General features: G+C 41.6%; 1 protein-coding gene, 1 long non-coding RNA gene and 1 pseudogene across 2 annotated transcripts; 1 reads left to right on the forward strand and 2 right to left on the reverse strand.

Moving 5' to 3' along the window:
- Nucleotides 1–14,137: 14,137 nt before the first annotated feature.
- klf7b (Kruppel like factor 7b) lies at nt 14,138–84,825 on the reverse strand. The gene is made up of 4 exons (XM_085248805.1): nt 84,321–84,825; nt 43,581–44,232; nt 28,879–29,002; nt 14,138–22,235 (listed from the first exon to the last, which is right to left on the reverse strand). The coding sequence occupies exons 1-4, from the start codon at nt 84,420–84,422 to the stop codon at nt 22,184–22,186; spliced, it is 930 nt and encodes a 309-aa protein (XP_085104931.1). The 5' UTR covers nt 84,423–84,825; the 3' UTR covers nt 14,138–22,183.
- A 298-nt stretch (nt 84,826–85,123) lies between these two features.
- On the forward strand, nt 85,124–85,511 carry LOC146556174 (uncharacterized). The gene is made up of 2 exons (XR_014888901.1): nt 85,124–85,193; nt 85,303–85,511. It is a non-coding gene; the product is annotated as an uncharacterized LOC146556174 (long non-coding RNA).
- Nucleotides 85,512–89,561: 4,050 nt separating this feature from the next.
- LOC146556175 (uncharacterized) lies at nt 89,562–92,835 on the reverse strand (annotated as a pseudogene).
- Between the last annotated feature and the right edge of the window lie 51,344 nt (nt 92,836–144,179).

A 144,179-nucleotide genomic window follows, 5' to 3' on the forward strand; every position in this document is an offset into this window, starting at 1 on the left:
GTCAGATTGTTTATAACATGATGGTGATTAGAGCACATCAGGGAGTGCCCCCTGGAGATTTTGTACGGTACTGACACTGTATATGTGCTACTGGGTTAGGGTTACGGTATAAACCTTCATTTAAACGCTACTCATTATAAATATTTTCCAGCCAGACTTCACTAACAAAACTTCAAATGAGTCATTTTATAATCTTTCTGCTAAAAAAAAATCTAATCTAATAAAATATGAATGACATATTGAAATACACTCACCAGACAATTTATTTAAATTGGATTGAGATGTGGTGACCTTGGAGGACATTTGAGCAAACTCATTGTCATGTCCTAGAACCCAGTTTGACATGATCTGAGAGCAGTGACATGCTGTGTTATCCTGCTGGAAGCACATGGGTACACTGTGGTTGTAAAGGAACGGCCATAGCCTACCAACAATACTCAGGTAGGCTGTGAAAATTAAACAATACTCAGTTTGTACAGAGGGGCCCAAAGCTTGCCCCCACACAATCACCCTACCAGCATCAGCCTGAGCCACTGATACAAGGCATTATGGATTCATGCTTTCATGCTGTTTACACCCAATTCTGACCCTGCAATCCAAATGTTTGAGCCGAAATTGAGGCTTATCAGACCAGGCCACATTTTTCCAAACTTCTGTGGTCCAGTGTGAGTCAGTGCAAACTATAGCATCAGTTTCCTGACAGTAGCGGTGCTGTACTCCTTCTGCTTCAGGGGTTGACTTGTTGTGCATTCAGAGATGCTCTTCAGCATATCTGGATTGTAATAAGTGGTTAAATTTGTTACTATTTCTTTTCTATTAGCTTAAAACGATCTGATCATCCTTTTCTGATTTCTCTTTTTTGTCCACTTCTATGTAAATCCTGGAGATGGGCAGGAAAATCTGAGTAGAACAGCAATTTCTGACATTCTCAGATCTTTCTTCCTCATTCTGATGCTCGGTTTGAACACCAGCAGGTTGTCTACACGCCTTATTGCACTGACGAGCAGTTGAATATTCCTACCAGACAAAATGACTGGTGAGTTTCTATTAAGGAGACAACTTTGGAGTTTCTGAAAGGTTTATACGAGCTACACTAGCATCTTCATATTGTGTCCCTGTGTGTGTTCTCTTTTTGAACTGTCTGACATCCACAGGAGTCACCTTTGAGCAAGTAGTGTCCTCCATTAAAATCGTAAAGCAATAAGCCACAAACACGATGGCTATCATATTTTCTAGTCTCATGATGCTGTTGTTTCTGACAGTAAGAGGAACCAGTTTCACAGAAACTGTGGAAAGGGAAGCAGACAAAAATCGAATTTTGACAAGTGAGGAGGAAATACCCACTGCAAGAGGAAATCATGCCCTTGCATGCCGCCTGTAAAGAGCTTATTTTGACTACAAGTGTTGATCTTTATTGTTAGTGAAAATAAGGGAAAAATTAGTGTATGTGTTTTTTTCTGGGAGCTGTAGGGGCAGTGTGACTCATATGGATCGTCTAGTGAGACAATGAGGCCCGCTGGAAGCTCCATTTGTGTGTGTGTGTGTATGTACTTGTGTGTTGCAGTGCTGATTGAGGGAATGTCACAGAGCACTGAGAAGGAACCAGGCCAACTGCCACCAGAGTGCTGGCGGTCAGCTTTGGACGGACTGTCACAGAGGCCCGCTTCTCTTCCACATTGCCTCCTTCTCCCTGTTGCTCTCCAAGCGCTAACAGCAAACTGTCTGGATGATCGTGTGTAAGCGTGTGCACGTGTGTGTGTGTATGTGTGTTCACTGGCCTATATTTGACATCGGTATAGCCTTATAGCCAGATGGTAATGATGCCCCACTGGCCTCCATGTGGAAAAGAAACGCTGACACGTTGTGAGTGCTGTGGATGTGAAGCAACTATGAGCAGTGACAGGTCCAAAGCTTCTGCTGTCACCGCTGGACACAGCAAGGACAGACGGACACATGCACCAACAGCACACACACTGACCGAACAATTAAACCGATATGTGTTTATTACAGTTGAAACTCCATTAAACTCATTTTGTTAAAAAAACAAACAAAACAAAAACACAATATGTAAATCAAGTAAATGTCTAGAAACTAAAAGCCTTGCTGCAAAGCTGTGTCTCTGGTTCACAGGCCAGACATGAATCAAGATGATTCGCTTTCAGTTCCTGAAATGCTGGCCTTAAAAAGGAAATGATGTTTAAACGTTTTCCCTTTAAAGTTGTGTCGCTCTGTTCTTGTAGTTTCTCGTGAATTCTCTGCTCTGAGGTCGCGCGAGGTCAGAAGCCTGACAGTCTTTGCTTTTAAATTCTGAGTCAACTTTAGAGAGTTAAAGGGCCACACTGACATTTGCTATGTTTTGGAAATATAAATGGAGGAAGTTCCATTACCTTACATCTGAATATGCATTTTGTATGTATTGCCCAGTGTATGGTTAGTAGTTCATAAATCATTTGCACTGAAGCAAAATTAATATTTGTGCACATTTTTGTATTTGGGGTTCTTTATTGTGTTGCTGTAAGTGATTGAAGCAGGAATTCAGAACTGTATACATGTTACTGGCATTATAAACTCTGATAATACTCCTCTTCTTTCTTGAAGTCTTGAAAATTACTTGTGTGCTCAACTTATATGTCATATCAGTAGGACTAATCTCTTCCTGTTGGTCTCTTGAGCAGACCGTGGGACTAGTGCACAGTATTTTGCTGAAATAACAGTCTAGCAAAATAAAAAAGAACTCATTTGTTGAGTTAGTCCAGCTAAAGAGGATTCTTTAAGATTTCACTTTTTTGAGTACCTTGCATCAACCTTGATTATTGTGATGGAAAACAGTTGTGTAGGGGAGATTTGTGTTGTTGTGCGCTTTGTTGCAGTTCTATCAGAGCAGATCCTCCATCGCTGACCTGAGACTCAGAAGCAGAGGATCATGTATGCATGTGAACTGAATTGCTCTGTGCGTTTGTGTGGTGGAGCATGCTTCCTCTTCCTTTTCCTCTTCAGTGAGGGCCGACACACAGGAAGCACCAGGTGCAGAAAACAGACAAATGGACTCGCTGTTGTGCTCTCTCTCTCTCTCGCTCTCTCTTTCTCTCACACACACACACACACACACACACACACACACACACACACACACACACACACACACACACACAAAAGAAATCTGAACAAATATCAAACGGTTCGTCTTCCTTGCGTTTCCCTGTTAGACCAAAGAGCGGCTCCTTCTCCAGATTAACAGACCTGTCCCCCCGCCGAGCTGGTCCTCCCTCTGTTGAGTCCTTTATCTGAGATCTCGCCACATCCACTCACCTGCCTGCTCACCCTCCTACGACTCTGTTCACCAGACTCAATCAGAGCAGCGGTCCCCTTCTAAGAGTCCTCCTCCGATCGATCAATTAAGCAATCGCACATGCCTCAGACACGACACACAAAATCTGGAACATTCTTGTGGACCGCTTGTCTGTAGACTCACTTAGATTACCTTAACTTCTCTCTGTCAGTGACACCAGTCCCTGTAAACCAAACTGTCCTCTGGAATCCTGTTGTCCTGTTGCTGTTGTTAATAAATCATCTGAACCTTGACTTGGTCTGCTTTGCATTTTGCTTTTGAGTCCACTTTGCTAACTACCCTTTGACACATGACATCCTCTGCAGCTAGAAAATGTTGGCATGATGAGCTTCTAAAGCTCAAGCTTGTGAAGCCAACTTTGTCTAAAAAGAAATACCTGTTTCCCTTCAACCATTTTCCTGTGAGGAGAAATGGGTTCTTCAGTAGCTCTTTGGTTTCCTCTTTTTTTTTTACACTGTTTCAAGTTTGATGATTACAGACTGACAGAAGAGACACAAAGAGCTCGAGGCTTTTAACTGCACAGACAGGAGGAATTCACAGTGCTCTTTCAGGTCTTTTATCAAAGGCTAGAGTCTGATGAGAATCATTACCTTTTTGATTAAAGGAAAATTCCCGTGTTTCTTTAGAACCTACAGGCTCTAACCTCTGCAACAGCGCTAGCACCGAGTCCATTAGGGAAAGTAAAGCAAGCTGAGAATCGACAAGTCTTAAAGAAATCCTGGCCTTGGTGAAGAAGACTCTTCCCTTCAAAGACCCACCATCATTAAAGTGATGTCCAGTGTTGTCCACTGTGGCTACAGAGTGAGAGAGTTTCATTTCCATGATGGACCACAAGCTTCTGCTCAAATACAGTATCGATTCAGCCGAAAGTACCACAGGGCACAGAACACTTTACAATATAGTTCGTAAGTTTCTCAAATACAGTTTGGTGCTTATAGCACAACAGGCAGTACCTTGTAAGTTTAGCTTGTTTTTGCTTTTTCAAGCAAAAAATAGGCTTGTCTGTAGACAAATTTCACATTTCCACATGTTTTAGCTGATCTGCTGTGCAATGACTTCTATGTTTACACCAAATGTTAGCTGAACACAGTGCTTGCTCCACATGAACGTACATGTTAAGTAAATTAGTGGCTATGAATTAGCAGCAGGAGTGAATGTAAGCCCGTTTGTCCACGTCAGCCCTGTGATGAAATCAGTGGTTGGACAGATTATAATAAAACTTGCTAAAGAACACTATATATTAGCAATTATAACTAATAATAATAATAAATGTTACAGTTTTTACTTATTTATATCCAGTTAATTGTTAGATGGTTTACAACTCAGTTATAAACTAGCTACTACACATTATTAGTTATGATTTAATTGTTTTTTGACAATAAGCTGGGAATTAAGTAATAAGGCTCTCTTCCTCAGCATATCTCCAAAAGTTGAATCTGTTCATCTAGACGTAGCGGGGTTTTTTTGTTTTTTTTTTGTGGGACAAAAAAACGCTACATCCAGATGAACAGATTCAACTTTCGGAGATTTACTTTCCTGGATGATTGAGAATGCATCAAGACGCTCCTCAGCATATCTTCGTATTGTCATCCTCTCCTCACTCCAACTGCTCCCAACAGATGGCTGCCCCTCCTTGAGTCTGGTTCTTGACATTTCTTCTTCTTAAAAGGGAGTCTTTCCTTCTCATTGTCACCAAAGTGCTTGCTTTAAGGGGGTCATATGACTGTTGTGGTTTTCTGTGTTTTCTTTGTATTATTGTAGGGTCTTACCTTACAATGTAAAGTGCCTCGAGGCAATTTTATAAATAAAACTGAATTGAATTGAATGTTTAATGTGCTTTTAATTTCCGATGGTTGTTATTTGTTACTGCAGTTTATATCTCTGCAGTGGTCTAAATGTCGATGGTCTGAAACACTTGGAAAATATGAATCAGAACACTTTATTAATCCCTGAAGAAAATAAGTTTTCTTGTCCATTGGTAGGTTTGCAATGACGCTTTGACCTCCAGATCTCAATGCCAGTCCATGAGAAAGCATTATGAATTGCATTACAGTCATTAAAGTTCTGATAAGCGTGTACGGACTAGATAATCCACAGCTGTTGAGTAAAGTTACCACTTCTGCTGGCTACGGATTCATCTCCACAGAAAGACAAGGAATAAGAAACCACCCAGAAGACAGGAGAGAAGAGGAAGGAGGACAGGGTTTATTCTGGTAAACACTGTCTGAACTGATGTGCAGCGAGACGGAAGAGGAGAAAATAGAGGCTGTTGTTGAAGACAGCACCTCGCCCTCTTCCCTCTCTCTCTCTCTCTCTGGATCTTGGCATGCACTGAATAATTTAAAGCTTTACAGTACAGCCGGTGATAAAGTCAATCAAACAGCAGCAGCTCTGACTGAGACAGAGAAATGGAGGTAGAAACATCACTGCTCGATATTTGACTCTCTGTGATAAGCAGAACACGTCGCGCTCATCGTCTGCACAAAGAGGACAATTTCCAAGATTACTGTTCTCGATAAACCTGTAATGGCACCATATCAAATCTCAATTTTACCTTGTCATTTTTGGGAGCCTTATTTGAGCTGTGTGTCTGCTTCTGGGTGTTCGTCCTGTGCAAGGTGGAAGGAGAAGAGTATAACAATACTGTGCAAATACAAAAATGAAAAATGAAATCTTTATATTTGATATTGATATTATATTTAAATGTGGAAAGAATTTTTTTGCTGTCACTGATGATGACTATAATTTTTAACTAATGTGGTTAATATGTTTCCTGCACAGAAGACTGAGACCCTTTAAGACTGATGCTCTGGTGAGAGCAGACACTCTGCAGTGAAAGAGTCCACAGGTTATCCTTTTTTTTCTTATTAAAAATATTTTACTGTGGAAACCTTTAAGTTTCAGATAAAACTGAGGTCCCTTTGCCGTGCACATGAAAAATCCTCAGGTTGAAAGCTGCTTGCATTAACAGAAAACCTGTGAATTTAACTGAAAGAAATCAGAAATTATTATTATTATTTTTTTAAAAGACTGTTTTGCAGGAAACCAAAGACAAACTGGCTTTTCGTGTGCGTGTGTTTAGGTGTGTGTCTCTGCAAGAGAGTGTGAGAGAGCTATTGAAGTGGAGTGAGGAGGAAGAAGAGACTGACAGGGAGACAGAGATTAGCAGTGATAGCAGGCTAATGTGTGTTTGACTTCCTGAGTGGCTGTAAGCAGCAGATAAGGTAAAGACTTGATTGCCTGTAGACCTCTGCAGACACTCACTGTAATTAGTTCATCTATCTGAACATGTAAAGACAGAATTTACACAGACCACTTCTCTCTGCTCCAGTGGCCCATGGGAGTACACACTCCTGACCTTTGGCCTCTGCATAGTTAGCCGCTAAAGTCTCAGAGAAGTTGTTTGACCCTTCTTTCCTCCCACTGTTAGCATCCTTATTATGCAGGCACGCTTCCATATGTATAAAAAGAATATATGGTGTTGGAAAAATCTAGAGAACACTTTTGCTTCAGAGTATAATGACTGGGCAAAACTCAAACCAAGAGACGAGCAGTTAGATGCTGTCAACCTTGACTTCTTCTCCAAGCTTGTGTTTAAAACTTAGGAAGACAGAGTCACAGCTAATCAGAGTTCCCACCTTCAGAAGCTGGCAGGCGCTGTATTGAGTCTGGCAGCAAGAGATGAACCAGAGCACCAGGAGCCCAATAGCAGAGAAACACACCTGTCCAAGGGCAACACAGTGGGAGCTCTGGGTTCATTTATTGACTGCAAACACTTTACAAGGGCAAGATACTCGTCCGCAGGCCAAAGGAGTATTTTATTAAACAAACTGTTAGTATAGCTTAGAAAAAATTGGGTGGACTCGACCGCTAAAGTTTAAAGGTCAAACTGACCTTCAAGCTACAGAGCATCTGGTCAAAAGATTTTTACTAATGTTTCACATTATTTTTAACTATTAACTATTAACTTTTAAAACTGTAAATGGACCGATATCACTCACTGCCCATTACTGCCCACAACCCAGCTGTTTGTTTTTGAAGTTGATTCCATCTGCTCGCCAGTTGTTAATCTGTGAAGAGTTAGTATCATCACATATTTCCAACGGTTTTGAAGAAAAAGCTAGAGCCCACAGAAACTTAAGCTCTATTTAAAAAGTTGTGGTCAGTTCATCCTTTGCTTTTCGTGCCCCATAAAGACAACATTTGATGACCTCGCCTGTACTCGTACCTATACCAGTACATATCAACAAAGATGTGGTTTAATAACCATTTGAATAGTTTCTGGTTTTTGCAGATGTAGCTGCTAGCAGAGTCCACCATCACTAACTCCTGATGCACACTCAGTTATTTTGTTCTATACGCAGGCTCGAAATGTGACAGAAAGCACTCAAGGGCTTCAAGGGTTTCTCCTTAAGGTAAGTTAAGCTGTCTTTGGATTGGTTGCCCCTCCCAAAAAGAAGGTTTGAAGAGCAGGTGGGCGGGTCTGCTGTTTTCACAAGCAGAGCTGTGTTCCAGTGATTAGGGATGTCCACTTCCTTTGACGTCATTCCGATGCTTTTAAGATTTTTAAGATGTCGATGACTTTCAAATTATAAACGAGAGTACCTGATAAATGGTACTCTGGTTTGCAGGGTTACACAGCTGACCCAACATGTTTGTGCTTTAGTTCTGGTGAATATAATTCTAGTATTTTATCTGTATTTTGTATTGCTACCACCTGTTTCTGTGTGATGCACCTCAGTGTATGGATGAAAGTTACTAATCAACCTTTACCTGCTACAAGTGAGAGACATGAATAATTATGCTTAACTGACTGGTTTCTGATTTCTGCGGCTTAGCAAAGAAAGGTGATAACCACAGTTCTGAGACCAAATATCTTGAAGAGGGTTTTTAGGTTTTATCAAGCTTAATGCAGGGAAACTCTGGCTATGTCAAACTTGCTTTGTAGTACAGTCTCTTACTTGTGGGTATTTGTGGTTCCCGGGATATTTAAAAGTATTTTACATTTTTCTTCTTCACTCAGTTGTTTTTGCTGTCTATATGTTTAATGCATCGAATCATTAGTTATTATTAATCTCTGGCTCTCTTCCACAGTGTGTCTTTTGTCCCGTCCATATTGTACAATATCTGTACAACACATGTATGATCCTCTTGCATCAGTCCTACTAATAGGGTTGTTGGTATTTGTTTACTGAATGCAGCTGGACACAGTGGCAGAATGCACTGATTCCTGATCCTAAACAACATCCAGATGTTATAAAGATCAGATTTACCCACTGTGACATCACCCACTGGTTTCATACACAGCCAGAAGTGATCACATTTCCACGAGAAGGTGGGCGATAAGTTACCAACCAACAAGTTATACAAGTACAATACAAAAACACAAAGCTATTTTCAGCTGCTCCCTTATTTACAAGGAGTTGCTAACACGTGCAGCCCAAGACATTTGTGTCTCCTCCTCACACCAGAGATCTTTTGAACTGCAGCAGAAACTTCTTGGGCTGATGGTACCTTGAAATAAGCCCCAGTATTTGTCAGATAAGCCTATTAAAATGCTCCAAAGGCACCGACAGCACAAACAGCTTCAGAGACTCCAATTAGTGGAAGTGGGGCCTAGTAGATGCCAACAGGCTACAGCTGAATGTGCTGGGACACCTTCCAATCAAGTCAACCCCCCCAGGTTGTAAACATGCTTTATAATATGAAGTTCGATATGGACTGACTTGCAGACTTATGTCATTTGCGCTACAGTTTTTGGCATAGGCAGTTACTCTGACATGCCATGTGAAAAAAAGATGATCGGTTGAGGGTACATTCATTACAGCAGTCCCTTTGTGTGCTTTCTTTTTATGCTACAAGCTAGGCTAACAAGTCTCGGACCTGTGAGCTGAGCACACAGAAATGACATTTGTGCTGATATATTTTCATCAAACTCGTAGGAAAAGCTTACTTCAAAAATTTACAGCATGTTTCCTTTTTGTTGAGCAATCAGAATTCACTTTCTCGTGTCACCAAGGCCGGTTTCTGTATAAACAAATTATAACGAATGTCGTGCTTCTTACTGCAGCGCCCATAATATGCACTAACACACTTACTCTGTCAAATTTCACAGCAGGCTGACTCCTTTCTATTAGACTCCAGCTCTGAGACAAAGAGCTGAGAAACGCTGCAAAGCTTCAGTGCTAACATATTATTTAAGAAGACAAGCATGCAGCGTGGTAGAGAACTGTAACTACTGTCTGTCACTAAAAGTCCATAATTAACTCAATTTGCAAACATTAACTGTATGAACATCTTTGAAATCACAGCCACAGTCTTCGAGACACAGTTTTGACCTTTGAACCAGTTAGATGCCCATCATGGCTACAAATTAAATTGAACTTTATTATATTAATATTATTGAAATAAATATTATAAATTTCCTGCATCTCAGTCATTGCTTAGTTGGAATGGAGCAGATATGAGGTGCAAGAAGACGGCACATTTTGAGGTTGACTAAAGGATTCGTGCAAGTTCAGTAGACTCGTATCTTTCCATTACCTAACTTCACTAATCCGAACAACTGCAATCACTCTAAGTGGTGTCATGGCGGTCTTTATCAAGTCATTAAGAAAATGAAGGGTTTCTAAGTCATGTAAAAAAAAGCCATTGGGTCTATATGACCAATCATAAAGGCTGACAAGCGTACATGCTTCATCTCTCTTCATTCTTTACTATCATTGCACAGTCACACTGTACATCAGAAGCTGGGGTATTGTCCCACATCAGTGCGAGCAAATGACAATAATTAAATACCATATATACAGAGTGGTTCATAGTCATGTCAATATCTCTGCCCTAACATTATCATCATAATTACCAGTCTGTTTGACAGTGAGACAGTTCATACTTTCACTTGCAAGCCAGGCAACATTCATCGGTCTAAGAGTTATAAACAGTAAATCAAGTAAAAGAAAGTAAAAGTAAATAAAAAATAGTGATTCACATTCGTAAGTAAGGAAAAAAACGTATGTTCAAAGTTCAAAACATGCTTTGAAATGTTGCTAGATCTCCTACTGCCTACAGTTAGTTGTGAAGTAAAGCCAAAGGTGTGTGTATAGCTTTGTACACCACAATTACACCACAATCCTTGGATCTTTGTGAATTATGGTGCCTTTTTCCAAAAAAATCAAACAACCAAACAAACAGCAAAACCCTGGCAGGTCAGTAGGCAGTGCTTTCATACAACCTGGCGTAATGTTGCAGATTTAACATGTTTTGGAACAGGGTGGGACCTGGTCTAATTACACTGGCTCTTTATATAAAGAACAAAAAAACACATATACATCAGATATTTCTGCCTGTTATGATTTAAGTTCTGTGTCATTACAGGAAGTGATGACACACTGATTTTACTTGAAGTGGGAGCTAAAAAGAAGGGTGTGGCTATCTAAGGCTGCAGATGGTGTAGTGTTTCTTCCACATTCTCTAAAGTGTTTCAGTTGCCTCGTCCTCACAGTATAACAGTAATAACAGCTACTCCTTGTTGCTGAACCTCTCATTTTCAATCTAAATACTTACATAGCAGTGTTGCTTGCCAGATCTTCTTTCTGTTGCACTAAAGTGGCCAGAAGTTGGACAGCAATAGCTGGTCTGTCAGTACTAGACAGTGTATAAAGTTAGCATTTGAGCAGTGGTGAAACACAACATTGAAAGTAAACTGAAGGTCTTGGATAATTGTGCAATACTGAGTGACGTTCCTTAGCATGTTGAGTTACTTAAACTCACCATGCTTTTTTTTTTAAAATAAAAAATGCACTAGCATTCATACTATTTCAGCTTGTTTTCCCACCATCATGAATAATTTTAAATCTGCTGCTGTTGTTCTGTGCAGAGCTGTTGTGATGATTTCCTCTTTTAGTACAGAGCAGCATTATACTGGGTGGCTGCTGGTGGGCAGTTGGGTCTAAGAGTCACTTAAATGAGCTGACACGGTCCTTCTGGGAGATAAGTATAGAGCGTGCTATGGGGCAATTCACCACATTTCTGTTTATTTCTGCTGTTAAGAAAGGCTGATGGTTGCTGTTTCTGTAAACACTACACCAACACTACACGGGCTAATGCTGCTGAATAAGATTATAAACAGCTCGCTCGCCTCCCTTCCCCACCTCTGACAAGAAGTGAATAAGCTTGCAAAATTTCAAAATGCCCACACTAATCAGCATTGTGAATTCCCATTTTCTAGCCAACACAGCCCACTGCTGAGAAATGATAATAATCCTCCGTGTTGGCTCCGCTGAGATGTCTTCATCGTCAGTGCTCTGTAAGCAAAGAAAACATGGGCAAATGTAGAAGTGCCAAGTCTGTATTTACAGTAAAAGACCTGTTAAGATGATTTAAATCCAAGGAATGAGCGTCAAGTCTGTCTTGCCAGGAAAATACAATCACACTTTGGTCCCTTTTAATTAGTTAACTGGCATTTTCTATGTAAGAGGACAAACTAACAGAGCAGATATGCTTTCTATGAGCACCGTATCTTCTGCTTAATTGATCCCCAGTTAGCCATTAATTATTTGATTACCTCATTTAGTCCGCATGACATGGGTTTGTGTCAGCTCAGTCACTGACAACTTAGCTCTAATTAAAAACCATGAAGCCATTTACCAGGAGGGGCGCAATAGATATTCATGAGATTGTCTTAATTTGTAATAAAGAGCGAAATTATCACCAGTGTTGAGACTATGAGCTGTTCTGTCGCAGCTACGTGCCATTGTCCCTCCATACGTCTGTGCTCTCGCCTGCGGCCTGACAGGATGTGTCCATCTGCCTTAAATGGCCATTACGCAGGAGTAATGTGCTACCATGTTACTCATAATTACATCTGGCTGGCCACACCGGGGTGATTTCAGTAATTCTGTAGAAGATTTTTTCTTTTTTGCCTGTCTTGTCAAAGTGCTCTGGAACCGAACCCTTTAACAGAAGAAGATTTCGCTGGTTTTTACAGCTGCATTGAGCTTTATGGGGTACATAATATGGAAATCTCAAGAGTTATATTGGAGAGGTGATGTTTATGTAGAAATTCAAAGCAAAAGGAAATCGTCCCACACCTGCACTGTAAATGTGAAAGCCAGATTCAGACTCTGAAAAAAGGTGACTGAAATCAAACAGACCCAGAGCGGCCCAAGGGCATCCTGTACCAGGGGGATTTTATATTTCCTGCAAGCTAAAATTAAATAAGAAACATCTCTTTGATTCTCTTAAGGATGGATGGATGGCTGTTGTTTCCTCGGTCGGTTCGTTGTAATCTGCTGCTGAAAAGTCACAGACTGAAAGTGTTTCCGGAGAGAAAAATTATTATTCACAAACGTTTCTGACATGATCAAGGAACAGCTTTTCTGCACTCTGGTACATTGTGTTGGATTTTCCTTCAACTGATCGGGAAAAACGAAGTTTAAACTGTGATGAAATATTTTTTTGTTTTCTCCCATTTCATGGATCCTAAAATGAAATCGGAAGATAAATCTGTAATGTAAACAAACAATAGTTTTTTTCTTGTATCTCAACAGGAAAAATAAGTCCTGCTGTTTGTTGTTGAGACAAATCTTTTATTCGCTTTTTCTTCTTCTCTCAGCTACACTAGCCTAACATAAATCCCTTTTTGTGTGTGTGAATCACAAAGTGCACAGTAAAAATGTCATTTTGACACCCACAGCAAGCAAAATGTGTGCGTTATATGCAGAGACAGGGGCACAGTCCAGAATTCGGGGCCCCATACATAAGCAGTCTCTGCGGGCCCCCTTACTTTCTCGATCTCTCACACATCGTTAGACTGCTTTTGAACAAATAATTGAACCAACAACTCAATTATACCTTGTAATATAAAGCGTCTTAAGGTGACTGCTGTTGTGATTTGGTGCTATACAAATAAAACTGAACTGAACTGAGCCTGCTGGCACATCACCTGCTGCTGCTAGCTCTCTCTGGCTGTTACTGAAATTAAGGCATTTCATGGTGCTAAGTTGTGTTGTTAACATTTGGCTTCCCTCAGTTTACTTCCCCTTGTTGCCCTTTCTTTCCTTTCATTTTTGACTGTATTTCATTAGCCCTCAGGCTGTTTTCACAGAGTGTGGGTTAACCTAAACCATTTAGCCTCTGTAAGGAGTAAAAAGGCCATCAGTAAAAAGGCCAATCACTACTTTTTTGTTTGGTCACCCAACCAATTTATTCAAGAAATTTAATCGTGGCATTAATTGCTTAGAAATAAAAAGTTGTAAAACAAACTTTTCATTCCAGGAGTTAGGACTGAATTATCAGCTCATAACACCATCTGTCCTTCAGCACATAAATGCATTCCTGTTTTCAGTACCATATCAGTATCAGATTGTGCAAAATAAAAAACTAAATAAAAAACTGGAATTTTATGTTGATGTCATTGGTGATTCAGTTTGGGTCACAATGTTCAGCTTTTAATAGGAACAACCAAAAGAATATTAAAGAAAAGATTGTTCAGTACATTTGTCATTACAACAATAATAACCACTGTAATTAAACAGCAACATTAATGTGTATTCATGCTGAATCACTGTGTATCACTGTGTTTGTCTTCTAACCTAGTGTGTTGGGAGATGACCAAACATTTCCAGGCAGCGGTAACAGCATGCAAATAACGTGATAAATTTTAGTTACCGTATTTTTCATTTTAATTTGAACTTCACCAGATGGGATCACTTTGTGCTTTGAATCGTCTTCATTAATGTTAAACGCTTATGTGAGGTTTGACTGAACAAAACCGAAAAGAGCCAAAAGCAGATTCTACCATTTATTACACATATTACATTCTTAAATAAAAATGCTCCACTTAACAGTTCTTGCATAGATATCTTACAATACCAATTTAGAAAAGAATTATGAAACAGACCAGTAACAAAAATAAATTTTCTTCTTCCTTAATAAAGAACATTACCATACTAACATCATATAATACAAATAATATTTTAAACACTTTGTACAGCAAAAAATCGTAAGTAAAACAAGAGAACGGAAAAGAAACTCAACTCAACAGAGGTGACAGTGAGAGAAGAGAGGAGGGCGGGGTGGAGTGAAGGGTCATGGATCCAAGGTTGATATGAACGGAGTTACAGAGCCCTTGCAGGGCAGGTGAGAAGGATGTCGTGATGGTGAAAACACATCTGCTTGTCTTAATTCACTTTTCTACATGTCCATTCATCCCAGAAAATATATAAGTGGGATCCCTCAACAGCTGTGGTTTGAGTACACACAGTGGGCCATACAAAGGTGCTGAAATACCACTCACAGTTAATACAAATATTGGATTGGCCACACGATATGTGGCATAAGGATTGGAACCAAATAAACTTTCTGTTAGCGTGGACGGTAATACTTGAAAAGTGCATGTCATTTCTACCATGTTACTTACAACAAAAGGCATATAAATACACAGTCACTTTGAACAAGTAAGATCTTTTCTGAAAGCTAAGGTTAAACCTAAATTACATAAGTGTTCTGTCTGAAAGATTTGAGGTTGCCTGGCAGCATGATTGCATCATTTTAACAGTTACGTTATATTTCCTTCAAAATCATTTTGCTGTACTATTTCAGAAATGTAATCTCTAAGGAATACGGTTGATAGCCTGCTAAAGCTATAGACTTTTGTAGACTGAAATGTTGATGGGAAGTCTTCAAAAGTGACTGTAACTAAAATAAAAATTGTATAGATTGCATATGATTGCATAAAATTGTCATAAAATCACACGTAAAAAAATGTTTAAACAGACAATAGCCATTCTGGACTGAACATTTTGATACCCTAAAAAAATAATGTGCCAAAAATCAAATATTTCAACGCAAACTTGTTAGTCAGTGAAACAAATATTACCTTGGCTGTGACAGGGCACTATTTCCCATAACAATATAGCACAGAGAAACCTAATTCTTTGGTACCAATCCTTTTGCCACATACATACTGACAGAACAGGATAGACTCCAAGAAGGAGTCTGTTAACTAAAAGCATCAGGCATCAGGCCAACTGAGCAGATTAACTGACAGAGTGTGTAAAGCACCTACAAGGATGAGTCATTTGAAAAAAAAAAAAAAAACTGTACCCAGTGAGGACATTAAGCTGGTAAAGTTGAAAAGTTATTGCAGTCTCACCAAAGAACTGCTTGGGGATCCCAAGCTGCATAGCTCTTGAGAATACTTCTCAGAACAGCTGGATATCTATGAGCGTGTTGGGTCCCAGAGGGCTCTGATGGTCGTGGTTTTGGTAGAGAGGGTTTGGTGTAGGTGAAGTGAAACATACAGACACAAGGAGAAGGGTAATTAAGATCTGTGAATCTCTTATATACTGACACATCAAGCATGGACAAACACAGTAGTTACAGACAGCGTCACTCTGGGATGCCACTGATACCAAGAAAGTTCAACCAAGTCACAGCATGACTGAGTGTTTTCAGAGTACGACATATTCCTCCAGAGAAAGAGTGATGAAAAAGGCATTTAACTGGAGTTTTAAGCAGATATGTCAGTCTGATCTGCTGCAAGGTGACCTGTGGAAAATAGTTCTTGGTGGCCATGTGCATCCTGGTCATGTAACAAATGTTAAGTGGATATTTGACAGAGTGCTCCAAGAGACTATGCTAGCAGTGCGCGCACATGAAGAGTGGAATAGCTAAGTATGATCATGTAGTGCAATGTTTGCAAGAACTAAAGCAGATCTATAGAAACGCTGAAATGTCTGAGCGATGCTGTTCGCCACATATGGTTAATTACAGACAGAGCGGTCTGCATGAAAGATCTCACGCTATTTACAAAAGCTGCCAGAAGTGACAATCCTTCATCAGGACGATATGGTGGAAAACTGTGAAAACTGAAGCCTTATCCATCAAAGGACTGTGTCTAAACAACTAACTGTGGCCACAGAGAATGTCTGAAGGTCGTTTTCACACTGGGTTTGATGCCTTTTTCTCTGGTCTGCTTTTATGCTTTTACACTTGTACATAATCAGTGCTCGCAAGCTAGTTCTCTAGCTACATATGTTTTTATATAGCTAGTGCTTTTTGGTGTAAAAGCACTACTATTATACATAGCTAGTGCTAGCTAGCTATTTAGCCAGCGAATACTAGCTATATACATAGCTATTGCTCTCTTACTGAAAAAGCTTACACTTGATTTAAACAGCATTAACAGGCTAATCATCTAAAACTGAATTTCAGGTCACTAAATTTAGAATTAGTAAGTTTTCTTTGTCAGAGAAAAGGTTTATTCCCATTAACATAACCAAGGCTTTTAGAGAGCTAACAAGATTCAGACTCTTCCTTCAGTGTGAAACCACCTTCAGCAAATTCTCCAGATTCTCCCTAAACTCTATCCATTTAATGAAAGGGAATGGAAAACCTGTCTGAAGTTGCTTATATAATGGTTAAACATTCCCAAAGACTCAAGCCCACCTTGACTTTGAAATGAGACTTGACAGTGCTATCTGCAGTGTGCTAAGAAGCTAACTTAAACTAAAGCTACTTCACTCCTGCTTAAGCTGCTAGCGCCACTATACCAGGCACCCTATAAGACCATGAAAACGTTATTTTACATTTGTGAACAATGAGTTCGGCTCCAGCTGACAGTAGACGAGAGGACCGAGAATGTTATGAAGCATGAAGCGTTGGAGCATACCAGTAATTACGCTTTAACAGGAACGGTTATGTAAGATCAACAGTCCCTCTCCTCCCACCGTCCATCCACCACTCCTTTTCTGCACCTCTGCATCTCAGCTCTTTCCACTACATCTACTACATTCACAGCAGTTAACTTGCAGATATGCAAATCTTTGGGCAAAACGTGTAAAGTGTGCATTCAGCATTCCCGCAGCTGATAGTGCATGGACAACTGCTGTGGACAGAAAGGGAGAGATGGGGTGAGGATGGAGGGAGAGAGGAAAATTAGAATGGCACTAACTGTGAACCACGGGGGAGGATCGGGGGACGTGGAGTGGATTAAATATCTGTTGGGACTTTGCAGATAAATGGTAATTTATTTTATCTGTAATCCATGAGATAAAATGCAATGGCTGATTTAATGATCTGGATATTCATGTAGGTAAATGATTTTTTTTTATTTGTTTTTTTTCCATGAAAGTTCAGCCTCTTCAGTGAGTATCTCACCGTCTCCTGATATTTCTCTGCGCTAACAGGACTTTCTGTTTGTTCTACATCAAATGTGTCCACTGGGTGTAAGTCGGGCTCAAGGTCCCTGTTGTTGTTTTTTTTTTTTTTCTCTTTCTCCAGACCACTAAATTTCCCTGTGACCCAGAGCTATCTCATTAGCTGAACTGCAACTTGAGAAGAGGACCGAGAGTTAATGCTAATCAGAGCTGTGGGACGGCAGCTAGCCGGGCCTGGAGGAGCCTGAGAGACGACAGGAGACCCGGGCAACACTGTGACAGAAAACCTGCTTTGACAGGCTCAGACGTGAAGGGAATGAAATGTGAATTTGTATCTGAAGTGACTTTGCGATCTGTCGAATGTCAAGAGGGGTTATCATTTACGAGGAGATGAACTGTGAGTTGCAATCGCTTCATGCTGGCAAGCACTACAATCTTTAATTTTGTTTTTGTAACAAACAATTTAGCTTTTTTGCCTGTGTGGCGAGTGGCACAACTGCTCAAAACCAACACAGAAATGTGCTCAAAGCGACAAATCTTCTTAGAGAATCCTTTAAGCACAATGTTTTTGCTTTTTAGCATTCTTTAATTCAAAGTTTGTGAAAGATTAATTTAAGTCAAGTTTAAATTAGCATGAATGCAAAATGCTGCTTCCTATTTTTTATAAATAGGCACAAAAACCACTAATTGATTTTTTTTTTTTTTTACGTTTTTTTATAGTTACATATAAACATATAAACGACAGCCGTCTTCCAAATAATTTGAACCGAATGCCAACTAATCTGTCAGGCAGTCTGATTTTACATGGTTTAAGATAAACCTGTGTAGTGCAAGGCATGAATTAGCATCTCTTTAATGCGATGCAAGTCATCAAGCTCAATGACTTGTATGCATGGATGAATGAATAATTGGAGGGTCAAAAGGAAAGAAAAAGAAAAAAAACCCTAATAAACACATTGTCAGCCATTGCTTTGACCAAAGAAAAAAATCCAACAGCAAATGCATTGACCAGTTCTTCCCTCACACAGCCGCACACTTGTTTACCAGTTTAAAAAGTCAGTTATAAACCTCTTTGCTGAATGACTGCTTCCCATCACAGTATGCCTAACAGGGACACATACATGCACACATAAACACATTCATGCCATCAAAAGCCTCACAAAAGTGCTACAATCCTGATCCCTCTATGATTGTACGTTGTATGGGAGGGCCTCTTTGCATGCCTCGACGCCGACGGCATGACTTTGCATTATCCAATAACGACGAACACGACCATCGACACAGCTTCTGTAACGGAAACCAGCAAACGGGGCAAATGAAATCAAAAGTGAAACACTGGATTCGCCTCCCACACGGGCTGCTTTGTCATATTTAGAAAGAGAGAGAGTTAATAGTGAAAGCTGCCACTAGATACACTGAATTCATACGGAGGCGGTCTCCCACTGATCTCTCCTGAGTGGTGAGACTCTGCCCGTGGCTGAAGGGCAGTTCCACGCTGGAGGTTTTTGGTATCGATTGTTCGAAGCTGCACCATAACCCCCCCCAACATTCCCCATCGGAGGGGAATGTTTTCGCTGTTTCACCTAATGAAGGCTGGCGAAGCCAACTGGCACGATGACTGGGTACACTGGGATGTGAAAACCTCCTGCGAGCTTCAGGAACCTGCACCCTCACCCCAACTGCACCCAGTCAGTAGCAGTGAATAATGGACTGTTTGCACGTGCTGCGGGGCATATACAGTGGGTGGTGGTGGGCGGATGCAGCGGTAGCGTCTGTTGGTGCCGAGTGCCCCGAATGCAAGGCGAGTGCATTTTTTTTTTAATTTAATTTTTTTTCCCCATCAACTATTGAGCAAAGAAAGCAGGCAGTGTGGACACACGTTTACCTCAGTTTTCTCAGATCCATCTTTTTTTCTTTTCTGTTTTTTTACATTAAAATTGTTGCTGATTACTTTCAGGGCACAGATAAAAGTCAGTGTTTTCATTGCACATTATGAACCTCAGGTGATTCAACCTTACGTGTGTTAAATCAGTCATGAAAAGGACGCATCTATATGGTTGTGGGTGCTGAGTATTTTGTCAAAAATAACATAGTTTTTACACAGCACCATCAAGTTGGAAAATACATTTGATTTGCCAGATCAAAACCAGAGCTGGAATTTCTACACAGCAAGCTTTGACATCCCCCATCAGTCTAGCTAACAGCTTCAATTTTCAGGCTACATCAGGGGTTATCCTGAACGTTTCAGGCAATTTTGTCATCTTGAAGCACTTTTTCCCACGAGCATAAACCATCTTTAATAATAATACTACACGCCTGCTGCTGGTTTAATGTTTCAGATCTGCCGCAGCTGCTTTCTTATGATTATTTCCGATGAAAACATTGACCACTGACTCAACTGTAACCAACAACGTAACCAAAGTCTCTGAAGTAAAAAAACAACAACCAAAAACCAGAAAAAACGCTGATTAAATGAGAGGCACAAGCTGTAGTGAGGGATATGTGGGTGATTGTTGGAACTGAGAACAAGCTGATTTCTCACTTCAAAGGATTTGGAATCATTTGTTACCTCCAGCCGAGAGCTAAGATACTCTTCTGCTAAACAACAGTTGCTAAATTCCTACTGTGAAAAAAGATTTGGGAGCAGAACATATAATTCCAGGAAGAGTGTGCGTGCGTGCATGTGTGTTCATGAGCAAGTGTGTGCGTTTGCAACAAAGCCTGCCATGCAGTGTGTGTTGTTTCCCCCAACTCTGTTCATTAGTTTAATAATTATTTTCCTAAATCTTATTAGTCTTATCTCAAGAGGAGCCGTGAGCGTAAGAACTGCAGTGTAAGTGTGTGTGTGTGTGTGTTGACGGAGCATGTGTGCTTGTTCTGTATGCAGCGTGTAGAGTGAGACAGAATTGTTTTTGTGTTGTTTTTTTTCCAAGTCTTTTATGATTTTTTTTTCCTTTGTGTTCCTTTTATCCTTATTTTTTCGCCGTAGAAAAAGGAAAAAGCACAGATAACATTGGAAAGAATTAAAAAGAAAAGTCAGTGCAGTCAGTGGATATGAAACAAGCAAAATTGACAGGTCGATGTGACCGTGTCTATTCAGAGCCACCACACAAAGGTCGGCTGGCATCTTTAGTTCCACGTGAATAACCAAAAAGCAGCTCTTGAGCTTCCATTCTCGCCCCGCAGTGCTGCCAGGGAGATGAGATCTCAGAGTCTGTGAAAGCGCTCGAGGATGACTTTCAGAATCAGAATGAAAAAGAAAATAAAAAACAAAACAAAAGAAAAACAAATAACCAAGAAACATATTCCCAGTTTTTAAGCAATCCTCTGCCCGGCTGCTGTAGAGTACGAGACCACAGAGGTCATAACAAGGTTTTGTTTTTCAGCTGCAGGGAGTCACAGGGCAGAAAGAGCAGCACACAAATGAAGACCTCTCTACTTTCTGTTTTTTATTTTAGTCCAAAAAAAAAAGCACAGACACAAACCCCTTTTCTGAGAGTCTGTGTGATTCTGTTGTTTGTTCATCCACTGATTTCTTGCAGTCTGCAGATGCAGTCGGTGCACATGGAGATTATAAAGACCAACAACGCTCTCCTTCTCATCCCACACATTCTGTTAAAGTCTTCTTAGATTTTTTTTTTAGTTTTTTTTTTGTAGTTTTTTTCTTCTCAAACACATTGCTGTGAGTTTTAAGACATCTTTTCCTCACAGAGAGAAAAAATGTGTCATTCTTTTTTTTTTTTTTTTAAATAACAATAAGAAGAAGAATTATCGTCCTCTAAGTAGAAAAAAGGGAAGAAAGTGTCGCTGCGCATTTCTGTCAGATGGCCTGCGGAGGCGGCAGGCATCTCGGTGAAGGTGAGAGATGCAAAACACCCACTGGAGGAGAGCCTGAGAGCTGCAGCGGCACCCGCTGACCGAGGCCCCGTGGGCACACCAGCGGTGTCCCGGGCCGTGGGTTCGATTGTCACCCGTGCTGGGAGTCAATCCGTACAGTCTCTCTCCTGCAGATTTGGCATTGTTGTTTTCTTCACAATGAGTACTGGAGCTGACTGCGGCAGGTGACGGTTTGTGTGTTCCGTGTATGAGAAACGTCGATAAGAAAAGAGCAAGAAAGCTGAAAAAGAAAAAACAGTCGAATATCTGATTTCAAAAGCCGGTAAAGCACTAACAGCTGACTACATGGATATTTAAAAGTTTCTGCTCATCCAAAGTGACTCGATAAGTTTAACACACTGACTACGGAGAAAGTTTCAAAAAAAAGAAAAAAAGAAAGAAGGCGAGAAAATGTTTTGTCAAGCAAGTTGAGTACATGTTGATCTGGCAGTGTCCAAGCCCCCAGAGCTGCATGAGAGTGTCCGGGGTTCACCGGGGTGATGCATTCAAAGACAGGTGTGTGTGAAGTGTTTACTATTGCAAACGTGATGTGTAATTTTAAAGAAAAACAACAATCTAGCTACTCCTCGATTTTTCCTCCTGCCCAACTTTCCCCCCGATGGCTGTTTGAGCCTACTGGTGTTTGGATTGGGGGAGGGGCGGCGGGGGGGATATGACGCAGGCAGTCGATAGCATGGCTGCCCATCCTTCTGTCCTCCTATCTCTCCTCCTATTTCTCCTTCTGCTCCTCCTCTTCCTCCTCGTGCTCCTCCTGCTCCTTTTCTTTTCTTCTTGTCCTTCAGATGTGCCTCTTCATGTGCAAGGCCAGGTGGTCCGACCTGGAGAAACACCTGTGGAGAAACATAGAAATGTTCCTTTTAATATCCAAAGAAAAGCATGAAATATGCATGTGAAATGAGAGCTTGGGCAAAGCAGGAGATGAATTTTTAAAAATGAATTAAAAAAAAGAGTTATATAAATGACAAATGTGCAGCTCTGCAAAGGCTCAATTAGCCCTCTTTCGTTGTATATTCGCACTAAAATAAGCACAATGCATCAGGTTGGCAAGTGTTGCTAATTGATGCCACCGGCTCTGTTTATTATCTGAGAATAAGCCACAGTCCCAGGGCCCTGAAATACCCACTGGCTCTGTGTAATTTTTGGAAAATCCCTATAATCACAGGCTCCTTGAACTTCCCACCGGCAATGTGTACTTGCTGGAAACTCTCCACACTTTTCGCACCCTGATGATAACCCCCACTATGCTAATGTCTCTGCTAGCTTCTCCTCCTTAGGTTACAGCTTCTCCCAAAAAGGATAAGGAGGGGCGAGAGAGAGGGGGGAGGAAGGACACACTTATTTCTGTTCTCTAAGATGCCTCTGTGCTGCTTGTCTCCATGACATGCATTTAAGAGTTTGGAAGTTTCTTCAATGATGGCAGAGGGGATGTGAGGACATCAAATGAAAAGCATCAAGTCTACAGACCTCAAAATCCACTAAAATACTTTTCTGTGTATTTACAAGGAATACTTGAAACCCAAACTGGCAGAACTGCCCAGCCTCTACTGTGTTATCCTGTGTTTTTCTACTGTGCAGTATTAGAACTTCAGTCCTACGTGACCAATGATGCAAAGTACCAAGTTACCTTTATTACTATGACTAGCCAGGCCTGCGGCACTTTTTCAGATGTATGAATATACAATAGCAATGGAATTAGTTATCAGTGTTCCACCACTGAGGGAAATAATTTTATCAGTAGAACAACTATGATGATCACACATAATTTTTATTTCAAAATACGTGAATTTTCCTTTATTCTAAGTTGTAAAATTCTCGACCTTTTCTTTTTTTTTCCAACAACAAATCAGCATCAGCTTTCTCCGACATTGAAGTAATCATTTCTTCTTTTCTTTTCTTTACCAACTGTTGTGCAAATGTTAGCATTTAACACTTACAATACTCTTGACCAGTGTTATTGCAGTTTATCCAAGTCTGTTTAAGGTGATGGAGAAACATGTACCCAAGAAGGAATTACCTCTGGAACAGGCCCCAGTCCCAATGACCCTGAACTGGATAAGAGGAATGAATGAATATTGGTTTCATGTACAGTTCTAAACACTGAATTTCAAACTATTCATTTTGCAGTCTATAGGATAAATTCAAGTAAATACTTTCTTAAAACATGGTTTTGACACCTCCAAAAGCTCTTTGTAGAGAGTCACATCTGAGTTAGAGGTAAGAGTAAGATTCCAACATGCAACCAGAGAGAGACAGACTAAGAGAAGAAGAAAGAGAGCTAGATTATCTACAAGTAGAGAAGCACAGTAGTTCATTTCAACACCACGGTGAATTTAAGTGCTCTCGCTTCACCGGGTCACACCAGTGAAACCGTGATGTAAAGATGAATAGATTTCCTAAATGCGACTCAAACACCGCCATAAATCACAGCCAGACCCCCAAGTCAGTCCTCCAGCTCAGAGTAAAACAGTACTGTAGAAACTAATTAGATATGCACCGTGAACATGGACACTAATGCAGACAGGCTGGCAGTGCTTTCTGATGCCGGACCATTTAACTCAGTACTGGCTGCACCTGATGCAAGAGAGGGACACAAAACCAGGTGCTGGCGATACATAATATTAAACTGACAGCGTCACAAGTATTTTCATTTTATTGCCAGTACTTTATTAATTGCGAGGACATTAAAGTTGAACATCCAGTATAAAACAAATCACAAACGATATGACTAAAGGAAAGGCAAAACAAAATGTGGGTGAGACTTAAATGAGAAAATTAAAAATTCAATTTGCCAGAGGCTTTATTCATTATTAATTAGTCAAGCCTATTCTTTGTGCGAGCGTGTGCACGCGTGTGTTGTGTGTAAAGGTAGGTTGTTGTTCGTTCCAGATAGAGACAACCAGACACAGCCAAACACCCAAATCGTTAAACTGCAGCACGACCTGCTTCTGCTGAGATTTATTCTCTGAATTTCAGCCTTTCGATTCTACAGAAAACCTCATTTGAAGGACGCTAAGTTGTGTGCTGCCTTGAGCTGGGCAAGCTGCTAGAAAGCCAGATGAAAATAGCAAAAAAAAAAAAGAAGATCCCAATATGAAGTGAAAGCCAATCAGCTCAAAGCAAAATAAGTGATCAGACACTTTCACTAAGGGGCGAGTGATGGGCTCTGATACATATATTACTGTTTGCTCATACAAACCTCTGCTCCCCAGCGCTAATAAAATAATAATCTCTACTTCAAGGTTTGACAGTAAAAACAACAAAAAAATAAGAAAATAAGAGAAACACTGTTCCATGAAGCAACAGTGTTTGATGCAGAGAGACGCCAACAACAGGTTGACTAGGATAAGATGCCAGCCGCATTCGCTAGAATCGTAAACGTGCCGCTTCCTACTGGGTGTCATTAAATCCCTCTGACGATTGTTTTGAGTCACACCATCTGTCAGCCACTTTTGCTTTTTCATCTCTGCTCCTGTGTGAGATCCTTCTAAGCTGATTTTAATAAAAGTCATTTTCTCTCTCTCTCTAGTTTTGGCCCTTCAGTCCACAGGATTCAATTTTGCTTGCAGACTTTACCAACGCACCAGTGCGCATTTAGTCAAGGTTGCTGGGATGCTGTTGAAACAAAACATGTACGTCTAAAAAAAGAAAAGAAAAGTCAGCTTTTAAACTCATGCCAGAAGAAGACGACTTCTTGTATTTTTTTCTTTTCTTTGGTTTTTTGTCTTTGCTGTAGGTTTTCTGTATACGTGGACCAGCTGTTAATTCACCTAAAATCTAGCGTGGAGTGAGGGTGCAGCTGAACTTTGCTCCTTGTTGCTTTGTGGTCTAGTGTTTCCCCTCAGCTCTAAGCTCGCCGTGTGGTACCTACTGTACACCTGCACCAGTCTGTGTGTGTGTGGCTGGACAGATGGCCATGTAAGTTACTTTGTCAATGTTGGGGGGGCGGAGTCTCAGGACCAGCTGGTAACCCCCCACTCCCTTGTTTCCTCCTCAAAACTCTGCTTTCTCCCTTTCTCTCCCCCCGCACCTCCTCTGTCCAGCTCCAAGGAACCATCGGGGGGTCCCCGCTTGATTAGGCGAGATTAATAACAGACCGCCGTGTGTCTGTGTGTCTGTTTCCCCAGGAGAAATTGTGTCAGATTGAACATTCTAGCTAATGTTAACCTCTCCATGCCTGCCACTTCTTGCCATTCTCATGGTAATATTTGCCTGACTCCACCCACCACAGATGTGTGTGTCTGTGTGTGCATTTGTCCACTACTGTACAAATCAGCGTGCGCCCTCGCTATGTTAACCTTGTAATTTGAACACTAAAAAGCCAAAAAGGGAGACGTGAAAACACGATTAAGACGAGTTGTTCTGAAAGGCAGTGACGTTGTTTAAGATTAACAAAAAGAAAAGAGGAAAGTGTTGGACAAATTCAAACTTTTACCTAAAGATGGAAAAAATGCGCCTGCTGCACAAAGAGTCTGAATCCATGTCTGTAGTTATATTTAAAGGCAAGGACTTTTAATCAAAGCAGCTGCTATTTTTTCGATGTCGCCGTTCATGCTTTGCATTGATGACTCACTTTGGAGAGCCTCAGCAAACATCTGCGTCTGTGCGGATGAACGGCGCCCTTACCTCACGCACTGAAAGCCCTGCTTCAGGTAGAGCCTCAGCTGTGCTTACGACTGAATCGGCTTACGTCTGCGCCATTGTGTGTCAAAAGTGTTGCGTTTATACGCCCGGACATTTAATTATTCATGCAAGTCGATATGACTTTGCATCTAAACATCTTTGCGCTCAATATGCATGCGAGTGTGAGGTGTCTGCATACTGTGTTTGTGCATTTATGCATGTGCCAGGAAAGAGCTAATACAGTCCCAGCTCTCAGTCTGGATTATGAAGCTTTCCAGCAGGTTTCTGGGGGGTTTATGTCTAAAATCCTAACTAGAGAGAACCCACAACAGCCAATTACACTGTCTCTAGGGCAAAAGTTTGCGTGTGTGCGTGTGTTTCTTTCATTCGAAAGGTATTACAGGCGCATACACATTCAGAGAGAGTGAATGTTAAAGTGGAGCTGGCATCTGGTGCCACTCAATTAGCTGTAGCCTGCTTGCCAATAGCCAGAATCCATTTAACTGCCAGCACAGAAGCATGAGTAAGCACACACACTTTCAAACACACACTCTCTCTCCTCTAAGAAGCAAACACAAAACAGTGACAAGATGACTCTCAACAGACTCACAAACACATCCCTGGTTGTTTTCTAGCAGGAGACTTAGACTTTAGTTTAAAGCGTACGCCCCTTCATCTGCTTCTCTTTTGTTTTCCTCTGTCCACATCAGACATGAGTTGGTAAAGCAGGAGCAACACACACACAAAAAATACAATTTAATACATAACATGATCTACACGTTAGTATTAACATGTATTCCTCTGGGAACTGATTTAATTTAGCATTATAGCATATTTCACCATTAAATTGACGATACTCTAAAATAAAGTCGTGAATCTTCATCCTGACACTTTATCCTGAACTCCTCTTGCACACAGCTGCTCACGTTCCTTTAAAATCTCTTCTCGCATTTAATATTTGTGCTTATTTACCCCCTTGTTTGTAATAAAAGAAGGTAAAATTTGTTAAAGTTTAGATCTACAGTAAATGTAGGAAAAACATGTAATTTATTTATTAACTTTTTAAAAAATGACCTGACTTCCTGCTATTTTGGATGTAACAGTCAGCAATGTTCAGAGGTCATTTTACTAAAGCACTGTGATACTGTAGCCAACTTTTCCTGCATTTGACAGCGAGCATGAAAAGTAGAAAACTCATTAGCAGCTCTTGTCTTACCAGATGCAACTTTGATCATTTTCAGTGATTCTGATAAGATATCTCTGTGATATATTTAGCCTACATTCAATGTGCCAAATGGTCTCAGTTATACTTTTCGAATACGTGAATCCACCGAGGTCCACTCATGTCCAAATGATGTAAATTTCATCATCAGACGTGAGGGTCTGTTTTCTATATATACAATGCACCAAGTACTCATCCGCCCTCTGTGGAGGATTTTAAGCGAACTTCACAGAAGCATAACAGGAATAATCGCTCAGCTGTCATATCTCCAGCTATCTGTGTCTGTGCCCAAAATGGACTTTACATACTGGAAACATCTTTTTTGGAAACTATAGCAATTAAAAAAACAAACAAACAACAACAACAACAAAAGCTGACAGGAAGAACTAATATAAATGGTTCCATCACAGGCTAATGCTCAGACCTTAAACATGCCCTTAGGTACCAGCAAATATGGTTGGCTAGCAAACTGTTGAGGCTGGGAAAAATGGATCTCAAGAGTCAAGGTCCAAGCCTAGCTTAGTAGAGTATTAGTACTAAACCTTTAACCTACTAGTGAAAGACTAATACATTATCTTAGTTTTCATACACTTACATCAGTGATCTCACCTCTTCTGCGAGAAGGTTTATAGTGCCATTTTCCCAATGTTGATGGATGTGTACTAGATGGCTCTGACTCAAACTGATAAAGCTGTGCTTCAACTTGAAGAGCTATTCATTTGCAACTCTGCAAATGAATAGCTCTTCATCTAAGTTTTGGACTGCTTGAATATGCAACGAGGCCTATGGCGAACTGAGAACTTCCTACCGGGATAACGAACAAAGAGGTCTTTCAAAGAGCAGGCACCCGCCCTTTAGCCGATGTTGTCGCAGAAACGCGCTTCCACTTTGCGTGCCATATTCTACATCTACCCCCTTATCGCCCGGCCAAGATTGCCATTACATGGTTCCCAACACTGGCAAGCGAAAGCGAGGCTGACCAAAGATCACATGGCTTCGAACGTTTATGGATGATCTGAAAACTGTCGACATCGCCTGGGATGAAGCCGAAGCAGTCGCCGCTGACTGACGATGGAGATTGTTAGCTGCCCAATGCACCGCTCAGCATAGGTGGAAGTTCTAAGTAAGTGAAAGTACGACTAACAATCAATGGATTTAGAGGTTTTTGGTGGAACCTAATGAGGGAAATAGTCTTTTTTTTTCACTAGGCATCTTGACTTGTCCCGGCAGAAGAAGCCTTCAAGAATGGCAGGAATTACACTGAAACAGTGAAGCAGCTCGATGGAATCACCATCTCTGATTTGGCTTTATGGAGGCAGAAGAGACCATATTTGGATAAGACAGTAGTGTGCAGTCAACTAAGGAAGCTAATTTGTTTTGCAGGGTGCATCAATTGACTGTATGGGTGGTTCGCACAGGAAGAGATACCTGCTAATTATACATAGAAATGTGTCACAGTGACCAAAAACAAACTGGAAATAATTAGCTGCAAACAAAACCTTACAGATACAGAACTCTTTGGCTTGTATATTAAAAACTATTTTTTATCCTGGCCAGATAAAGGACGTCAAAGTCCTCCAAATGTAAACTGCACTGCGTGTTTGCTGTGTTTGTGCCGCCTATCCGTTTACCTGTCGCAGTGGTTGCACTTGAATGGCTTCGCTCCGGTGTGTTTGCGGTAGTGTCGTGTCAACTCGTCACTGCGGGCAAAGCGCCATTCGCAGCCCTCCCATGAGCACTTGTAGGGCTTTTCACCTGCAAAGGAGAGACAGGGAGGAAGAGAGAGGGGGAAGGTGTCACATTTTATAATCATTTTTACATCTAATTTCACACGTCTAAACTACAGCTGTTCGCTAATGTACAGGTTACCACCCCTGGCTTTTTCCAAACACACACACACACACACACACACACACACACACGCACCCAGACAGCCCAGAGACCAGCCAGGCAGACAAGTTTTAACACAACAGCCATTTCAATGAGCCAACACACTCAATTAGCTGTAAATGAAGTCTTTCAGCACAGCGGCATGTTAATTCATAATCCCAAATTCACCCTGAAATGAATCTCGTTTTGTTCCCTCTATTACCCCACAAACTCACCACCTCCATCCCACCATACACACACACACACACACACACACACACACACACACACATGAACACATATGCACACCCTGAGGTGGGTTGGGGTGGGTCTGAAATGTAAATGAAGTTTCATCCCCCGGTTCACCAGATGGGAGAAGAGATGGTCTATTGTTCTCAGCCTGTAGTTATCTCTCCATGATAGAAAGCCTTCCAGCTGTGCATGTGTGTATTACGCTGAGAGGTGTGTGTGTGGTGTGCAGGAGCAGACTGTCTTCAGATGGGACCTGAAGATGTCCGACTGTGTACATGCTTGTATGAGATTTCTCTCTCTCTGTGCGTCTGTGCGGGATGAGCAGATAAAGCAGCGAATCTGGGCCTTCTGACAAAACCCCCCTGCACACTTCCACAAAAATAAATAAATAAATACCACAACTAATAATAAAATGAGTATTTAGCTATGTTACAACAGAGTTTCAGAAGTGTACATGAATATCTCCTTTATTTATCTCCTTTGGACATGAATTCATACTTAGGCTCCTAATAGCATCAGTGCTAACGACCGGTTCTGGATTGCAGTAAATGTTGTTTTAGTATCTTTGTGTCTCTGTTCTGTATCTTATGCAGGCTGAACTCAGAAGTTTTCTTCTGGCATTACCCAAACCGTGAGTTCAGTTTGCACGGATTGCTCTTTCATTTCATCAGTGCCTTGGACCTGTAGCGGTGCTGGTTTAAAAACTAAAGTAGTTTGATAGCTGCTTACTAGTTATCTAATGTCCATATGCTGTGTTTTGTTGGAGGATTTTGGCTTGTGATAAAAGCTCAGCGAGGCTCATTATTTTTGCAGATGACCTTGAACTTTTCTTTTGTTTCAGCGCTCCTCTTGCTTCAGTCCAGTATTTAAAGAAATGCGGGACAATGCTTTTAAATATAAACAAAACCTGGGTTTTCTCTACTGCACCCTGTGCAGAAGAGGAAAAAAAGACTGTCTGAATGTAATTGCAGACCCCCGGTGTGTGTGCGTGTGAACTGTGGGGTGGTAACTATAATTGGGGTCTTAATGACTCTTAATGGGAAGTAATACAGCAGCTTACAGTCAGTTAGCCAAATGTCCCTGCAGCCCCTCTACTCTCATCACAGCACACACCAATCTTCTTAAGGAGACAAACACAAACACGCACCAATTCAGAGCTAAGTGGAACTAACGTGGAGCCCGAGCGGTACACAACATGGACCTGAAAGTCAGCCGTCACTGCCATCAAAATTTAGAATTTTCAACCTGGAAAATCAGACTAGAAATACACAAAGCCAAGATGGACAAACTAGTCTCAGGCATATATTTAAAAGAAAAAGAAAAAAACCTGGTGCCAGACCCACCCACAACTTGGCTTTGTCAGTGATTCAAACAAGTCTGGTGTTACAAAAAAAAATAAAAAAATAAAACCAATCAGAATTTTGTTGGCGGGATTCACTTTAATCATCATCATCCTCTTGTGTCAGAGCCAGAAAAATGATGAAAAGCTTGAGCAAGGTTGAGACAAAGTAACTGCTGGAGGAACAACAGATTCTGCCTTAACTGAAATGATGTTGGTGAGACGCTAAGTTGCTCGCTTCTGACGGGCCGAGGGATGAAGAATGCGTGCAGCATGAAAGACGACTAAATGGTTGGTTCACCAGGCTGCCCACTAAGGTACCATTTTAGGTGCCTAGCACAGAACTGCGTGAGTTGAAATGGCAATCTGGTTTGAAAATTAAGTCTGAGTAGTTGAAAGAAACATGAACATTTCAGACATTTTTACATATGCAGCTTCCTTCCTTTCTCTCAGGTTATTTATCTTTTTTTGCTTTTTATGTCCGCAGTATTACTGCAGGCCATAACGTCTCTGTCTTATAATTTTTTTATGAAGTTTAATTGTCTCAATTCATCACCTTGAATCATTGCAGCAGTATAGTACAGCTACAAGAAAGTACACCTTCATGCGGACCATGATGTGAGGTGGCGAGCCGCTCTGACAGCAAGGTGATGCAACGAGAAGTAAAAGATGATGTGCTACAGGAACATCCGACTGTGAATGATGCCCTTCTTCCCCTTTATTTCCCCACAGTTAGTGCGTCTCTTTGATCGGCTGCGTGTTTTCTCCGTAGACACAACATCACTGCAGTTTCAGTTGGACTAAATTAATTCCAGATCACGAGCTCTGCTCTCCAGGATTTGCATATTCAAATTTTCCAGTCAAATCTCATGCAGCCTGACGCAGATTCCCACAACAGGGATCTGGGTTTCGTTCCCGTCTCTCTGCTGTAAATTTTTAGCGACAGCTCTTCTTAACCACCGTAGTTTCTGATGTGTTGTGGATCACTGTGGACAGAGTGTCTCGGGGGGCTCAGAGCAGGGTAATCTCATCTCTCCAAACTTCTGCAGCTGCCATCTGTATTTCATTGTGTTTTATCATTAAGAGTCAACTATAATGCTGAGGTTTGTTTCCATAAGTGACACCACATGTCTTGAGACAGTACAGCTTGTTGGCTGGACCTAGTAGGCTTCACATAGCACATCTACCAATGGTACTGCTATAACTGGTCTATATGAAGATTTAAAGTTTTTTATGAATGAATCAGTGAAGTTTCTGATTTAGAAACTATGCTGATGGCTTTGGTGTAAAATTCATTTGATCATTTAGTCTGAGAAGTGGCGATGACTGAAGGTAGCATAAATGGTAGAAGGAGGTTTGACTAAAAAACGTAAGAGCAGCTCATTTAAAATACAAGCTACTGCATTTCACTCCTTGTAAATTAAACTCTCACCAGGGCACTTGAATAAACGCACAAGCACATATATCACAGGAAAGCAGCCTATGAGCTGTGATGAAACAAAAACACGCTGAACATTTCCAGACCAGTTATGTCAGATGCCAAAAGTAAAACCAGGACTGGATCATAGCTTTGAATAGATTTAGCGCGTTTGACTATCTGATTCAAAATGCCACCTAAACTGGACAGGTACTTTAAAATATGTGAGTAACACATAAAAAAGACTTTGTACCAACAAGGTAAAAATCAAAGGGCTATTAGCTGAAAACATGGCATATCTTTCCATGGTGTGCAGTGTGTCCTTAAAAGATTTGAGGGAGCTGGACAAGTGTAGGACAAAAGAAGCAGTGGAGGAACTAAAAAAAAAGAAAGAAGAAAGAAATCTATGGCAGATGTGTCATGTTCTGAGTGAGTGTCTGCTGTTTTTAGATGTTTTTTCGTGCTGGCTTGTTTCCAGACCTGCATCACCCATCTGTGATTCCATCAGAGGCAATCAGCAGGCCACTGCAGCCTTCTACTCATCGCCAGTCCGTCAGCTACTCCTATCGTGGTAACTCAGCTCTTCTCTTGTTATTTGCATCTTCGTATTTTAACTGCAGTTTCCTTGTGTCTCTACTTTGCTTTTGCTGTTCCTGGAACAATACTCAACTCCCCTGCAGTTCGCTTCGGTGGTCATCTGCCACTACTCACCTGCTCAGGCTGCATAACCTTCGCTGGCTGTCCGTCACAACTCATCCATTCAGGCTACATGCTTCAGCCGCGTTCACCTCACCTCCCTGCCCTTCTGCCCGCCGCATCTCTCTGGATCTCTGGAAATAAATGAATGGATAAACCAACTCTCTCATTCTGCTCCTCAACCCAACACTGACTCTGTGCTTCAAGTCATTCCTCCATTTACAGGCCAACTCTTTAGTTTGGTGTCGATGAAAACATGATCATTGGCCCCGGTCTTGTCCCCCTGTCGTGGTTTGGGAACGAGGGTGCACTGGGCGCGATTCAGCTCTGGCGGAGTTCCACTTGTTCCCCAAATATCTTCATTGGGACTTTAGAGAAAAAAGTTGAGGGTCAGGGTCCCTCGATGAACTCTGACAGGCCAATAATCCTGATGTTGTTCCAGTGAGTACGTCCATCTAAGTCAATATTCTTGTTCTTGAGTTTAGCACAAGCTTGAATGATGCTTCGAGGCCTGGATGCGTTCTTCTGTCGAGCTGGCTTTGGTCTTCAGGTCAGTCAGTGTAGCTTGTCCGTGTCCAGTTTAGCTTTAAGAGAGGCAAGCACTGCTTTAATGTCGGAGGACACGGTCCTTGATATGGACTGTTGGTGCTCCTCCAGTAAGCTGGCCAAGGCGGGCATGCTCATCTGGCTAGCTGAGGAAGGCGAGTCATTTCTTTTGTTGTCTTTTTATTTCGTCAGTCTGGTTCCAGAGGCCATGTAGCTTTTCAAAGAAATACTATTCATTTAAATAAGAAGCCGATCAAGTTTGGGACGAAAAAACCCCCCGATGGGTTTCAGGTCAGGGCGGAAAAGCACAATATACGCGCCTACTCCATTCTTCACTCTACCAGAAGTCGATTGATCTCAACAAGGAGTATGGGATAATCTTGACTGAGAACAGAACAAAAAAACCCAACATATTCCTGAAGACTACTTACAGAAATTACAAGAAAGCTGCCTAATGCTTTGTTGAAGAGTAACGGTGGTCTTAAACAATCATATTTAATGTTTGAAATCTACAAACTCTGTTTTTGTGTTATATGCTTTATTTCTACAATATATGTGTAACAGGTTTAAATACATTTCAATAGTGTTTCCTAGCAAATAATAAAGAAATAATGGGTTTCTCAATGTTTTTGCATAGCACTGTGTCTATAATATATATATATATATATATATATATATATATAAGCTGTCCATACCTGAGGCCTTGGAAACTGCCAAGCAAAGACTCACAGCCTTGGCCAGCCGCTTGCGGAGGTACACCAGAGAGATAGAAGGCAGGAGAATAAACCAGCTGTTCTCCACAGAACCAGCAAAGGTGTACTCTCAGTGGCAAGGGAACAATAAGAGAACAGCACCACCAAGGCTGGAGACGGAGCAATACTGGAAGAGCATATGGGAGAAGGACGCAACCCATAACGGCAATGCTCAGTGGCTAGTGGATCTGAGGACAGACCATAGCAACCTAGAACAGGGTCCAGTAACCAGACATCCAAGCAAGGGTCTCTAGTATGAAGAGTTGGACAGCACCAGGGCCCGACATGGTTCACGCCTACTGGCTGAAGAAGCTGACTGCACTCCACGAGCGTCTGGCAGCACAAATGAACCAGCTGCTAGTTAACAAGAGACACCCGGAATGGCTAACCAAAGGTCGAACGGTCCTGATCCCCAAGGACCTCAAGAAGGGACTGGTCCCATCCAACTACCGACCAATAACCTGCCTCAGTACTACATGGAAGCTCCTGTCAGGCATCATATCGGCTAAGATGAACAGGCACATGGGTCAATACATGAGTGGGGCACAGAAAGGGATTGGCAAGAATACCAGAGGTGTAAAACACCAGCTACTGGTAGACAGAACAGTCAGCTGAGACTGCAAGACCAGACTGACCAACCTGTGCACTGCCTGGATTGATTACAAGAAGGCCTATGACTCAATGCCCCACAGCTGGATACTGGAATGCCTAGAATTCTACAAGATCAACAGGAACCTAAGAGCCTTCATCAGGAACTCAATGGGGATGTGGCGTACAACACTAGAGGCCAACTCCAAGCCCATAGCACAAGTCACCATCAAGCTACCAAGGAGATGCTCTGTCCCCACTGCTGTTCTGCATAGGCCTGAACCCCCTCAGTGAGATCATTAACAAGACTGGCTACGGATACCGACTACGGAACGGAGCAGTTGTCAGCCACCTCCTGTACATGGATGACATCAAGCTGTATGCCAAGAGTGAACGAGACATCGATTCACTGATCCACACTACCAGGCTATACAGCAATGACATTGGAATGTCGTTCGGACTGGAGAAGTGTAGTCGAATGGTAACAAAGAGAGGGAAGGTAGTCAGAACTGAGGGGATTGAACTACCAGAAGGCAACATTGCAGACATAGAGGACAGTTACAAGTACCTGGGGATCCCGCAGGCAAATGGGAACTATGAAGAGGCCGCTAGAAAGGCTGCAACCACCAAGTACCTGCAGAGGGTCAGGCAAGTCCTGAGGAGTCAGCTGAATGGTAAGAACAAGATCCGGGCCATCAACACCTACGCCCTGCCCGTTATCAGGTACCCTGCTGGGGTAATAGGCTGGCCAAAGGAGGAGATAGAAGCCACTGACATAAAGACAAGAAAGCTCCTTACCATGCATGGAGGGTTTCACCCCAAGTCCAGCACCCTGAGGCTGTACGCTAAGTGGAAGGAAGGGGGCCGGGGACTGGTGAGTGTCAGCACCACAGTCCAGGATGAGACAACGAACATCCAAGAATACATTGGGAAGATGGCCCCAACTGACTGAGTGCTCAGTGAATACCTCAGGCAGCAGAAACCCAAGAAAGAGGAGGGAGACGAGGAACCATCATGGAAGGACAGGCCCCTGCACGGTATGTACCACCGGCAGATAGAGGAGGTGGCTGGTACCCAGAAATCCTACCAGTGGCTGGACAAAGCTGGACTGAAAGACAGCACAGAGGCACTAATCATGGCAGCACAAGAACAAGCTCTGAGTACAAGATCCATAGAGGCTGGGGTCTATCACACCAGGCAAGACCCCAGGTGCAGGCTGTGTAAAGATGCCCCAGAGACTATCCACCACATAACAGCAGGGTGCAATATGCTAGCAAGCAAGGCATACATGGAACGCCATAACCAAGTGGTCGGCATTGTCACGGATTGCCGGGGCAAGCCGTGTGGAATGTAGAAAAGGACCCAAAAGGTGGCAGCTCTGGTGCAGGTGAGTGTTTATTGACAGGGGTGTAAGTACAAACAGCGGTGGCGACAAAACATGAAACCGGAAACCTAAACTGGGTAAACTAATAAGACAAACCAGAATGAGGATGCAGGGAGGTCCGGAGAAATACATACGGGGAGACGCAGGGAGACCGAGAGGAAACAACACACACGAACCAGCGATTACTAAGACAGAAAATACAACTTAAATACACTCAGAACACAGGGAGATTACACACAGGTGGGAGACACAGCTGGGAGTGATTAACATGACGAGACCAGGGAGGCAAACTGAAAACACTCACATAAGACGCAGACCTTCACAATAAAACAGGAACACACGGGGGGGAACAGGGTAAACACCAATTAGAGGTGAACAGAACCAAAATCTCGAAGAGAAAACACAAAACGCTGGGTCAAAAGGACCCAGGATCATGACAGGCATAGTGTACAGGAACATCTGTGCCGAGTATAACCTGGAAGTCCCGAGGTCAAAATGGGAGACACCCCCAAGGGTGGTGGAGAATGACTGAGCTAAGATCCTGTGGGACTTCCAGATACAGACGGACAAAATGGTGGTCGCTAACCATAGTGGTGGTAGACAAACAGAATAAGACGGCCGTAGTGATCGATGTAGCGGTTCCTCAGAGAAGAGCTCGAGAGGATGTGGAGGGTGAAGGTGACAGTGGTCCCCGTGGTAATCGGAGCACTAGGTGCGGTGAGTCCCAAGTAGGGCTGCTCGATTATGGCAAAAATGATAATCACGATTATTTTCACTGAAATTGAGATCTCGATTATTTGACGATATTTATTTAACCCTTACGACCTACTATAGAACCAAGTCCGCCAGAGCTTATATTATTTTTTTTACATGCTGTAGTGCCATTTGTGGGAGCATTTCAAGTTGCTATACAACTATTATAGCCCATATTTTAATAATATGTATGCATTAAGTCCATAGTAACTACATTAATTGCAAAAAAGTGCAATAAACTACAAAAAAATTGAAAATCATTTTTGTTTTTTTTACATATATTTCTACTTGGAGAAATTTAAGAGGTTTATCCCTCAAAACTTTAAATACAAAAAAGTTGCAAAAAATAGTTTACAACAACAGGAAATTTATTTTGAGTGTCTTCATAGTTTTATTTTGGAGATACACCAATTTTTATATACTGCAGGAAAAACGAAAAAACAATCCTATGATGCAAATTTGCAAAGAAAACAGCATGTGCATCAAAATAAACTATTTCCAGCAGTGCAATTTGAGTTCTAAGCATCCCAGAAACTATTCAGAAAAGTCAAACATGACCAGTATAGGCTTTTAAGGCCTACAAGTAAAAAAAAAACTACATTTCCGCGAAAATGACGTCATTTCCGGTTTCGGGCAGGAAATGGCGGACATGCGATAATTCACGCTGACGTCTGTTTCACTGTGGGAAGTGTTATGAACAGCTGATCGGATCGGCAAAGCGTGTTTCTGGAATATTATGTTTTTGTTGCTGCAAGCGCTTTTTATGCAATTTTTGCAAAGCTTTATGTGGAAGGAAACCGTGACCGAGGACAAGCTGATGGCATAAGTTGTAAGTACAACTCCTCTGGTTTCATATGCAAAAAAAAACTATTGCGCTAGCTTACACGGCTCAGGGTTCTTCAGGGATTTAAAAATAGTTACACAAAACGGAGCGTGCTGCTCTGACCGGCTTTAAAGGGTTAACAATAACAATGTATTGAATAATGACTTTAAAAAATAATATAAAATAGTGTGCAACACCACTGAAGTTTTTTTTAACCTCTCTTTTCAACCAACGGCAGTCACTCTCCTCTCCAAATAACTTCTGCTTACCTTTCCGAGCTTCCCTCGGGTCCTCTTAATCAGCGGTCTCCAACCTTTTTTGCGCCACGGACCAGTTTATGCCCGACAATATTTTCACGGACCGGCCTTTAAGGTGTCGCGGATAAATGAGGGAGGGGCTAATAATCGGCTCAGTCATTTTTAATGATCGTTGAAAGCCCAGATCGTAATCGTGATTAAAATTCGATTAATTGAGCAGCCCTACTCCCAAGCTAGGCGAGTGGCTCCAGCAGATCCCGGGAACAACATCGGAGATCTCTGTACAGAAGAGCGCAGTCCTGGGAACAGCTAAGATACTGCGCAGGACCCTCAAGCTCACAGGCCTCTGGTAGAGGACCCGAGCTTGAAGGATAAACCGCCCGCAGGGGCGTGCTGGGTGTGTGTGTATATATATATATATATATATATATATATATATATATATATATATATATATATACCTTTTACCAGTAAATATTTCTATTTCCCTCAGGGGTTCATAAGTCTTTGTTACAGCTCTGGTACAGCTGTAAAATATGTGAGTACATGTGATTCTACAGCAGATCACTTCAAGCTCTGCAAAGAACCAAAATACCACCCATGTTCAGCAGCAGTATCTGAATGTGTGAATCCTTCTACTTCACTCCTCAGAGTCCTCTGTGGTCTGACTATGGGACCAATATTTTCTACATAGAATAGAAAAGCACTTGGCAGCTTATCCTGTAGGCCTGTTGAAGAAATGTTACAATCTCAACCTACATGTATGTGCTTGAGTGTGTGTGTGTGATACGGGGTATGAGTGCGGGCCGCAGGTGCCAGACAGGCTGTCGTTTCACACTCGTTTTCTGTAATTGGCCCAAGCCCCTCGTCTTCCTTCAATAGGACCCCCCTCAAATACACACACACACACACACACACACACACACACCATATCACGCACACAGTGTTAGAGGAATGAAGCAAGGCCAGCTTGGGCCTGACGCCACAGCAGCCATGACGCCAGCCAATTATAGCACGGCAAGGCAAGGATGCATGATAAAGTCACCTAGCAACTGAGAGAAAGAGAGAAGAGAGGAGGGGGGTAGTGGTGTGTCTGTGTGTGTGCGTGTCTGTGTGTGTGTGTGTGTGTGTGTGTGTGTGTGTGAAAGAAAGAGAGAGAGAAAAAGAGAGAGTGAGAGAGCGACTCGGAGAGAGATTAACAGGCATGGACAATCCACCAGCCACCAACCAATTATGGAAGAGTGTGATGCAGTTGCTTGGCAACCCAAACTGAATAAGCAAAAGGGAGAGAGTGAGAGAGAGAGACAGGTTGGAGTTTTGATTCTATGGGGATGTCGAGGGGTTACAGCAGGGCTTCTCCTGACTCCACATGAGGTTGTGGTGTCACCTCATGGGGGTGGAGGTGGGGGTGGGGGGAAGTGGAGGTCTCGACTTAAACCGGAGTGACCAGTGTTTTAACCTGCATGACAGAACACAGACAGAATACACCTCACATCACGTAATATTGAGTCACACAATACAAGCATCATCATTATGAGGTTATGCAGATTTCATTGAACATGCACCTCATGTCCATGGAAAGCTTCACAAATGTTAATGCGGTCCCACTGCTCTCGAATGCAGTGACTCAAGCAAGCTACAACAGTATGCTAAAGAAGTTTCCGAACCACACAGACCCGAGTGGAAAATAACGCCTCTCCTTCACTACATGAAACTGTAACCTACTGATTTGTTGTTGAGGAACTGCTGCATGTGACATAGGACTGTTGAGGAGTGTCTGACTCTGCATTTACACACTGTCACCTACACCCGCCTGTGATGAACTTGAAAATGTTGACAAGTTCAGGACCCAGTCTGGGTGAAACGTGGCCAGCCGAAGTGTCACCCTGGTTAATTTTGTTTTGTAAAAATAAAAAAACTGATGGAGGTGAATTTTTATTTTATTTAAACTTTTATTCTATTGCTTAATGTTTCCAAGAAATAACTAATTCTACAAACAACAAATAATCACAGGTAACTACATGCTTACCGAATCTTACGACATGAACTATACTATTGTACTATTTCAAAATAAAAAATGTTATCTTGGTAAAAATGCATAAAATTCTAATACTGTAAACAGTTCAGGATCACCACTATTGACACAGCTCACTTATAAAGGTATTTGTTGCATATTGTGGCTGGTGGTTGGTTGGCAGTGACATTCTGTGCTCTGGTTACACAGGTATAATAGAAAAGGTAAAATGCAATTTATATAATTCCTAATTTATTTACCATTCTATAATAATTGGTTATATACTCCCCCCCTTTTAAGGTTACATACCGACTTTACGTTTTTTTGTCGTTCTCCTCTCCTCCTCAGTAAAAATACTTCCAGGAGCTACTTTATTGCACACTGAGTTTATCTGTACACTTTATGGCTGTAACAAGGCTGCTATTCATTTGCTTCATTAACTATTTCTGTTGCTGCAGCTGCATCGCTCGGATACCGTGAAAGGTTCAGTTAGCGCAACATACCTGCTAACTTGCACTAAATCACTCACACTGAGTGAGGTGCTGCAGACTGCTGAGAAATTCATTTTCACTTTAACTACCATTTTCTTTTCTCTTCCTCTCTTGCTGAACTTATGTGGCCTGTGGCTGACAAACGGGCGTTTCTGCAGTTTGACTACATCACTGCTGTTTGCATCTCTATTTTATACAACAACAAAAAAAGACACCAGTGATATATGCTTACACTGGTTCAGCCAATGTATCTTTTATTACTTTGTTTAATCAAACAATGCATTAATAATTGTAACTAAATTAAGTTAGGAAGGATTTTGACTGATTGCCTGCAGAAGCTAGGCATAAGATGATAATGACAATCAGCATTCCAGCGAGCTGCAAAGTGATGCATGCAAATCCTCATATTTTATTGCTCTTATGTATTTATTCATTTACTTTTTTGGCTGTAGAACAAAACTCCTCCACACTGAGCTCGTGCTCATTCAAAAATGTGCAGCAAAGACTTTTGAAAGGCAAAGCCTCTTTCCAAAACTGGCCAACTATCCCGCTAACTTGGCTGCCAAATATGTAGTTAAGTATATTGTGTTGAAGCGCAAAGTGATACAATTAGCTGTGTACTGCTTTTAAAGATCCAACCACATCCAAGAAACTGAAAAGTAAAACAGTGGAGAACTAGACAAACCCTGGCTGCGACTCAGAACAGCGCCGGCTGGGCACTTTAGAGATTAAGTGAATTCATTTGCGTCTATCCGTTGCATCTATTAATGTTTCTGTTCACCCCTAATTGAACATTTCCGTATAAGAAAGGAAAAAAAGGAGAAATTGTTTTCAGTATGAACGCTTTAATACGTTTTCTACAAAAAAAGGAAATGAAGCACACGTGCAGCATAGCCGCTGACAGACCTCAATATAATGATGTTTCTAATGGCCTCTGGTGTGCACTATGTGACAGTAAGTGTATTGACACTGTGCAGGCTTTCTACTGCTGCTCCTCCCTGTAGTTTCTGCTATGCTAATCCCTCCCTACATGTATGTTCAATGATTTATGGTTATAATAACCCAAAAAGAGGATTAAGCTAATTAAACCACAGCACTGCGCTTGTAATGAACACATCGGGAGGGAATACACCACCCCCACATTTATGCCACACACACGCGCGCGCACACACACATACAGAGTGTGGAAGCTACTGTGTCTTCAGGGTGTCCTCTTCGTCTTTTTTCCCCACAGTGAAGGATTCTGCCTTTAAAAGCTCATCGTTGGTTAGCATGACTCGTCTGTGGAATAATCAGAAGATTAAAGATACCCGAGCTCGCGTCAGGGCACCAGAAAACTAGCAGCTCCACTCTGGATTAGCTACAATAAAGCTACAGTGGTGGGTTCCCCCAGCTATGCCAGGTGCTGCCCTGGAATGTAATGCTATACTTAAAGCCATGCAATGGTTGCTGGGGATCATATAAGCCTGTAACATGCTGGATTTATGATGCCAAAGTTGCCGGTATTAATACAGATGAGGTCTTCAGGCTACGTACTGTGATCCTGGTGAAACTGCTAACACTGTATGATGACAACTGGAGGACATAAACCGCTACAGTAAATGATGGTGTGGTTAAAGCTAAAGTTGAATAATGCTACCTTCAGGTGGTACAAATCTGCACATCCCCTATGCTGCAGATAAATGATGGGTTCAGCCCGAGTCACTCAGGCAGAAGTTTTTAAATCCAGGAGGCTTTTTTTTGTTACCTCGAAACTGATGAGTGGATTTGTCAGAATGTGAAAATCAACTGTGCACTAGTTCCTGTCACTAAAACTAGAGATACACTATGCTGCCAAAAGTATTCACTCACCCATCCAAATCATTGAATTCATGTGTTCCAATTACTTCCCTGACCGGAGGTGTATAAAATCAAGCAACTGGGCATGCAGACCGCTTTTCCAAACATTTCTGAAAGAATGGGGGGCTCTCAGGAGCGCCAGCAACTCCGCCATGAAGTGTTCGGCCATGTAAAATCACAGAGTGGGGTTAGTGGATGCTGAGGTGCGGAGAGTTTTGTTGAATGGGTTTCTACCCTGGAGTTTAATGATCCAGTTATGAGTCAGGTATTTATAAGCCATAAATACCATATTTCGGTTATTTATCTGTCATTTGTTATGACTAATGATAAATGTCTTGGTAAAATCTTTTAAATCTGAATAACCTTCAGAAACATGGATCTGCTTCTCTGTCATAATTTACTTTGTGACCTATACAGATGGATTATTACAGAGTAAAATACAAGGAATATAAAGTTTATTCATCTTAGGCTACATCAGTCAAATCCATCTTTGATTATGAGTCTACTTCAACAAGCCAAAGCCTGTCTCCTCATGCTTTCACTACAGAAAACTCGCAGCTCCCTGCCCCTTCCTGGTCGCATTAGCCGGCATGTGTTCTGTTTGAGGGTCACAGATGGGGCAGCTGCAGTAAGCAGCTAAAGCTGCACGTCAGACCCAGTTGGACACGGCTGAATTCGCAAAGTAATTTACTACCAGTCTATCAATCATCAGGCAATTACTGAGGCAGGGCCTTTCTGGCACTGAGGTGATATCAAGAAGCAAATGAATAATTCTGGAGGATCATCTGAGAAGCACAAGAAGAAGAAAAGAGCTTTTAATCTCTTTTAAAAATCCATCAGATGTTTTCTTTGCAGATTTCTGCGGAAACTCAACCAAATCATAGTGTGAAACATCATAAAACAGCACGCTAAGCTGTACTCAAAGCTTCCAGCTCCAGGCTAGAGTCTTTAATTCAAAATCAGAAGCTTCTAACCCGCAGACATCATCAGACAACACCTCTTCCCTCCTTGCCAGTCAGAGTTGTACTTTTCTTCCGCTTCACTAACTGAGGGCAGTTAAACAGTCAGGCACGTTTGTCCGAAACTTCTTAGTTGCCACGTCTGTGTGCTGCACTAAAATCATGGGGAGCATTTCACAGTGACAACTTTGAGCCCACTCTGTGCACTGATCAAAATGTTTTCAGTGTTGTGTTTTACAAGTTCTTGCATGCTTTCAAACTGCAGGAAAAAACGCCACGTGGAAAACTTTAAGTTCATCAGAAACACTAGTGGCATCGTGAATTTAATTCCTGGGAATGCAATTAAGGTTTTACCTGTGTGGGTCCTCTGATGTGCCTTCAGGTGGGAGCTCTTGGTGTAAACCTTCCTGCAACCATTAAACTGGCACCGGTGGACTCTCTTCTTGTTCTCTGGTATGTCTCCTGCCAGACTTCCCACCCCTCCCTGCTCGCTGTCACTGAGGGCTCCTCCTCGGCCTGGTGGGGATGGTAACGCTCGCGCTGCTACCAGCTTAGCCGCCCCTAATCCCACCTTCTTTGCCACCAGTTTGAGCGTTAATGTGCCGTCTGCTGTTGCAGTGAGCGTCTGTGTGGGCTTAATAAGGTGTCGGCCAAGCTCCGGTGATGATGGCGGTGTTAGGGAAGTGACAGCGGCACTAAGCTGAGCTGCACTGACTCCTCCGAGGACTTGCTCCTTGCCTGTGAGGGTTTCAGGCCCAGCTGATGTCTGGTTCTTGTTGGGATTGGGAACGTGTAGAATTTTGGCCTGCACCTTGGGGAGGGTCACAAGTAGCGAAGGTGGACTGGGCTGGTCAGGGAGGCTGGGAAGGAGGGGGTCCATCAGGTCTTCATCACTGTCACCCCCCTGCATAAACGCTGGCGTTAAGAGGCAGTCCAGCTCATCGTCAAAGAGCTCTGAGAGTCGCTTGGGCTCGGTCTGTAGATACCGCTCCAACTCTAGACACGTCTGCAAGAGAAGCACAAACCGAGGGTCAATATTTGTGTACCTTTAAAAAGAACAGTTGGCTATCACAGTTTATCCAGGATTATAACACAAGCTTCCTATTTTACAAACGCTCTTTAAACGACTGTAACTGTTACCGTTAGTGCTAAAACTCAAAGGGTTTTGGAAAGAAGAGAGGAGCTTTACGGAGGTTCACGGTGTACCAAAGCAACACAGGGACAAGCAGACAGAAAAATCAGCCCCTCCGAGGTGCGCTTCACATGACTGTGACTCCTCAATCACTCTGGGCAAGAAATTCAAATGCTTTCCTAAAGATGAAAAATCATAAATAAGTCCTGCTGACCTCTATGACACTTGTGTGATTAAGAGTTTAAAAAAGTAAATTTTCTCGTGTCCACAACTGACCACCTTGAGATTTTTGCCTATCCTGGTACTTTTACTGCTGACATAAAGTAAGGACAGTTATTGTTTTCATGCATGAAAAAGTTTGGCATCAAATATTTGAACAAACAGCCAACGCACTGCCTGGTGTGATTTTTTTTGTTTGTTTTTTTGTACATTGCTATACTCAGTACGTTTCTCCAAACTGCAGACATTTCAGAGACCTTGTTTACCAGTCTGTTTAAGTTCAGGTACCTGCTGTAGGCTTAATATTTCTCTGCAGCTGTTGACCATGTTACCTGGCACACGGCCGTCCTGAGAGAGGAGGGATTTAGCCTGTGATTGATTGCTGCTGCCCGGCCAAGCTCTCTGGAGCCCTGAACTGTGGAAGCCTTTCCTGTTCCCACCCCCGCTCACCCAAATCAACCAACCATGGACGTTATATCGCAAGACAGGGAAAAGAAGGGAAGTCAGATGACAAGAGGACAAGTCCAAGAATGACACAGAGGAAGTAATGGAGACAAGGAGGGGAAAAAATAAGGAAAAATAAGCGAGTGATCCTAAAATTCTTTATTTATCAAGCAACAACAGAGACATCTGCACTTTTTTTAAAACCACTGTTCACTTGCTGTTGGCAGCATCACCACAGTTGTTGGTCTGCCAGCCTTCAGTGCCTCGGTCAAGGGCACCTGCCACATTATCTCAAGGGATCTGAGCCAAAAACCTTCCAGTCACTAACCTACTTTTACTACTGCGAGGCTGCACTTCTCCTTTGAAAACTTTTATGCTTTCTGTGATTCTTGTTTTGTCTCTGCTAAAAATCTACCTACTGCACTTTTCAGGTCTCAGAGAAGCTGTTCGATTGATCTTGTTGTTGCTTTGAACGTTCCGACCCACAACACAGCTTACTGCCGAAATCCCGCCTGCATGTTCAGGCATGAAAAAAAAGACATGTGTACCACCTATAGAGGTGCATGATCTAAAGAGATACAAGTAAAGCTCACACACCTGCTAATATGGGGGTTAGCTAAAAAAAACAGCCTTCATTAAAGAGTAAAAAGAGGGTAAAAGGAGAAACACTGAGAAGTACATGTTACTGAATACAGAAACGGATACAAACCAGATGTTAGACCACAGGAGTTCAAAGCAGCAGCTACATTTTTATGATGTCTTATCATATTCTTTCATGTTTACAATAATAAGGCACTTTTGGTTTGGAAATGTGATCCTGAAAATACTTAAGGATGGATTTCGTGACTGCTCAAAGTCAAATCTGATCCTGTTTTCATGAGCAAATGTTTTTGCTCTCTGTATTTTACTTTTTCATATTGGTGACACATCTTTCAATGCGCAACTTTAAACAACAGAAGCTAATTTGGACTAAATTGTAGCTTCCCTTCAGCTCAGACTCAATCATACTGCGGTAACAAGCAGTAAATTAACTAAATTAAATTAATGTGCATAATTTTGGAGGCACTGAGGACTTTTATTCTCTATAAAGACCTTTGACATGAGGGGTTTGCATTTGCATGTCATGAGTTTGCTTTTCTTTTAGTCTTTCCATCTTTGTCTCTATTCTTTAACTTCTATTGGAATGATTTTCCTCATAACGGTGAAAAGTTTACGAACACCATCCACAAAATGGGACGCTTATCTCGGAAACAGTAAACACTGGATGCCCGGACGCTGGTATATGTAGAAGACCAGACTGTGATATGATAAATGCAGCTACTTTTGTATCTCATCACAATGTGTTTCATAGAAAATACAGTTGGAAAACCTGGCTTCAAACCATGTAGTAGACAGAAATATGTTTTCAATGTCTGTGTTGCTGTTCGGTCTCACAGGAACTAAACAAAATGTTTTGATCTTTTTTCTTTATGTCAAAAGTCCCCCACTCTGTCCACTCAGCACTTTCTGAAAGCTACCTGGCTGTGGCACTGTCTGTCCTGCTGCATGATGCATTTAATGTCTCCTCTTGGAAAATGAATTTCCTGCGTTTGGCCAACGGCCTTTGGCAGCCTCAAAGTTCTCATCCTGATCCTCTGGCTCCTTCCACCTCTGTCATTGAAGCAAATTACAGCTACTAGATAAATGTGTGTGTGTGTGTGTGTGTGTTTTAGCTGCAGCTGGTTGACTCCGTCCATTCAGACGGGCCGGCTCTGGAGCTTTACTTCGCTCAGCCTGAGTGATGAGACAAACCAACACATTTAGTCACAACATCTGTTGAGTGGTGATAAGCTGAACTTCCTCTCCGTCTTTCCTTTCCCTTTTTTTCCTTCTGTTTAAAAGAATGCCCTTTCCCCCCTTAAGGATGCACATTTGCATCTGAATAAAAATCAAAGATATTTCTTAGGGGGTGGGGTTGGGGGGGGGGGGGGGGGCTTCCATAAAGAAACTTGAAAATGATAAGCATGTTTGTACCGACATCCTGCAACAATGACTTTTGTAAAGCTACCAGTGCTGCAAGGAAAAAACCTTCTTGTTAGCCTTTTGTCCAGACAGTTGCTTTGTTTTGTTAGCGTTTGTGTTCAACTCATTCATTGCTGTGTGCAACACAACAGAGCAGGGCACGCTAAAGGGTCTGTTATATCTCCGTTTAAAGATTAGGTACCGCTAATGGATCAGGAAGCAAATCGAAACTCAGGCTGCCAACTGTTTTATGGTGAGATAAAAGAGCCTCATGCTTGGATATTGGAATAATGATTACAACGATAGGAAGCGCTACAAGAAAAAAATAATGAAATGACACATTAGTCACCTTCAATGATTTGAAACTTAATGGAAGAGGTTATTTGAGATGGCTTTGGATCTTTGAGAAAGGATTTAATTTTTCAATTTCTAAATAAAGACCAAACCAATAAATGTGGTAATTTAAACTTAATTTACCATTCTTGTTTTTTGTTGTTCTGATTGGATTCTGATTGAATTTAGTTGCTGAGATTTTAAGTTTTACAACAGAATCTGGCAGGTGCTGGAGAACTTGGTGCAATCCTGGTTTAATCCTAATCCTGGCATGAGCAACTGGAAGAAACAATGACTTACTTTCAACAGTATGAAATGAGTTTAGAAATGCTTAAAAAAACCTTTTCCCTCCATCTCCACATGGATTTGACAAATGTGACAACGCAGCATGTGATAAAAACTGAATGGAGAGAGAATATTTTCATATTTTCATGACAGGTCCTACTTTTTAACCTTTTTTTCTGTGCTTTTGCTTCTTTATTAAAAACAAGTCTGTCTGAGTTGATTTTAATAACATTTTATAACTCAACGGGCTTAAGACGATATCGAGTTGTAAAGGTCATCTAAATGAGGAGCTCTGAATTTATGGGCTTCTTTGTTTGTGTGTTTGTTAATATTATTGGAGATTATGCCTTCATCCTGAGGGATTAGGCTCTTAAAGCTTGCAGAGTACATGCAAAGTATTACTAGAGATAAAAAGAAAAGTTTTGCAAGATTTTCACTAAAACACTGTTATCCTCTCCGGGTCTCAGCAGAATAAAGTTTGGCTGCTGTACTGTATGTGTTACATACATAATTCATCATCCTGGAACACAGCCGCCGAGCCATTAATATTAGCTTGCTTTGATACTGTAAATACAGCCTCTGTCAGTGATTTCTGAGAGCATGCTGTACTATTGTTTTATCTTGGACTAGAAATCAAAAATAGAAAGGTCTGCTTGTCTCCTGGTGGGGGCTGGACCGATGCTGACGATAGTGGGAGGTGGGTGGGGAGGACAGAGGGTAGAGGGAGCCCGAGGCTGTGCAAGAAGAGCGAGCGGCAATCAAACCCACGGCCAGCATTGAACGCGCCGCCTCTGACATCACACACATGACCTTCTCCTTCATCTGTCTCTCCTACACACCATGAATATCAGGTAACAATGACATGTTGGGCCTGCAGCATATTAGTGTGTGTGTGTGTGTGTGTGTGTGTGTGTGTGTGTGTGTGTGTATGACTGTGGATGCTGGCTAACAGCTCAGACTGATAGCATGTGCAGGGCTCACCTCCTGTTTCCCTGCTTAGTCCCACACCATATGGAGAAAGGTCACATCGAATAACACATACAAACACACACACACACATAGACACACACAGACACACACAAGCACAGCGTGGATTTTACAACGAAACTCTCCTTGTTGAATCATCAGTGCAAACAATGCAACACGGAGCAGAAGAAAATCTCGTTTACTGAGAAAAAAGGTTAAAAACAAGCAAACCTTTGCAGGACAAAACCAAAAAAACTCACTGTAGGATGGAGTTTCGGATCAGCAGCTAACATCCAGAAAAAATGAGCAGATGAATGAGAAACAAAGGTATTTTGACTTGCGAGCAGTTATTCCATTAAGATGCACGATACACGTCAAATTGCTTTACTTAAGTACAGCTGCAAGCAGCAAGGGCTTTGCAAACAAGTACGACAGGTAATAAACGTCACTGTAAATGTGCTAATGTGACAGCAGAGCTACAGGTTGGCTTCTTATCATTAGCAAAGGAGCCTCAATAATTTACAAACATTGTTGAATGATTCAGGATCGTCAGGTATTTCTGTGAATTTGGAAGAAATACTTCCAGAAGCAGCAGCTCTGCTGTTCATTTTGCTTTTTTTAGTGTTCCTTCATTGAAGTAAATGAAGAAAGATTCAAAGTAGTCAAGTCAAACGAGGTTAGGGGCAAATATGGGGGGCGCCGCTGCCGTGAGCACGGACCAATTTATTTGAAAGCCATTCCGAGATTCTACAATTTATTTATCTGTAAAATCAACTGCAGTGCATTGGAGTGAGATCAGCAAGTGGATGTGCTCCATGTGATCGAATGAAACAAAAACAATCAGGAAAAAAATAAAAATTCAATCTTTGTCCCCCTTGAATCCTCTATTTTCCCTTTGTATCTGAGTGCCTGATTGAACATCTCTTCTAAAAAAGCTAGCACTAATATGCAGGTCCTGCCTCTGTGTGTGTCCTCAGCCTGCTGAGGTCCATTAATAATGAATGCAGAAAGCAGAGGGCTTTGGATGGAAGCGCTAAGAGCTTTTGACAGACAAAGGATCATCGAGGACGCAGCTCAACAAACAGACTAAAGTGGATTCAGCAGGAGATGCTCCGTCTGTGTTTACATGCGCACGGTTATCTGACTATTACCAACATTTCCATTAGGACAATGGCGAGATGCAGCCATTTATGTTATTCTGTAAAGTGATACTTCCAACAACGATCTGCCTCGCATGTGGTCAATGGCTGACTGAACGCCACGACAAATACGAAAGGCTCTTTGCCCTGCGAGGCTTTAGATTTCATAAAGCACTGAAACTGATTAAGATACACAACATGTACCAACCAGTCATTAACTAGTTGGTGGGTGACACGACCACACAATCTTTTACACACTCTATCATCTATTAGTCGAGTCAAGTGAAGCATCGTTTTGCAAATTCTCAAATCTGCCCGGTTTATTTTCCAAACAAATTTTTTGATGGAGCAGTAGAGAGCAAAGAGGGCATGATGTGACCATTATTATCACGGATGTCAGCAGGCGACACACACACACACACACGCTATACAAGGAATCTCAGTTAAAAGCTCTTAAGGCAAAGCAGGGGCACTAAAAACACAAAGGGTTTGACAGCAGTCTCCTTAAAGCTCAGACTTACAGCAATAACAACCGAACTCTTAAAAAACCCTTGTATTTTTTTATTTCTTTTTTGGTCCCATTGTGAGGGTAAAGACATCTGTCTAATGACAGACAGAATGCAGAGCAGCAGCTCAGTCAGCAGGGGATCAACATGCTGCGAATCACATGACGCGAATGTGGAGGTTAGGTAAAAAAATTTAAAAAACAACAACAAAAAACAGCCTTTTTGTCAAAGAGAGGCATTACTGCTTGTGATAAGCTGAGTAGCCATATTAGTTGTCCACATTCCAGCTCCTGCACCGTGTCCATACCTGATGGATTCACCAGTGAAACGTGGATCTTGTATTTGCTTGTAGCTCTTACATCCTTACACACAAATTCCCAGTTAAACACAATGATATAAAACATGTTGAGTATAGCCAATATATCCACTCCAAATGTCTGCTTCAGGTACGTGAATGCAAAGCAACCACCTGGGTGATGTGATCATTTTAAAGTTTGCTGTGTTTTCTTTTTTTAATGCTTCTGGTTCAAAAGAACCCAGGGTTTGCATGATTGTTCTCGCCTCAGTCTCAGTATAGCCCAGTGTTTTCTGTGCTTCCTCACATTAGTCACCATAAATATAGTGGTGCGACAGCTACCCTTGTGCAAACCTCCCCACAGACTGTTACTGCCGCTCCGGATTGTGGAATCAGTTTCCTCTCATGTTGCTGTAAAACACTTTCTCCGGTCTGATCCTTTCAGTTGGTTCCTGTCTCTCTTTATCTGCGCGTGTATTCCAATATGTTTATTCCCCTCCACATTATACAGCTTTTGGCTTCAATTTATGTTTTTCTCTTTACTTTCTCATACAAAGAGGTCCTAATTAAAGTGCTTTGGCTCCCATAAACTGCTCTTTGAAGCGTTACCTCTTGATGGATCTCGGTCTCTCCACGCAGCGGGCTCTGATGGCTAATTAGCCACTCAAAAGAAAAGGCAAAAAGAGGCTCTTTATTCAGTTAATTTGCTGATGTGACTGTGTACACAGAGGATGTGCATGTTTGTGAGAGTGAGAGGAGCATAATGACTTTTAACTGATGTGTGTGAATATGAGACGCCTCGTGCTTGAGAGTGCTTGTGCGCAATATCAAAGCTTCAGTGTCGGCAGAGTAGATGCGTGCTTGATGTTTCGTTGAAGACTGAAGCCGAGCTTGTGCGATGTGACGCTCGTTCAGCTGTGTCTGCACGGAGTTACGGTTTATAACTAGGCGATGGTGGTGATGTGGCCAAAAAAGATCATCCAACAACCTTCCAGAATCATTTCTTTTAATTTAGTGTGGCAATTTAGTAAATCTTTAATCTTAAAAATGTGAAACTTCGACAAGGAGTCTAAGATTGTTGAACGAGGAGCATTACTACCCAGGTGAGGGGGAGAACGGCGAGGGATGGAACAGCTTGACTTTTCAAGCTATTTTCCTCACGCTACAGTTACGATGTGCATCTGAACACCTAAAACAGCTATTTTATTTTATTTATGTAGCGCCAAATCACAACAACAGTCAGCTCAAGGTCCTTTAGGTTGTAAAGAGCCTACGGCGAAACTCCCAACAAGCATGGCAAGCAAGCTCTTGGTGACAATGGGAATGAAAAACTCCCCTTTAACAGGATGAAACCTCAGGCAGAATCAGGCCCAGAGGTCAGCCATCTGCCGTGACTGGTTTTGGTTATTTCTATGCTAATCATGCAGCTAATAAAAGTCTCCAAATAAATAAATAAATCAAATACGTGGACACCTGAACATCCCACATAAGTGGCCATAGATGTAATTACAATGCCATGCATATTCACGTGCTACTGTAACAGCCAAAACTCTTCTAGGTTCACTCCTGCCACATGATTTCTGAGCCTGGCTCTGCAAATTTGATCCCATTCAGTTACAAGAGCATTAGCGAGGTCCAACACTGATGCTGGGAGATAAGGCCTGGCTCACAGTCAGTGTCACAGATGTAGCTGAGGTCAGGATAGCACAACATCTGCTGGCATGCCACTTTGTACTGTTTGATTTTATAATTTTATAATTTCCTAAAAAAAAAAAAACCCAGACTAAATCTATATGAGCAGAGGTGGTCAAAACCATTGCAAACCACTGCGCTACGAAGTGTAACACAGCAGCATAAATAATGCAGTCTGCACCTCAGCACGCACACAGACAGCTGCCATTTTGGAGACACCAGTTTCCTCATGCCTGCACTGCACTGGCCAGCTGCAGTAATGAGCCAAAACTGCTGGATGGTGACCATTCCCACACGCCTCTGCTTCCAATAACAACACTGCAACTGTTTCCAATAGCAGTGAAGCCTCATTGACCAGGTCGCCGTTCTGACATATCTCATGTGCGCCGCAGAGGTAAAATATTAGAACACAAAAGCCATCTGACTTTTAAGAAGTCTTACAAAAACCTGAAGTCATTTCTTTATTTTAATACCAGTGGGTGGGATTTCATACACTTTTACTTAACTAAAGCAGCAGAAAGCCTTTACCTTTACTGGTAAAGGGAAAGCTGAAGGATAGACTTTCATTCTGGTAGCACAACTTGAATCTTTTTGTATATAACTTATTTATTTATTGCATATATTTATTAGAATCATAACACATAGATCAATTAATAACCAATCTCACAATTTGTAATACTAATGCAGCATAGTTGCCTAGGAACTGTGAATAAAAAGGATCGAGGCTCCTCCCACACAGCTCTCACATCTTAAGACACCATTAAATCCACAAACACCACTGATTACTGGCAGTAAGTCCAAAAGAGGGTTCAGGTTCATCCTACCAAGCACGCGCACACACACACACACACACACACACACGCGCACACACACACACACACACACACACACACACACACACACACACACACACACACACACACACACACACACTGATGAGCAAAGAAAAAAAAAGACACCACTGAATACTGCTACAGTGACAGAGCCGACTGTGTTTGTGCGAACACCTGTGTGTGGTGTTAGTGAATTCAGCTATCCTCTCACTCCGCCTTGATTGAAAACGCAGCACGATAAACAGAGAGTCCTGTGGGGTCTGATTTGAAAAGCAGGAGGAGGCTTCAACAAAAGAGGTTAATAGAGACGAGACCCGACGGAAGAACAAGGCGACATGAGTGAAAATCGCTCGGATCAAAGTCTGGGCGAAGGTTAAGGTAGAAAAACACGGCTCAGTCAGTCAGGGATTGCTATGAATGTATATTGTCTTTTTTGGTTTTAATCTTTTAGTTGTAAATTTGCAACAGCCCCACTAGAGCAGAATTTCAAATATGCTTTAAAAAAATCATTTCTATATTGCCAGAGTTTAAATTATAGCTTTCAAACTGTTGTTGTTTGTGCAGATATATTGTCACTAGTGGCAAAAACAAGTAATGCAAACGGCCATGTTTAATCTAACATAAGACAGATCGAAAGAGATGACTCGAACAGCTGAGAGGAAATTAAAAAGCAGTGAGCTCCAAAGAACGAGACAAAGAAATGTAATTAGCCAATGAGAGCGAGAGAGAGCGCTGGAGTGAGCGAGTGCATGAAGGCGGGAGGCTCGAAGCTTTTAGCGCTCACACACAGATGCACACACGCACACACACACCGCATCACCTCTGACCTCCAGCCTCAGCCAATGAAATTTTAATCAACGGTCTCTGATGGAGGAGAGCACTCAGACTCTCCTGCTGTGTAACTGCTCTCTCTCCCTCTAATTCCATCTTCCCTCTATTCTCTCCATCTTTTCATGCCTTTGAGCAGCCCGTCCCTCCCCCCTCTCCTCCCTCTCCTCCTTCTCACCTCTATAAACTCCATCTTTCTCTCTCCCTCGCTCTCTCTTCATCGTGCACATTTCACTCCTTCCTTTCTCATTCACAAAGCAAAGGTCACCTGCTCCACTTGTCTTCCACTTCTCTTTAGTCGTCTCAGCCTCTCCGGTTTCTCGTTCTCGCCCCCGCTTTATGTCTCCCTCTGCCTATTTCTTAGCATTTGAAGAATCTCATTATTCTTCTTCTACTTCTTTTTTTTTTTTAACTTACAAGCATTAAAGCAAATCCTGCCTTCAACTTTAACTGATAATTATTAAGTATGATTGCTTTTTTTTTTAGTTTTTCCATATGCACTCTGGCTGCAGAGTCACAAATAAATAAAAAACAAAACAGCCAAAAGCCTCTTATGGATTTTTGTATAGAACTTAAATAAAAATTATAGAGATTTATGGGCTTTACTGCAGTGAAGGTGTCAAAAAAAACCAACAACCCCAAAACAGATCGTATATCCAATCAACTCCAATTTAAAGACTGTAACTTTAGGCTGTGGTCTGCTCGCTGTTATCTCTGAGTTATTAAGTCTAGATCTGCACACTGCTCGACATTAAGACACTAAGAGTAACAAATATACCCCAACATCGATATCACTGCTACACAATTGCTCCACTTATTTACAAGAGAGGAAAAAAAACACATTATCCTTCAGTTTAGCTCACAACAGTAACCAGCATCACCTGAGTTGTGACGTAACTTAAAATGATGCCGTGGACACACAAGTTAAACAGTTAAAAAAAAGCCCTCAGAATATAGTGTGTGTGTGTGTGTGTATGTGTATGTATGCATGTGTGGGATTTTTGCACTCCAAACTGTCATAACAGACGCTCACCAGAACACACTCATCAGCTCGTTGTCTTTCAAATAAATACACACACACTCACACACGCGCCATTTTCACTGCCCGTGGTAATTAAATACAAGGACATAAAATTAATTAACAGCTTAATCTCACACACACACACACAGAAAGAGAGAGGAAAAAGGGAGAGAGGGAGCTCTAAAAGGACAGGGCAGGTACAGCCTTTTAATTTGAGGAATAATTTAATAATGCTTAACCAGGCTTATGGCCTTTGTCTCCCTTTGTCTCCCTCAGTCTGTATATGACAGTGTGTGTGTGTGTGTGCGTGTGTGTGTTCTAGCTATTTCAGTAATTGGCTAAGATGGAGGGATTGAAATCTGTGGCAGAATCATCTGTTCCTCTGTCTGTTGTGCTTTCTGTTAATGAAGCTGCTCTCTCTCTCTCTCTCTCTGTGTCTGCAGGTCATTACTCATGTCGGGCGGCCTGTCCTCCACCATGAGGCATTTGTCCAGGCTGGAAAAATTATGGGGTAGCTGTCCACACGTTACATTCGCACACATGCATGCATAGACACACAGACAAACGCACACTGAGACAGCCGTGTAGCCTTTAAGTGGCGTGGGTTCAGCTGAAAGAACCCACGCGTTTCTTTCAGTGTTTTTGCATCTGAAGTTTAAAAACAAAAAACTCAAACAACCCCTAAACAAGTATTTTCTCTTTTCTGTTATGCACGTGTACTGAAAGATATTTATGCCTGAATCCCCCATTAACGACATTCTTATTTATATTCTATTGTCTTTGCTGCATCTCATTCCAGTATTCTGCTACAGTGACTCGATTTCCCCCACAGGGATCATTAAAGCCCGCTCCTATTTAATTTGAGAATAAAGCACTGAATAAAGCTTACCCATGTTTTTTCTCATGTAAATACCCTTTTTATTAGCCAAACAGTAACTGAGATACTTGAAGCACTGAGTGGTTTTTCTCTCCGAGGGCCGTCGTTCTCTTTGATTAACACTACAGTTTGAGAGCCACACCCTGAAAGTGATTGTGCAACACTTGACTTTAGGAAAGCCATTGACTCCAGAACTTTAAAAAGAGTAAATGTGATAGCTAAAGAGTCACTTATGCAAAGTGCTTTGATAGAAGCTTCACGCAGCTCCTAGTGGAGAACAAAAAATTATGTGAATATAAAGAACATAATGTTTAAGGTTAGATTAAATACTATATGGTTTGGACATCACAAATGTATTCATTTACATTTAAGCTGCTGACTTTTACCCCACTTCTTACACCAATTTACATCAATGTAAATTGGTGTAAATTTACATTGCAAATTAACAGCAATTGAGAAAATTAGCTTTGTCAGTGAAAGAGTTAGCTACTTTTCTCATCATGGCATTAAAATGTTTTCTGAACTCAACAAGTTATTCTTGAAAAATTAGCTTGCAGCTGCTGAGATTGCGGCAACATCATGGGCCCAAACCTATGAGCCCACACAAGGAAATCTCTGAAGTTAACTGAAAGGTAATCACGCAGCAGCTTACTGTACATGCTAACTGTATGCTAACTGCCTAGCATGAAATGACGGATGATCCTGGATAGCTAATCGAAGGAAGGTCCGGCAACTGGTAATTAAGAAAATGAAGATATACAGACCTTAAGGGCAATGAATATTGGACAATAATTAATCATATGGATATAAACATGACCCTAAATCAATGGTAATGTGTTCAATGCTGGCTGTGCAGTAAAGCTTCATCATTAGCATGTTTGCTGTTAGCCTGAAAAAGTATTTCATCAGTCTTTCTGAAAAGCTAACAACAGCGCCATGTTTTTCTGTCCATATTCTACAATTAATTGGTGTTTGCTACAAGACAGGACATCTTGTTAACATCCAGAGTTGCATGTGACTGCAACTTGCAATATAATATTATTTACGTTAATAATACGGACAGTTTTTTCTCTTGTATTTGATGAACTTTTAAATTGAAATGGGCACATGAACAGCGATAACCCCCTGCCGAGGTCTATGTTGTGATTCACCCTGCAGGGTTCATTGAGTCATTAGGGCTTCCCATTAAGCTGCTGTTAAAACCAATGAACCGTTTCATTCAAACGTTTTTTCTGTGAATGTATTGTGAGAAGGCGAGAGAGGGTGGCGGGGGGAAACTGTACAACTTGATTCTTTTTCAGCAAACTAAAAATATCCTCCGCTGACTGCCTGCTGCAACAACTCTCTGAGGTAAAACTGCAGTAACACAACAGAGAGACGATGCATAGTTTGAGAGTTTCTTTGTGTGCGCGTGAAACAGAGAGCAGCATGTGCACGACTCAGAATACCGAAAGGTGTGTGCCCATGTACTCAGGTTTAATGAATTGGCCATTCCCATAATTTGTCAGGGCTGATGTTGATGATACATTTACATTTAGGGACGGAAGCTGTCACTACTACTAACAAAAAATATATACAATCATCAATTTTAAGATCTTGTAATTTTGGTTTTGCATATGCTAAATCTGTGATTCCAACTGTGTACACAGAAACTAAACTTAACACAAGAAGTAAGGAAATATATGTTTGGTCATTTACTTGTCAATAAATCTTATTCTGTTGCAAAGCCCTTAAATGGTGCCACATCTGTAAGGAAAATGCATTTGTGAGTTGAGCAGCAGAGTTGAGTATGTGGGTTGCGCTCACGAAAACTTGACAAAGATCTTACTCTTTTGTTGACGCTTGTTTTGAGCTTTGGTACCCCAGGTATTGACAATCAGGTATGTACGGTCCATTCAGGCTTGAATCATTTGATCTAATAAACAACACCAAACGACAGTGCTTTCTAACTAAGAGTCACACTCTGACAAATGTGTCAGGACCAACCTTTGGCTTCAGCAACTTGCCCAATATCATCTTGGCATGTAGACTGGAGCAGCCATGATTGAACCACCAACCTTCCAATTAGTACCAGCTTCACCTCAAACGCCACAGCCACCTTGGTGTTGCCTGCAGAATTCTGTAGAGCATTAACATGAGCTACTATTGCTTCCTAGTCTAATGGAAGCAATCGCAGTATTAAACCACACCCATTCTTAGTCTAGAACTGCCCTATGCTGTAATGTGTTCTTTCAAAATCTGTTCAACTGTAGAGCTCCTGTGCTACAGGCAGATTTGTTTTGACACGAGCTGTGACAAACTGTTGAGCTGTCTCACTATCACCAGTTTTAGGTAACCCCCGCAATGCCCTGCTCCAAAAAGCGTACTTCCAGTGAGTCAACCACATTAACCTAATGTCCCGTAAGCACCTGAGGGCACACACAGTCAGCATGTCACTGAGCTACCACCACCGTCTATTTGAGTACTTTCTTTTTTCAAGCTTCCTCTACTCTCTGTTTCTTTTTATACAAAAATTTAGGAGAATAGTAGTAAATGACTGAAGTCACTTGAGAACGTTATCTCAGTTCACCGTGCCTTGGGCAATCTAAGAGGAATAAGGTCCTACAGTACAACATATTTGTCTAAATTTATACTTTGTTGCTTCTAGGCAATCGTGGCTCAAGAGTTGGGAGTTCGCGTTGTAATCGGAAGGTTGCTGGTTCGAGTCCCGGCTTGGACAGTCTCGGTTGTTGTGTCAAGACACTTCACTCGTCACCCGTTGCCTATTGGTGGTGGTGTGAGTGCCCGGTGGCGCCAGTGTCCGGCAGCCTCGCCTCTGTCAGTGCGCCCCAGGGTGGCTGTGGCTACAATGTAGCTGCCATCACCTGTGTGTGGATGATTTGTTGTGTAAAGTGCTTTGGGGTCCTTAGGGACTAGTAAAGCGCTATACAAATACAGGCCATTTACCATTTCTAGTCCATGATTACCAAACTTCTCTGGCTAGCTGGTGGCAACTAATTTTGCTGCTCCGCATAACGTTAGCACCTGCCAACAGCAGCTGTTTAGGTTTAGTTGAGTCAGATTTAGGTCAGGTTTTCACCACAAATGAAGTGTCCCAAATTTTAGTTTTCTTTTTTTTTTTCATTATGCTGAGGCAGCTTCCTCTGAAAGACCTCACTGCTGTTTTCTTTTGCAAGCAACGGCCCTAAGAAAATTTATAAACCAGTTGTCATGGTTTCTGTTAAGTGCATTTTATAGGATCTGTTACTTATTTTCCTTGCACTGGATTACTTTTGAGCAAAGAACACATTTTCTTTTAGATCCATAATCACATTTTTGTTTTTACTGGCGTTGAGATTTAATCGGCCAACTCATCTCTCCAGGTCAGATCTTTAAAATTTTATATACGACCCCCGAGGGCCGAATCATCCGGACATATTTGAAGATTAAAGGACATTTGGTCACACCTGCAGCCAGCTGTGCAAGAAGTAATAAAGAAGGTGATAAGATGGTTCCACGGGGAGATCAGATTTCATAAAAATAATGTCAGGCTTTATTATCCAGTCCGACATACCGGGGTCTGCAGTATTCCCCGGTGACTATTTTTACTGATATTAATCCTTAAAACTGCCCCGTCACATGACTACCTTTTATATGACAGGGATTATGACCTTTGATTGTCAGAAAATTTATTGTGCGGGTGTTCAGTCTATCTGCTGATCACATTTGTGAACAGCATGACCGCACTGGCACAAGTAGTGCAGCTCAGGAAAATATTGACAAAAACAGGCGTAACCCTGTCTAAAGCTAATAAGCTCATATCGCACACAAGAACACATGCACACACGCTCACACACTAACCTCCCCTATCAGGCCTTTCTCCTCTCTCTCCAATCCTAATTGACCATGAAAGTACCCCATAAATCGAGTTACTGCATTGTGCCTGTCTACTCATATAAAAGTGCTTTAATGGTTTTGCTAGAAGCTCTGTTGGGAACATTAGGCAGAACTCTCCACATTCATTAGCCCATTAGCCTGTTTCAATATTGACACTGTCTCATTTGTCCCCTCCCCTGTCTGTCAAGGCCGAGACACTCTGGGACCGGGTCGGAAATCTGCCCCCTGGCTCTTCCCTGGTCCAAATCAATTGGTGCTATGCCGCTGTTTGTGAAAGGATTTAACGGTATCGAGTTGGGAGATGTTACACAGATGAATACTGGTGAGAGAAATATTAAAAGAGACATTTTTTGTGTGACATTGCCTGTTTTTTTTAAGCTGAATTGATGATAATTAAAGAAAGAAAAGGATTTATGCCATTTTTAATGACTGATGTCATCTGGTTTCAAATGAATATTACATCTATGAAACTGTGTAAAACAACATACTGGACTAATTTTCACACGAGTGCATTTTGTGCGTGCATAATGTCGGTGATGATGACTGAATAAGCCTATTCAGGAAGAACATTTTTCCTTTTGTTTTTATCAACCAAAAGGAAAAATGACCTGCAGTCAGACTTGATGTGTTCTAGTTCTTTTTTTCTTAAATTCACAGCGCTTTAGAAGAAATTATGAACAATTATGTGGGCAACTGTACTGAATTATGTACAATTATGCTTTAATGTGTGATGTGTGCAGTACAGCCTTAAAATTTGAGCATGGCAACAGGTGGCCCATATCAACCGATGACTCATCTGAGAGCCTTCAATGCAGCTAATTGGCAAATCTTATATAAGCGCCACTGTTTAAGTCACTTTAGCCTGCCCGCAGTCACTGCGCATCTGCAAACATGCACCCTGCTTTGCATCCTGCCTCCACCCCAGCTCCAACTCAATCAGTGTCATAATTATTGTGATTGTGGCCTCCTCTGCTCTGTACCAGAGTCTCGATGCCACTTAACCACCACTGACTTTCCATAAATGCACATAGAAGAACGGGAATGTGTAATTTCCACGCCTCATGGTTTCCATGGACGTGTTAAAACCTGAGAAAAGACATATATGAATTACTGCACAACCTTCCTTTGACTGTAGCGCCACTGACTGAACTTTTATTCAAAGGTCACACTGCATGTAATACAGTGCATACAGTTGGTGCACTGTAAATATAAATCACGTACACGTACACAATGCCTGCATCAAAGTGTATAAAATGTGGCTTAATAAATGGCGTCTAAGAGGTTCAAAATTCCATAAAAGCTTCAGTACAGAATGATATATGAACGCTCTTTATCAGAGACAATCTCTCCTTTGCATATATATGCATATGATTATATATCTTTTCAAAAGAACTCCTCATTATTACAGCATATACTATAGATCCATCAAATAAAAGAAAATCTGAATCACAATCAATGAAAAAATGAGGCTGCGGCCCACAAAGATCGTTTGTGTATCCACCAGCTTTTCTGAACTACGCTGCAACGAACCCAATGAACCCTCCGGAGTGGAGCGGTAATGCTGACGGATGAGCCTGAATTCCTGCCAACTAGCTCGGGACGAGACTGCATGCATGTGACTCTAAAAAAGGAAAAAAAAAACAACCCACACACACTCGCACATTATATCTTCTCCACCCATCTACATCAGGTTTATTAAGGCGTGTGAAAACCACACTGCAATATGTGAATGGCAGCTGGCCCAATCATGATAAGTATGCAAATTATATGTGAAACTTTTATACTTGTGCTTTGTAGATTGCGGTGAGTTTGAGTCCATTATCAGCTGCTGTCAGCAGGTAGCACTGCTTTGAGCCCTGCTTTGGAAAATGCTGATATTACTGCCACATTTTCTACGGTGTGTGACAATATGACAACCCATCTATAACTGAGTATGTGTGTGTGTGTGTGTGAAATACACGCCTGTTTAAGGTCAGTCAAGCTGTGCTGAGCGTGCCCTTTACTTTCCCGTCCCACTGAGGAGGGTCCTGGAGGGCGATCTGCATTGCGTGACCGAGTTCACGGACATTTTTTATGCCGTGTCGGTGTCACGAAAAAGGAGCGAAAGCGTCGGGCTGAGCCACCTGAGTCCTGCAGATGCTGTCAAAGGGCAGGGCCAGTGTTACATGTAACAAAGCCTAAGACTGCAAACCTATCCGTGACCATACCACAGTGTTCCCTAAGCTGGGGGATTTGGAGAGGTGAGAGGTTGTAGCACTTGTTTTCCCAAGGACAAGTGACTTTACACAAGCAGCAGGAACAGCTTCAAAAAGAAGGAAATGAGCCACAACTGAGTATCTTCAAGTGCTGTTACCATAGAGTGACGACTTTAATCTGTGTATCTTTAATGAAGACACTGATGAACCATGAAATAACTGCCAGAAAAATTAAAACTGGTGTGTTTATTGAACCTTCTGACACTTTAAAAAGACACAAAATTAAGTGAAAGTGATTGCAAAGACAGGCAGCTAATATTATAAAAAAGACCCCTCACCTATATTTGGATAAGCAATCAAAAGCACTCACAGAAAGATTCATCCACTCCAAGACAGTAAGTTTCAGTTCCTGATTATTATTTTTCTCCTGCTAATTCTTCAGTTTATTAACATGAACTTGCAGACGTGGCCCTGCGCTCACACAAACCAGCGACGCGACTGTATCCCCACCCTGGAGTGAGTGAGCTATAAACTAATGCATAAATAAAACAGAAAATTATAAATCCATTCTTTTCCAGCTGCAGCTCCAACTTTCTTTTTAAAAACGCCACACTGGCAGAGAGCTCATTAGCTCACCCTGCAGTTATTTGGTGAGCTGTCGCTCATCACCCATTTCTCACTCAGTTAAATGAGGTTATTGTTGCTGATGCTCATTTAGTTCAAATGGCTGCTACTCTGAACAACAAGCCTGATTTTATCACCCACACATCACTCTCAGACACCACAAGCTGTTAAATGATGTTCTTCATGATGATGGTGTTTATATATGATGTCAGCATTGTGGTGCTGTGGGTGTGTGTGGGCGCGCACGTGTATTTGCGTGTCCTTACATACACATATATACTAAGGCACACATGCTGACTTTTACCCCTGATGTATTCCTGGTATATTGCTGACAGCCTGCAGTCTGAGGAATACATTCCTTTAATGATTGCTGGGTGTATACTGTATGTGTATGTGTGTATCAGCAGGGCCAACAACAGCCTCCTAACTGCTGACAGAACAGCATGCGTGAAGGTCAGCGCACAGAAATCCGACTGAAAAAGATGGAGGAAACTGAACTGAATGAACTAACAGCAAGAACTCTGTAATTAACATTTTGCTTCTGGAGCCCTTTAAACAATTATATTTTCAAGTAATGGAAGTGAGACTGTGTGTCTGTTTGTCAGCCTTTATATTACATCACATGACATAAATTAGGAATTATTCATAAAAGCACTTCTAAACATCACAAAGTTATCTATTTCCAGGACCCTGTGCTTGCCAACAGACATGTAATTCTAGCAAACCTTGTTAGTCCAGCCAGTGTGCCAACGCAATGAGAGGCTGCATTTGATCATCTTTCTTGGGGGGTCTTTTGTTGACCTGATTTCAGCCTAAATACACAGAGATGTTGGAAGTCTTCTAATGCATAAACACTGTTCTGTTTATACAAGAGTTTGCATACACTCACGAGTTCACACAGTTGATGACACAAGGTACCACAGTTGTGTATCTGGAGCATTGATTTGGGCACTCATGGCCCCTTGTGTAAAAGTGGAAACTATAATTTTGGCGTCATCCCGAGTTTGGAGAGATCGTGCAAACTGTGTCACAGTTTGCAGATGGTAATAATTCTAAAAATAAAGCTGAATCAATCAAATGCATAAAAGTCATCGATGCCCTCCGCATGACTGCTGACAGCAAAGACTTTACACGCTTCTTGTCATTTCTGTACTGTTGGTTATAAAAGTGCTATAAAAAGACATCAGTGCCGTTTGAAACTCTATGAACACCGTCACAACGACAAGCAGCCTGGAAGAAGAAAGAAACATCCCAAACTCTTAATAACCCGAAACACAGACAGAGACGAGCAAGGGGAAGAGTAAATAAAGTACAGAAGTGCGGGATGAAAAGGAGGTATCTCGTTGCAAACGTGCATGTGTGTGTGTGTACGTAATCTATTCAGGATATGGAGATTACCATTAAATCGTCCGGCAGGGATTACACTCCCTTTCACTGAGCTGATTTGCAGGCCACACTTATAAATGGGGGTTAACAACTTGTTATAAGACCCTCGATCGTGTGTGTGTGTGTGTGTGTGTGTGTGTGTGTGTGTCCGTGTCCCATGTGTCAAGCTAATCTTCATTGCTCAGAGCGATGTGAAGGCCAAAGAATAGCAGCCGGCAGGGTGAACATCAGTGAAACAAAGACGTGACGAGAGATGGGAGGAGAGGGAGCAGAACAAAAGAAAACACACACACAGAAAATTAGTTGGATGCACTCAGCCAGGTCACATCAACAGCTCTGCAATGTCTGAATTAGAACATATAACTTTGTTACTTTATGCCTGCACTACTGAACATGTCTGCATCTTATAAAAGAACAGTTTTAAACTCACTCCTCACAGAAAGTCTTTGATCCTAACAGGACTGCTTATTCCTCAGACACACACACACACACACACACACACACACACACACACACACACACACACACACACACACAAATAAACCATCTTACAAACAGATCAGCAGTATTCATATCAATTTCATGTAGCTGGACACCAAGAGCCAATCATCTCAAAGGACTGACTGACTATTGTTTGCCCTTTTATAACCTTTATAATTAATCTTCTGGGAAAAGGGAGGAGGGTTCTGTTTAGAAGTACTGCTACAAGTAGAGAAGACAGACCCGCTCCCCTGTTTACTTAGACACACATTTCCTTGCACTTATAAAAGCAAGGCTGGGTAAAACTTGTGCTTGTTCCGCAGTTGCTGACGTGTGCGTTAGTGCTGTGCTCTCACCTCAGTGGGAGCTGCAGTCCAACAGTAGTTTGCATTGTAAACAAATCTACAGGAATCACAGCTGAAAGTCAGCTGCCGGGAAGCATCTATTTGCAGGAAAGCTGGATAAGAGAAAATTGTTCTGTGTGGCCACAAATCGACTGGCCGAGCTGGACACCAAGAGCCAATCATCTCAAAGGACTGACTGACTATTGTTTTCCCTTTTATAACCTTTATAATTAATCTTCTGGGAAAAGGGAGGAGGGTTCTGTTTAGAAGTACTGCTACAAGTAGAGAAGACAGACCCGCTCCCCTGTTTACTTAGACACACATTTCCTTGCACTTATAAAAGCAAGGCTAACAGGGGGAGTGCGCAGAGGAATTGCTGATGTCTATCAGCGCCAGCGAGTCAACAACACCACTGACCTGCCGATGATGCTGTTTGAACTGTTTACAGATGAAAGAGGAGGAGAGCGAGAAGCTTTAAGTCAACACTCGAACCGACTGGAAAATCCGAGCGCGCGTATTTGTAACGCAGCGCTCCATCTCGACATAAGTCGCTACCCTGATTTCAGCACACTCTGATCGAAAAACCAGAGCCAAACTCTGAGAATCGAAGTTATGGAAGCCTAAGCACGCTTCCAAACGCTCCTCTAGTTTGCAAAAATGTTAAGTCTTTCATCCAAAACTGTCTTTCTGTCCTTTTCATAAAGCAAAGCACATCTGGGTTCACATCTGTGCTCTGACTCAGACATCACCTGGCAAACACATGCTGCCGCTTCACGCTCGATAACAGAGGAAAACAGAGTTCCCACTTAGCTTTCACATGCTGAACTGTTGATGGAAAAAGCAAACTTTAATAGTGGCACTGCTGCCAACAACTTAAAAAAGAGCATAAAGTCAATCAAATATGATGATACAGACAAGGCTCGCTGCAACGTGGAAAAACAAAATGAAAGGATTATATAAACATGTATGGTCCATTCAAAGTGAACACATCCTTCAGGATGTAAAATAATTGAGAAACTAGTTCCACCATCTAGATTGTTCCAATTAGATTTGCATCACTCACAACATGAAAATATCAAAATCCCCAAATTATCAGATTCATCTCAGCTTGAAATGAGTTTATAGAAATGTAAACGGTGAACAGCTGATCAAAATCAATAAACACACACAACACTGGACACACAACACTGCAGTTTTGGGCTTTCTCACGTCTTTATTCACGCACAGAAGCTCAAGCAAAACTGAAAAAAGCTCAAGTTTTTCTTTCAGGCACGTAGATGTTATATTCACAATAAGCATCATAAGCGACGTGTGATCGTGACTTCCTTTGTTTAACAGCAAACAACAGAAATAGGTGATGCATCATATTATTTGACGAGGAATCATGCAGTATCTTCCTTGTGTTTTGAAGTTTTGTGAGAAGTGTCCTAAGCAACCGTATCTGATTTGAGCAGAGTAAAATAAAAATGTGATAAAGTTGTGACCTCAGCGTCCAAAATCGCTGCGATAAGACTAGAAAATTCTCTTTGTTCTTTTTTTTCTTAGCCTTCAAAGTGGTAAACACACACACACCCTCACGCACACACACACACCTAACACTGATCATAAATAAATGCATAACGAATGAAGTCATCATTTATACACACACACACACTTTCAGACGCCTTTATTTCACACACACAAAGAGTCACGCATGCTCACACTACACTATGACCTCATCCCCCACATCATCCCTCCTCCATCCCATCAAACCACACACACACCCTCATACACACACACACACACACCCTCATACACAGAAAGGGTCAATCCATTAAGACGCAACAGCAGCTGATCCCTTCCTTTATTTTCCGCTTGTTTCATTTCATTGTCTGCGCTAAATGTAAATATATCAAAGAGAGTGCTTTAGGATATCAGGATTAGTAGCTGAGTTGGTCTGAACCTGAATATGTAATCACCAACATGATGTCAAACAATTTCATAAAGCGTGATGTTGTTTTTGCTTTATTACAGCACAAACTGTGAGCGGGGGGGGGGGTAACAGACTGGATAGATTAAAGGCACCACGAGCTTCAAAAACAATACATCTTATCACACTGAATCATTTATAAAACTGTTACGACTTCAAGAAGCTCCAAACAGATTTTTATCAGAATCTCATCCCAGAGCGCATAAATTAACCAAAATCACCAAAGTGCTGCAACAGCGGCGCAACCACCACCTACCACGCCGAGACATCCAGCGTGTTTCCATTCTGCTTTTACTGCACTGACAGGCGGAGGAAACTTTTCATTTTCCTGTTTTTACTTTCGTTTTTTAAATGCACCAGTTGTAGCGAATGACTGTTTTCAGCTCTTTTCGGGTTGTTTTCAGTATCAGCCTTCTGCTCGTTGGCTGTAACTTGAATATTTCTGCTTTGGGATGGTTTTCGAATAAAACAAAGCACAGATGTTAAGTGTCATAAACACCAACTCCATATTAAGCGTTTTAATGATGGGTGTGGAGGGCACAGGTGGTGAGTTCCTTTGAGATCGTGACTCACATTATTTTCCCAAACGATTCAGGGAGCCCTGGTGCCCACAGGGGTTTGTTAGGGTTCTTCGCTCAGCTTTTAGTTTCCCCCGTTACTCCTCTGTGTTCAGGTACTGTGAACGAGAAGCCTTCTTTTCTGCACTGATACTGAAAAGATATTTTAAACCTCATCCTGGGAGAATGAAGAGCCTTCTTAATGCTGCAGTACTTGCATCCCTGCTACAGATGTGTCCATGTAAATACATCCTTTCTTATTGCCAAAGTATATTAAATACATTTTATATGTAACTGGGAGTGCTGGAGCTCTGATAGATTGTTTTTTTTTTTTGTTCATTCAGCACCTGTTAAGATTTTTTTTTAATTTTGCATTTACATATGGGTGTTTGCCTTTTAACACAGATGAGATTAAGGCATTAAAAATATGCATTAATACTGTTTTGCTGAGCCTTTAATGGTAATAAAAACACCTGAACCTAGTTTATCCATACTGCACTGATTTCATGTTTCTCCCTTTTACATGGCAGCTACTTTAACAATAAACGTTATTGCTACAGGTTTAATAGTAGAGGAAAGTTTTTCACTAGAAAGCCATCAGGGAGGATACATGTATGAGATTGGGAGTGTGTGTGTGCATTTATGACTCCAGGGAAGCTGCTACTGTCATCACACTTTTTCTTTTCTTCACTGGGGTCTCTGTTTTTTACCTCCAGAGGTTTTTGTATTTTGAGGTAGTCACTGATCTCATTGGCCTTGCTGGAAAAGCCAGACGGGTGTACGCATGACTCATACATGCCTGTGTGTGTATGTGTGTGTGTGTGGTTTACAGACCAGGCCGATAAAATCCTCTCTATATTACAAAGTCTTGGGGGTAAAAGAGAAACACTCCGTTTCTCCACTTTCCTGTGTCCTGCAGTTCATCCCTGAATAATTCAGATGTCTTCCCTCTTTCCCCCACTTCCACTCACACACATCATGTCTTCAGTTGGCATCAAAGTTAATTTTCCTTTGATCTGGATGGAAACAGAGGTCATGTATGAATCGGAAATCCATCTTGGGTCATAATTTTGGCTCCAAGCTGTTTTCTCTCTAACTCCTTGTAGTACTGCCACACTGGTCTGCACTGGTGAGACTCAGTTTTTTAAAATAAGATTGATTGATTAATGAATATATTCACTGATTAACTGATCTATACAAAAAAGCAAAGAAAAAGTATGCTTTTATTTTTTAACTTTCAGTGTTTGATGATTAATCAGACCAACAGCCCCAAACTGAAAAGCTTATATTAACATAAAACAGTGAAAATAAGCTCATTTTCCAAAACCTTACCACTGGTACTCTCCCAGTATGTACGCACATCATCAAAACATCTGTAAACTTATTTGACACATTTTAAAAATGAAGAAATGAAGAGACTTTCCTCTAATTCCACACCTTTTCTCAGACATAAACTGCCTGTCTCTCCTCTGTCCTTGGCCCCCTACATGCACATGTATACCGTATATGGATTGGGTACACATGTACTCACACACACACACTGCAGCACTTGTCTATTCCCCCAGGTATTCCTGGCAACATTGTGGATTAAAATAGCAGGCGACCCACATATCCCCTTATAGCAAGCATTGCAGTGTTTCACCAGACAACAGACAACAAAGTATTTGTCCACTTAAAGCAGCACAGCTGGTCCGATTCAACGCCTGCTATTTTTAACAAACACTGAAAATGGTGTTGTTTGAACACTATTATGAATAGATTTACTTTTGATATTTGCTGAATTGACATTGGTTGGTATGTGGAGATTTAGGCCTTAAAGACACAGACGTGGAGACTGGTCTGTAACACCTTGGTAACTTCAGTGTGGAGTGTGCTAGCAGTTACTAGCATGAAACTGGTTGGAGGTTTAGAGTGGTGCATGAAAAAGCAACCCTCCTTTTGATTGCTTTGGTTGCTAGCAAGCTGCTAATTTGAGTTATATGTGCAAATATTAAATTTTTTGCTCTTCTAGCATTATTTATACGTTAGCACAAATTAGCAGATCAGACAATGCATCCATTCAGTCTATGGATGTGCCTTGTTACTCAAGCATGCTTGCATTTGTTGATAATACACAAAGTTCACAAACAAATGGGCTGACATCACCGAGTCTTTGCCCATCATTTATATGCAATCTATGATAGTCTATGATTAAGCTTTGCTAAATGAACCAGTCAGTTATATTTTAGTCCCAAACTGAAACATTATCATTCAAAACATGATTACATGGTAACAATAAAACGTAGATCAACTTAATGACTCACACATTTTACATGGATTAGTCTGGATTTTTGTTCATGTTCAGTAGTTTTTGAGAAGATGCAAATGTGAAATAAAAAAAGCCAAAACGGCTGTTTTAAAATTAAATCGAAATCATGTACTCACAGTTTTCTTTATTTTGTTTTATTTAGCTGTAATTTAAAGTCAAAGCAGGTAGAGGGAGAACGAGACCGGGTTTAGATTTACTTCAGCACAACAAGACTGCTGGCAACATGAGAAACCCCATCTTCAGTTTGTGAAACGATGGTCTGTGTCTCTTCTTCACTGTACTCAAAGTTAAAGGAAATCTCAATGCTACAACACACAGCTCTACGCAGTCGACATGTTTCCAGCTTTGTGGAAACAGTTCAGTCAGCTTTGCGTGACTCTGGTGCATCTATTGTTTCTGAGTTGTCTCACCTCCCACCACACCCCCAACCCTAACCCAAGACAAAGAGTACAGTCGTGAAGAAAAACAAGACAAATTCCCAAGGTCATCCCCCTCACTGCATCTGACCCATTTACTGTCCCGCTCTGCGCACTCACTCACACACCAATCATGCATGCATAAAGGCGCACTGAGACCCCAGCACGATCCGTCCCCACTTCAACTCTGTCTCAGCCTCAACACAGACATCTCAGTCATACCTACACACACACACACACACACACACAGACAGAGTTGTGCTGGTATGCTTTATTATGGCCTGAAATCCTTAATAAAAACCTCATACATACACATTGTAACAGTGGGTTTAAGTGGGGTTCGCTAATTATTCAATATTTAGTTTAAAAAAAATCACAGTTCTATTCAGATTATGTTCAAATATATGTTGTTAATCTGGACTAAAGGTTGCCCTGCTATAAATGTGCTATTCATTAGAGCTGGGCGATAGAACGATAACGATATGTATCGCGATATAACTTTTACTCGATAGAGAAATTAAGCTATCGCGATAGACCTCGCCGCTCTTGTCCTCTTAAAATAAAATTTAAAATTAAAAAAAAAAAAAAGGTCAGCCAATCCAAACTAAGTAGTGCAGAGCCGAACCAATCACAGCCGCAGCGTCACGTCGCGTGACTTGTTACGTACAGCACAAGTGCCAAGCCGCAGTGTGTTTGTTTGGGAAGCAGCCAGCGGGTAATGGAGGAAATGAGTGTGCCGACTAGAAAAATCAACCGAGCGTGACCGAAGAGAAAACAGATGATGGTTCCAATGCCGGAGAGATTGTCGAACGGAAGAGCCATAGAAGTTCCGTAGTGTGAAGGTATTTCGGCTATTTCAAGTCTGACAAAAAACAGAGTAGCGTGCACTGTAAATTGTGCCGAAAGCAAGTCTGGAAATACAATAAACTGGTGCATGCGTCACACTGTGCGCCACGTTATTGTTTCGGTGAAATGAATTTCTACAATACTGTTACTGTTAATTCTACTCTCTGCAGTGTTTAAATGCTTACATATACACACAGTTACTGTCCGTCCACACATACGACTCGGTTCTGCTTCTATGCCCCAGCTTTGTTTACTTTTTCCCACCAAGGCTTCTAGACTTCTGATTGGCCAACATTTCTGCACGGTTAGGAATCTAGCGCCACCTGCTGCTTTGGCATGTTCATAGCAGCGTTTTCCTTCATTTCTGCCTTTATGTGTGGACGGGATTATTTTTTAAAACGAAAACGGAAAATCTCCATTTTCAAAAATACCCGTGTACGTGTGGACGTAGCCTCAGTCTCTGACTGGAAGCGCTAATTCGTCATTCGGCTTTTGTCAGACTAAAGTAACTGTTAAAACTGTTTGAAAAGCTCAGCTATACAACAAGGAGAGATTGAGAATTTCCTTTTAGTTCTCAGTTTATTTGATATTGACAAAAGTTAGTCAGTTTTGTCTGTTCTTCTGTAAAACAAACTAAGATTTATTTTTAGAATTAATATTTTGTTTCTAAGTGGAATTGACAATTTAGTCTGTTTCGTTTGTTCTATTTTGAAACTTAAACGCTTTAGCGGCTGCCTTTTGTGTAGTTTGCAATATTTGCCTTTATTTATCTGAAAAAGTCTCATGTTCCTTAAGTACATCTACCCTGTTGAACTTATTATGGGAAATAAATATTTAAATAAAAACAAGCTGCTGATTATTTCACATTTTACTTGTGAGCAACGGCACATTTAAATCTTACAAATATAGTTATTTGGCTTATATCGTGATAGATATCGTTATCGCCTGAAATGAAAAAAACATATCGTGATATGAAAAAATCTCATATCGCCCAGCTCTACTATTCATATATACTATTTTAGTGATTTTTGCCAGCCACCCTCATATGGAGCAAACAAATGTTGGATGGTTGTTTATCACAATCACTCAAGAGATATGTGATGAACTCTAATGTGTTCTGGTGAAACCCAAACAAGAAGATGTCGGGAATAATCTGTCTTTAACGAAGGTGGTTGTTGCAAAGGACTTTCCTTCAAATGTCAACAGCTGGATGAACCTGCACATGTACATTATTCTCAAACTTTTAGTTTTTTGCTAGTCTGTCTCAGAGCTTGACTGATGACACATATGACACATACAGTAACTGAGGATGGTGCCCTTTGACCTTGAACATAAGTGGTCAGCTGGGTACCTTAAAGACACGTGACTGACAAATGTGTAAATGGCCATGGATCGCAGCCGTCCACTTGTGAAAAGAAGCAAACAAGTGTTGATATGGTCCATAAGTAGACACTGATGTGTAGTCAGACCAATGCACCGGTGTAGGTGGGATTTGGGGTGTGCAGAGAAGTGAAGTAAAATCAATAGGAATAACAGCAATTCGTGGTCTCTGTGTAAAATAAAAAGACTGCACACTCTTCTTTCTTCTTCTTCTGCTGTTATTGCTCCTCCATTGTTCCAGCTGTTTCATGCCTCAGTGTCAGATAAAACAATTCAACTTGCTGGAGTACACATACTCAAAGCTGGAGCCAAATGGCCATCTTTGATGATCTTTTGAGTAACTGAGAGTGCGTAAAAACGTCTTGTCAATGCCAGAGTTCTTCGAGCTGCTTGGAAGGCAACAGCGACTCAAATAGCAACTTGTTACAAGCAACACTTAACATGTCAAACTTTGAAGAAGATGGACTATAGCAGCAAAAGACCACACCAGGTGCCACTCCTGTTAGCTAAGAACAAGAAACTGAGGTTACGATTCTTAAAAACTTAAAAACAAAAACTGGACAAAACCTGACGAGCCTTGAAATAATGGATCCATCCTGTCGTGTATCAATGGTTCAGACAAGTGTTGCTGGTCTCATCTAGAGCAGGGCGATGTGACCAAAAATATTTATCACGATATACATTTGAAAATTTGCGATAACGATATAACTGACGATATAGTTGACACTAGACAAAATACTTTACAACTCCACAACTTTATTAGTGAAATAAAAAAAAACCATCAATGTATTTTCACTTAAACAAGCAGCTGTTTTTTATGTGCATTAAAGTTATATAAAAATTAACAGTGCAAATGCAAATTCCTTGCTGACAGTTTAACCAAAAGGCATTTCCAGTGGAAACTGGCCGACATATCCTCAGCATAACCATGTATAATATCCACAAAACTTAAAAAGAGGTTATACACACACAATACGGTAATATTATGTTGAAGCACAGTACGTATCACTCCGCGAGGCTCCTGCCTACGATAGCCGTAATGCTCCGACAATCCATCAAGCGGTGCGGTTTCATAGCTTAGCAAAGTCGTACTAAAACATTTGACAGATTGCTGAGCGCCGTGTACATAAACTCGTTTCGAGGTCAGTAAACACAACCAGAATTCATACATAAGGCACACGGGATTATAAGGGGCTCTGTCGACTTTCAGAAAAATCAAAGGATTGATTTTAAGTGTGCCGTATTTTCCAAACAACACGGTAATAACGACGGCCCGCTAGCACGCTCTACCAAAAATGTGCTTTGTTGTGTATTTGACAGACGAAAGCTAAACCAGTTCCACACCACTGAAGTTGCAGCATTTTTACAAACCAGTTCTGGTTCATCTGTTTCATTCAACGATCCGCTTTTGCCCTTCTTATTCTCCATCGTCGTCATGCTTTTTCCGCCATGTGCGTATAAAAACAAAGGCACTGCGCATGCGCGTTTTACCCATATTCTATCGCGATATTTCATTTTCTTATCGTTGCCCAACATTTGGAACATTTTGGGCCCAAAGTGAGAATTCTTTTCTTGCATAACTTCATGAATTGTTAGGTTTTTTTTAACTAACAGACTGAGTTACAATTTAATAAAAAATCTACTGGCACATTTAAAAGCCATAGTTTGGTCTTCACTCTATTATATGAAATCTTTGTGAAATCAATGGCGATGCATGCATGTGTAAGTCCTTCCTGGATGGTGTACTGCCAGCTGTTGGCCTTGGCAAGCTAGCACACACATACACTCATTTCCTCAGCCACTGTCAACATCCTCTGCACACTACGAATGATGTCATTGCCCAAACACAAACGCACACTCACTGCATGTGAGCACCCAGGTGGCTGATGGTTAAGTACAAACTAAAGGCTAGAAACTAAAAAGAAATGAAAAGCTTGCAAAGCTTAACAAATCTGGAAAATAGTGCCATCCAGTTAAAAGTAAAATTTTACATTTTGTGCATTTATTGGCTAAAATAAAAGGGAGACTCCCAGAAAATCACATTATAAAAGAGCTGCAGCAGCACTTCTGGAACATCATGACATTTCAGTGCTGCTGCTTTCAGTGCACGAAAGATGTTTCTGGCCAAACACGGCATGTTTTTGTTAGCTGCCCTTTTTGGGATTTCTACCAATGTTCCACTTTTGTAGTAATAAATGAGAAAAAAAACCCAGAAGAACAAAGGGGGAAGAGGAAGCCGGCCCTACAGTGTCATTGTTTATTTGGAAAAATAGGTTTCTGTCTGCCTTTATATAACAACTTGATCAACTTTTCCACCTCGGTCCAGCGAGGCAAGTGAGGCATTTCCTCGAATTCCTAGCATCGCACTTCCATTTTAAATGTGCAAATTCAAAATGTGCATAAACAAAGAGGCGTCTGGAAGACAACGGGGGGAGCAGTAAAGGAGGGAGGTGGGCAGAGAGAGAGAAAGAGAGATGGCTGAGTAGAGAATAAGAGGCCTGGATGGATGCCAGGTCACAAGTCTTTATCCCTGAGCCAATTGGTCTGCAAACACTAGCTCAGCAGGATGTGGAGACACAAACACATACACAATACAACACACCTGTGTGTGTGTGTGTGTGTGTGTGTCTGTGTGTGTGTGCGTATGACAGTGCGTCTCACCCGAGCTCAGCCTGTGATCACCACGAGGACTTCTCTTAAGAAAAGCGGATAAAATCAGACACGCCTGGGTTTTTTTATTTTCCAATAACGTCCCGAATACAAGTGCATTTATCTACAAACTCCATTCTAAAAGGAGAGAAGCTAAAAAAAAACAGACCTGCTTACTGTAATTATTGCGATACACTGTATCCTGTAATCCATTTAAACATCTGACAGAAAGAGCTGCTTTGCAATTAAACTGACATATTTTTCTAATGTAAAAATCTGCTTATTGAAAGATAACAGCGCTGTCAGTTACTGAGGATGGAGTCATAAACTTTTCAGGTGTCAAATCAAGCTATAATTAAAAGAAGGCAATGGGAACCAGACACAACATCATCAGTTATTTCGATGGGGTCTATTTAAATAAACAGCTTCTGGTTTTTTTTTTTGTTTCTTTTTAGTTCTGATGTCCTACAGAACACAATTATATAGAATTTAAATGGTTATAAATCACAGGCTGTTCCCAGGCTTAGCACCTTCAGTGCTGCAGAGCGTTTTGTAGCATCTTAGCACCCATTCTCCCACTGCTTCCAGTGCTCTCTCCACCAGAGCCACACGAAACCGATAGCTCTTCAGATCTGAAGGCAGGTAGTGCGGCAGACAAGAACCGATCCTAAAATACCACAAAAAAGCAAGTGGGAAATCGATATATATGCAACACATGACATATAATAGGATGATTCACTACACAATAGCACATTCCCACTGTGTGCTTGAAGCATGAAGATATGAATGGGTAAATCTCCTTGTAAACTGTAGTAATCGCGCTCCATGGTGAATACTGCTGGAGAGTTGCCCTCCATAGAAAACCACTCATCTTGAAAGATCAGGGCTATGGCTTTCACAGTATAAGCTCTCTCCATCACGAGTGCAGTTCATTTGTTCTGCTTTCCTGCCGCGGCAGTCTGACTGCTCACTTTCTTATCTAATCTCTGCCACCGTAGACTGAATGCCTTATTCACTTACTGAATTATGGGTTCCCGGGCAAGTGCCTATGTGTGTGTGTGTGTGTGCGTTTGACTCGAGTGATTTCAAATTATGAGGAAAAGACAATAACTGTGTGTGTTTGGAGCACGATAAAAAAGAAAGTGAATGAATGCAGTGATTAGAGCGGCTCATATTGAAGGCAGAATTGGCACCAGCTTCCACACTGTAAGAAGTGGAGCAGCGTGCTTGTGTCTCAATGCCTCTGTTTACTGTTACAGCCTTAAATGCTTCTCTGATTTGTGCCGGTCACTGGATTGTAATATCTGCAACTACTTCCTAATTGTGAATATGTCAGAATTTCATAGTGGGGTTCATTTTAATCATTGAAAAGTGTCACTTTTTCACCCAATCAGCACTTCACCCAAACGCACAGCATCATCTATGCCGAGCTACGCACTGTAGGTTTTTTGGAGGACTGCAAGCAACTCTTCTGCATAGGCAAATACCTACGCAAACAGACACAGCCGCTGTACCATAAAGTTCCCGGGTAGTCCAACCCAGCATGCAGAGGGCTAATAGTAGGTCAGCCTAGACTATCGCCAGGATGAAAAACGAAGACAAACAGGGCTTCTGCCAATCAGTCTAAGCATGGCAAGTTTCAGTTAGGAATGGAAACACTCGCATTAACACGATGAAGTCTGGTGCTTCTAAAAGTTGTAGCTGCAGATGTGAAATATTTCTGACAGCTACAATATCAGCAAAGGTGTCAAAAAAAGAAGTGTAAGAGATGTATGAAAATTGACAGAAGCACTAACACAATTCAGCTGGAGCGATCGCGTTTTATATATCGTGGAAAACACAGCTGCTTTTGGTTTAATTTCCAGTAACACAATCTTCCATCACAGAAGAATTCTGGTCGGGTCTACTGGAACTGGAAGAGTGTACACCTGGACCTACTGGTGACACAAGGCTCACTGGTGCACGTGAGGAGTGAAGGCTGTACCGACCGATTCAATAGATGAGCTACTGTAGCTCAAGCTGTCGAAAAAGGTGATGCTGGTTCTGACAGAAAGGCATCAGAATACACAGTGGATCACAGTTTGTTGCTTATGGGGTTGAATAGTCACAGACCAGTCATGATGCCCAAGCTGGCCACTGAAAACACCAACATTGGGCACTTGAGCATCAACACTGGACCACGGAGCAATGAAAGAAGGCGGCGTGATCTGATGAATCATGTTTTCTTTTGCATCATATGGAAAGCCGAGAGCAAGTGTGTTTCTTTCCTGGGACCAGGACACAGTATAGAAAGAAGGCAAGCAGGCAGAGGCAGTGTGATACTTTGGGCAATATTCTGCTGGGAACCCTTGGGTCCTGCCATCCATGTGGGTGTTACTTTGATATGTACCACCTACCTAAGCATTTCTGCAGACCATGTACCTAGGGCTGTTCGATATAACAATATATATCGGATGACGATATAAAAACGTCTATCATTTCATTTTATGCTATCATTTGTTTCGTGGTGTCGCAAAATAAACTGTTTACGGCAATATTTTTTCATGGTTTTGATGGTCACTGTAGTGGCTATATTCATTTCTTAAAGTTCTCTCTTTCTCTTATATTTTATATAACCACACTACTAACAGACAAGCGCCTGTTTTTATGCGTTGTGGTTAGCAACAACGACGGTAAAACCATCGCGTGTCCGCTTGTTTATGTTCCACATAAACCTTTCACAATAAAGCTCAAGATCCTGTTGAGACTTTTCAAAATAAACTGAATCACGTGAAAGACCAGATTTTTTACGGATGAGAAGTAAAAAAGAGCCGCCAGGTGCTAAAAAATAGACCTTAGACTCAAACGTTAGAACAGGCTTTTCCCCGCAGCACGCCGTGTAATAAATACTCACAAAGAAAACGGCGGCCGTTACAACTTATGTCTAAAAATGTATCGTTTCATGCATCGGTTAAAACACTCGACTCCAGCTACACGACGCCCAGCTGGAAACACTTCCGAGCTGCCCAAGATTCACAGAATTTACAGAAAATGTTACATTTTTGTGATTTATATCGTTATCGGGACGATAGAATTCTTATATTGGGATATGAGATTTTGGTCATATCGCACAGCCCTACATGTACCCCTTTCATTCCATGAAGACTACTGTTGAAAGCTAATTATAATGTACCTGGATAATGCACCTTGCCACAAAGCAGAAATGTTTTAGGAATGACTTTGAGGTGTTGACTTGGCATTCAATTGGCAATTTCAAGATTTCAGTCCAATCGAGCATCTGTGGGATGTGCTGGACAAACTAGTCCGATTCACGAAGCCTCCACCTCACAAATTACAGGACTTAAAGAATCTGTTGCTAACATTTTGGTGTACCACAGCACACCTTCACTGGTCTAGTGGAGTCCATGCCTTACAGAGTCTGAGGTGTTTTGGCAGCAAAAAGGGGGACTAACACAATGTTAGGCACGTGATCATAATGTCTGATCTGTTTCCCTCTAGACTAAAGGATGGATGCTGTATGAACAGCAAAACACTGTCCGGTTAAGATGTGTTAATAAGTAAGCATAGCCTAAAAAGAGAAAAAGAACTGAAAGGGATGAACTGTAAGGATAAAAGAACATTAACTAATATTATGCATTAAAAGCTGAAACCAAGACATCACAATTTTTATTCTTCATCTCTGGCACTCTTCCAGTGTGTCTCCCTCCTCTAACTCCCCCAGCCGGTTATTAGAGATGACTGTCTCTTCCTGAACCTGTGCTAGAGGCTTCTTCCTGTTAAACGGGAGTTCTTCCTTCCCACTGTCACCAAGTGCTTACTCATAGGGGCTCATCAATGTATCTGTATTATTCTAAAGTCTTTATCTTACAATATAAAGCATCTTGCGGTGACTGTTCTTGTCATTTGTCGCTTTATAAATAAAACTGAATTGAATAGAACTTATCAATTCAGTTTTAAGTGGCTTTGTTTAAAAAGTTGATTTTCCGACATTTGAATCAGGCATTACACAAGCCACGGCTACATTTCTCTGTTCTGCTGTCTCTTTCTTTTTCTCTTCATTCCTTTGTTTTTTTTCCTCACCCATCTTCTTTTTGCGACCATGAGGAAGCAGCTGTGTTCCACATACAATTACATAACTGTGTGTGTGTGTGTGTGTGTGTGTGTGTGTGTGTGTGTGTGTGTGTGTGTGTGTGTGTGTGTGTGAGTGTGTCTGCATTAACACATGCCAGGAAATGACACGGGCAAAAAGAAGATGAGAGCAGAAAGGCGATGGACAAACATCTTCTCTTCTCTCTGACTAACTTTCATCTGCCTTTATTCACTTTATCTGTCTTCTGGTGTCTCTCTCATCCTTTCCTCTCACTCCGTGTCTCGCTGCCCCTCCGTCCCCTCCATTCTTTCCTCCACCGCCACATACAGAGTTACTGGGCTGTGAAATGTGAAAAACTGCAGCATGCATGGCAATTCATTATCTTGTCAAACTTCCCCGGGCCTGCCCCAAGCCACGGGCAGACACAGAGAGACAAAAATGGGAGTGAGAAAGAGACATAGACAGAAAAAGGGGTTCATGTAATGGTCCATGCAGTAGATTAACAGGTTACCAAGAAGATGAGGAGAAAGACAAGTTTTTGAGCCGAGTCGGTCAATTATTACTGGCGTGAGTTTTGATGTTCACGAGTAGTGCTAATACATTTTATGATTTGAATCTCTGCTTCTGAATTTTATTATTTCATATTAAGGCAAGCAATATGAAAGATTAGATTTCTGAGGATTCATTCTGAAAAGGCACCGACTGATTGGCCAGAGCTGTTTCATGGTTAAATCTACACACACATAGGCACAACACTGGCAGACAGCATTCCTGAAAAGGATACAGGGTTGTAGGCTGGCCTAATGGAGACACTGTATCTCAGTGACACTGAGCTTGCTGGGCCAGCATAGTGCTGTAATGGTACCACAGCAAATAAATCAATCAGCCTGAAAGGAATTATGGCCACACAGAGCATGTAAACTAAGGGATGAGATGAGAAAGAGACCGTGCGAGTCGGCCAGTTAAAAGCACCGTTGGGCGTTGGAATAGGCTCAACACCTGCAAAGATTGTCGACATAGCGTATTAGACTGTAAACGCAGATTTACAGCAACCACATGAAACCTAAACGTCTGCTCCAGGGTTCAGTTTCGTCGTCCCTCTTTTCTCACTGTGTCCATTTTCCCCCTCATTCATCAGATTTTGGAGTAGCCTTGCTTTGAAATAAATGGATTACATCTAATTGGGGAGCCTGCATTTGCTATTTGATCCTTGAGCCACTCGGCACACACTCACAAATCCCCAAAGCCCATCACATCATCCCAAACCTGCAAAGATGCAGCAATTACACACAGACCATGGGCTCAATACTGTCAGAGGCACTAAGGCGGATAGGCAGGAGAGAGAGAGCGAGAGTGTGTTTTCCACATGTTTAGCCATGATGCAAAGAGCCTGATAAAAGAGGCCTGTATGAGGAAACAAAGACCAGGAACAGGGACAGTCAGGAAAGATAAATGACATCCACAAATCTGCTTCCTTGTGTGTGTTGTTTGCCTGAGTGTGTGTCTGTGCGTGTGTGTTGTTCCGTCCATCTGACAGCAAACGGCCAATTACTGTCGAAAGTGGCGGGATGAGTCCTGCCAGACCACAGCTTTCCATTAGTGCATGCCAGCCAAGCGTGTGTGTGTGTGAGTGTGTGTGTGTGTGTGTGTGTGTGATGGAGTGAATAAGGGGATAGAAGAAGACAGAAGGAACAAGAGTAGGAAAAAAAAACGTGGGTGTGCCTGGTTTATGTGTGTGTATGTTTGTCTTTCTCCCCTCTGCGTCGCCACTTGTGCAGATAAATTCGACAAAAACACATTTACATTTTTTTTCCTCCCTCTTTCAAAGCTTTGGCCTTCCATCCATAATCACCCAGCACTTTCCACAATGAAAACTGAGTTTTCAATCAAAAACGCTCCCTCTGATGTAAATGAACTCTCACATTCAGCTGTTTAAGATAAGATAAGCGATAAGATAGAACTTTATTAATCCCTCGGGTGGGTTCCTCTGGGAAATTCGACTTCCAAAAAGCACAGCAACGACCGAAGTTACAGTTACAGAATTGTTATATATATATATATATATATATATATATATATATATATATATATATATATATATATATATACACACACACACACACATATATAAATACAGAGACAAATATAAATAAAATATACAAAGGGGATAAATAGAATAAATAGGAATAAAAAATAAAAATACAAGTGAATTGCACATTTCAAGTATTGAGTCTATTGCACTGTTGACTATTTACAAAAAGTATTGCACAAGGTGTTGTACAGTGAGGTGAAGAGGCACTACAGCTTAGTTGTTCCCCCCTCCTTTGTCCTCCTGTTTCCCCTCCCTCTCCCCTCCAGAGAGGAGTTAAACAGTTTGATGGCGTGTGGGACAAAGGAGTTTTTAAGTCTGTTAGTTCTTGTCTTGGGGAGTTTGTACGGCTAAACAGTCGCAGGGTAAGTAAATAAATTCTTAATATTTTGGATGCTGTTTGAATGTCTTACCTGGAGGCATAAAATAGTATTTGCAATTGTTTCTGTGTGTTCTGTGTAGAGAGAGGTCAGGGAGGTTGCTAGCATAGCTTAGCACCAACACTGTGAGCAGGTGAAAACTGCTAGCTTCCACCCAAAGAAAAGCTTGAAGTTAGCCTTCTTTTCATTTAAAATGTCCCTACTAAGAAAACTACAGCAACTGCTTTGTACGTCAAAAAGTAGCCCTATGCTATGTAGCTTGCTATTTGCTCATTAACTACAAGAGACTTCAGTATTTAAAAGTACATGTTATAACTTTGATAACTTGGAAGGCAACTTTGCCTTAAGTATTGGTGATAGGCTAGGCTAAGCATGTTTGGAACAATCACTGCAAAAAAAAGAAAGAAAACCTACTGATTAATTTACATGTTATTACTAACCAGTCCTGCTGATTGGCAGGAAGTTGCTCAAAGCTAACTAGCCATAACAGGAGCGAGTTAATTAGAAGAGCCTGCTTTAGACTGGCTCAGTAATACTGTAGATATGAAGTGGCTGACCTACGAAAGGCTTTGAGTCTTCTACACGTCTTGTAAGCTAAGTAATGAATGACTACATTTCTGTTGCATTTAGCATCAAGTTAGCGCTTCTGTCTTGGAAAAGCTTTAAAAAAATCTCTTGATTACCCTAATTAACCTGATTACTGTGTGCATTACTTTGCACGTACAGTTAAGGACTTTCGAATGCTCAGTTTGTAACACAAGAACGAACATGTAACTATGATTTTTGGTATGAAGACACCACATACACTTCAGTGGCAAAGAACAACAACCAGTACAAATTTTACCCCAGTGTGAAGTACAGTGAGGGGGGGGGGGGGGGGGGGGGTAAAACTGCTCAGCAGAGGGCAGCATCAGCTCTTTTTGTGTGGCAACTATTTTATTTACCTAGATGGTATTGCTTTTGTTGCTGTGGAGTAGCTGTGTGTGTGTGTGTGTGTGTGTGTGTGTGTGTGTGTGTGTTATGTATGTATTAACCTTTATTTTTTATTTTTTCCCCAGATCTCCAAGTAAAAATTTGCAAGAAAATCAATAACTCAGGTGTCCAAGACATGGTGTCCTGGACAGCAAACAGGAATAAAGACTGCTCCAACTCACCAGACTAGTCCTAATTAGTTTTCCTCCTCAACACTCTTAATCAATTAACATATAACAGACAGAAAAAATAGGTTACTGTGGCTGGAAGTGTGTGCTGTTTGCACTAAAAATAGGATGAGACATTGTGAATTTGTGTCAGTAAGACAGTCATAGAGGAGAACCGCAGTTTGGGCTTTATTCAGCACCGTGGGAATTATCATGGTTCTACTACTCAAATACATGAAACAGAGCAATCCAGCATTGTCGGAGTGGACTGTGCCATGCAGGGGTCCACTGGGGGATTTTTGATGGACTGATTTACTGAACATTAGATTTCATATAAAGGCACCCACACACTTACAAGAGGCTGTAAGGCGGATTCCAATTAACAGATATTTCCATTTCTCAAGTTCAAGCAGGGAAAACTTAAGTGAAAATATCACCCTGTGATTGGTTAGCAAATCATAAAACATGACCCATACGATATATTGTGTTGCTTAGCCTTTTAAACATCGCCTCTGTGTGTGAAACAGAAAAAATGAAAGATGTGGTACATCTGGACCCACAGACCACAAAACTCGCGTGGCTGTACGTACAGAGAAAATCGCGCTTTATCTGATTCATGCCATTAAAATGAAGATTTTACATTTGAATAAAAATGTTATAAAATAGTCTGCGGGCTCGCATGAAGGGTCCACTGTATGTTCTATAGAGGGTGACGTGCTTAATGTATAATTCAACAGGATTATCTGCAAACAAACAGTGGCAGATGTGGATATATTATTTAAGATCAAGTCACTTGCTATTAAGCATGTGTCCATTTTCCACAGCTCCCCTCTCTCTCCTCCAGTGTGTGTGTGTGTGCGTGTTAGTCCAAACATATCTGATCTATCGATCACATCAGCATCGGCATCACGCTCTCGGATTCAGACACTTAAATGTTCCATCATGGGCTCAGACTGCAAAGACACAAATTTCACTTTCACCTTCACTTCGCGTCTGACCCTGTCAGTTACATTCTACACAGTCTACAACAGCGCAGATCAATCAAGGTTTCCCAGTAAAGTTACCAAAAAAAGGTTAATTTTAAAACTACATAAGAGCGCTCAGACTTTTCAGTCTAGCGTTAAAAACAACACTGGAGTAACTTTAAAAGCATCCTCATCTGCTTTTCATCTGACAAACTGAACGCCGATCCCTTTCTCTCTGCCTCGTGGAAAAAAACTATCATCACCAAAACTACAAGCAAAATTAGACGGAAGCGGCATTTTTCACTTTCAGAGTTTCATCCACAGCATTCAAACGTTGGCACTATGCATACCCTGGATGTGGCCACATGTTTCTCACATTTAAGCCATTTAAGTTCAAAATCATAGCGGTGGATTTCACGGAGCGATAGCGTCATGCTTCTGCTTTTAAATGGTTAATAAGATGCTTTAATGAAGCCGAAAGTGTGGTTAAAGGGAATGAAAGGGATCATTGGTATGACTAGAGGGTTTTTACGCATTTTTGGGGGGATACTGTTTAGCTATTAGTGCGTAAAGCTCCGTGCTTATTCCCCCCACCCGCGCCTGTTTTCCATGCGTGTGCGTGTTTTCTCCTGTCAGCGAACCTCGCCGTGCTCCATGTGGGCAGAGAAAAAAAAGACGCAACTACACGGGGCTTTCGCTGGCGCTCATGAGCGCTCCGCTGGTGCAAAACACTACAGGCACACGCGGAAAACAGCAACCCAGCGCACGCATCCCAGTTTCTAAGCCCGTCAGTTTCCCGGAAAAGACGAGAAAAACGCATCGTCTCTGACCTGCTGCCAGTTCTCCTCCAGGGAAGGCATCGCAGAGAAATAACCAGTGTCGTGGACGAGTTGGAGTTCCTGGAAAATACTGTAATTCGCCAACACATCCATGCTCGAAAAAAAAGAAAAAAAAGAAGAAGTCAGTAAAGAAGTCCAGAATCCAAACGATAGAAACGCACTTCTTCGTTCTTCTCCTCACACTTGACAGATTAAAGAAACAAATTTTAGAAAACAAAAACCCCCAAAAACAAAACAAAAATGTAAAAAAAAGCCCAAATCTGGTGCGGATGAGCGCACCTGAACACTTTGATGAAAAAAAGAAAAACAAAAAGCTGAGAGGGAAAGAAGAGTTGATAATTTGATCTCTGTCAGTGCTATCCCGTCTCCTCTCCGCTCGCTCTGTCACGCCTCTCTCCTCAGTCCTGGCTTGGGGGGTGCCAGATCTATTTCCGCATTGCCAGATTGCCAATCGGTCTCAGTACAAGCTGCCAGGTTGCCAGGTTTGCTCCTCCAGCAGCAGACTGGACCCCGCTGCAATTCCAAGCGACCGGTGCGAGAGGGGAGGGGAGCAGAGGAGGAGCCACCTGTCAGTCAATTTCATGCGTGACCTTATAAGGTAAATAGGGTTGATGATGTCACTGGCGTCCAATTAAGGAGGCGAGGAGAAAGAGTGAGAGGGGCGGAGCGTTCAGGGGATTCAGAGTCGCTATTGGCTGGAGCGGGCTGTCATTCCGGCTGTAGATGGAAGTGAGGGGTGAGTTATTTTTAGAGGCCTATATAAAAGCGCCAGCATTCCACTCTCAGTTATTACAGACTGCACAAGCAGCGAGGAGAGAAACGAGAGAAGCCACCGCCGCTGCGAGGAAACAGTGACAAAATAATGTAAGCCGCCCTATGAAACTGTAGAAAGAAGTGGAAGTAGCATGAGCAATGGGATGAGGTGTGAAAATAAAAGTGTGTGTGTTTGTTCTTTTCTTTGGTGGTGTTACAGCTTCACCGCAGAGAAGCTTCCATGTGGTTTTCACGTGGCGACGTCTACACAGAGAGCACTGATGCAGAGGGGAGAGCTCAGCGCCATCCACCCACCTGATCAGTTTACATGTTGTTGTTTTTTTAGTTAAAATAAAGCTACATTTTACACTTTTTTTCACACAATAAATATAACCTTCACAGTTTAACACCCACTTCTTCAAAAATAAATTTGCCTGCACTCTACAGTTCAGTTTCCCTTCCTAAGATATTTTCTTGATTGAGTGATTACAGGAGAATATGCAGCTTTTGAAGCACGTGGTGCATCCATACCTCCTCTATAAGTCTCACCTGTGCAACATCAGGTCCTGAACATAAGACTGGATGAGACTCCATAAAACCATTATGCAAACCTCTTCACCCAGCTGCAGCCATTGCTTGCTTTAAATATTATTCAGTATGCAGTATTCTGATTGGCTTCAGGTGAACCTGAGGCCACTCCTCCACCAAATTGTTCTAGTTGGGTCTGAATAGTGCAAATTATGTGTAAATAACTTCTGAAACAATATGCTGGAGCAAGCAGTACCCTGTGGAGATAGATTTAGAGAAATCAAACCAAATTTGATAAATAAAATAGAGACTTATTTAAAATAAACGTAATATTCATAAAAATGAGCCGTGAAGGCTCTGAAAGCATCATTTTGTTAATATTAGGGCTTAGAGAGAAAAAAAAACATAATCAAATATAAATAGCTTTTTACTGTTTCTGTGTCTAATGTTCATTGTGATCTATTTGATACGACTAACTTTTTTTTTATTATTACTATTGAAAACTGAAGTAACTGTCTGTCTTCAGGCTTCAGGATCCGACAGACGGGATCCGCTTGACTTGTTATAGGCTTTTAAAGGATCAGATGGCAGAAATAATTTCCACGCTCTGAAAGTGTTTGATGGGGAGCACCGTTTTATAAAACCTCTGTGGGCAGTTTTTCTCACAGGATGATTGGATCTTTTGTCACATCCTTCCTCTCTTCTCTGCTTAATTTCTTTCTTTGTTTTTCCATCACTTACCTCCCGTCAGTTCCTCTGCTTCTCTCCCACTTTCCTTCTTCTCTAGCTACTGTGACAAATGAGAGTAACTGCTGGCAGTGGTGGATCTAGAAAATTTGGTGCAAAGGAGGGCCAAGATGTCTAGGGAGGGTGGCATATACCACTTCAGAGAAGTATGTAAAAATCTCTCCATATGTAAATGGAGGCAAAATAAAATATCCACAAAAACACTTTTATAACAAATAAACAATTCGTTTTCACAAGTATTTTAACTTGTAAAGAGGGGGCTTTACTGGAGGGGCAGTTGCCCCCCCCCCCCCCCCGCTCCCCTTTTGCCCCCCCTTGCCCCCCTGACTGCATGTAAATGTGACAGATTGATAATCAGCCTTAATAAATAACGCTGAGGTCACTAAAGTTCAGAAATTTGACACATGGATGGAAAGATTGGCTATGATAAAGAAGGAGTCATGAATGATCTGAAACTGACAGGCAGTGTGCTGAAACAAGAACATCATGCAAAATTACTTGAACGTGTTCATCTAAGTTGTGGTAGGACAGAATAGTGCAAAATCAAAATCCCAGTAGAGCAGGTTATTTTCCACTAAATCGATTTCATGCTCATCCCACAGCTAAATGAGTGAAGGGCCAGATCAAATGTTCCTGAAATAAGCTTAGATTGCTTCCACCTGTTCTCTTATGTAACAGCCACATAGTGAGGATTTACGTGGCGTCCAGTTAACACTTGCCTTGTGCGCTTGTGCGTCTTCTTGCTCTGTCCCCGCTTCTTCTCCGCGTGTCTCATCTCTGGAGACCTGCGGCTCGTCTCGGAGGAATATGAGGGCCAGATGGCTTCTAGATCAGCTGTTTCAGGACACTTTCCCCATTGATTTTCACAGCTCTGTCTGCCACTGAAGGAAGAGAGGAAAGAGGAAGGAGCAGGAGTCAGAGAGCAGGGGTCTGGGGGTGGAGGAGTATGGATCAATATTCTACTGACCCTCTATAAGATGCCCTCAGAAGATTTGCATACAATTAAACAACAGAATAAAAGAATCATTATCATGTTTACTTTGAATAACTTCCACTCAATGCTCCTTTCACCCCATCTGCTGCCTGTACTGTTACCATTAAAGTTACAGCTGTACTTTGCTTTCTTCTTCTGTTGTTGTAAAAAAGATGGAGAACAACAGAAAACAGGAAAATAAAAGAAATGGAAAATGATAAGAATAAAAAATGAAAAGAAAAGAAAAAAGAGATTTTTTTTCATTTAGTGGTGAGATGAATCTAAGTGGTTACATGTTTTCAGATTCTTGCTAAAATTACCAAGCTCCATAAGAGGAGAAAACAAAGGGAAAAACAGAGAGAAAGTGTGTGTGTGTGTGCGCGTGTGTGTGTGTGTGTGTGGGCTGCATTTTTGCCTACACACGGCTACACAGGATCTGGGCATTGCTTCCTAGATCCTCACACACTCAGTGTTGTAATCTTATTATTGTGTTGTGTTGTTTTGGAAAAAATGTTGCAATGAGAGGGGAAGGAGAAAAAAAGGATTGTTTCACTGAACTGGAATTTCATGCTTTCAAGGATGACATTTATAATCCTTACCAGACTTAAATGATTAAAAAATACAGAACTACAAAACTATCAGAGGAAATGAACCTTCTATTGCTAAGTAAGTGTAAAAAAAATGAAACATTTTAAGGTTTTGCATTAGACATTTATGTTCACTCATATTCATTTTATACCTTTAGAAACTCAGAAAAGCCTCCATGCTGGCAGTTACTTGTGTTTTCACTGGTAAATGTCAGGAGAACCGTCATTGTCCAAAGTTTCTTGTTCTAAAATGTATCGCACAGGAAAGGACTTTTCCTGTCATTCAACTTCTCACTACTGGGAGGATTCTTTTTGGTTTAGGCTACAGTGCCATCTGGGTAGAGCGTGCAGGAGCTAGGACACGCGCTGAACACTTTGTAGTTGTAAATTCAGTAGACTGGTACCTGCACTAATGTCACAATGGTGCAAATCAACTTTTGTGCTCACACACACCACCGCTGTCAGGTAAGCTCTGAAAACTCAGAGTGCATCTGTAAAAAAGAAGAAGCAGAAATAATCAAGATGTCGGGGAAGAAGGTAAAAATTTGATCCAGGGTTTTGATTGGTGCCTGCTGCACGATCTGCACTGAGGCAACAAGAACCTTTTAATTTTCTTTATTGACATTTCATCAGTCATCCAAGAGTCTACTGCTGGCTGGCATAAAGCCCCATGCTTTCAGAAGGTATATTTACATGTCTAACACTGTGGTGAGAGGGCCAAAGTGTAGTTTACTTTGCATAGTGAAAACTATAAGCTGCAAAAAAAAAAAAAGGAAAGTCTAAGAAAGATCTAAGAAAAAGAACTGTAGATTTACACAAGTTAGGAAGGCCTCTGGAAGCTGTTTCTAAACAACTCTATGATCATTAGTTCAACATACTTGACAGTTTGAGTCTGGAAGAACCCAAACTGTCACACTCAAGTGACAGGAAATTGGTTAGGATGCTCAGGCACAATCCAGAAACCACCAAGCCTCAAGCCTGCCATCAATTGGAAACTGCTGGAACACCACCGTCATTCACCACTGTAAAAGTAAGTTTTATATTTGTATAGGGTGGCTGTAGCCCAGGTTGCTCTGCAATGCATTCATAGGAGTATAAATGTGTGAGAATGTTTGATAGAAAGCAGTTACACATTTAAAAACAGTGCCTGTATGAATAGGTGTGAATGGGTGAAGGGGCATGTTGTTCAAAGTGCTTTGGGTGCTCAGGTAGAGTAGAAAAATGCAAGAATCAGTCCATTTACCATTTATGTCACCATGAATGAAGAGAGCACAGCCCAAGAAAGACTCTGCTTCAAAATCAATACTTTCCAGAAAAGTTTTATTGTCAGACAAAGATTGGCCACATTGAGAAGAAGTATCTTTGGAAGGATAAAGGTAAGGGTGTCAAACGTAAGGACCCTGTCAAATCCTTGTCACTGTCGAGAACAGCTGCCAAGCATGGTGGTGGCAGCATCACGTTCTGGGGCTGTTCTGCTACCAGCAGAACTGGACCACTGCTCAAAGCAAATAGGATAATAAAGAAGGCTCCCTCCAAATACTTCAACATCACCTCAAACTAGCATCGAACCAAATATTAGTGGAGGTGTTACATTAGAGCCTGCATGTATAATTGTCACGGTCTGGCTGGCAGACCGTGGGGATGTGGGGAAAGGAGGACCCAAAACGCAGACTCTGCGATGCAAACAGTGCTCTTTATTTACAGTGAAAAGGCTGTAAATACAATAACTCCCCGTTGCTCCCTCGAACCCCGTGTGCGTGCTTCCCTCCGATATCTGTGCTCGTGCTCCCCGCTGTTGTGTTTCCGCACCCCCGTGCGTGCTGCCTCTCCAGACCACTCCTCCTCCTGTAGGGAAACCAGAGACGCAGCCGTCAACACTAACCCTCGGCGGGCATATACGCACAGCACAGACCTACGCTAACACACACTGACTTGGTAAGATAACTCAATGATCCCGCGTCGGTGGGAGCTCCAAGACTCTCCTAAGTAGCTCCCCCGACGAGCCCTGATCAGCGGCAGGTGTGTGGCTTCGGGTGTGGCCAGTCCCTCCGCAGGGCCACACCCCTCAGGCCTGCAGGTGGCCGAGCTCCATCCTCCAGGCACACCCGCAGACATACACACCCATACCTCGCCTAAACATATGAGTGGGACACAGACTAACACAGCACAGAGAAACACACATATGTACACGCACAGAGAAGGGGAAACGACACCAAAAATACATAATAATAATAATACACAGGTCCATGACTGCCCAGGGATCCTGGGTCGCCCAGTCCCAGGACCCTGACAGTACCCCCCCCCCTCTAAGGGTCGGCTCCCGACGACCCAAAAACACAAACCAAAAACAGCACAACCAACCCAGGGCGGGCGGCGGGAGGTCCAGGACGGAGGGCAGAACCAAAACAAGCAAAAACCCCCAAAGAAAACAACCCCCCCAAGGTCACAGTCCCAGAGTCCGACCGCGCATCCCGCAGCGGAGCAACAAAAAGAAAAAATGCCACAAAACAGTCTCAGGCGGCCCATCAACATAACAAAAGAGTTCAGGGGGCCTACCTCGAGTCCAATGGTGGCGACATTGCAGCTCCGGCGGGCAGCCACGGGTCCGGTGGCGGCGGCACTGCTGCCCCTCCGGTGGCGAGCCTCGGGTCCGACGGCGGCGGCGCTGCTCCCCAGGCGGCCTGCCCGGGATCCAGTGACGGTAGCGGCGCTGCGGCTCCTCCGGCGGCCTGCCCCGGGTCCGACGGCGGCGGCGCTGCTCCCCAGGCGGCCTGCCACGGGTCCGGTGGCGGCGCTGCTCCTCCGGTGAGCAACAGCGAGGTGTGGCCCACGGTTCATGACGCGCTGGTCGCTGACGTGGATGCAGAGGACGTGGATGGCGTGGAGGCCGCGCCAGACGTGGAGGTCCCTCCGGTTCGCTGACCTCCGGCTCCGGCAGCGAGAGCCCCTCCTCGGCTGCTGGCAGCGAGAGCCCCTCCTCGGCTGCTGGCAGCGAGAGCCCCTCCTCGGCTGCTGGCAGCGAGAGCTCCCTCGGCTCGCCGAGCTCCTCCTCGGCTGGCAGCGCCGGTTGTTCCTTCCGCTCGCCGAGCTCCTCTGCTGGTGGTTCGCTGAGCTGCTCCTGCTCGCCGAGCTGCTCCCGCCCGCCGAGCTGCTCCCGCCCGCTGAGCTGCTCCCGCCCGCTGAGCTCCGGCTCCGGCAGATCGAGCTCCTCCCGCTCGCTGAGCTGCTCCCGCCCGCTGAGCTCCGGCTCCGGCAGATCGAGCTCCTCCCGCTCGCTGGGCTCCTGCTCCGCCACGCTGAGCCGCTCCTCCGGCTCGCCGGGCTCCTGCTCCGGCTCGCAGGGCTCCACAGCTGGCGGTGCGGGCTCCTCCCGCTCTCCGAGCACCCTGAGCACCTCCGGCTGCGCTACAGCTACTGACGGTCGATCTGGAGGTGAAGATGGTGATGCGGTGTCTGCAGGTGGGGAAGGTGAAGGTAGAGTAGGTGATGCAGATGGCGAAGCCGAGAGTGCTGCGGTCGCTGCAGTCTGATGAGACTCTGGTGGAGAAGTAGCTGCAGAGGGAGAAGGTGATGATGGTGCGGCAGCTGCACCCGGTGGACTGGACAGCGATGCAGGGACAGACGGGTGAAATGATGGCAGAGGTGGTCCAGCAGGCATATCGACCTCCAACTGAGGATGAAGGTGAGAGGCTGACCGGACTGAAGACTCAGTCACCAGCTGGGCAGCAGACTCCGTTACTAGCTGGGCAGCGGACTGAGTTGAGGGTGATATGGCTATTATGAAGGGTGGAGAGGATGAGAATGTTACAGCTGGCTCAACAAATTCCAGGGGTCCAGAGGCAACTGAGGCCTCCAGTTCGGCCTCTGGGGAAGCCCTGGGGAGAACCTCTGTCTCCATATGGCCAGACTGAGCCAAAAAGTCATCTGGGTCTGTATGCTGTGAACTCCCTAGCTCCCAGCTCACAGTCTCAGAGTGAACATCTTCTGAGTTTTTGGAGGTAAAGCAAACAGTTTCTGACCCCACCGACTCTGAGCTAACTACCTCAGGGCTGTCTATGCAAAATTCTGCCCCAGTATTAGCACTCAGGCCACCTTCGTCCGTCGGTGGTCCAAAAATCCCCACTGGGAGTTCAGTTACACCTCTTACAGTCTCTCCATTGTTAATTGCCGTAGTGGCTATAGTCTCTATGTCCATGTTCACAGGAAGGGAATTTACGACACCGGCAGAGTCCATTTTACTCACTGTGGCGTCCAGAGCCGCTGGTCCTGAGCCTTCGACCAGCACAGGAGTGAGTGTAGAGGTGGCTGAACGCTGCTTGCGAGGACGCCTTCTCCTCCGTGAAGGCGGGGCCGGGTGTACGGAAACAGTCCTCTGCTGTTCATCTGTGTTTTGATTTTCAATGACAGGATTAATAGAAACAAATGAGTCGGGTTTACTCACTGCGGTGATGAGCGCTGTTGGTCCGTTGCCAGCTGACCGGGCTGAAACCGCAGGAGTGGGTTGAGGCGTAACGGGATGATGGTAGAGAGTGCGGCATGCCTTCCGTAACGGCGGATCAAACGATTGTGCCGCGAGCATCAACGGGAAAGCCCTCCGCCGACGCGTGAAAAGCCAAGCGGCTAGAGTCTCTAGGAGAGCAGCCGAACTGTCCATGCTCGGACCACCCAAGCCAAATAGTTCAAAACTCGAGCTCTCCCTTAAACTAGCGACCAGGTGCCTAAGTTTGTTAATGTCCAGAATGTTCGTGGTGAAGGTAGTGGATGAGAGATAATTGTCAAAGAACACTACCTGTATATGTCTCTTGTGTGGGTCTACAGCCTGGATTACGCTCCGGCAGTAATCCCATAGCTGCGTGAGCGATCTCTCCTCCGTGGCAACTCCTGAGTTTGCTGGGTCCATGGTGGTTGGCGGGATCATTCTGTCACGGTCTGGCTGGCAGACCGTGGGGATGTGGGGAAAGGAGGACCCAAAACGCAGACTCTGCGATGCAAACAGTGCTCTTTATTTACAGTGAAAAGGCTGTAAATACAATAACTCCCCGTTGCTCCCTCGAACCCCGTGTGCGTGCTTCCCTCCGATATCTGTGCTCGTGCTCCCCGCTGTTGTGTTTCCGCACCCCCGTGCGTGCTGCCTCTCCGGACCACTCCTCCTCCTGTAGGGAAACCAGAGACGCAGCCGTCAACACTAACCCTCGGCGGGCATATACGCACAGCACAGACCTACGCTAACACACACTGACTTGGTAAGATAACTCAATGATCCCGCGTCGGTGGTAGCTCCAAGACTCTCCTAAGTAGCTCCCCCGACGAGCCCTGATCAGCGGCAGGTGTGTGGCTTCGGGTGTGGCCAGTGCCTCCGCAGGGCCACACCCCTCAGGCCTGCAGGTGGCCGAGCTCCATCCTTCAGGCACACCCGCAGACATACACACCCATACCTCGCCTAAACATATGAGTGGGACACAGACTAACACAGCACAGAGAAACACACATATGTACACGCACAGAGAAGGGGAAACGACACCAAAAATACATAATAATAATACACAGGTCCATGACTGCCCAGGGATCCTGGGTCGCCCAGTCCCAGGACCCTGACAATAATGTTGATCCTGTGTAAATGATAGAAAATCTAAAATAAATTCAAACTTGTTTGTTTTGTTTTATAAAGTCATTAAAGATGTATCGTGTACAATCGTTCCATCCTGGAAACAACATTTCAAAGAAAACACTTAATGTCCAAAATTACACTGACATTTATGCTCAGGATTAGTGAAAAGCATTTCTCTATTCTAAGCCCATTTAGGAAGGTACAGAAGAAAAATTTAGAGCTAACATATACTGTAGTTCAGCGGTCCCCAACCCTCGGGCCTCGGACCGGTACCGGTCCGTGAGTCGTTTGGTACCGGGCCGCGAGAGTTGAGGCTCAGGTGTGAAATGTATGGTTTTCAGGGTTTTTATCGGTTTTCAGCGTTATTTTGTTATCATTTGTATCATTAACTCAGTTTTCCTGGGTCTTTTCACGTGTGTTATGAATAAATCTTCTTTTTTTCGGAACCGGTACTACTTTTATTTTGTTGTATTTATCCGCGACACCTTAAAGGCCGGTCCGTGAAAATATTAACCGGTCCGTGGCGCAAAAAAGGTTGGGGACCGCTGCTGTAGTTGACCACATCAGCCACACTACGGTACAGTATCTTACCTTTTAAATGATACAATACCATCTGTCTGGATTTGTGATGTCATTTCAGTCACACTATAGTAAAAAGAGGATTGTTATTTCCACCAGCAGCTATTTATATTTAGCAGTATAGATCTGTTGTTGGTCCTCCCCATTCCAGAGACAGAGACAGGGAATCCAATACCAAGACCTAAATATGTCAAAGAGCAGGCATGAATGACAGCAGATGAAGTCAGGCTCAGCATGAAAAAAGGATCTAGGTGGGTTGCAAAGTATCTTTCAGACTTCCATCAACTACAGGCTAAAGTAGCTTAAATGGTGGTCCCTATGGGAGGTATGTAAATTTTCTGTAAGTAATGCCAGTCAAGAAACTGCCAACGAATAAATGAGAAGATCAACAATTATCTTCTTTCAACAAATCTTATCGTATAATTTTATCTTGGCAAAGTTGGGAAACGGCTAATAGAAATCTATCGACTGCTGTGAAAAATCAGAGCCTGCCTGAAAAAGTTAAGGATGAAAAACTAGAGCAACAGATTTTTGTATAACCCTGGGGTGGGCCTGAGGTCTCAGTGCTCTTCTCTCTCCTGGGATACAAACACAGTCCTCCTCCCTGCAGAGGGGAGTGCATCTCAAAAAACTCCCCGATTCAAGGTGGACTACACACCAAATAGAGCACAAACACGCCTGTCTGTCTGACTCTGGCAGAAGGAGGCGACACAGACACCATGTTCTGCTGTGAGAGTCACAGCTGGATCACTGAACCCAACATCACGAGAAGCAGAACATTTCTGTGCGCCAGAGAGAGCCTGGGGTGAAACCACAAGCTGTGAACCGTGAGCAGCAAGGTGGTCTGAAGGCTAGTGAACAGCAAAAGAAACCAAAAATGACTCTTTACTTCAAAAACATGACTCCATATGTTTGTATTCTTGTTATCTATCCACTCACTCATCTTTCTTAACTACTTACCAAACTTAGGGCAGTGGATGTGTGTGTGTATAATTATCTTTTTCATCAAATGCCGAGAGAATTTTCTCCAGAGTTTCCAGCAGATCTATCATCTATTAAAAATGCATCCTTTATTTTTTTTCTTTCCACTGCTGTCAATATTATAAATTGGGCACACTAAGATAAACAGATTGTGGTGCTAAATTTCCTTTTGGGTGCCACTAAATTAAAGGCAAAAGAAGTATGCAGAATGTGACTGCAGAATTAAGAGAGTTCTTGACAAAGTTATGTAGTAAATGTGACAGAAACGTGGAATTTGTGTATTTTTCATGTATTAATCTAGGGAAGTAAAGTTTTGTCTCTATTTGAATTCAGTTTAACTCAGTCTTATTCACATAGCGCCAGATCACAACAGCTGACATGGTCCCAGGGTCTCTGTAGTTCTGTGGTTTTGTTTTTTTATTAGAATTTGTGAGGATTTTGAGCTGTTTTGTTACTTATTGCCATGTTTTTAGCTGGAGCTCCCAGTTCTCACCAGTGTTTCCTTTTGTGTACACTGGCATTGTGTTGTGTGTTCTTACTCCATATTTGTTACTTCCTGGTTCATTTTGACAGTGGTTGTTTTCTAAGTCTCGTGTCTATGTTTACTTCCCATCAGGCTCATTAGGTTAATTGTCTTGAGCCATGTTTTCACCTGTTCCCCATTTCCCTCGTTATCTGGTGTGTTTATATCTGTTCATTGTCACACCATCCGTCTGGGCTGTGTGGTCCTTTGTTCTGTGCTTCCCCTACGTTTCCTAGTTTTGGATCCCTTACTCCAGCTGTGCTTTTGATTTGTATTGTTTGAAAGTACTCGTCATTAAAGCTGCTTTTTGAGTTTACCTACTGTTTTCCGAGTCCTGTGTCCATATCCTATCTGCCATGTAGCAGAACCTAGACAACAACAGCTGCTTCAAGGCATTTTATACTGCAGGATAAACCCAACAAGCAGACGACCCCCTATGGGTAAGCACATGGCAACAGTGGGAAGGAAAAACTCCCCTTTAACAGGTAGAAATTTGTCAGGGAGAGGCAGCCACCTGATGCGACTGGTTGTGGGTGAGGGGAGGGGGAGGGAGGGAGACAGGACAGAAACTCACTGTGGAAGAAGTGTTTTTATGCACTTTGCTGTATTTTGTTAACGAATAAACCAAATTTTTTTTATCTCTAATTTATAATAATTAATAAAACAAAATGCAGTTTCTCTGATTATGCAAAGGTGAACATGCACAATACAGTATCAGTGGGGGAAGCAGGCCAGTGGAAGCAGAAATGACACAATTTTAATGGCTGCAGTTTCAGGGATATGACATCAGGTTGAAAAACTGCCGTGAGACTGTCATACATACACATTTCCATGTCAGTCAGTGAGGCGCTGACACCGTCGTAGCTCACGGACCTCAACGGTCGAGCAATAACTGTCGTCATTGTCATATTTCACATGTAATGCCTGCGTCTTATACTATATGGACACGTTCAGTCTTTCCACCACAACACATTTCCCAGCCTCCACTTGCTAAACATGAAACTGTGATATTTCCTGTCTGCTCCCCTCCTCCGCTCATCTGTTATTTTTTTAATAATGGAGAAGAAGAAGCAATATATCCTCGAGCTGAGGGAGCGATACAGGGTTAAGCATATTCTGCAGCTAATTGTGCTTTCTGGTTTTTAATAAAGAAAAACCACATGCCTGCAGGCTTGTGTGCATGTGCATGTTTGTGTGTGCACGCGCGTGCGTGTGTACATGTGTGTATTCAAGCGCCAGGGATGTGGAAACAGTTAAAAAGTGATATATTGTTTGGCTATGTGTGTGTGAGAGTATTATGCACAGCAGGAGCAATGACTATCATTTTCTAGCAATTGGGGAACAGTTGTCTGTTGCCTATTTTCAGCTTAGTTACTATTAAATAGGGCTGTTAAGGTTTTGAGCCAGAACTGCTAGATGTAAAAATGTTTTATTCACATTCGAAAGTAACTCGGAAACATGAGGCGACTCTAAAAGTTGCTGCCGGTGACGATTTCCACAACGATTAGGCAGAGAGTGGGTGGAAGAATAGTCCTGACATAGTGCAGGTAGATGATAGATGATGATGAGCAGTTGTGCCAACCAGGAATCCAGCAGGAAGTGGTGAGTAGCAACACCAGGAGGGAGGGGGAGAAAAAAAGAAAAGCAAGATGGCCCCGGGTGCACAAGGAGACCCTGACCATGCATTCATGACCAGTTAGAGGGTTTAAAACCAGTCAGGCAGTGATTTAGTCAATAAATCCCACCTCAAACACTTTTTGGTCTTCTTTCAATCCCCAGTGGATTAAACATATATTGCAGTGATGAACAAAAAACGTATAAAAAAAGGAAAGAAAATTCTCACATCTACAGAAGCAGCACAATTAGATTCACTCGGTGATTAACCCAAGTGATTAATTGATCAATTATATTAGACAATTAAAATTATAATCATTCCAGCATAACAAATAATGGCACAGTGATTAAAGTTAAATGAGCGAGTTTAGTCCTTGTCTCTGCAGAATATTTACTCTCAGACCTGATTGGCTGCCTTGGTAAGAGATATTGGCCTTAACACTGCGATTATTAGTGACTTAATGCTTGCTGAAAAAAAGAGAGAAAAAAACAACTCATAGGTAAAGCAGCGAGACAACTGCCGGTAATGTATCTGAGCATGTGGGAAAACAGGGAAAGACAGAAAGGCGAACAGAGAGTTTAACATTCTGGATTAGCCTTCAGCCTGAATTGGTTATAATCGAACATTTGGAGCATGCAGGGAGTAAAAGTTCAAGGTCAGTTCTGTAGTCTGGTTGTAATATATTTAATAGTTCCACTGAGGCGAACGGGGTTTTTAATAGTGTTTGCATGCATGCGCAGTATTCTGTCTGTAAACGCGATAGCTCAAAACGTTTTAAATGAATTCTGATCAAACTTTGTAGGGGTGTAGAGTGAGGTCATAGTTAAAGTTCATTAAAATTTGACTTATAAGAAAGTCTTATAACTTAGAAACAACTTAGAAACTATGATTCTACTGGATAAAGATTGAATATATCATGTCACATTTGACCTTTGACCTTTTCTTTGGGGTCAAATACGATCAAACTTTCATAAAATGTCTTTTATCTTCAAAATTATGCTTAAAATTCTTGCTACCTTTGTTTGTACTGTCAACATTTGGGAAATGATCCTGGTATATGGGGATTCTACATATTTACTTTTAGTTTACATCCGGGTATCATGTCACATTTGACCTCTGACTTCAGCTTTCTATTTCACGTATGCCTTTTGCGTTGACAAGTTGACCCTGAAATGTGTTGCATCAATACGAAAGTAAGGTCAAAACAAAGACAATGAGCTGCTATATTTAGTTAGAAATATACTGTAGTAAAATATTATGTAATACGCTCAAGTTACTCATGTCCAGTTTTATAAATCAATAACTATCATCCATCACATTCTCCGACATAATGTTTGTGTAAACAAGGTAAACATCAGTCATGCTACACTTATCTGATTTTTACTGCACTACAAACTTCTCAAAGTGTCTTTAAAATAACAAAGAAAACAGAATGAAAATATACAAAATACAGTGTTACCAGAGATGGGCAGTAACGCGTTAAAAGTGACGTGTTACTGTAATCCGATTACTTTTTTCAAATAATCAGTAAAGTAACAGGATTATTTTCTTGGAGAAGTAATCAGTAATTAGTAACTAATTACAATTTGCAAGTAACTGACCAACACTGAGTATTACACACAGTATAGTAGAAAGAAAATACTGCTCAGAAAGCTGCCTTAGCGGTGGTTTGGACTCTTGGGGTGCCTCTTGTTTAACACCTATAGAAAGCTCAATTAAGTATAAGTTCCTATCACTCAACATATATAAAATATTGAGGAAAGAGGCCAAGTTAAAAATTGTCTTTTGAGAAATACCACACAATATAATCCAAAACAGCATTTAGGTGGAGCAGAAAGCCTCCCAAATCTCACAAAACTTAACAATAAAGTGAATATGTAAGTTTCCTTCACCCTCTGTTATTATTCACTAGTTACTGCTTTAGGGCACAAAGACTTAAGACTTCATTTGCAGAAATGAAAATATGTGAGTGTTGAAGCTTATCACTTTGTGGATTGTAGCTGCAGTTTTTATCTGAAGGGAATCTTAGGAAACAATAAGGAAGAAACACAAGTGTGGGAAAGGAAAAGCCATGAAACTGAATGGTGGGTGGATGTTGGATGGCTAAGGAGCCCATAGAGACATTATGTTCTTTATGAAGCCATAAAACAAAAGGCTGCTGCCTTTCCCTTCATCCCGTCACCACAATGACCTTCATTTGATGACCAGCCCACTTCACGGGCTCTTTAAAACCCCCGGTAATGGATGTTTATACATACTGGACATATACCACCACATATAACCATATCATCATCCTTGCAACAGCACATTGCACTGGGCAGTAATCTGCCTCAGGCCCCGGAGATTATGATTGACAGATCTGAATAAATCTTCTCATTTGGATATGCTGTGACAGAAATTAATTACCAGGCAATTGTGTCTAACATATTAATTTAGAGAAGATTATACAATGCATTAGTGCAGCGCTTATTAAACATGGTTATGTACGCCTGGGTTTGTGTATTGAAATCACACAGGCGGAAAATTCAGTCCAATTTGCCATGCTTGGCTCCCGTTAACACACTGCTGTGTCTGAAACCCTCCTTCCTTTTTCACATCCTCTCTTCTTTCTCTCCTACTCGCCTCCCCCCTCCTCCCCCCTCTTCTGTCACTACCCCCCCTTTTTTTAACTGTCTAGCATCCCACATCTCAGAGATAAAAGTGTACTGAAACCCTGAGGTCCTAACTAGTGTCAGATGGGCAGAAATAAATTTTGGCCAGGCTTGTGAAAAGAATAGAAAGAGCAACTTATTGTTTCTCACCTCAAAGAAAGCCCACATTTCCTCCCTGGAGCTGTAAGCATTAAAGAGGGAAGACATCATCCAAACTTTCCGTCTCCATCATAGAATTAGTCTGTGTACATGGAAGTAACTGAAGCAAAGTTCCAGTTTTCCAGATGATGATAATTGCTATACGGTGATGTCCGCATATTAAAATGCAGAACCGTTTGACAACAGAGCCGTAAACATCCTGGTTTCCGTTTATAGTCCACTATCATATATTGACCAGTTATATTTGATTAGGTTTGACTGTCACAGAGGTAAACAGACACTTTATAGGACAAAAGCGAGAATGAATTGATGAGTCAGTCTAATGATGACTGAGTTTTTCATTACTGTGGAAGTCAGATACTGAATTTGGCATTTCAAGTTAAAATTAGAAAATGACCTTTACTAAATAATTGATGATCTGAAGGTAAATGTTTGTCCTGGTATCCATGGAAACATACACATGACATGGAAAAACATAAAAATGAAAAAAAAGGTGTGAAATCAATTTTTAATACTTGCATTAAATGAGGATATATGTCTACGTGTGATGTGCGTTAAAGGATTGCAACAGTGTCTCAAAGCTTACATGTATATTTTCATGGCACACTGCTGCTACCAATACACATCATGAATTTCTTCAGCAGCATTTATAACAGCGCCCATCTTCCTGTGGTGTGAAGAACTTTGTTCCTCAGAATAAAACTGTGCTGTATGATGCTGCTTTTCGAACAACATAAACTATGAAACGTCTGTTCTGCTGGTTTCTCGTCACCTTCAGGAGGACTGACAAACAAATGAAGGCAGAATTGGGCGCACTGCTGCATCGCTGAATAGATTAACTCTTTGGAGGCTGTTGCCATGGTGGTGTACTCTGCTGGGATGCATGTGAGGCTGTGTAGTCGGATTTGTGTGCAGCTCTTGTAGAAGTAAATAGTTGCTGTCTGCATTTATATGTCCTCCGTATTTGGGGAATTTTTGTGCGATATCTTTTTTCTGTGCGTGCGTGTGTGTGTGTATGCCTTGAGTATTGTCAGTATAGCGTAGCGTGTTGCTCTAACAGGCTTGTCCTCCATTAGTGGCTCAGCACTGGCTTAAAACTGTGAGGGAGAAGAGAGGAGGGAAGATGGACACACACACACAAACGTGCACGCACACACTTGAACGAAAGGCAGTTTTTAAATGTAATAGCAGCATGAGCATTCAAGATGCACTACATGGACAAAGTACTGGGCCACCTACACATTGCACCTCCAGGAGCTGCTCGGCCATGGAAAGCCATGCCGTGAAGCTCCTGGGGGGCAGTGTTTGTGCTGATGTTAATGCCAGAGGTCTGAGTCAACAGAGCGTTAGCGACTTTTACGCACCTCAACACTCTGTAACTTTGTGGCTGAGTTATAGTTGCTATATGTTACCACTTTGCAATACTACCACTTACAGTCGATCGGGGAATCTCTCGAAGGGAACACATTTCTAGCTTGTCCCAACACTGGCATCCTATTACAGTAGAATTTTTAAATGGGCTCTTTAGAACAATTCATTCTTTCATAAATGTAAAAATCCAATTCTCTCATAAAGGCTTACTTTATGGCTGGCTACTTGATTTTATACACCTATGAGAACAGGACAGAAAACACATGAACTGAAACATTAGGATCTCGAACTTTGATACTTTCATCCATAAAATAAGCCTTTATTATTCTGCTATGATTGTCATGTGCATATTGCTTTGTTTAAAAGATGAAAGAAGGTATAAAAATTATCCATCCATTTTCTTTCACATATCCAGTATGGGTGGTGGGTGGGGCCAATCCACCTCTGAAGTCTGACATTTTTAGCCATTTCAAGGTCCAAACTCTTTTCGGTTGCTAAGCTCAAGCAAACACAGTGGTATCACAGTTCAAAATAGCCCAGATTCCTTCATCTCTAATCAAATGTTCAGTGTGGCTGCACTCCTGTTGCAATAAAGTTTTACACCCAGGCAACCATAAAAAAAGACGATTTGTGAAGTTTAATGGTGCTTGTAGTTAGCAAGAAGTTATCCTGCTAGTTTCCCTCTAAAGGTGACATTCAGGTCTGCTATCACTTTAGACTGTCAGCATTAATTTCGTTAAAATAACGTTAATGCCATAACCGCATTAATGTGGTAAATCTCCGTTAGTGAGTATGTGTGGATCGCCCCGTGCATGGGGCTGCACCGCATCAATGCGTTAGCGCGGTTAGCTCGTTAATGCTAGCGGCGTACAGCCCCACGCACACCGCCGCAAAAACTCACTAACAGAGATTTGCCACTTTAATGCGGTTATGGCATTAACGTCATTTTAACGAGATTATCGCTGACAGCACCACTTTAGACATAAACGAAGATAGAAAAACAACATTTGTAGGGGTATTGAATTTGGGCTGGCTGGTGGCTAGCTACAGAGCTATGATTAGAATAATACAAACACATTAGCAGAGTGACGATGTTAAAGTCAGCATGAGGGTCCCTGATGGGCGGAGACAAATGTGGTCATAGGGAAGGGTAAAGATGCTTCAACGAATACTGTAAATACTGTACATCTCTAAGTGTATTGCAGTTTTAAGAGTAAGTCAAAATTATATGAGCAATTTTTCAAATACTTACACAGTGAAATCCACAAGAAAAAAAATGTACAAAAAAAATGATAAGACTCCACATCGCATGCCATGTTGGATAAACTGATGCGACTGTGATTACTGCTACTGACTGATGAGATTTTCCAAAGTTACACCATGTTCAGCTGTTGCAGTGTGAAGTTCATGTTCAATCTTTTTTTTTCCCGTAAATCAAACTATCAACCTTAAACCGATTTCCACAAAAATAGGAACATTTTATTGATTGAGTTAAAGCCAGAGGGCAAAAAGAATTTTACACGTTGCCTTTTTTTGTCAGTTGCAGCCATATAAATGTGTGATGGATTAATATAGTCTAATGTGGCACCCGAGGCCAGTTACTGTACTCCATAAATCCCATATTTACTGACAGTGAGGTAGCTGTCAGTCAGACACACAAGGACAGTTCACTGCACCAGAAACATACTGGCATCCCCCTCTGTGTGTGTGTGTGTGCGTGTGCAGGTGTGCGTGTGTGAAACTAGGGTGTGACTTTGAGTCTCAGTTTGACAGAGAGAGATGGAGGTGTAATCACTCCCTAGATGTTTCATGGAGAGAAAAGTGAGACCAAGGAAGAAATGGCAGCAAAGATATATTTAGAATCAAGCTTTTCAGTTTTTTGTACAAAACAAAGAGAAAAAAAAAAACAGATTTGGGTTTGAAGGTGCTTTTCAAATTTTCACACACAGGGGTTTGATATTGCAATACATTTTTGACTATTGCTTTCTATAGAGAAACAGCTTCTTACATTATACGCAGTATTTAGACATCAAAACATGTTGCTTCTGTGGTGCCAACAACATCTAGCCATCTGAATGCCAGCCTTCCTAAAGAAGTGTACAATATTCTACTTTTAATTAATATTCAATTTTACACACAGCTGTTACAGTTTCTAGGTGTTGTTCTCAGGTTGTTCAGTAGCATTCCTTTTTTATTCATCAGGCTGTTCTAAAAGCTCCCTGAAATGCCTCCAGTTGATCCAAAACACTGAGGTGAGAGCACTAACAGAGCCTAGAACAAGAGATCATATTTCCCCCATGATAGCTTTTTCTTCCCCCACTGGCTTCCTGTTAGATTCACAATTGAATTAAAAATGCTTCTTCTCACTTATAAAGGATCATATTATCCCAATGGGATTTGGATATAGGGATACTTGTAGTTCCTAGAGTTTTCAACAGTAGAGTGGGAGGATCCACTGGAATCGGCTCCCAATTTGGGTCCAGGAGATTTTAAGATGAGGCTTAAACTTTCCTCTCCACCAAGTCAGGCTTTGCTTGTGGATCAAATCCTTATTTCACTCATATAAATCATATAAATCAATTTAGAACGTTTATGTCATGTGCTTGTTTTGGATTTTTAGTTGATATTTGGTTTCTCTCCATTAACATGAAACTACCATGAAAATTAGAGCTAGTTTAATGTTACAGTGCATGACTGGGTCATTGAGAGAAATAACCATTATTTCAGTATAAGCAATAATCATCATAGTTGTAATAAATGGCTGTGAGAGAGTGCAAAAACTTGAGGGACAAATGTTTGAAAAACCAAACAAACAAAAAAACTAAACAACCTTTTTTCCTTCTGGGTCAGGAGGAGGAAAAAAGTTTATTTGGATCATGGGTGGCATCACATGTAGAACAGCAGGAACCAAAAGTTTATTATCACCACCAAAAAGCACGACTGCTGAAAACTTCATCATCCACTTTACGTAGCTTCCTCTCTACAAAGCTCCACAATGACTGATCAGAGAAGCCTAAGTCAGCCATTACTGTGGGCTTAACCCTCCTGCCATCCTTTAAAAAACTCACACCCATCACCCTAGGGACCATTCTCAGCCACGCCATAAAAAGACCATATATCCATATTTTATTCCACTTTAAATTAGCCAACCTTGTAAAACTACTTCTCCCTGAAATATTCATGTAAAGTTTTAATTATATTTTCGTTGTTTTAACCCTTCAAATCCCAGTGTTATTACATGAGCGCCCTGTGTTATAAGCCCCAAAAACCAAAAAATGAAACTAAATATTTCCACAAAAAACCAGTTGAAGTAATATGTGATTGTCATTATAAGTAGGCCTTTAGATGGACCAAAGATTGGCACCAACATACATTTTGACCTGCCATTATTTTTTTTGCATTTTTTTTGCAATTTAAAAATTAAAACTTCAAGGCCCTGAGTCTTCATTGACATCCAAGAAAAGAAGAAAAAATAAAATCATATGATGATAATTTGGGGTTGAAAAATAGCGTTTATAATGGAAGTCAATGGGCAGAAAATGGTCCCCAGGGTGATGGGTGTGGGGATTTCTGCTGCTCAGCCATTTTAGGCTGATTTAAGGAATTCACACTGGAATATTAACATTGACAGGTAAAAACTATCCTGTGGCAAGTTTGGTTATATTCCACTGAACACAGTGGAAATGGCAGCCATTTAACACATAGCAGTGACACAAAAAGGTCCCAAGAAGGCAGGAAGGTTAACTCAGTCAACCTATATATAAAAGAGGAATATTAGGGGAGAGAAAGGAACAAAGGTATGTGTGTAGAAGAAGACGTAAAGAGAGGAGGAGGAGAAAAATATTTGACCCCTTTCTCCTCAAACTCTCTTTCTGAACACACACACACACACACACACACACACACACACACACACACACACACACACACACACACACACACTTCCCAAAGGTTAATGTGATGCTAATGTGGTCTATATTGAGAGGGTGATCATTATTTTCAGACCTTTGGTGCAGTCCTCACCTGTGTGCGAAATTTATTTGCAGAGGTAGAAGTACCACCTTCACTTCACTTAAGGCTTAAAATAGTGACGTCCAGATGTGCATTGCAAGGAATACTTTTAGCATTCAAGTGCTATCAGGGTATTATTTTAACTCATTTTGAAATCTACCACTTTTAATCGACAAATCTCTTTATAAGAGTTAAACAATGATCTTGTTATCGAGTGTTTCCTGCATAGCCAAAGTCTGACACAGAGTTCAGCCTGTGACTGAACAACAGAGAAGTAAAGAGGCTTCAAGGTAATTATTGTATATTAATTATTTATTCTAGGTCTGTTTTTTAAAGAAAGTGTACCTATTAGAGTTTTTGTCTTGATATTTGTTGCTGTGTATTTTGTTGCCCAATGCAGGATGATTTTCTCCTACCAAAGACCATAAAGTAATCTTCTCTTATCTCATATAGCTTATTCCCAACTCTGCCACAGAGCTCAACTGCTGCCCAAACATATTACAAGCTAATGAATAAGTCCCACGTCAGTGGATAAGAACACTTTCACCACTTTTGACAAAGCCCTAATGTCTGATATAGGTTGTTTTTTAATAAACTGTTATTGCAATATTAAAATCTATAGGGTTTTTAGCATCCATGTAATAATGTAATATTAGCATTATATTTGAATGAAAGGAGCTCCTGTTAAAAGCAAGAAAATGCAGAAAAATTATACCGGCTTTATCCTTTATGATTACTGCCTGTTTTATAAGCAAGTAGGGAGAAATATCAGCCTGCTGCCGACACGTGCTGAAATTTGACTGTGGTAGGTACAGCGGGGAAACGTTTCTTCATTAAATAAATCAAGTGCTTGGAAAAGGTTAACATTTGCATTGCACCAATAAAAAGAAAAAAAATCTCAATTTTGTCAGCGGTAACATTTCTCTGTCTGTGCTGTCAGACTAATTAAACTGAAAGAAACAGTGCAGTCGGTTAAAAACAACCAACTATAAGGATTACCCGAGTGTATGAGCTTGATTTATTTCAGTGCAAACAATGAAAGAGACATTGTATATTGTAAGTTCTCAAAATAATATTGATGTATAAGGATGTGTGTGTGTGTGTGCATGTGTGTGTCATGCGCAACATTTGGCTGGGAATAGCTAGAATGGAGTTCATATGTCACAGCAGGTGTTGGTTTAATTGAATCAATCAGCTCCCGCTGTGGCCAATCACCAACTTAACAAAATGCCACAGAACTCCCCCCCATTTCCCATCACCGACATGCTGCACTGTGAAGGCTGCAGGGTCACATTCTCATTTTCTTCTCATACTGAGTCCAAGAAATAAGTGGGAAAAAGGAAAACTCTGTCTGCAGACTTACTTTTTGTTTGAAAATGGGAAGTCTTGTTTTTCCATCTACTATTTTATTTTTACATCATACCACTGTGTTTTCTGCTGATGTACAGTTAGGGACCATAATTTATCGAACAAAGACACAATTTATGTAGTTTTGCTTGATTTAATTAAACAATTAAGGTGTAATCTAAAGGGTTTACAAAATATAAATTTTTTTTAGGTTGGTGGGTGTAACCACTTGCCACACAAGACATCATGAGCACCACTGCATCTATGCAGTCCCAGTGGTCACAAGACTGTGTAACCAGCCTTAGCAGCAATAACTGGAAGTAATGGTTTTCTATATGACTGTATGTGTAAATGCTGTTAAAATGTTAAGTTACATAATTTCATGAATATATATAGTTTGCGTTGAAATGTCTTTATTTGAAATGTACATGTGTAAGGTGAGAGCTAGTGTCTCGTGAGAATACCCTTAACGAGAGCACACGAGACTTTTCATGGACTGCGAGGGAGCAGATGTCTCTCATGAAGCGATTTAAGCTAAAAGTTTACTAAAAGAAAGGGCAATACAAGGACTTAAGGACCTCTTTTCAGGACAAGCAGCCAACGAGGTATTTGTCATTTGAGAAATGTTTTTTTTTTATTTGTGTTTGGACTTAATATGTGTACTGTAAAGTTGCTAATTGTTTGTACTGTTCGCTCGTGACCAGTTCTCACGGCGTAATGGCGTAATGGCGTATCGGCGTACTGGTGATGGTGAAGCTGAGGAGAGAAGGCCCAAGTAATAAACGCCCGTTTCAAAGAACCGACCTGTGTCTGTGTTGTCGTGAAGAGAGCTACAGTGAGAACTCGCCTGCTCAACACGGGTAGGAGAGGACAGGATCGCCGCGGATGACGAAACGACGCGGATCCGGTGCATCACGTCAGATAAGCAGAGTGCATAACGCATATCGGCACAGCATTAACAAGCAACGGTGGTTAGACTGAGTTAAAGCGCTAATTTTCACGTTTAAGATCAGGAGAAGCTCTACCACAAAGTGAAGTTAAGGTGGTGTGAGAAGTGGTTAAATGTGAAAATTGCAACTAAGGGACTCATCTGTTATTCTTGCTTGCTTAATGTAGAGATTAATCCAATGTGTTTGCATTTATAGTTGTTGTACATCACAAGGTTCATAGAACAAACAAGTAAATATTTAACAAGCTCACAGGTTATGAGTAATTTTGAGTTATACAAAATCTGCTGAGTTTAAAGGGCACCTTATGTGAATTTTAAAGGGGTACTATACTGATGTGAAAACTTGAAAACCTTTAGTAATGTAAATGATAAGGATTTAAGGTATTTCTAAGTACATTTACACTGTTATTGTATATTTGTGATAAGGTGATTTTTGTTGTTCTTGTCTGTTTGAAACTTAAGTTCAGTATTGAAGTCAACAGTGTGTTGGAAGACTCATACATACATTTATGAACCTTAATTCAAATTAAGTTTATTGCAACTTTCACTTACACATAGTCCAGAAGAAATCTAGTTGAAGTTTAATAGCTGCACAATCACACTGCTATAATCTCAACATGTCTAACATAAGCAGAGAGACCTGCCATAAAAATGCTGAACAATCCGCTCAAGCTGAAGCTACTGTCACTGAATCTGCAGCAGAATTAACACTGGAATTCCCAGCTTCTACCGTTCTACCTTTAAAAGCCGGAGAGCAGTCAAGTCAAGAAGGCTTCTACCTGAGACCCCCGCGGAGTCATCATTTTGCGTTTCTACCTTTAAAAGCCGGAGAGCAGTCAAATGCTGGAAGTGGAAGCTAAATTGGCTAGTCATTCATATGTATATTGGGTCGTTACCTAGGAATTCTGGAGGGAGGGGATTGGGGGAGAAATCAACACACATGAGTCTAGGTCCTTTGTTGCTGACATTTATTGATAAAAACAGTAGTTTCATTTCATGTTATTTCCTTTTTCATTTCAAGCAAGGAAGTGGATGTAGTTAGTAAGTAAGATATTTCAGACATTATTCTGACACAGAGGAGGAGATACTGGAATTATAATTAGTATCTATGCATGCATTTGTGATTTTGTTTGACCTTCCCATTGCTCACAATTTGAATTTGTTCACACTGCAGATGAGTGTCTCAGTCCCCAAACAAGCTCTCTTTTTCGGTGGAGAAGCAGTCTCCTCATCCGCAGTGAGTGTGGAGAAATCAACACACATGAGTCTAGGTCCTTTGTTGCTGACATTTATTGATAAAAACAGTAGTTTCATTTCATGTTATTTCCTTTTTCATTTCAAGCAAGGAAGTGGATGTAGTTAGTAAGTAAGATATTTCAGACATTATTCTGACACAGAGGAGGAGATACTGGAATTATAATTAGTATCTATGCATGCATTTGTGATTTTGTTTGACCTTCCCATTGCTTACAGTACAAAAAACCAACCATTTGTACACATATGTACTAATAATAATAAAAAGTGAGTGCAACACTGCAACCCATCACCCCGTCGTTCAGTGGTCGTTGATCAGTGGTCCATTGTGGCACCATTCAGAGCACTGGTACAATAGTACCAGCAAGATATGGGAAGACATTGCAAATGTACTTGGATTTTAGGTTGCAAGCCACCCAAAACTTGATCCCAAACTTGTCAGGTTTACTTGCAATATACTGCAGGAAACCCGTCACCCCGTCGTTCTGTGGTCCATTGTGGCACCACTGATCAACGACCACTGAACGACGGGGTGACGGGTTGCATTGTTATGTGGTCACACCCCCGTCGTTGATCAGTGGTCCATTGTGGCACCATTCAGAGCACTGGTACAATAGTACCAGCAAGATATGGGAAGACATTGCAAATGTACTTGGATTTTAGGTTGCAAGCCACCCAAAACTTGATCCCAAACTTGTCAGGTTTACTTGCAATATACTGCAGGAAACCCGTCACCCCGTCGTTCTGTGGTCCATTGTGGCACCACTGATCAACGACCACTGAACGACGGGGGTGTGACCCCGCTGATCAGTGTGACCTGACCCCACTGATCAATTGTGATCAAGGGTATATATATGATACAATCTCACTGCACTTAGCCTAACCCTTCATTGCCCTGAAGAATCCTGTGGTGTACGGACCTCCTCTCCAAGGAAAGAAAATGCAGAGAAGACTCACCACCCAGCAGGCGTTGGAAATGATCCTGGCGGAAGTCGACCCTTGTGACTCGGATGGAGAAGACCTAGAAGTTCAGCCGGATTCGGACTCAGAGCTGTCTGATCAGTCTTCCGGTTAGTTTCATTTCATGTTATTTCCTTTTTCATTTCAAGCAAGGAAGTGGATGTAGTTAGTAAGTAAGATATTTCAGACATTATTCTGACACAGAGGAGGAGATACTGGAATTATAATTAGTATCTATGCATGCATTTGTGATTTTGTTTGACCTTCCCATTGCTCACAATTTGAATTTGTTCACACTGCAGATGAGGAGACTGCTTCTCCACCGAAAAAGAGAGCTTGTTTGGGGACTGAGACAGCGAAAGATGGCACAGTGTGGCGTGAAGAACATGTGGGGACCCGTCTCCCTTTCACCCCTATAGAACCGTACGCTGCAGATGGAGAGCCAACGGCTAAGGCCAGGAGAAGTATCTTGAGTCGCCTTCAGAGCTTCCTGTGTTTCATCACTCTTGACATGCTTCGTAGCATTCAAGAATGGACTATTCAACATGCACAGCAAACGGAGCATGTTTGTTGGTTCATGGACCTCCCTGAACTAATGGCATTTATTGCTATTGTCATCTTGCGGGGGGTTTACAGGGTTCCATCTGTAAATGACTGCTGGTCAGCAAACCTGGGAAACCCACAGATAATTGGAACTATGGCACGAAACCGCTTCCAAGACATCATGCAACACCTACGCTTTGATGACAAGTCCACCCGCTGTGATCGAGCAAAGACTGATAAGTTCGCAGCAATTTCCAGTGTGTGGGGATCATTTGTCACCAACTGCATCACGTGCTACAACCCTGGTCTACATATCACCATCAATGAACAGCTTTTCCCATCAAAAACTCGGTGCAGTTTCCTGCAGTATATTGCCAGTAAACCGGACAAGTTTGGGATCAAGTTTTGGGTGGCTTGCGACCTAAAATCCAAGTACATTTGCAATGTCTTCCCATATCTTGGCAAGGACCCCAATCGTCCCACTGGGGAGAGACTTTCCGAAAATGTAGTTATGAGGCTGATGGAACCATTCCTGGACAAGGGCAGAAATGTTACCACTGACAATTTTTTCACATCGCTTTCACTTGCGCAAAAACTTCTTAGACGGAAAACCACCATCCTCGGCACAGTCAACAAGATTCGCAGGGAAATTCCTCAATCCACTAGACAGACAGATCGCAATGAATTCACCACTCAGGTATGTTGCAGGTCTTTTGTGGTTCTATGTTTATGTGTTTCATTGTGTGTAAAAGGGCTATGGAATTAACAATTTATCTTATTTCTTAGGTGTTTTCAACCTCTGCTGCCACGCTGACGGCGTATGCGGCCAAACGGAAGAAGACAGTATATATTCTTAGCAGCATGCACAGCGTGGTTCAGACCGAAAACACTACCAAAAGGAAGCCAAACACTGTCACCCTTTACAACAAGACAAAGTGTGGCGTGGATGTGATGGACCAGATGGTTCGGGAGTACACTGTCCGCAAAGGAACACGGCGCTGGCCAGTTGCCGTGTTTTATAACATGATTGACATGGCAGCACTGAATGCACATGTGCTGTATCAAGAATGCACCGGGACGAAGGAAAGACGGGTGGACTTCCTGGTAGCCCTTGCAACCGAATTGGCTCACTCTCATGTAGCTGCGAAGAAGGAAAGAAAAGAACAGTTGCTTCGGACACAACCCTCCACACCGAGCCCTGGAAAAAGGGCCACGTGTCAGGTCAAACACAGATGCAAAAAAAATCAGGCCACTGTGCGATGTGTTCACTGCTACAGGTACACATGTGGTAAATGCAGGCGACAGATACCGTGGCAGTGCCAGGATTGTGAGTGATTGCTGAAAATGTTGTAATGTACTCACTCAATTTTTGTTATTATTTGTAAACATGTGTACAAACGGTTGGTTTTTTTTCTATTTTCATCAATAAATGTCAGCAACAAAGGACCTACATGTGTGTTGAGTTCTCCCTAAGATGGCATACTGAAACACTCCAAGTGTTTGCAAGTAAACCTGACAAGTTTGGGATCAAGTTTTGGGTGGCTTGCAACCTAAAATCCAAGTACATTTGCAATGTCTTCCCATATCTTGCTGGTACTATTGTACCAGTGCTCTGAATGGTGCCACAATGGACCACTGATCAACGACCACTGAACGACGGGGTGACGGGTTGCAGTGTTGCACTCACTTTTTATTATTATTAGTACATATGTGTACAAATGGTTGGTTTTTTGTACTGTAAGCAATGGGAAGGTCAAACAAAATCACAAATGCATGCATAGATACTAATTATAATTCCAGTATCTCCTCCTCTGTGTCAGAATAATGTCTGAAATATCTTACTTACTAACTACATCCACTTCCTTGCTTGAAATGAAAAAGGAAATAACATGAAATGAAACTACTGTTTTTATCAATAAATGTCAGCAACAAAGGACCTAGACTCATGTGTGTTGATTTCTCCACACTCACTGCGGATGAGGAGACTGCTTCTCCACCGAAAAAGAGAGCTTGTTTGGGGACTGAGACACTCATCTGCAGTGTGAACAAATTCAAATTGTGAGCAATGGGAAGGTCAAACAAAATCACAAATGCATGCATAGATACTAATTATAATTCCAGTATCTCCTCCTCTGTGTCAGAATAATGTCTGAAATATCTTACTTACTAACTACATCCACTTCCTTGCTTGAAATGAAAAAGGAAATAACATGAAATGAAACTACTGTTTTTATCAATAAATGTCAGCAACAAAGGACCTAGACTCATGTGTGTTGATTTCTCCCCCAATCCCCTCCCTCCAGAATTCCTAGGTAACGACCCAATATACATATGAATGACTAGCCAATTTAGCTTCCACTTCCAGCATTTGACTGCTCTCCGGCTTTTAAAGGTAGAAACGCAAAATGATGACTCCGCGGGGGTCTAAGGTACTACCCCGAAATGACTGCTCTCCGGGGGTGTAAGTGCTAGAGGGGCTTCGAAGAAGTGAGAGGGCGCGTACCCTAACAGAAAGGGGAAGAGCATACCAAGATGAGAGACTGAAGCACATTCAACGCAAATACAAAATCATCTATGAGAAGTGGAGGTGTCATGCACGAATAGGCAAAGAGTTATTAAGTGGTGATGCTTCTAAGGATGAGTTAACTGAGCTTATTGAGAACATCAAAAGCACCTGTTCTGATGTAAAGGTGGTTTATGAGGAGCTGCGTCAAGCGCAAACCCCTGAACCAGACCTGCGGCGCAGGGTTGATACATGCATGTCATTCTCAGAATTTATTATTCAAAGAGCAGAGAGACAGCTTAAAGGTCATGAAGCAGATAAAGATGAAGAGTCTTGGCCTGATGCTGGATCTGTTCTAGGCTCAACAGGTTCTGTTTCTAGACCACTGTCTCGTCAAGGATGTAGTTCTACCCACTCTAGCAGCCACTCTGTCAAAAGAATAGAGGCTGTAGCTGAAGCTGCTGCAACTCAGGAAGTCTTGGCAGTGTTGGAGGAGCAAGAAAGGGAAGAAACAGAACTTCAAATGTTAGAGGCTGAGAACCTAGCCAGACAGCAAGCAATCCAAGATAAACGTAGAAAACTTGCACGCCTAGAAGAAGTAAAGAAGCTAAATGCTGCTAGAGCTCGAGTGAGGGTCTATGATGAAGCTGAAGAAAACATAGAAGCAACTGATTTGTCGTATGGTAGTGAAGTACTGCCAGAGCTTAGAGTCGCTGACTCCACAGTACTTCCAGTCACAACCCATTCTCTCAATGCATCAAGTCCCCCATTTATTCCTCAATCCCTAGCAGTCACAAGTCAAGCTCCTTGTCCACAACAGCTACCTCAGTCTCCTCCAGCCTCAGTGTTGAGGCCTCAAGAGCAGAATAGCTTAGATCTGGTCAATGCACTAGTAGAAGCTATGAGTGCAAACCGGCTCCCAACACCAGAGCCTGGGGTGTTTACAGGAGATCCCTTGAAGTTCAAAGACTGGCAACTGTCCTTTGAAACATTAATAGAAAGGAAGAACATCCCAAAGAATGAAAAACTGTATTACCTAAGAAAGTACTTAGGTGGCACAGCAAAGAAGGCCGTGGAAGGATTTCTTCTATTGGGCACAGAAGCAGCATATGACTCAGCCTGGAAGCTTTTAGAGAAACGTTTCGGAGACCCATTCCTAATTGGGAAGTCACTCAGAGACAAGCTGCATGCATGGCCAAAGATAGGTTCTAAGGATGCTTGCGAGCTAAGAGAATTTGCAGACTTTCTCAAGAGCTGTGAGGCTGCCATGTCTCATGTCAAGATGCTGGAGGTCTTGAATGACTGCGTTGAGAGTCAGAGGATTCTGCTGAAATTGCCAGATTGGTTGGTTTCCAGCTGGAATCGCAAAGTGATGGAAGTCAGACAAGTGAAAGCTGAGTACCCACCATTCAAGGTGTTTGTTGACTTCCTATCAAAGGAAGCAGATCTTGCTTGCGATCCAATTTCCTCAATACAAGCACTTAAGAGTGTTGAAAGCGAGAAACCAAGGCATCTACGAAGCCAAATAGTTCAAGCAAAGACTCTGACCACAACTACAACACAGAGCAGTATTACATCATGTGTTTTCTGCAAAAGGACAGGACACATCCTAGACAAATGCCGAAGTTTCACAGAAAAGACAGTTCAGGATCGTGTTAAGTTTGTACACACAGAGAAGCTTTGCTTTGGATGTTTGAAGACCGGTCATCACTCAAGAAAATGTGATAACAAAAGCACGTGTGAGAAATGCCAAAAGAGACACCCAACATGTTTGCATGACGATAAGTTCAAGGAACGTCAAAGGCCAATCCACCTAAATGCAAGTGAAATTTCAAAGGACAAGGCAGACACCACAGAAAGGACCGCAACAGCCACTTCCAACAGAGTTATTCAAGAGGGTCTAAGCACACGAACATCTTCTATCTTGCCAGTCTGGGTGTCATCTATTAAGCAGCCAGATCAAGAACTGCTAGTTTATGCACTCTTAGACACACAGAGTGATACCACCTTCATACTAGATGAAGTAGCTCAAGGCCTGAACACAAACAGAGAGAATGTCAGTCTGCGACTGTCCACAATGTCTGCCAAGTCGACAGTTATTCCATGTCAGAAAATGACAGGTCTACAAGTGAGAGGATACAACTCAGAGAAAAGGATTCCACTACCACCTGTTTTCACAAGAGAATTTATTCCAGTAAACAGGCTGCACATTCCTACCTCTGAAACAGCTCTAAAATGGCCACATCTAGAGCAACTGTCAGAAAAGATTCCACCACAGTTGGATTGCGAAGTAGGCCTTCTTATAGGCTACAACTGTCAACGAGCCCTCCTCCCAAGAGAGATCCTGTCTGGTGACGAAAATCATCCATATGCGCAGCGGACTGATCTGGGCTGGAGCATTGTTGGTTGCTCACATTCAGCAAGCGACAACAGCGATCCAATAGGATTCAGTCATAGAATCATAATACGACAAGTGACACCAACTGTGCATCCATCAGTTCAGCTAAAGAAGGAAGTGCACTTTGCGTGCAGGACTCAAGTCAAAGAGATCAACCCACTTGACATAATTAAGACTTTTGAATCAGATTTCACAGATCACTCAACAGATGATAATCCAGTTTCTCAGGAGGACCTCCTCTTTCTGTCTAAAGTGAAAGCTGGAATAAGACAGAAGGAAGATGGCCACTATGAACTTCCGCTTCCTTTCAAGACAGACAAACCTAATCTTCCAGACAATAAACAGTGTGCAGTTCACAGGCTCAGCTCATTAGAGCGTCGACTGAGGAGAAATGAACAATATTACACGGACTATGTCAATTTCATGAATGAAATCATAAGTAGAAGAGATGCTGAGAAGGTGCCACAGTCTGAATTAGACAACCAGCCAGCATGGTACATACCGCACCATGGTGTCTACCATCCCCACAAGCCCGGGAAGATCCGTGTGGTTTTCGATTGTTCGGCACGCTACCAAGAAACCTCTCTAAATGACCATCTCTTGACAGGTCCAGACCTGACTAACACATTAGTTGGTGTGTTGTGTCGATTTAGAAAGGGTCCTATAGCCATAATGTGCGACATCGAAAAAATGTTTCACCAGTTCCACGTTGCAAGGGAACATCAAGATTATCTCAGGTTCCTCTGGTGGGATGGAGGTGATTTGGATTCTGAACCCTCAGTGTACAGGATGAAGGTACACCTCTTTGGGGCAGCTTCATCCCCCGGTTGCTCCAACTTTGGACTGAAATACCTAGCTTCACAAGGCCAAGGCAAGTTCAGCAAAGAAGCCATTAAGTTCATCCAAAGAAGCTTCTATGTAGATGATGGCCTGACAAGTGTAAGGTTGACTGCTGAAGCTATACGCCTGGTAAAGGAATCAAGAGCTCTGTGCAAAACAGGAAATCTACGGCTACATAAGTTTGTATCCAACGATGAGAGTGTGATTGCAACAATTCCACCACAAGAATATGTTCAGACCAAAGATCTAAACATGGCTCTAGGAGAACTTCATATCGAGCGAGCACTTGGAGTTCAGTGGTGTGTTGAGGCGGATGAATTTCAGTTCAGGGTGGTGGTAAAAGAAAACCCACTGACAAGGAGAGGCGTTCTCTCAACTGTTGCCTCAGTCTATGATCCACTAGGTTTCGTGGCTCCATTCCTACTTATCGGCAAACAGATTCTTCAAACACTGTGTAGAGACAAGGTAAGCTGGGACGAACCTCTCCCCGAGCACATCCAGCCACAATGGGAGTCATGGCTCAAAGATCTGCCTCATTTGGCAGTTCTAAAGATTCCAAGAAGCTACCTTCCATCAAACTTTGGTGAAGTCTCACTATATGAGCTTCACAACTTTTCTGATGCAAGCTTCAAAGGGTATGGTGCATGCTCATACCTTAGAGCGGTGAGTGAAACAGGACAGATAAGTTGTTCACTTGTCTTGGGGAAAGCAAGAGTAGCCCCTACCAAACTAACAACCATCCCAAGGCTTGAGTTATCTTCAGCTGTGACCTCAGTCCGCATTGGTGATATCATTAGAGGCGAGCTGGAGATTGAAAATGTGCAAGAGTATTACTGGACTGACTCAAAGGTGGTCCTTGGCTATGTGAACAATGATGCTAAAAGGTTCCAAACATTCGTGGCCAACCGCATCCAGCGAATAAGATCTAGCACAAAACCTGAACAATGGCGACATGTCAACTCTGAAAACAACCCAGCTGATGGAGCCTCAAGAGGATTGACTGCAGTTCAAATGAAAGAATCTAGCTGGCTGAAAGGACCCAACTTCCTTTGGCAGCAAAATCTCCCACATGAAGTGGGAATGGTGGGAGAAGTTGAGGCTACTGATCCTGAACTTCGGAGAGCACATGTTCATGCAGTTAAAGCAAGAGAACAGAATCCAATGGTAAACCGTTTAACTAAATTTTCTGACTGGTCCAGAGTGGTGAGAGCCATTGCCAGGCTCAAGAGATTTGTCAGAGAGTTTAAGGGATTTCAGTCGAGAACTAATGAGTCGACTAATCTTGAAGAACGAAGAGAAGCAGAGATCTTCATCATCAAACTCGTACAAGAAGACGCTTTCGCTGAAGACATAAAGAAAATAAGAGGCAAGAAGGAACACACTTTGGGCAGGCACAACAGGCTACGCCAGCTGAATGCTTTCCTGGACGAAACCAATGTTCTTAGGGTGGGAGGACGGCTGTCTCAGTCAGCCTTACACCATGATGTAAAGCATCCTGCGATTCTTCCGAAAAAATCTCATGTGTCAGCTCTGCTGGTCAAACATCATCATGAGCTTATACACCATCAAGGAAGGGGCATGACCATGAACGAGTTGCGCGCAAGCGGAATATGGGTCCTAGGATGTGGAAGTGTGGTCTCCTCACACATTTACAAGTGTGTAAAATGTAGACGATACAGAAGAACAACTGAGGTTCAACAAATGGCAAATCTACCAGGAGAGAGAATTGAGACATCTCCCCCCTTTACTTATTGTGGGCTTGATTGTTTTGGCCCCTTTATTGTGAAGGAAGGAAGGAGAGAGTTGAAACGATACGGATTGTTATTCACCTGCCTATGTTCTAGAGCAGTTCACATAGAAACCCTTGACGATTTGACAACAGACGCATTCATGAATGCACTTCGATCATTCATAGCTATTCGAGGACCCGTGCGCCAGCTAAGATGTGATAGAGGCACAAACTTTGTTGGTGCTAGAAAGGAGCTTTCTGAATTGCTTGAAGGAATGGATCAAGACCGTACAAGGGCGCTTGGTTGTGAATTTGTGCTGAATGTCCCATCAGCTAGTCATATGGGAGGAGTTTGGGAACGCCAGATTCGAACAATCCGAAGCATCCTGATAGCTATGCTCGACAAGTCCGCCAGCAGACTTGACACCACAACTCTAAGAACGTTTCTGTATGAAACAATGACCATAATCAACAGCAGGCCACTAAGTGTCGAGCATCTTCACGATCCTACTGGTCCGGAACCCCTCACTCCCAACCACATTCTAACCATGAAATCATCTGTAATTCTGCCACCCCCTGGACAATTCTGCAAAGAAGATCTCTATCTGCACAAAAGGTGGAGAAGAGTACAGTTTTTGGCCAATGAATTTTGGCAACGATGGAAACGAGAATACCTGCTAAACCTCCAACAACGACAGAAATGGCAGAAGCTGTCACGAAACTTGCAACCAGATGACATTGTAATATTAAAGGATGACAGTGCACCAAGAAACCAGTGGAAGCTTGCAAGGGTTGTGGAAGCCCTGCCCAGCGCAGATGGCAAGGTGCGAAAGCTAAAGCTTCTGCTCAGTGACACTACTTTTGATAAGGGAAAACCAATCACTAAATCAGTTTTCCTTGAGAGGCCTGTTCACAAAGTAGTTACATTACTTGAGGCCACCTAAAACACACGTAAAGCTAAATGACCTACACTTAAATGTACACTCACACATCACTTCCTTATAATTTTCATTGAGGAAAATCTCTCATTTTAAGTCAATGAGTGATTTTGGTGGGAGTGTAAATGCTGTTAAAATGTTAAGTTACATAATTTCATGAATATATATAGTTTGCGTTGAAATGTCTTTATTTGAAATGTACATGTGTAAGGTGAGAGCTAGTGTCTCGTGAGAATACCCTTAACGAGAGCACACGAGACTTTTCATGGACTGCGAGGGAGCAGATGTCTCTCATGAAGCGATTTAAGCTAAAAGTTTACTAAAAGAAAGGGCAATACAAGGACTTAAGGACCTCTTTTCAGGACAAGCAGCCAACGAGGTATTTGTCATTTGAGAAATGTTTTTTTTTTATTTGTGTTTGGACTTAATATGTGTACTGTAAAGTTGCTAATTGTTTGTACTGTTCGCTCGTGACCAGTTCTCACGGCGTAATGGCGTAATGGCGTATCGGCGTACTGGTGATGGTGAAGCTGAGGAGAGAAGGCCCAAGTAATAAACGCCCGTTTCAAAGAACCGACCTGTGTCTGTGTTGTCGTGAAGAGAGCTACAGTATGTTTTTTGCACTGTGCAATAATTGTAAAAAAAAATCTCCACTTTGGTTTAATTTGTTGTCTTGTTGTTATATCCTGATGCAACTTTGCAAACCCAAGCTGTGCTGCCATCCTCTCAGTAGAGAGAAGAAACAAACCACACTTTAAATTTCTTCTAACTGTACTGCCATGAACTTTAACACTTAACATGCTACCTGTGGCCTGTAGAGTCTGAGCTGTTGAGATTTTTCATTTGGTTTTGCAGTTTTTCTGATTGTTGCACGGTCTGACCTTGGAGTGTATTTGCTGGGATGTCTGCTCGTGGGAAGATGGTGGCCTTGTGTTCACACACACCTGAATGTGCCAGATCAGCAAACTGCTAAAACCAGAGCTGCTCACACTTATTAACTGATCACGCTGATGATCAGTTAATCAAATGCGTTTGATTATAAGCACGTGGCCTGACACAGGATCAGAACTCTGCATTAAACGTGTTACTGGCACATATTTGTATTCCTGCTATATAAACAGTTCTGACAGGGATTATTGATTGTGAGCTCCCTGCAGTGTAATTACCAACCTACAGTTCACATCTCTCATCACTAAATATTTTTCTTAACCTAGCGTAATACTTCATGGCTTGTGTGAAAGGAAACCTTTTCACTGTGTCGTATTCTGCGAGGTATTGATTTATTCTCGCTCTAATTGCTCTATAACTGCCAACCGCTTCAGTGTTTGCATTTTGCACTGGAAGATAAAAAGACAGTAGCTCTTGATCTGGGTTTTCTGCCCCCGAGGCTGCGAAAATGTTGATATTTTCTTCTGTGAAAGTCTGAAAGCACCGTTATTACCCATAACTTTAACTTTTACACTAAATCTGTGTCTCTTATCAGTTTCATGTGTTTCTGGCAGGTTATTTATTTGCCCTTATTTATTTGTCTTTTCTCACATTTCTACACAGTGAATCCTTCAACCTGCGAGCAGGAGCGGGAGATAAATTATTATTAATCGGGTCTGTGGGTAATGAGTGCAGCTTTCATAAAAGCAGCACCGTCTGAAGGCGGCATTGCGTGTGGCCTGTTTAAGTTTTGTAAATGGAGGAATTTTTCTTTGATTCCCATCTGAGTACGAAAGCATGTGAAATTTCCCATGGACAGACATAACATTTCACAAAACTGAAACTCAAAATCATTTGGAAAGAGCTTCATGTGGACACCTGGTGTAGACCTTACAGCTGCACAATCACTTTAGGGTCGTGGTTGGAGAGTTCATGCAACCTGCTTCACACTGTGGAAAAGACTCAATCACAATAAAACTTTGAGCCTTTGACAACAGCTTATTTTACATTATTGAATATGCTCCTGAAAATAAATAAGGGATGACTTAAATCACACATTGGATTTTAATATTTAAACTGTATTATTTCATTTAATTTATTATTTTTTAGAACAACATGGCAGGACAGCAGCAAGTCAGCAACACTTTGAGGGCTGGATTCAAAATCCATTCAAAAATATTCCTAATTACCCAGCCTGTGATGAACCTGCCTATTTACTGAAGCCTTATTTGCTTAAATTTATAATCTCTCTTTTGTGTTTCGTGGGCATCTAATTGAATTGCTTTGATGTATTTATGTATTTTTTCAGACGGGAGAGAGGGAAGAGACCAACAGTTATTACCAGAGCGTTTTACTGTGGGAGAGGACGCTAATTCCTAACTAACAGCCAGTTAGTGTTGAACACTAATTGTGAAGAACAGTAGAACTAACATGGGAGTAGAAAACTAGGTTAAATCGTGGCATAAATTGACTGTAGATAAATATAAGGCAGAAATACACACAGTGAATCCACAAACCTGAAATAACTAGATAGCAGCTTTGCAGCAGCAGCCTGTAGGAAGACGTCTCTGAAGACCGAAGGAAGCAGCTGAAAAGGGTGAATTCCTTCGAAAGACAAAGAACCTGAACTAAGCAGTAAGAGGAGTAGGGCTGAATACAGGATATGTCACAAGTTTGAGCATCACTTTAGCTACAAAAAAAAAATCAAAGAAGCAGCAATAAAAATGTAACATCTCACTGAGATGCTCTCTGAACATAGTCAAGTTTACTTCATGGTTCATCTGCTGTTTTGTTTTTTCCAATGCAAATAAGGTCACCTCACCACTGCGCTCAGTGTTCGTCACCCCTGACCTGAGTCTGAGAGAGCTTCAATGCACAGTCAATGAGACTCTGGGTTCATGTCATCGGGGACGAACAAAACAGGTTTTTCTTTGTTTCATAACATGATCTTTGAAGGATGACTATGCTGCATCAGTGCCGCACACTGGTGACCTAAAATGACTCCACCCTGTGGTGAGCACTGCTCATTTTAGCGATTGTGTGCAGAGGGCCCAAGGCATGAACTGACAATAACAGTGAATCCTCTATAGACTGTAAAAATTGGGACGTGCAGGTTCACACCCCCTGACCTTCAGCCCTTAAGGGCGAGCTGCTACCCTCACAGGGGCAGGAGCCGGAGACGGGACACAGCTGCATGCAAAAAAATCCCCCCAAAACACAGCTCTCATTATAATCTCCTTTCTCTCTTTATTTCAATCCTCAGGATTTGAGTTGGAAAAAGGGAGCTTCCCGTGGTTTCTGTCCCTGGGGTTACACTCTCTCGTCACTTCTGCAACAACTCAAAAGCATCGCAACTTTGGGCTGTTTGTCTGATTCATCTTTGTTTTCCCATGAATACATTTATGATTCTGAAAGCACTACCCCCTTCTTTCATTGCAATCTTCAAACATTCACCCCACCTAACTTCTCCGAAATTAGAATTCAGTAGCGCCGCCACCTTGGCCTCAGTGAGCTGGCAGCGCCGAAGTGTTTTGACTGTTTACCAGGTTGAAGTATCATTAGCACTGACATTATCAGCTGCCACCTCACAGCCTCTGAACTATAAAGACTGCTGGGGTTCAAAGACTCTGCCTTCATAAACAGATCTTTGGGAAGGGGGCGGTGGGTGAGTTGCAGGGAATATCTGAAAGTGATTTGGTGAAGGTGAAACAGGGCAAAGTTGCAGAACTTAAAAAATAAAATAGTCAAAAATCCCCGTGGTAGCACAAGAACTGTCTCACAGTAGGGAAATAAGCAAATATATATATATTAAGAAGCTCATACACTGAACAAAAATATAAACGCAACACCTTTGTTACTGCTCCCATTCCCCATGGGATGGACGTAGAGACCTAAAATTCATTCCAGATACACAATATAACCATCCCTCCCAAACATTGGTCACAAATCAGTCCAAATGTGTGGTAGTGGGCACATCTGCTATATTGAGATAATCCATCCCACCTCACAGGTGTGCCACATCAGGATGCTGATCTGACATCATGAGTAGTGCACAGGTGTACCTCAGACTGCCCACAACAAAAGGCCACCCTGGAATGTGCAGTTTTTTGCGCTATTGGGGGTATGGGGACCCAGAACCGGTCAGTATCTGGTGTGACCACCATTTGCCTCATGCAGTGCAACACATCGTTGCATGGAGTCTATCAGATTGTCAATTGTGGCCTGTGGAATGTTGGTCCACTCCACTTCAATGGCTGTGTGAGGTTGTTGGATATTCGTGGGAACTGGTACACGCTGTCGTATACGCCGGTCAAGCACATCCCGAACATGCTCAATGGGTGACATGTCCGGTGAGTATGCTGGCCATGCAAGAACTGGGACATTCTCAGCTGCCATCTGCCCTGAACAATGTGAACCATGATTCATCCGTGAAGCGCACACCTCTCCAACGTGCCAGACGCCATCGAATGTGAGCATTTGCCCACAGAAGTCTGTTACGGCGACGAGCTGGAGTCAGGTCAAGACCCCGATGAGGACGACGGGCATGCAGTTGAGCTTCCCTGAGACGGTTTCTGACAGTTTGTGCAGAAATTGTTTGGTTGTGCAAACCAATTGTTCCAGCAGCTGTCTGGGTGGCTGGTCTCAGACGATCTTGGAGGTGAACCTGCTGGATGTGGAGGTCCTGGGCTGGTGTGGTTACACGAGGTCTGCGGTTGTGAGGCCGGTTGGATGTGCTGCCATATTCTCTGAAACGCCTGTGGAGACGGCTTATGGTTGAGAAATGAACATTCAATGCACAGGCGACAGATCTGGTTGACATTCCTGCTGTCAGCATGCCAATTGCACGCTCCCTCATTGCTTGTGGCATCTGTGGCATTTTGCTGTGAGACAAAACTGCACATTCCAGGGTGGCCTTTTGTTGTGGGCAGTCTGAGGTACACCTGTGCACTACTCATGATGTCAGATCAGCATCCTGATGTGGCACACCTGTGAGGTGGGATGGATTATCTCAATATAGCAGATGTGCCCACTACCACACATTTGGACTGATTTGTGACCACTGTTTGGGAGGGATGGTTATATTGTGTATCTGGAATGAATTTTAGGTCTCTACGTCCATCCCATGGGGAATGGGAGCAAAAACAAAAGTGTTGCGTTTATATTTTTGTTCAGTGTAATTACAAGCTGTTCTTCCTGCTCCTGATGACATGTCATAATGGCTACATATCTGGCTTGGCTGGCATGGTTGACTTTCAAGCACGCTTTTGAACATGGCACTGGAAAAGTGTGGCGTGTGAGTGCATGTTCTGGTGAGTGCTGGTGATGGCGTCCATTTAGTCCATATAACACTTGCAATGCCAAAAAAAGTTTCTTTCCTCCAAAGTCTTAACACTTTTAACAGACTCTAAATTAAAAACATGCCACAAACATAGAAACAGTGTTTCTCTGTCTGTTAAAACACGGCTGCTCTTCTCTTTCTTACACCTTGTCTTTATGGCAAGAGCTCTAAAAAGTTGGAGTCTGACATGTGATCACATCTTATAGATACAGTACATCAAGTATAGGATATCGCTGCAGTGGCAAATAAGCTTACTAAGAACAATTTTAGATAACAAATTAAAATTTATTTCAAAATGCACTAGGAAGTGCAGAGCAGGACCAAAATTACTGTGACCGTATACAATGAACTTGCGATTTGCCTTTGATATGATTGCTTCGTAGACTAGGTCTGCAACCACCCAGTTTTTAAAAAGTAACTTTGGAGCATCAAGATGTTGATGAAAGGGCAATAAGCCAGAATTAGTCTGCAATTAGTCTGCAACTGATTGGGTTAAGTTGTCAATAACGTGCACTGTTTACAATACTAGGGCAATTCACTGTGATAAATATGTGAAAATTAATTCATTTTTATGTAAACATCAACAGATTTGTAAAGTTTGGAACAGAAATCCAGAAATGCTCCCACAAACAACCTTGATTCTATCTATCTATCTATCTATCTATCTATCTATCTATCTATCTATCTATCTATCTATCTATCTATCTATCTATCTATCTATCTATCTATCTATCTATCTATCTATCTATCTATCTATCTATCTATCTATCTATCTATCTATCTATCTATTTTTTATTGGCAGTCTCTCTGCATTTGTATATTAGATTAGGCAGTTATTTGGAAACCTTTTGCCAGTCTGTCCAAAAGTGATCGTAATCACTCGTGATTGGTAATCCGATCTGTGGAGTCACCTTGGAATTAAAAGATACTTACAATTGGTTGCCGAACCCAAAAGGATCAGTTCAGTCGGTGGGCACAGGGAGGCTGCCATCTTAATTTTTTACTCCAGTGTGACTGACTCATAATTGAGTGTTAATATTAACTAGCGGTCATTAACAATCAGTATATTGTTTCTGAACCTACATTAATTAGCAATGTTTGTAAAAGTTAATCATAAAGGTATGAATGGTTTTTACAAAATTATGATTGTTTACCATTATTCGATACCACCCTTTAAAAACAGCACAGATCAGCTTTGGTGCGTCTTTGCTCAGTCTTTCAAGACTTTGGCAGGTAGGGAGTTTAAGCGTTTAGGAACACTTAGGATTTAGGTTGTCTCATCTCCTCTCTCCTCTTGTCCACGACAGTTAGATAATATCTGCTGACAGAACTCTTATTTTATGTAGCTGAAGATAGACTTTAACAGCACTTCTGGGATTGTCATGCTTCAAAATGAAATGAAAAAAGATTTTTTAAAAATCCTTCTCTTTGTGTTGGTATTGTGTGATATGTTAGAATCCTCCTCAGGTAAACTACCTAAAACCTTTGTTCAGTGTTATAACTGACTGATCAGTGCTTTAGAATAACATAAAACCTTTTTTTGTAAATAATACAATGTTCTGCTGGAAAACCTTTGGTGCTTGAACATATGTGCAAGTTTTCATCAAGTACTTTTCATGTATATTATATAAAAAGTGGGAACTCTCTGTTTTTAAACTAACAAATGTATTTTGTTAAATCTAAAAAGGTCGTTTTGAAACGTGAAGAAAACACAGCTCGCATACACAGTAGTGAGAACTCTTGTATGTGCCTGCATGAAGTCACGGGCGCGGTGAGAAGAAAGTGGGATTAACAAAGCTGATTTAAAAGGATTAGAGGGTCCAGCAGAAAACAGAGGACCACAGGACAACTTCTGATCCACACACGTGCACATGCGCACACACACATGCGCTTGTCATGTGTCCTATAATCTTTTTCAAGTGCATTGTCACAAATTGTTTGGCTGTATAGTCATTTCAGTGTAATCCATAAAGACTAATGCAGTTGACGGATATGAAAGCAGAGGAGGAAGAGGACAACATGGAGGACATCATGGGAAGATTGTAGGAGATTACTGTGGGGAAGAAGAATGACAGTCAATGTGACTTGAAATGGTGCAAGATTATCACAGACGGAACAAGAGCTGCTAATGTGACTCAGAATGGAGACGCTCTCTTGAGAACATGTTGAAGTGTCTTCGGTCAGTGTGGGCACCATTGTCCACCTTTGGTGTGGGAAGGCTTTGTCTTGGCAGTGGTTTTAAGAGGCTTGGAGAAGCTCAGTTTCTCTAAAATGATCATAGAAGCAACGACATATAACAATCTTTTGGAGGCAGTAACACAACAAGTGTAGACAGTAGATGAGTAGTTTAAATACATATTGTAATGGTTCAGAAACAGGATCTCTCTCTACATACACACACACACACACACACACACACATATATATATATATATATATATATATATATATATATATATATATATATATATATATTAGGGGTGCAACGATACACAAAATTCACGGTTCGGTTCGGTTCGATACTTTGGTGTCACGGTTCGATATTTTTTCGATACAAAAAAAATGTTCATGCCTTTTTAATTTGTCATTTATTAAAATTATAAATATATATTTTAACTCAAAAGTACAGTTTTTAAATTTAACCCTAACCCTTGTGCGTGTTTTTTATTTTGACAGCGAATGCGCACCTGCGGACCACTTATGTGCAGCCCTGGTTATTTAGCTCGTCATATTGCAGCCACAGAAATTCTTTTGTCCATGAAACCATAAAGCTGCACTTTCTTTTTGCCTTATAGTCTCATTTGTCATAACTTCTCAGTTTTGTGGTAAGCTTTTCTTTGGCTGTCACTTCTTCACCCTGACCTGTCTTATTTGGCTCAGCAGAACTAAAATATATATCTGTCTGTGAAGGTTCTCAGTCATCCAGGTCATCGTAGTCAAATATAAATCCTGCTGCTTTTACACACGCACTCACCTAATAAAGGTTATCTTATCTTTATCTTATCTTACATAAGCTCAGCGATTCTCTGCGCGATCAACCTCTCACATGTTTAAGCTGTGGGAGATTTCACTTGTCATGTTTGCATAGTAAGCTAACAATTAATAAGACGATGTCAGAGGAATTGGTGCACAAATTATCATCACTCACAGATCAGTGCTGTCGCTCTCTATACACAGTTCGCACGATTGCAAAGTGAAAGCAAAAAAACAAGCGCAAATTCAAACGCGACTTCAATATGTCACATATTGACAGTGGCTCACCGATGCCAATGACATAATTACCCAGCTACATTTCTGAAAGAATGCAAAAGCATTGACATATATTTTTCCTTCCTACAATAGCCCGACGGGCAGGGCAGAGATAGATTTTGGTAGCCCGACTGAAAGAATCGCTAGCCCCGGGACGTTGGGCTAGCGATATTGCGAGCCCTGTATCTGATTGAGGAATCACTCATCTTTGGAAAAGAGAGTTTATTACAGAGAAATGTCTCTTTCCAAAATAAAAGCTATACTATCCGCTTCTTCTGGGCTATATTCTCAGCAGCATATTAAACAGCTGTCTAAATGACTCGGCTAAAGTTAGTAGCATGCTTGCTTGTTTTTTTTCTGCTTCCACTTGTCTTTGCACTAGGATGATGTCGGCGTAAATGTGCAGTCATATTCGTTGTGTTCCCATTTGTATTGTTCGATACATATGCGTACCGAACCGAAAGCACTGTATCGAACGGTTCAATATCGATACGAATGTTGTTGCACCCCTAATATATATATATATATATATATATATATATATTAGGGGTGCAACGATATTCGTATCGATATTGAACCGTTCGATACAGCGATACAGTGCTTTCGGTTCGGTACGCATATGTATTGAACAATACAAAATGTTTAATTAATTTTATCAACTTTCCTTCTGACTATGCTGTCTGTGTTCAGCGCTCAGTGGATCTGCGCTCGACAGTGCAGCTTAGGCGGAGTAGTCGAACACAGATTCACTGACCGCAGGGCAAGCTAGCGAGACAGAAGTTAAGCTCTCCTTGCAACATGGCAAATTGAACCTCCCCCACCCTCATTCAGATCTGGCGTTTGGAATTATTTTGGTTTTCATGTGACGTATGACCCTGAAGGTAAGCGAGTCATGGACTAAAGTAAAACAGTATGTTGGATGTGCCATGCAATGCTCAATTACATTGGTGGGAACTAGTGTGTTAGCGCAGTTAGCTCGTTAACGTGTTGGCCATCCAGCCCCACGCACGGGGCGATCGGCGGTAGCTCGTTAACGGAGATTTGCCGTGTTGTGGTGTTAACGTCATTTCAACGAGATTAACGCTGACAGCACTAGTGGGAACACAACAAATATGACTGCACATTTACGCCGACATCATCCGAGTGCAAAGACAAGTGGAAGCAGACAAAAACAACAAGCACGCATGCTACAAACTTTACCCGAGTCATTTAGACAGCCGTTAGCACATGATTCTCCTTATGGGGGCCTGATATGTTTAATATGCTGCTGAGAATATAGCCCAGAAGAAGCGTATAGTATAGCTTTTATTTTGGAAAGAGCCATTTCTCTGTAATAAACTCTCTTTTCCAAAGATGAGTGATTTCTCGATCAGATAGATTTATCTTTTTATTACTTTGTTGTTTCAGCAACATTTGTCACATGCATAGTTATACAAGTATAAGACACAGTGAAATGTAGCCTGACACGCTCCTCGACATGTGCAAAAATGGGGGGGGGGTAGAGGAAGAACATTATATGTATATAGTATATACATTGGGTGAATGTGCAGTAGTAGCAGCAGGCAGGTGAATTCTGTATATTAATAAGAATAGACATCTGACTATCTTACAGAATAGACAATATAAACATATTTAAAATTAAAGGAATTTGAAATGTACATTGTGCCTGGGTTTAGAGTGTCTGGAAGAGTCCTGTCTCAGTCAATTAGAGATGATGTGAGAGGGTGGGTGTGTGTGTGTTTAGGGCCCGGATGCTTGGGGATAGAAGCTCCTCTTGAGTTTAGTTTTCACGGTTACACTGGCCTGAAAGCTGTCTTTTATCACTGTAAATACAATGGAAGCATTATAAAAGTAAAACACAGGCGTAAAATTCAAAGTATCCAATGCTTACATGGACTATTTCACTTCAGGACTGTTACAGACTGTTGAAAGCAGTTTTCAATCAAATTTCGGCTGAGTGTTGGAAACTCAGTGAGTTGAGTCGAAAGATGTTTTGAGTCCCATTTTACCTCCCAAGATGATTCTTTGCTAATAAGATGCAGCAGATTGTTTCAAATTTTCAAATTACCTTCTAAAAGACAAAGAACCTGACTTCACTGAAGCCAGCTGGTACCTGCAGCTTTAAGCCATTCCTCAAATCACTCACAACAATCACTGCTGAACGGTATATTCACTCAGACACTCACTGACTCTCCTCATTGACTAACTGCTGCTTGACAACCGGGAGGGCTCCTGGGGGAAAATCTTCTCATTGCCATGGCTACAGGGACCGGGTATGACGGCGACAGCATTAATTATTTTAGCATCGGGAGCGACAGAGGCTGACGCCCGGTGGGACAGCAATGGAGGACCAATAGTAATTAACCACTGCCTGCTCTCACGTGTCACTTCCTGTGCTCGGGGTGTGCACGCAGGAGGTCGTGATGTTCTCCTGTAATTACTGCATGTTCAGTTTCTCCTCTTTGCTCTCATTAGTTTGATTAAAATGATCAGCGATGAAAATGACTGAGAAGGTGTAGATGCCAACTTTCCAAGCATAAATGACTTTATTTCAGAACATTTAAATGATTTTCTTCACCCTTTTTTAAAATTTGTTTTGATGTGGTGCTGTAAACATTCAGTCTGTTTGCACCTGCAGTTTTGGGCTTGAGGATGATTTCAAATCACTCATGGATAATTTTATGATGCCGTTGTTGCAGAAAGAATGAGCGAGCTGGCTGCACATTATGCTTCCATGGTCATTACTGGTTTTGTGTGTGTGTGTGTGTGTGGTACTACAAAGAGGGACTGGTGTGCAATTCCCCTCTTCTTTCAAATATTCTCCCAACCAAAGCCATGCAAATTGTTCTTTATTAGTTGCAGGTCACATGTCACCCTTTCTAAATAAATATGAACAACAAATACATTGAAAGGTAATGCAAACATGAGGTTTTTTTTTAATATAATGAATGAAACGCTTCCAGTACTCAGAAGGTGAGTTACAAACACTTTCACACTAAGCATATCGACAATATATCCACCCCCACATGCACTCATTTTCCTATGATTAGGGTCTGGGCAACCGTGGGCTGGAGGATATCCCTGCTGTCAGAGGTTTTAAAGGCAGGGTAAGACCTGAAAAGACTGCCATTCTATTGCAGGGCTAACATGGGCAACTAATCTCACCTATAGCCAATTTCAAATCATCAGCTAACCTAACATACTTGTCTTTGGACTATGGGAGAAATCTGGAGATCCCATGCAGGCACAAGGAGACAATACAAACTCCAGCAGAAAGGCACCAGTCAGCCTGTGGATTCAAACCTATGAGGCGACAGTGCTAACCGTCACACTGCAATACATCAAGCGACCATGTATTTTTTACATTTTATAATATGTGCACCACATTATCCACTTGTAGTGACTTCAATTACAGTATTTTCCGCACTATAAGGCGTCCTTAAAATCCTTTAATTTTCTCAAAAATCAACAGTGCACCTTATAATCCGGTGCGCCTTATGTATGAATTCTGGTTGTACTTACTGACCTCAAACCGATTTTATGTGGTACACGGTGCTCAGAAATCTGTCAAAAAATGTTTTAGTTCGACTTTGGTACGTCTCATAGTAATCTGGGTCCAAAACTCCGTCCGCTTCAGGTCCCAAAGTCTAATGAACACTGCAACATCACTGAGACTTAAATACCATCTAAATTCTTTCATCTGTAATTAAATGATCAGTGTTGCTGCTTTATGAGGTGTAACAAATAAGTTTAACATCCAGGCATCCATGAAAACAGAATTTATTAAATTGAAAAGAGTTAGAAGTTAGCAGGAAGTTAGCTGGCTAGCTTCCACCTAAGCATGATATAGCATGTTCTGAGAGATTTGTGAAAAAATGAAAACATACAGCTCTGCTATCACTTCCAACATAAATGAAGACAGAAAACTAAACAGCAGTGATGTTTGTAGGGTTACTGAAGTTGGGCTAGCTGCTATATAATGATGTGCTACGTGATTGCTAGCGACACAGCTATGTTAGCGTAACATAAACACAGTGAAGCTGGAGGATGAACGTTAACTTTTTTTCCACTCGATAAAAGTTAACGTGAGGGTTCCTGATGGTTAGGGACAAATGCAATCGCATGGCAGGAGTCATTAATATACTGCAACAACATGGGAATAGAGCAGCTGCGAGAGAATTCAACATTAATGAATCAATGGTACGGAAGTGGAGGAAGCAAGATGAATGAGTTGAGTAAAGTTTGACTTATCTGACTGTTTTGTTTTACTTAATGCGCCTTATAATCCGGTGCACCTTAGGGTCTGAAAAATATGGTATTTAACTGCTCACAGAAATGTATTGAAGGAAAGATTTTGGTGTGGTTTAATACATAGATGAGGGACAGAATGGGTTATTTAAAGCTGACCCACTGGAGGGACTCACCTGCAGTCCAGTCTCTTCAGGGCTTTGCAAGCCCACCATCAACTCCGACCACCATCTGTGCCGGTTACACTGAAAAAAAAGTTGCCTTCGAACAAAATTCAGCCAGTGAAAACAACTAATACTGTAAATATAGGATAGGAAGGTGGACAAGATTTAAACATCATGTCTCCAATAATACCAGCAGATGTTTCTCGTGTGTCTGATTGATATAGGACAAAAGTCTGGCTTAGCATAAAGACTAGAAACAGCATTTTTAGCTTTTTAACTTCACCCATGGGCAGGATTCAAAGATCTGGTGCAGCTGTTGAACCCTTTAGAAATGTCTGACACAGTCAGCGAGTGCACCATTAAGTTTTGATGATGGGTTATGAGTCATTCTGCAATCACAATGTGTGTGCATAATGGGTCCAAGTGTGTGCGAGTTGCTATTGCATTTTAAATGCATTTTAAATGAAGTCACAGTATATTTGAAGATGTGATACGGTGTGATGACGGCGGTGTTAAAACCTTTTTGTGCCAAGCAGAAGATTTTTTTTTTTTTTGCTTTAAAACGATGAGATCATTCTTCCAATGGAGAACTCTTGCTCTGCTTTGGCATGTTTTATTCAGAGATGACATCATGTTACCGGAAGACTTTGCTTCCCTCTTCACTGAAGGTCATGTCAAGCAGAAACCAGCCTGAAATCAAAGTATGTGTGGTTGTATTTAAAAAACACACACACGCACAAACACACACAATTTTGTTTCAAATCCTCTAACATAATTTTTTCTACTTTTGTGTTTCTGCTGCTTTTCTCCAAACTTCTGTGAACCACAAACCTTATCGCACATACTGTATCCACCCACTCACATACTGTACAGACACACGCACCTACACACACACACAGTTGAGCTTCCCACATGGATAGACTTGAACACACATGCCTATTTGCCCCTCTGAAACTCTTCGCTGTGCAGTCTGAAAGCTCCCAAACTGCTTCCCGCCTCCTCACCTCCTGTCTGTACTCCATCTCCATCTATCCTTCCATCCTCTCATCCGTCTTTCGGTTCATATCTCATGTATCGTCCTCCTCTCTTACTAATTCCTCTGCTGTTTGAGGTCCTGGCACGGACGTCTCTCTTGGGAATAAAAAAAATATAGAAAGCACTGATTGCAGCACACGGTGTATCAGTATCGAGGTAAAGGAAGACAGATGATTGATGATCTCCCCTTAAATTTTAGACCGTAGTAGACCCAGTGAGCATTAATGAGTGGTCTTCTTAAATGTAATAAAGTTTGGTGGCTCCTCTGTACCTGCTTCAAAACAACAGATGCATCCAACCATTTGCCGCATATTACCTCATACTGTGTCAGATAACTAAATCTCATTTATCCAGCAATTGTAAAAAACAACAAAAACCCACTTGCACTAAAGCACTTTGTTGGCGCATTGTTGTAGAGGTGGTAAAAAGCAGCATAATGGACCAAAAAGGGGGGGCTATTTAAAAGTAATGAGCCTTGTGGGTGGTTTTTATACCAGGCATTTAAACTGCTGATTTTATTACATATATTTATTTCTATGTTTTCAGCTTAACGCTATATTGGCTCTTGCATTTTCTGCAAAACAAGAAAACAATATATTATTGATATTGTAATTTCAAGAAACGCAAGAAGAAAAATCTAACATATGGAATCTTTATTGATTTGTACTGACAGTTACGATACCTGCACCATCCTTTGTAGCAGTACTCAAAGCCAACAGTTCATCTCCTCTGAACTGTTCGCCAACACTGCCGTGTTTAGATGAGGACACCAGACAGACTCTACAGATTTCTTATCTCCTCTGTGCCATCTGTAATTCATTTGAATAAATGCCACAGGTAGTTAGCTTTTATTTTGGTATCTTTGCCTGAATATCTGCTACAGCTCTAAGAAAGACACTATCAGGATATAAAACCATCTGCTTCTCAGATGCATATGAACACATTGTATTTTCTCAATGCAGGCTTGGCAACATTAGTTGCTTTTCTTGTATAATGACTAATATTTAGGAATTGAATAAATCAGCAAAAATGATTAAAACAAGAAAAAAAAAGAAAAACAACTAATATGTCTTTGACTTGTAGAAACGATCACATAGCAGGTTTTAAAATTAGGTACATAAAATCGCACAAGAACAACAAAATATGACATATTGCAATACTTCCCATGTATTAATCAATAATTTCTTGTGTATTAAAAATAATAAATATTCAATATTTATTATTTAAGTATTAATTAAATCATGTTCTCACTCATTTAAGGTTGTATTTACTTGATTTTAAAATTATTTTATCTTGTCCTAAAACATAACTGCTGCCACCATGACTGTACTAATGAGGTACAGCAGAAAACTCCACATAAATGAAGTAATGCCACGCAAATAAAGGAAAGAAAATCTGAAGCTGGAGAAAAAGAAATCTCAAACTTGAAATTTTTATTTACCCATTTGGCTCGTTGCTCTCTCCTTCAAACCCCCACAACCCTGCTTATGTCAGAGCTCTGACGGTATAAGAGCCTGACGTGAAACACAACTATTGTTGTAGCTTGAAGCTGTTCTGTGTTAAGAATTAAAAACATTTGCTCCTATATTCTACAGTAAATGTAATTATATTTGAGCCATAAGCTGGCAGAACGTTCATCAGCCCAGGGGTGAAGTGCAGCTTTTCGTAGCAAAACATTAATCTAATAGGTATCTGTGTGTGTGTGTGTGTGTGTGTGTGTGTGTGTGTGTGCGTGTGTGTGTGTGTGTGTGTGTGTGTGTGTGTGTGTGTTAAGATGGACCACAGGCTATAAAATCTGTCTTGTTAGAAGGATAGCTGGAGGTTAAAGAAGAATCTGAAACAGAAGACGGAAAGCTCTTTAATTCCATATGAGCGAGGCCGCAGTGGTATTATTTTTTTATATTTTTTTCTTTTGCTGTTGTCCCTTAGGACATCACCATTGAAATATGTTTCTGTGTGTGTGTGTGTGTGTGTGTGTGTGTGTGTGTGTGTGTGTGTGTGTGTGTGTGCAGCCACCTGCTGAGCAGTGCATAGAAACTAGACTGGGATTTTGGCGTCAATACTTCAGGGTCTGTCTGATAAGCCTGGCCTAGGGGAAGAAACTAAACCAAAATAACAACCCAGAGACAGAGAGAGAGAAAAAAACATGTCAAGGGACAAAGATGACAAGACAGCACAACAGCACAGAGTATAGCTAATTCCCAAAGTGCTTGGAGAATGTTCCTTTTTTTCCAAATTAAGACAAAATTTCACTTTGCCTTTAAATAAAAATGATCCACTAATATGGATTACCATGAATAACCACGCTAACAGCCTGTTCTCTGGTTTGTTTGGGTCCGCTGTTGTTTCAAAGTATGGGGATTTAAAGTAGTGTGATCTTTATTGGACATCTGTTAACCACACGAACAGCTAAATAACAGACTCTGGATGACAGGAATCTTCTTATGTGATTGTTGCTGTTTGTTTCCGAGGGTATCTTTCTGGGGGTCTACCAAACGACCAACAGACCACAGTGTGATACACGCTGATAAACTAGATCTATAATCATAAAACTGATGATGTGTTTAAGAACAAATTTTATGATTCTTCAGTAAGCATTCAGAATTTAACCGAAATGATTAAAGAAATAACAGCTCTGCATTTATGTTGAAGACCTCAGTGTATTGTGAAGTTAGCGCACTAACCAGCTAGCTCCATTATATTTGTCTCTGATGAATCCACTGATGTAACAAATGGAAAAGTGAATTTAATTCAATTCTATTCTATTCATATAGAGATAAATCACACCAACACCTGCCTCAACCAATGATTTGCAAATTTGCAAACAGGCTCAATGCTACACCCCTTCCCCACACGCTGCTCACAGCATCCCCTCCCAAACCCAACCAACACCAGGGAAAACCAAGTTGTTGTAACTTACCCAGCGCACCATCATGCAGGTTGATTGTTTAAGGATTTTTTTCTTTGTTGTAGCAATGTCAGTTCAAAACAACAGGACAGGCATCAAGGAGGAACAACAGTGATCTCCTTTAGAGAAAGATATCAAAGATCTAAAGGGAAACGGTCAAAAGAAATCAAAGAGCTTTTTTCATTTAAATCTGGTCCGTCTCTCCTTCAAGGTCATCTTCTCGTGCGCCTGCGAGCCACTTTAAGAGTGGCTGCTATATTTAAAAAGCTCTGTGGAAGAACACTTGATTAACTGAGAAGCACTTTTTAAAGAAGGAACTTTGAGTACTAAAACAAAAAAAGTTTCAGTTGACTAAATATGTTAATTCATAGTTATTCATAGCATGTGGTTTTATATCTTCTCTGCCAAGGTCTGCCAGCTCGACATTATCAAATCAAAATCAAATCAATTTATTTATATAGCACTTTTCACAGGATAAAAACCACAAAGTGCTTCACAGTAATATAAAACAGAAATACATAAAATACATTAATAATCAAACATACAGCACAAATCTAATTAAAAGCCAACCTAAATAAATGAGTCTTAAGCTGCTTTTTAAAAGAATAAATACAATCAAGGCAACGTAATGCTGGAGGGAGAGCATTCCTCAACCTGGGGGCCACCGCTCTAAAAGATCTATCACCTCTGGTCTTAAAACGAGTTTGTGGGACTACCAACAGCCTTTGATTAGATGATCTCAGGCTGCGAAGGGAGCGTGGGGTTCTAAAAGATCAGAAATGTAGGCAGGGGCATCACAATTCAAAGCTTTAAAAGTCAGTACCAAGATTTTAAAATGGTGTAATGTGCTCTCTTTTTCGTGTCTTAAGCCTTGCAGCAGCATTCTGGACTAACTGGAGACGGTCAAGATTCCTTTTGCTCAAACAAAGAAAAAGGCTGTTACAATAATCTAAGCAAGATGAAGTTACACTAAATTATTAGCCTATTTCTCCATACCCACACAATACTAAACCTGAACTGAATTTTCTGCCTTTTCTTTTTCCTTATTAATAAGGAAAAAGAAAAGGCAGAATAACCATTTCTAACTCAGATTTAGACAGCAAAGTTCACAGTTTGGAGATGTTTCTTAGCTGAAAAAGGCATTTCCTAATCAACTGGTGAGAGTGTTGTTCTATGGACATGGCAGAATCAAACATCACACCAAGGTACCTGAGGCTCCGTGAACAAATGAGCCAAGAGAACCAAGATGCTGTTTGATTAGAGATATCTGGTTGTCGCGGGCAATAATTAATGTTTCTGACTTCTCAGAGTTCAACTGTAAGTAGTTGTCACCAAGCCACTGTTCAATGGAAGCTAAACATTTAATTAAAGATTATTATTATTTTAGGCTTACAAAATAAGTGTCACCATTACGCATGTAATGAGCATCTTTATTGTGTCGAATTATGTATTCATTCATTTTTGTGTCTCTACAAGCTGTGAAGCAGGTCATGGAAGGCATTTTAATGCTATACATACATATATTTCTAATTTAGCATATATAATGCAGCGAAATAACATTCTCTAAAATTTAGTTCAAAAATCTCTAGTGCGTGTACTCTGTCATTTAACGGAGAGAGAAAGAGGAAGAGTAAAAAGATTTTTAAAAATGTAAGTGAACAGACAAAAACACTTTAATCCGTGGAGTTATTCATATTTTCTACCCTGAGTTTAATTTACTTCAGAACTATGGAAGACCTGAAGATGGAGCGGCGTTGTGTGTATGTGTGTGTGTATGTGTGTGTGTGTGTGAAGGAGGGGTGATACTGAATAATTCAAGTGTTCTGTCCAAATTCTTTGGTGAAGCCAGGCAGAACGAGGACAACATGCAGTGCCTGTCCCCCCCCCCCCTCTCTCTCTCTCTCTCTGTGTGTGTGTGTGTGTGTGTGTGTGTGTGTGGGAAGGGGCAATAGGGAAGGTCAGTGATGTTGGGGGGCTGGGGTTGGAGGGGATTTAAATGGGATTTCAGCTTTAAAAAAGGTTCAGCAGAGACACAGCGCTGAAACTGGGTCAAGGAAATGGGTGAAGGTGAGTGTATCCACCAACAAAACACACACCTACACACACAGGATGTCTGCAGGAAGCCCCCAGTGATGGAGAAATCACTTCAAAAGTGATTGCTCTTCATTTATTTAAAAATGTATTTTGGGATCTTGGTTGTTTTGTTTTTTGGGGGGGGAGGGGCTGAAAAAAAGAACATTAAATAAACTACCAGAATTTACATTAATAGGACTAAACAACCCTCAGTGCTATTTTTAAAGCGTTTCTGTGCCTCTCCTCTGTAAGTAACAAACCAGTGATCAAGCTTTTTCCCTGTTACCCAGTCGACAGTATCCATGGATGCAGTTATAAATGTCTGTGAGGGTTTTTTTGTGTGTGTGTGTGCTTGTGTTTGCTTTGTGGTTTCAAAATAAATTGGACAAGCTTGTGTTAAGATCTGCACAAAACAAATTCTGTTTACCTGTGTCCTGTACAAAATGTACCACGCAGATATGAAGACAGAGATCAGGGCTGAGAGAACACAGAAGACCAGAAGAAAATGCAATGGTTTGACATTATTGGAGCCAAAAGAGACCACCAGCGTAAAGTCTCTTTTACTGCAGGTTCAAATTGTCACATGATTTCTGATGATAGCAGCAATTTGACTGATTCATCAGTGCAGCAGAACGGGGTTTACTGTTTGACTGGTTAACACATACAATTTATGAGTTGTGTTTAATCACAGTTTTTTCGCTCATCAAGTTGTCTGATAATGCAGACATAAAAATGTGTAAATGAGAACCACTGAATAACGAGCTGCTTTAAAACACAGTGACAGGCAGCTGGAATGTGAAGTGGAGAAGGAGCTGACATCAACAGAGGAACTTGACTGCGAGTCCCGCTTCTTAACCGGACGGATCAAATACGATTCAAAGGAAGAGATTTATCTGCTTTTGCTCCAGTTTTTCAGTTTGGGTGAAGATTTTTCTGAACAACAACCTGAAAATTGGTTTAGTAGCAGCTGGGGGTTGAAATATTTCTACCACAAATCTTATCTCTTCTTTGTTATAGGGACCTGTGCACTTCAGAAAAACAGTTAAAGCCAGGGGAGGATGGTCCTTACCTGCAAGGGACATTAAAAAAGCTTGTTTGATGAGTTTGTTGGGGGGTTTTGTATTCTTTGGTTCCTTCAATAAGCATATATGGTCTGGTAAGAACAACTCTCACTCTTTTCTATTTCCTGTTCACATAAAAGCCAAATTTTACACTGGTTGCTAAAATAGAGCAGGATGTTCTTGCCTTACAAAAAACTCCCCCAAAACAAGACTGTCTCTTAATGGTATTTAAATAAAAGGAGGACTAGCAAAGTCAAGTTCTCTGTATTCATTTTGCACATTTAAAAAAAGAATCAAGACAGATGCTCTAATTGCAAATTCATTTGGAGTGGGCTTAAAAGCAACCATGAGGGAACTATATTACGTTAAGAAAAAGAAAGGAACACAGGCTTAATTAAAAGGACTAAATTGATCAAATACTATGACTTTGCTTTTAATTATCACTCCCAAGTGGACATTTACACCCATATGTGCTCCAGTCTTGATTAAAATGACTGACCAGGGCAGGTAACATTAAAATCACCCCTGCTACCCCTGGAGAAATAAAGCCTATACAAATGGGACACTTATCCAGATGTTTCCTCTTTGTAAACCCAAACACTCAATTAATTAAATAAATGAATTAATGTAAACTTAATCATTTAAAAACAGCCCAACTAACTTAAATAGCACATTAAGTCCTTCTAAGAAAATATAATTTAATTTTACTTATTTATTTCGATTACATGGCAGTCAACTTAAAGGATATTCATCTTTAGTCTGACATAATGCCTGATTTAGAATCTAAGAAAAGACGATGAAAAAAAGTAATCTTTGTCTTTTTTCAGTTGCTGACAGGTTCTTCTTGCACTTACATTGTGCACAAAATTTAACAAATTGTGTTTTTTATTTGTTTGCTTTCTGATGCTTTTATTTATTTTTGAAACATTACATAAACGTTTTAAATATTTAAAAGCCAATATATGACTTCAAAATAATGAACTTACTATAGTAAATTTATTGGGGCATACCTTAAAAAGAGTCAACTAAACTTTTTATGTATGTATGTAGTTTATGTAATATTCAATACTCAACTGTAAATTCATTCTTTTTCAAATACATTTTTATTCAGTGTTTTCATGAAAGCCTCATTTTCATGCATTGGCTAGTACTGAGGAGCACACACACCAGGTTTAAGGCCTCGTTTGAAACCTTTTGTTACAGTCATGATTAGAAGAATCACTAAAAATAAAAACGGGTATCCTTTTAACCAGCTTCAAATTTTATAAAATCTGCACTCAGCTTTTGCAGACTCCATTATCAGACGCTGTTCATTTTACGTTTTCGCTCTGACTCCCTGTTTAGCTGTGTGCCTAGCCTTTATCACTACACTTGCTACCTTGTATCGTCTGCCCCCCTTCCTCCTTTCACATAATGGTATGATCCAAGTCTGTCGTAGAATGTGATTGGCTGCATGGTGAATAAAGCAGATGGAGACAGTGTTATTCTTTTTTGATACAATGCTCTCTATCGCAAACAGACATTATAACAAAGTAAAATCCTTTCAAATTTAAAGGGGTGGAGTTAATGAAAAATTCAGAAATGATGGAAAAGGCCAGGAGTAGTTGTTAGGTAAGTGGCATGAGCTGGTTAAAGCAAAGAATGTGTACTTGATGTGTACTTCTTATATAATCACTCACTCATTCTTCGAAATGGATCTACTTTTGTCAGACTCAGGCCAATGAACTCCGATATGATGTGAGAATGTAATCAACTGTTTGTCAGTGGGAACCATTAGCTAGCATAATGTTAGCTTATGAGCAGCGGTTGTTGTTGTTTAGCCGGCCTGGCTCACAACAATATCAGGAATAAATAGAAATGTTTTAATTAAATGCAGATTTACATGTATGTGGTCGTCAGCCAAACTGCTGTGTGCATAAAAATGTTGACTTCTGTTGTCTATAAATACTGTGTAGTTCATTATTGACCAGAACAACAGTTCTACCATTCTTTGTTTTCACCAGCCTAAAAATAATTTAACCAAACTTTCCCAAAATTTCATCACCTCCAAAACCAGGATTGTTGTGTTGCTGGCCTTCAGAGTAAATGGGCCTGCCACACAAAACGCTAAATTAGGTTTTGTGTATTACACTATACATCCTTTTAGCTGTGAGTACATGCCTATTGGTGTCTGTTTGCGTGTGTGTGCGTGTGTGTATGTTTTTCTTTGTGTGTGTGTGTGACAGTGACAAATGGAAGTAGCCTCCAGTCCATCTGTAAAGTGGCTGCTGCTTTGTGTGGTTGATAATAGCTAACAATAATTGTCATGAGATTTAAAATGACTCGTAATTATATTGCGCATTTCATAACTAGGTCCTGAGCTTGTTACATGCCGAGTTTTGTTTTTTAAGTCACGTTAACGTCATCACTTCTGTGGCACTGACGAACGACCGAGCCTGTGCAACGCTCAGCTCGGGCCGCATCAGCACAAGGCCTAATTCAATTTAGTTCAAATTTGTTCTAGCGAGCTGCTCATTAAGTTGGAGGTTTGTTTGTCTTCAGAAAACATTAGCTGAAAGTAGCTCTATGTGCTGTAATTGAACTCCTGTGTAAACCAGGCGAACACAAACTCATCATTCAGAGTAATGACTTTCATCTTTTTCTCTGATAGCCATACATAAGACAAGCAGGGTGCACTGGCATATGAAGATAATTAATGTGCTCCCGGAAAACTGTTTGGTGGTCAAAATCTCCTGCTGAACTGTACGTGTCACTGCTGCTCAAAGCCTCAGTCCTCCTACGGGCCTCTGTCTCCTCAACAAACAAATTAAATTAAGGGGTTTGCAGGCTATTAAAAAGCTAATCTGGGAGTTTCTCTCCCTCTCCCCCACTGATGAATTGGATGTTGAAAACAAGTTTCAGGCCTCTAAGAGACAAACAGTACTGAACTTTACTTGCAAAAAGCTAAATGACAAGAGGAAGCACTGATGCACAGGTTAAGTATTAAATTAAGGCATATGAATAATTTTTTTTAAAAAAAGAAGAAATCTACAGGAGTCAAAGTAGTCTTGGCTAACAACTGAAATTTTTATACCTTGATTATTAATGATACAGGTTAAGAATTAGAAAGTTTTAGTTATGTTCAATTCACTCTAATGGATGGATGTGGTGTTTGTTTGTTAACTTTTGTAAACTACACTGAGTTTGGATTTTTGCCTGTGGCCATTGTATTTGTTTGTCTTTAATGGCATCTTAAGCTAGCTAGCACACTTGGCTAGCACACTTGGCTAGCAAGCTTGGTTAGTAAGATGCATCTGTTGACTTGAAAAAGGTCATGTTTTATGATGGTTCACTGGGCAGTGAAGCTTCTTCCCTTCTTAATAATACATAACAGTAAGTAATTCAGACTTACATGGATGAGGAATGGGACAGGATATGTAGGTGCATTAAAATGTGTGAATGTCAAGAGATGCAAGGACACAAATTATTCAGTTTAAGATCCTACATTCATTCAAGTACCAAACAGGTTATTTAATCGTACGTGAGATACAGCTATAGCAATGTATCTCACACAGATTTGGTTGTTAAAAAGAAGGGGAGTTTCTAGGATCACACCTTTAGTGGGGCCCAGCCCCTGATATGCTGTTTGCAAACGTAGTTGATCATTTTCACATTCACAAACCTTCATTCAGATGGGTACAGATTAGAGTCTTGCCTTAAAAACAAGCTCATTCGTTGGATGACCTGTTGCAGTTTCTAAGAATAGAATCACACTACATTAGATAAAATCAAAATGGTGTTTTCAAAAATGATAATAGTGATAATAGTTTTAATCTTTATGAAGACAAAAATGATGGCTCTTAATTATTTTAGTTTTGTAAGAGATTGGGCAGCGTGGACACCACAGTTTGTGAATGCTATAACTCAAGAATGAGGCGATGTAGAATTTTCAAATCAATATCTTGGTATTTTCTTATTAGCATAATTTTTTTAGCTGCAGAAGTTGCTGCTTGGAGACAACATACAATACTAACTAAAGCCACCACCAGAACTCATTAATCTGCTCCTGTTAGACCACTTCCTCTTCCTCTCTCTCCGACAGTAGCGCGTCTGGCTGTATTGATCTCTGCTGCTCTCTGTGTCCATTAGCGACCCAAGAGGCAGACGCTCTGTCTGTCTGAAGTGTGCGTGGCTCTGTGTGAGGGTTCATCAGATCCTCATCAAACACTCCAGAAGTCTCCATAGCAGAGGCCTCAAATATCACAAGTCTTATAGAGTTAGAGATGGGAATTATAGAGATTAGTTAAAGTAAACTGAGTTTGAGTTGATCAGTCTTAACTGCATCACGTACACTCTGATAATCAGAGAAATTGGGTTAAGATGCCACAATTCAATGGCTGGGCAATCAGATATTTGAGGGGAAAAAGCTGAAAGTAAAACATGCTTAGTATTTGTTATTTTCAGCAAATCTGCAATGCTAGTCATTTTTCATAAATGATGAGGTATTTACTTTTCACTTTAGGTTAAAAGGCAGAATAAAGGAAAATACTAATGTCCTGGTACTGAAATGATCACCAGAATCTGAATCATTTATCAGGGACTGTAAACCCTCCAAGGGATCTCTGAATCTCTGACTTGGAAATCCAAGGACTTCTCTATTTTGTATCATTGTGCACGTATGGCCTTTGTGTTTTGGTCTGTTTTAGACAGTCTGACAAAACATGACATTTGTAGCTGTCGCCTCGGGCTCTTTTTTTCTTTTTTTTAAAAAAAGGATTCAGCTCCTGGATTCTTGCACTCTGTCAAACAGCAGAACCTTTTTTCCATGCTAGATTTAACCACTAAAGCCTCTTGATTCTCTGCCTGCCTTATATCGCACAGTACAATTTCTCTCATTGGTGAATTTTATTAAATATATTTTGCTCATGACAATTACAAGAAAACAATCTATGGCACTCTGTTTGCTTAATGCAACAAGAAGCCAGGTAGGAGGAGCAAGAGGTATTTTCTGAGCTGCATTTTATTTATGTCTCAGTTTAGATAGACTTAAACATAGAAACAACTTGGATAAAATTAGCAGTGGGTTAAAACTGAAGTCCTTTGTTGTAAGTGTTACAGTCAAATAAAACAACATAGGTTAAAATAAAAGCTGACTGTGGCTTGAAACAGGAAACACATTGTTATGGCTCAGACAGCGTCTTTACTCAAACACAGGACGCCAAAGGTATAAGTTTAACAGCTTTATTGCAGGTTAGCAGATCAAACAGTCAGCAAAGCAAGACTGGTGAGTTTTCTTTGGGTTAAAATGAGAGCCTGAGGT

This window comes from Mchenga conophoros, linkage group LG16 (genome assembly GCF_057382185.1).
Source record: "Mchenga conophoros isolate Kocher_MC1m ecotype Shallow Benthic linkage group LG16, M_conophoros_male_GT1.1, whole genome shotgun sequence".
NCBI lineage: Eukaryota > Metazoa > Chordata > Actinopteri > Cichliformes > Cichlidae > Mchenga > Mchenga conophoros.

Bases quoted from the DNA above. Each gene is read 5' to 3' on its own strand.
- klf7b (XM_085248805.1), bottom strand. From the start codon at position 84,422: ATGGATGTGTTGGCGAATTACAGTATTTTCCAGGAACTCCAACTCGTC. The intron at 44,233-84,320 runs GTCAGAGACGAT...CTTCTCTTGCAG, and splicing joins TGGAGGAGAACTGGCAGCAG to ACGTGTCTAGAGTTGGAGCG. The intron at 22,236-28,878 runs GTAAACGGATAG...GTTTCTCCACAG, and splicing joins AAGTGCAACCACTGCGACAG to GTGTTTCTCCAGGTCGGACC.